The 103,477-nt window shown below is 34.8% G+C and overlaps 3 protein-coding genes and 1 long non-coding RNA gene across 4 annotated transcripts; 2 read left to right on the top strand and 2 right to left on the bottom strand.

Moving 5' to 3' along the window:
• The first annotated feature begins 7,330 nt into the window (after nt 1-7,330).
• Nucleotides 7,331-15,694, top strand: LOC121731083. Its single transcript, XR_006036188.1, has 3 exons — nt 7,331-7,451; nt 11,534-11,538; nt 15,685-15,694. It is a non-coding gene; the product is annotated as an uncharacterized LOC121731083 (long non-coding RNA).
• LOC121731082 lies at nt 14,823-67,347 on the bottom strand. Its single transcript, XM_042120416.1, has 5 exons — nt 67,232-67,347; nt 21,166-21,233; nt 16,766-16,947; nt 15,792-16,176; nt 14,823-15,066 (listed from the first exon to the last, which is right to left on the bottom strand). The coding sequence occupies exons 2-5, from the start codon at nt 21,187-21,189 to the stop codon at nt 15,013-15,015; spliced, it is 645 nt and encodes a 214-aa protein (XP_041976350.1). The 5' UTR covers nt 21,190-21,233; nt 67,232-67,347; the 3' UTR covers nt 14,823-15,012.
• Nucleotides 38,429-41,123, top strand: LOC121731164 (clumping factor B-like). The gene is made up of 4 exons (XM_042120521.1): nt 38,429-38,544; nt 39,505-40,486; nt 40,589-40,771; nt 41,089-41,123. The coding sequence occupies exons 2-4, from the start codon at nt 39,514-39,516 to the stop codon at nt 41,121-41,123; spliced, it is 1,191 nt and encodes a 396-aa protein (XP_041976455.1). The 5' UTR covers nt 38,429-38,544; nt 39,505-39,513.
• Nucleotides 67,348-95,659: 28,312 nt separating the features above from the next.
• LOC121731163 (cuticle protein 8-like) lies at nt 95,660-99,501 on the bottom strand. The gene is made up of 4 exons (XM_042120520.1): nt 99,369-99,501; nt 98,924-99,020; nt 96,474-96,743; nt 95,660-95,730 (listed from the first exon to the last, which is right to left on the bottom strand). The coding sequence occupies exons 1-4, from the start codon at nt 99,483-99,485 to the stop codon at nt 95,660-95,662; spliced, it is 555 nt and encodes a 184-aa protein (XP_041976454.1). The 5' UTR covers nt 99,486-99,501.
• Nucleotides 99,502-103,477: the final 3,976 nt, after the last annotated feature.

Below are 103,477 nucleotides of genomic sequence, written 5' to 3'. Positions count from 1 at the left end.
TTTTTTTGGTAGAGGTTCAATATTTAAATTACATTAAAATGAAAATGAATTTAGAAATTATGGAGTATGGTAAATTACTTTATAATTTAAAATAAAATGTATTAACAAAGAGTTAAGCTATATTTAACTTATTATGTAAGACGTTAAAATTTTGCATTTCTATGAACTATAACACTGAAAAAATTAGCATAATCTTGAAAGTATGCCATGGAATATAAGTGGGTGAGTTCACACGGTCAGAACCTTGGTCTTGCCTGAACCAGGTATGATTCATCTGTTTAGTCGAGATGAAATAGATCCTTGTATTGTATAACAATTGTGTTATGTTTTATTGTAAGTTGGGCTTTTTTCGGCTGTGGAGGCTTCGTATTACTGAAAATGCTATATTTTTTGGGGATATACAATATGTACAGTATACAGTATACCAATACGCAAATACAGTATACCTATGTTAAGCCAATTGTTGTACACTTCTACAAACACAAACTGACACAATATTTCTAATTTTAGTGTGATATGATTACAGTATTTTTTATATTCTATTAGTTTCATGACAGTGACCAAAAATAATCTAGATATTTGTATAGCAATTAAAAAGGTCAAAATTATTTTTTATATCACTTAAAATAACACCCAATGAGATTTAATTATTATTTAACTTTAATTAATTGAAGACTTTGACATAAGCCCCGTACAAAAGTTTAATAATGATTAAAAGTTTAAGTTTCTGAGTGCCGCCGTTACATTTTTAATTTTTTAAATAGGTATTGGTAGTTTACGCTAGAGAAATAATATCAGTGCAAGTAAAACTAAGATTTCACTTTTTATTTACGCCATCTTTACGTAAATCTTGGAACTGTGATCTAGAATCTAGATCACTTCATTTCTGACCACGATCTTACCATAGGTACAGTATATTTTAGTACACGGGTACGCTTATAGATGGCTTTTTATTACTTCCATAATAGTGCTGACATTCTACTACAGAGGGCGCTCCTTTATCGTTCAATTTCATCAGTCTACAGTCTACGTGACGCAGAGCAATAATTTACAGTTGTTTTATCATAGATGGCATTGTAGGTAGATTCTAGCAGGGTTATAATTTTTAAAGATAACTGTTGAAACGGTAATCCACATTTATTAAAGTACCTAACATTTGATTTAAAATACTTTTGCTGCCTCTAGTGCCCTTTACGGGCTGTAGCTGTCTTAACCCTAGAAAGATAACCTACGTCGCAGACGCGCCCGCGCGGAAAACAAAATGCTGTCTTTTTTTAATTAGCGGGAGAATCTGTGTGTGCGTTCCGGCCAACTAAGTCGCCAGTATGTCCTTTCGCGGGACGGCTGTTTCATAAAGGTTAGTCTCATGGTCTATTAGTTATAAGTTTGACGTGCGCTCGCGAGGCGTATGATTATCTTTTGCGTAACTTTTGACGACTTATTTTCTTCCTTTATTTTTGATGTATAAAGCGTATTTTTGTTTTGTTTTAGGCAAAGTATAAAGTGAACATTATGACTACTAAACGGCCTTTAAAAAACGACGAAATATGTCGAATATTGGACCGAGAAGAAGAAAATGAAGACGAATACTGCTACTAATGCTGAAAAAGTGATAGCGGGGCGGAGGATCTCCTGTCGGAAGATGAGGTACAGAGTGATTATGAAGAGGGCTTCGTTGAAGAACCTCTATTTAAAAAAGGCGTTTCTGCAACTTCTGCACGTATAAAAAGTAAAGGATGTCCAAAATATCTTGCGCGAAATGCAAAACTGCGCTGATTATACTATTACCTATTTAATTGTGAAGAAAAAAAATATGAAATTTTGTGATAATTTGTAAGATTTGTTCATTTAAACAGAAGACCGTTATTTTTGTGAGATCATAATTGAGAATTTTATAATTTCAGTTTAATAATATTAAAAATATTCATAAGTATAAAAACAATGCATTTTATTTATACACATATTATATACTTTTTAAATATCTAAATCAATTATAGATATTTTAACTGTAAAGTATTAAAATTGTAAAGTATTAAAATTGCATTGGAAATTTGTGCGCTTCTTAGGCGTATGGTTATCTTTCATGTAAGGTAAAATATGGTTATCTTTCTAGGGTTAAAAATGAATTAAAAGTAATAAACTTGTTGTATACCTAAGTAGTAATTACTTTTAAACTTACTTTTTTTTTAATTAAATAAGGGGGCAAACGAGCAAACGGGTCACCTGATGGTAAGCAACTACCGTCGTCCATGGACACTCGCAACATCAGTAGAGCTGCAGGTGCGTTGCCGGCCTTTTAAGAGGGAATACGCTCTTTTCTTGGTGGTTTGCAGGTCGTATAGGTCCGGAAATACTGCTGGTGACAGTTCGTTCCAGAGTTTTACAGTGCGCGGCAGAAAGTTACGCGAAAAACGCACTGTGGAAGACTGCCACTCATCAAGGTGATGAGGATGGTATGTTTTTCGCGTGGGACGATGGCGAAAAGTTGCAGGTGGTATGATTCCGAACAATTCCTCAGAGCACTCCCCGTGATACAACCGATAGAGGATGCAGAGTGAAGCTACATCTCGGCGTAATTCCAAGGGGTCCAAGCTGTTTGAAACACTATGGCAGTCAACAATTCGAACGGCCCTTCGTTGGATACGATCCAGAGGGAGCAGTTGATATTTTGGCGCCCCTGCCCAGAGATGAGAACAATATTCTATATGAGGCCGAACCTGCGTCTTGTAGAGTTGTAGGCGTTGGTCCGGACTGAAGTAGTGTCTCGCTCTGTTAAGAACACCAAGCTTCTTCGAGGCTAATTTAGCCTTACCCTCTAGATGATATCGGAACTGGACTTCGCTCGATAATATATCTATTTTTTTTAATTAAATGAAATAATTAGACAGGTCGGTCTGACCGGCGGTTAGGCATAGCCTCCGTCCCTGGGCTAGACGCTCTTTTCACGTTAAACTGACTATACTTGTGCACACACAGAATGCTCAATCAGAGGTCGGTAAGACCAACTATTATCTATTCTCTGGTAAGACGGCCTGCGATCAGTCCGATCGAAATGATCTGCCAGCCCATATTATGTATATGGGAGTCTTAACATTTTATTTTTAGCTCATAAACGTTAGCCTTGCCGAAACAGACAGGAACAGTAACATGATGTAAACTTAAAAACACGTTGCCTCATACCAGAACACATTTGTTTACAATCTCAAATGTAAACCCGTTGAGAACTCCTATCTCCTTTTTAAGTTATTAGAGTTCGGTACACCCGGTCGAAAACAAAGGATTTATAATAACATAATCGTTTAAATAATAATCTTGCTCTCGACCGCAGTGTTATAATATTATGAACCTGCTATAGCTATCTGAAAAATTTTTACATACTCACATGGAGGATCTTTGCAATATAGTCAAGCTATGTTTTGATATAATATTATATGCCTACCCAGCCAACATTATATCACAAGTCACATATAAGTCTTGACATAACACAACCAAAAATTAATTCATTTTATCTGATCGAATCAAATACTATGAATATTATGTGAAGTCACAACGGAACCCTCAGCACGCGAATCAGATTCACACTTAGCGGATTCTTGTACCAGTGATGTTGTTTACTTTGTTGTTTTCGTCGCATTCACGGCTAACTTCATTCATTGTTGCACGTAATTCCATTCTAATTTCAAACCGACTGTTACTCGCCACTTTATTTAAAACGTAACCATGTTTTTATCAAAATTCGAATCCCAAATCGAACTTAGCTCTGAGTAAGGGTCACTTTAAAGGAGACTGGCAATACAATAGGAAGTGTCTTATACAATACGCGAGCTGTCAGTTATCATGACTGCTAGCTATCAGGCGATCAATCTGCTCGTTGTCTGGTTCCTTTTTAAGGGTCTTTATTTTTGTGTTCTGGTTTATTCTTACTTTACTTACTAATATTAAAATGCGAAAATGTGTCTGTCTGTTATCTCTTCACGCTTTAACAGCTGAACCGATTACGATGAAATTTGATATGGAATATTTGATACTTTGAAAAACGGGAAACGACATACAAAAATGTAGTATTTAACGCAAAAAAATCTACGTTTCTCCCGCGACAAAAGAGTCGTGCCGCAACTGAGTTGCGGGCATCATCTAGTGTTAATTATAAACCTTACCTACCTTCCTACTCACCTACATATTATATTTTATGGTCCACATACCAAAGCCATCAAGTGGACTGTCTCAGTAAGAACACAGCGCAAGACCCGACATTACCTTTTTCGTGCTCGGCCAATGTATGAGGTAAATACTATCTACTTTAATTAGAAAGATGACATAACGAATAAGCCCATGCGCACACTTATAACTATTGCAACAAATACAATTATTGCAATAAGCGGAGTGGTTACTTAGTGCTTTTTAATCAGGATATGTCGTAGTTATTGAATATTATATTTTTTTTGGTGTAGCGAAAAATTAAAAAAAACATTTATAGCAAAATACATATACTCTTAATAATAATTATAATTACATGATATCACATAGTTATTACTAACACTACCTAATCCTACTTTTTTTTTATTAATTTCGTTGCAGGTCCCTAGACATATTTCGTCTTTTTTTCGTTGGGGGAATGCGTTTACGTATCCCTGGGGCCTGGGGAGGACCACCGAGGTAAATGGGACTCCCCGGGTCAAGGTAAATGGGATTCAATTCAATTCAATTTCTTTATTTGCAAAATGTGAGTTAGTACTTAAAAATGTTAGTAGATTTCACAATGGTATCATCACATTTGCCCAACTGGGCATGCAAATGTTTAGCTTAAAAAGTACAATATTTGTTAATTTGTAACAATAGTAATATTTCATATTACTATTGTTACAAATTAACAAAGTATAAAATATAATATATTCCAAATGTGTTAAATAAAACAGCCTAATTTGTGCTGTATGGTTAACTTATTTAAATATTACCAATTATCAATAATAATAAATAATTAGACATTACAAAATCTATTATTATTAATTATATTATAATTCATTAGTATTTTATGGAGAATTATTATATTTTAAAAGTCAAATTATAGGTAGGTAAGTATGGATTTTATAATGTCAATTATAGTCAATTTACAATTACAATAATTATTAATTATCAAAATATTTAAAGAATATTATCATGTCATACAATTGATAAAAAAATATTTTCATTTAAAAAGTCATTTACGGTATAATAGCATTTGTCAATTAAGAATTTTTTTAGATTTCTTTTAAACATATTTAAGTTTTCAATTTTTTTAATGTCCGTAGGCAATCTATTATAAATTAATGTTACCATGAAATGCGTGATACACGACCGCAGCCCCACCACCTCTGCCTCTTCAGGCTCAACTCGTGGATACTGGTTACCATTCCACGACCGCGACAGACATATTTAGTCCTGGCACCCCTGAGATCATAATATTAAAAGGTTTTCGTGGTGATGCAGCGGTGGGAATGTGTGGCTGTTAAAGTTATCAAACTGAACAATATGGACAGTAATAATTTTTCATTACTTGCAGACAGGGCTAAATATCTACTAAAACTTGTAATTATATTGCCATTATAATCTAAAAAGCCATGCTATAGCCAAGCCATATCATTATAATCACAAGCCGCTGTGTGTAAGCCTGCCCTTATGACGTAGACATACTAAATTAGTATCGGCGAGTCTGCGCGTGCTTTCGTTTTGGATTTCTTCACCGCTGCAACGCTGTTACCAAATCACACAAATTGCTCATCTGCAGTAAACCACTCAACATCAGTGGAACAATAGCGGAAATAGTGGTTATTATATTTACTTTTGTGCGGTAACATACCCATAATGTGCCTTTAAAGTTTTGGATTCGCACAGATCCACAAGGATGCATTTGGATGACATTTTTACGGCAAATTAGATGGGAAACAATTTCAGCCTGCAACTTAAAATTACACCAGTACTGATAATAATTTAATTGACTGAAATATGAATATTATTTGGCATAATAAGAAATGATAAGTACTTATAATGGAGTTAATAAAATAAAATAACATCCTTTTTTTAAGTCAGTTTAAAAGTTGCCGTTCGTTCGTTTCTCGTTATGTACTTTGTTTAGAAACCTCGGATTCCTAATCGACGGATGGATCGATATTATTAAGTAAAATGACTGTGCATACTTTTTATTTTTTTATTCAACGAATCGCTGGAGCCATAAAAACAAATTAAACTCTGCAAACAATGTTATCGGCTTCAGGCATTGATCAAAACCAACCTTTTTCTGATATTCAATTCAAGATTTATGATTTGAGTTTGATGCAATAGTGATGGGCTGGTGGCCTTAATTTTAATTTCAATAATCACTCACATCCAAGGATCTGTAGCATCGTGTCTAGCGATCACGACTGCGACAGATGAGCGCATCCGTGTCGTTTACAGAAATGATGGTCACTAGTGACCATAGACTCAACGCTGATGGCTCAATTTATACCAACGCGGAATGGAAGCGACATTTTGGAACGAAACTGTACATAGCACAATGAACTTTACGTCAACAGTAGAAACACAAAAATTAAATACGAGCCAAAAAATTGGACGTGCGTCTTAAGCAGAAACAATTCTGCTTAAGACGCGCGTCCAGTTTTTCGACAACGAGAATTCTCCGGTATCAATTTCTTCGCATGAGGCGAAGATTCCGATTCCGATTCTATTCCGATTTCCGTTCCATTCCGCGGCGGTGTAAATTATTGAGCCCAAGTGTAGTCTATGCGTCACAAAAATTACTTAAGGCCGCATTTGAAGACCACACGGGAAAACAATGAATGTCACCTTTTTTGTGAAACTTACTTTTTAATGCCATCTGTTACCTTTTTAAGGAAACAATTTATCAGAATTGGGTAAAATCATCGCAGTCAACTGTTATAGTTCAATTTGTAAATTTGTTTGTCCATGTAAAGAAACGGTTATGTCCGCGCGTCAAACGTTAAAAATCGTCGTTGTCATTGGACACTTTGTTTGTTTTAAAGAAGTTAAAGCCAAAATATAAAAAAAGATGCTAAATATATATGTTTAACACATTCAATGCCAGCACGACATCAAACGTGGGAGAGCCATGCTTCGGCACGAATGGGCCGGCTCGACCGGAGAAACTCCACGTTCTCACAGGAAACCGGCGTGAAACAGTGTGTTTGCTCCGAGTGAGTGAGTTTACCTATACCCTTCCCTATCCTTACCTGCAGCTCTTCTGATGCTGCGAGTGTCCATGGGCCACGGAAGTTGCTTTCCATTAGGTGACCCGTTTGCTCGTTTGTTTCTTAAAAAAAAAAACATTTTTTAGTAGTTCCCAGCAATGCCGCCCTATAAAAAACGCAAACTATGCTAGGTGTGCTCTCGGCACTTCAGGATGAAATTACGTAGCACGCTAGGCGTGTTCACTGGCACTGTAAAGAGGTAAAATCGTAAAAAGCCTTTTTTTCTTTTGAGTTAAAAATATTTAAAAATTAGTCCTTTTTGAGTGACTGCAGAGATATTATATTTTTGTTTTTAGCAGTGTTTATGGTTTTGAAGGTTTATTTATGGCAGTAAATAGATTCAGCTCTCTGATAAAAAATCTAATAGTTATGTCCACACTGTGCACTTTCATCTTCAATTTTCGTCATCAACTTTCATATTGGCGCATTCAATAATTGAATGCGTCAAGGAACGCAACGCCAATATTGTCATTTTTGAAATTTTGAATACGGTCAGAGGGCATGCCTCACGTTCGCTGTTGACTGCGCTATAACGCATGCCCTTGACGAACAAAAAAAGGCACAGTGTGGACAAAGCGAATGTATGATTAGATTTACCGCTTCGGCACGAACGGGCCGGCTCGACCGGAGAAATACCACGTTCTCACAGAAAACCGGCGTGAAACAGCGCTTGCGCTGTGTTTCGCCGAGTGAGTGAGTTTACCGGAGGCCCAATCCCCTACCCTATTCCCTTTCCTACCCTCCCCTATTCCCTTCCCTTCCCATCCCTACCCTCCCCTATTACCCTATTCCTTCTTCAAAGGCCGGCAACGCACCTGCAGCTCTTCTGATGCTGCGAGTGTCCATGGGCGACGGAAGTTGCTTTCCATCAGGTGACCCGTTTGCTCGTTTGCCCCCTTATTTCATAAAAAAAAAAAAAAACCAATACCAGAGCCGTGCCAGTGTGATGTCAGCGGGGCTAAAATGGTCACATTTAGCAATTCTTCTCAATCAATTCAGCAAAAGAATTGTCAAAACTGTCAAACTGACAAATGTCAAATCAGTACAAAAATACAGAAATGAATTGCAAGCAGAGTTGCATTTTGCGATTTTAGAAAAATGAATCATAATAAGATTCATATAATGATTCTTCAAAGCGACCATTTTAGCTCCGCTGATGTGTTTGTGTGTTTGTGCGTGCATGCGTGCTGGCGATTGTTTGTGTATGTTCGTGGGTGTTCGTGGGTGTTTGTGGGTGTACGTGGGTGTTTGTGGATGTTTGTGGGTGATGGGCGATGTTCTTGAGTGTTTGTGGCTGTTTGTGAGTGTTTGTGGGTGTTCGTAGACGATCGTGGGTGTTTGTGGATGTTTGTGAGTGTTTATGGGTTGGCGTGGGTATTCATAGGCGTTTAGTAGTTTGTGGTTCTTCGTGGACATTTGTGGCTGTTTGTGAAAGTTCGTGGGTTTCGTGGGCGTTCGTGAATGTCAGTGGATGTTCATAGGTGTTTGTAAATTGTAAGTGTTCGTGGGTGTTTGTGGGTGTTCATGGGCGTTATTGAGTGTTCGTGGGTGTTTGTGAAAGTTCGTGGACGCTTTTGGGTGTTCGTGGGTGTTTGTGTCTTATCAAAATGAAGCTACTCACAAAAAAATAGCTTGATAGTTATAAAAAAAATGTTCTAGGGCTCCTGTACTATAAGTGTTGATGTTTAGACAAATACGGAACCCAGAAAGTATTACGAGGACTAACACACACAGTACAATCTTATATTATGAATCTTATAGCACTTGGATGACATTATCATGAGTATCGTTCATGCCTCAGATGTCTCTAAAGTGGCAATTATTTACAAGGCGACGTAAAGCTCCATCCGCGGCGTTAAATTTGCTTGTTCTGGTTTTTTTTTGTTTCATTATTATATCATGTATTTGCATGGTCACATGAAGTCATCACTCATCACCCGTGCCCAGTGCATGGCAACCAGTTTAGTCTAAATAACTGGTCACATCTTTCGCTCTCACGCTGAAAACTCCTAAATGGGGAGGCTTACGCCAAAAGAAGAAGAAGAAGCTCCATCCGCCCGAACGCGCGGTTTGGTGGATTCACCGTGAGACCACAAGCAATAAAATCTAATATGTATATTGTATATCACTACAGCGCCGCTATTTAAATAAATCGATACAATGGCTTGTGATCTCGCGGTGTAGCAGACTAGCCGCTGGTATAACAAAACTAAGTCATTATACTTTAGGGTGTGTATGTGTTCCCTATGAAGAGTTAACTGTAAAAATAGCAGCGCAGAAAGAGCAATTTTTTAATAATCTGTACGGGCAAATTATACGTGGGAGAGCCATGCTTCGGCACAAATGGGCCGGCTCGACCGGAGAAATACCACGTTCTCACAGAAAACCGGCGTGAAACAGCGCTTGCGCTGTGTTTCGCCGAGTGAGTGAGTTTACCGGAGGCCCAATTCCCTACCCTATTCCCTTTCCTACCCTCCCCTATTCCCTTCCCTTCCCATCCCTACCCTCCCCTATTACCCTATTCCCTCTTCAAAGGCCGGCAACGCACCTGCAGCTCTTCTGATGCTGCGAGTGTCCATGGGCGACGGAAATTGCTTTCCATTAGGTGACCCGTTTGCTCGTTTGCCCCCTTATTTCATAAAAAAAAATCCCCGCGCATCATGACTTATAAAGTTTTCCATACAAAGGTGAAAAAAAAGTTATTCTTTCAGCGCTGCTACTTACACAGCGAACTCTATATAGGAGACCCATACACTAAAGTCTTGTAACATTCTGTATACCTTAGGTTCAAAGTTACCACGCACTAAAAGACGCTTCACATGAAAGTAGGTTACGATTGTCATGCGATTCCGATCCGACACCAATCGGACAGTGTCCAAATAGTAATAGTTGTAAATACCAAATCAGCTGGCGATCGTTGACCCCAAGTGCTCGTTAGTCGTAACTGCCATGTAATACTCAAGTGGCGACGCTGAAGGTTGAGTATTTTGAGAGGTAAGAGATGGGAAAAATAAATAAAAAAATCTTCCTCATATTTTGGCACATAAGTTACTTACCTAAGCAACTTATAGTTATTAGGTTAACGCCTTCGATCCAGTGGTCCAGCTTTTGACGGAGGTTGTGGGCTCGTTTCCCGCGTCCGACGCGACATAATTTCGAAGTTAAGTTAGGACAATGTAGGCTGGTCACTTAATTGTGTGACAAGTAAGGGTGAAGCCAAACGAGCGTAATTTTGTGAGTCCTGAGTCGCAAAATTTCTGCCGCGTAAATATATTTTCATACAAAATATCATGACTCACAAAATTACGCTCGTGTGAATCAAACAGGACTTTTGTACGAAACTGAATGCAGCAGAATTTCTGCCAGCCGAAATTCTGCGACTCACAACTCACAAATTACGCTCGTTTGGCTTCACCCTTAGTCGATCCATGCGTCGGATAGGAATCTCTCTGGGTTATAAAAGTAAAGGTATAAAGAGTACTCTTGTATACTGCGCATACACTTGGTCACTGTAAAATGACTTCTGCATAACTAGTCAATTCTGCATAACTATTTTCAAGGAAACCGGTTCACCGAGGGGGGCATTATAATTAAAGTTGACAGTGCCTAGGTTTGTCCACCATGAGCCAATTTAGAAGCCGCATCCGAATCATATTTTTTACTTCCATTCATTCTTGATGTCTCTAAATTGTCAACTAATTGCACTACCATTTTGTAACATGTGGGTCAATAAGTACGTTAATGTACAAAACATCTAAACTGTACCATTAGGTCCATCAGCCTTTTATGTTGTCGTCTAATTATGCGCGGACCTTGTGCTCTTTTCTATTGTGCATACGTGCCAACTGCCAACTTGGCGACCGCACGTTTATGGAGATTATGCTATTAATCAGTAGCATCAACTAGTCTCGATACTTGTAAATTATACTTAGGTAGCATAAAGTGATCTTGGAAGTAGTGGACTGTAGTATGCAATAAATAGAATACTTTATTCATGGTATAAACTTAATTAATATTAACGTCTGTTTTGTATTTTTTAATTCCGGGTACTATATATTTTTTCTTCTTTATAGCAAAAATACCTATTTGAGGTAGTTAGTATCAATTAAAATACGCGTGCACTGTGAATTTGTTTTAATTAAATTTACATTCACATTGTCAAAATAGCTTACTTACCGCGACTGTACTTCCTTACCTATTGACCAACAAATACAAATCTGTAGCTTATGTTTCATAACCAGATACATCAGGAACACTAAACAAAAGGTAATTGCGAACTTATGATTAAGATAATGTATAAATTAGAATAAAAGGGTCATCTGGCTCAACCAATGTGATGCTTGTGGGAAAATCTAAGATAAGCGCGCGGTTCATAAAAAATAGAATGTATTCGGTATTGCGTGTCTAAACAAATAATTACCTCGAATTAAGACTTAGCATTCCGTGCGCGATTTGAATGAGGACAAAACATTACGAGGTTTGAAACATGATGGATTGTAAAACAGTTATGATGTAAAATTTATTAGGATTTGATGTTATTTCATCTTTATAGCAAAAATACTAAATAAATTTAACAGTTGAAGATAGTAACAATTGATCCGTTTGGGTGGCAGTGTCACCAGAGCTTTTAGAGCTCTGGCCAGATGTAACATGATTCGGTTTTTTTTGGGTACCTGGAGATGAATGGAATTTGGAGGCATTTCTACAGCCATGCTGGCCAGCGATGACGGAAGCTAGTATGGAAATTCTGAAATATGAATTCGCCAACAGTGTGATTTATACTTATCCATGTTAGTAAGTCTAAAATTTTGTCAATTAATTTTGGCATATTATCTACGAATAATAAATAGTTTTTATTATTCGTAGCATATTATTATTCTTTATTAATTATTAGTATTTTGTAGCATTTCATGCACTCCTTACATAAACCTGTTATATCACAGGTATGGGCATTTCGTGCCTTAATTTATAAATTCATAATTATTGGTTCGAGTAAAAGGTTAAGCCCTAGGAGCAAACCCATTCGTATTAATAATATAATTTGCTATAAATATACTTAATCACCTGTCGAGTACTTCTATAATTTAGCCTATTAGAAGTTAAGACTTGAAAATGCCAAGAGATTAGTTATAAGTGCACGCGCCTTGTTCTCTGCTTTCAATAATGTGCGTTATTAATATAAAATATTGAATATTGTACAATGTACATTTAAATGCTGACACTACATTAGTTTTCATGATATTGAATATATTATGTTTTACTGTGTGGTATTTTGTGAACTGTGTGGCGGATCTTACAGTATTGTCGTTACATAATATTTCACTTAAAATTATTATTGAAATATTATGTATGTATAATGTATATGCGGCGTTCATGTTATTTAACGCCCCTTAAGATGAAAAGGTAACATGTTGCTTATCTATATATATAAAACTCAAAGGTGACTGACTGACTGACTGACATAGTGATCTATCAACGCACAGCCCAAAGCACTGGACGGATCGGGCTGAAATTTGTCATGCCGGTAGATGTTATGACGTAGGCATCCGCTAAGAAAAAAATTTGATAAATTCCAACTCCAAGGGGTTGAAATAGGGGATGAAAGTTTGTATATAATAATACTTCTTAACGCGAGCGAAGCCGCGGGCAAAAGCTCGTAAAGTTATAAACATGAGCCGTAAGTGCAAAACTATAGAGGAGATCTAGGTATAATTATAAACATAATATCTATATTTCCTCTATAGTATTATAGGAAAAGACATCTAATAGATATAAATATTATGTCCAGAGTCCAAACTCTACAGTAGCTACTAGCTCTATAATTTGTCCAGGAGATTCAAAGGAGGTAAAATCTTATGCTATAGAATGTTGCTATCAATTACAAAAAATATTTTATATCTGAGAAGGGTTACTCAAAAAAACAAAGTTACATTTAAAAAATAGTTTTATTTTACAATATGTACAAAATTTTAATAATTACAACTATTTTATATTTTGAACAACAAATTCTTATTTTTAATTTGTAAGTAGGTATAGCTTAGATTAGTAAAGGCTTAAATTATATTACAATATCACAAGCAACTAAATAAAAATAGTACTAATTATAAAGAGTAAATTCCATTTCATTCAGGGTACTGGCAAGAATAAAAAACAAATTCCTTTTAAAACGACACTTTTATCGCTCGTAATAAAAAAAATGTAACTCGTTCGTAACTTTAAAATCAGATTTACTCAGAGACAATTTTACGTGTAACTGAAAGTTATTTGAATTCTCGCTAATTTGTATGTGCGTCCGATTCAGACCGTCTAATATAAATATCGTATACTGTATATAAACTTATATTATGTACAATTTTTAGAAAAAAAGGAGTTCTGCATACTTAAAAAAACATTATGATACGTTAATGGAAAATTGTTTTCTAATTTCGCGTCTCGCGTTTTTCCTAACGACAAAATGATTCACCGTTATACACAAAAGAACAATAGATATCACTTCACTTTATTTTACAATTATTTGTTTATGGACAATGATATTGTAACAATACGTTACACAAAGATGTCGATATGTTATCGTAATGTTATTGTTCGTACTTTGAGCATCGCCGTCCAGATCTAAGATAAAGTATATTGAGTAATTTACTACGCTCTGTGTAACTGTTGTGACGAAAACTTTACAAAATTACGACGTGAAAATTGAAAACGCAGGACATGTTAACGTTCACCCTAATAAATAAAAAAAAACATACTTTAATTTATGTTTAATTTAGGTGATTAATTAATTTTAATTTTGTTTTAATGTGCGCAATTAATGTAATTTAAATGAGCGGCTGTTAAAATTTTGAAGTCTTGTGCAAGTAAATAATTATGAGTGAATACCGCGTACATTTTGTTTTAACAGTGAAAATTCATGCACCGTTAAATGCAAGGTCCGTTGATTGTACTTTCCGAGACGTAAACTTCGCTTATAAATATTAATTTACCTAATTTATATTCGTAATGATACATACATTTTTCGGCTTTGATTGAGGCTTGATAAAGTAACAATAAAATAATTAAAAACAAAGGTGCGTTCGCACTGACGGATTATCGCAGCGTAAATTATACATATTTATTATAAAAACGTTGATAAAAAAATAAGTTATTTTGAAAATAAAATTATGAAGCATAATTTAAATCGTAAGGGATTTTCAAGTAAATACTGAAAAAGTTTTACATTTTCACAGTACTGTATTAGTCGTGGTTTCTCTGGTTCTGTTTTCTGAGGTATAGTACTGTATTAGTCGTTTACAAAAAATAATACGAAACATTATGTATCTAGTATTTTAACTTAAAATGGTTTATTAAGTCTTAATAAAAGCCTACAGAATATTATTAGATATAATATAGGTTTCCGTAGTCAAGAAAAACTTTCATAGTCGTTTTAATTGTAATTATTACCTGAAAGCATTTTATACTCTTCAAAAATTGAAAACAAAACACTGGGTAATATTGTAGTGCTCTTTAAAATGGAAAGTGCATTTAACAAAAAAAAACATGAAGGAGCACTTATGTACCAAAATAAAACGACAGTGAAACTTGTCTTGGCATGCTTATTAACAATATTAAAAACTTCGTTTATTTTAAGACATCTTTCTCTTACTTGTGGCACGTTTTACTTAACCCTAAAATGGCGCGTGTCACCAATGAAAACTTTACAAATTATCTGCGTAAAATTCCATGGCTGCGTTAGTTTAATTTTACAGGTCAGTTCCTACCCTAATTAAATTAACTAGTGTCTAGGGTGCACGTACACCGGCCACTGGTACACTGGCCTTCCCGTTCCCTGAAAATACATAATACCATGAGTTCACGTATAAAAAAATTGTATGTTTTATCAGATAAATTTTTCATAAGCAACGGACATGCCGCTTTTGGTCTAGACTCTAGAGTCTAGACCAGGGGTCACCAAATGGCGGACCGCGATCCGCATCCGGACCGCTGACCCATTGTGTGCGGACCAAGCATGTTCGAAGATGATCTTCGTTCATCTTAGGACTTCAACATCTCTAGGATTTAATGTCAATATCTATAGTTTGCACCAATATTTCACTCCAAACTTCAGAGAGATAATTAGCTACGAGTACAAAAAAATGGTTACTTTTCTCATTGATATCTAAAAAATATCTTTGTAATTTCCGTAATTACCTTTGTTTAATATTTTTTTTATATAAAATGTGTGTCTTTTTCATTTCATGTCTTTAAACGAACCCCGAGCGAAACTAATTGGTGACCCCTGGTCTAGAGTCTAGACTATAGTTAAGTCGAACTAATATTGATCGTGATATGGCGGCAGATTTCAATAAAACTCAACTAAAGTAAAATAGGTGCACCGTCTGCCTATGAATGGTTAGTAGTAGGCTGAGTCAGAAGAAAACCTCTCTGAGGTTTTCTTCTGGCTCAGTTGACTTCTTTCAAATAATATTATGTTTAAGTAACTTCTAAAGACTGTTTGATTTTATATATAAAATCTGTTGAAATTTAATAATAATTAAAAGCATTGGTACTTACTTCCCAAGTCTGTCTCTGCTGCCTCTTCGAGGATTCCTTCTCGAATTTCCACAAAAGATCAGACGCGGCATCCTGAGTAGAGTCGCTGATATTGTTGGTTTCGATGTCATTGTTATGCTTCACTTCCTCTTGATTCCTCTCTTCTTTTCTAAATTGGAAGTCGTTGACGTAGGCGGGAAGGAAATAGCGTGTACCAAACCCTGGCAGGCTCTGAGAGCTGAGGAATTGGGAAGGGTTTACATATTCTGACACGGGTCTCGCGGGCTTGGGACTTGGTCGGTAGGCGTTGACGAAGCGTTGCGCGTTGTTCTGTACCGGGGCTAGCGTTGACGGGTTGAATACGACTTGCGTGTACCTCGGCTGAGGGAAGAAGAGCTGGGGTCGCCTGAAACAGAAAATAAATATGGTCATTTCTATAATACACTCTATGGAGAGATGAAAGTAAAGATTTTATTAATTTCAAACTACTGGCACAATTTTGAAGATTGGTATGAGGCTTTGTTGTAAAATTAGTTTATCATAATGAAGGCTTTATTTACAGATCTCGCAATTATTTTTTAACATATAAAATACGTAATTTATAATTTTCTTTAAGTGAGATTGGGTTTAAGGACATGTGTAGAGTAAAAGAAAAATATTGTAAAATATTAGACTGCTGCAGGTTCAATTTCAGTTTCGGCTGAAAAACCAGTTTCGGTCTGTTTTTCTGACTATAAAACGACCGAAACCGATTACCGACCTTTGATCGGTCTCTAATAAATATTGCTTCAGTGGTAATACTTACCATTGTATACATACAATTACAATACATATTATGCTTAATAAAGAATTTTAATTTGAATTATTATTAATAATGTATTGAAATATTATTATCCTTGGTGCGAAAACCTATGATAAATAGCAAAAAAAGGAAATGAGCGAACAGCCTATTAACGGCCATAAATTGTATAAATTAAAAATTAAAAAATACCTACCATTGAGCATTAGGGTCTGGGAGATCATCAGAGCGGGCTTCCCAGACGGGCGCGGGCGAGCGGTACGGCTGCGGCTTCGGCAGCGGCTCCGGCGTCGGCGGCTCGATGGGCCCGCCCTTCGTGCCGAACTTCACCATGATGGCCTGTGCGCATGACGCGTACAGCATCAGGCAGATCAGCACCTGGGCATAAAAAAGAGTTTGTAGGCATCTAATTGCCAGGAAATTTAAAAAAATTAAGGTACCCGTAAATAAATAAATCAGATGAAAGAGGAGTAGGAAGAAGTAGAAAGTTGCCCCACTTAAGCCCCGAAAAAGTAAGGTTCACTCGGCACAATCCTCCACTTTTTTTGCAGTATACTTAAAACATTCATACGCCGATTGTACTGCAACTAATCGACGTGTGATCTCGAATCGATCTATAAGTACGAATAAACAGTGGCGCATACAATGTGTATGCGCCACTGTTTATTCGTTAAGGCCCTGTATTCCCAAAAACGGACGATTTTCAAGATTTAAAAGTGACAGTAGACACAAAAATATAGTAATTTAAATTCTGAAAAAAATATATGTGTTAGTTGAGGATCTAACACAGTGGAATTTATATTCCATTACACAATATCATGAACTTCACTCGATAGAAAAAAAACCCAAACTTACCTCTTCTTTTAACGAATTTTCCATACTATGTCCAAATTATTTGGAATTTTCAGATAATTTTTGCACTGAATTAAAGACAAAGAATATATCTAGGGCGGTTCGTTATTTTGACTCGATTTAATTGATGTATAAAAAAACGACGATCAAAAAACTATAAAATAGCAGGCGCAAAGTGTGTGACTGAAAGCGTACCAGCCGAAACTTTGCGCCATCATGATATTGTGTAATGGAATATAAATTCCACTGTGTTAGATCCTTAACTAACACATATATATTTTTTCAGAATTTAAATTACTATATTTTTGTGTCTACTGTCACTTTTAAATCTTGAAAATCGTCCGTTTTTGGGAATACAGGGCCTTAACCCGGCGTCATGGGGGTTGGGTCTGTGAGACCCATCACTTTTTATTTCACTTGTAATTCAGTTACCATGCGTTCAGCGTTGCCAAATTTCTCAATAGCTGGAGCTGTTGAGTTGGTCTATGAGTCACAGGTAACGCGTTAGTCCTGCGACGGCCGCAGCGGTAGTAACAGGGGCCCAAAGTTGCATAAGGTATGTGAGACCCATCCCCGCAGTCAGTGTTACAATTTCAGGACATCTTACACAGACATTATTTTAATGATTATCAGTGTTTTTAACATTTCTTTTTGTATTTTTGTTGTGTTTTACAATAAAATTAGATGATTTATAGTAAAATGTATTTTATTTATTGTAGGTACTTACTTAATTACTTTGCGTTTTTTGTAGGTAAGTACTTGAAGTACTTACCTACAAAAAACGCATCGAAGAATCAACGATCTTTCGATCGTGGATTCTTGGAAATCTATTGTTATTCTATTGTTGTCGCGATCACCGGTGATCTGATGGATCTCAAAATGGATTGAGAACAGGAAAAACGACAACCCATTCTTTCAATTTTACAAGAGTCGGAACTCGGACTCTGAGTCTACCTCGTCAGACCAGGAAATATGCAAAGAAGAAGATCTCTTGAGTAAACGTAGTAATCCTAGTGACGCAGAGCAAGATATCTCTGGCGATGATGACATTCCACTGTCTTCGCGTGCAGGTAGTAATCGATTGTCGGAAGAGCATTGTACTGTATCTGAATCGGCTAGTTCGTGGCAAAGACGGTACAATTTAGTAGGTACAAGACGCCTATTGAAAAATTTCTTGGTGAATCTTCAGGGGAACCTCCGGCAAGGAAGCCAAGACTGTTAAGCCAAAAAAGAACGTAAAACGAATTATTTCATTTGCGAAAGTTGCAACTTGCACCAAACACATTTGCTTAGAACATGTTGTACCTTTCTGTGCTGATTGCACCAAAAATAATGATTAGATGTGATTATTTGTTAATTTTTTATAAAAATATTTTAGTATTCTTTAAATGAAAGCAATTAAAAAATTAAAACTGACTGTTAATTAGTAATAGACTAACATTTAAGTAGAGGAGAAATATTTTGTTGACTTTTGTCCTTTTGTTTTTAAAGCTCTATTAAATATGGTTAAACATTATATAATATATTTATGTTTCATTAAGTCATATAAATACACATTGAATTTAATATAAACATATAAAATAAATTGATTATTATAAAAGGTTGGACTGATTTTGATATCTAACACACGGGTATGTGAGACCCACTCCAACGTCCGTGTAACACTTTTCTGCCCCCATGACGCCGGGTTAAGAAGTATACTGCAAAAAACGTGCAAGACACGTTAGGCGGACCGATTTTAATGAAAAAATATGTTATATACCACGGGGAAGGGATATAGCCTATTCTTATCGCAGGGCATACGGCTTCCGATAATTTATTAATGTTTCGCGGATAAGAACAAAAGGCGGGTTTGTTTGCTTGCCCGAAATTTATGGACCGTTTTCTTTAAAAGGCTTACAGAGCACGAGAAGCATATAGGTTTGTTTTTTAATAAGGTCTGCAAAGTAGCCTACAAGGACATAGGTTTATATTTACGCATGCGTAGCTGCCGTGAAAGCTAATAATATTTACGGTCTTTAAAAATATCTAGTGCAGCAATAACTCTAGCATATGGACAATAAACTAGGTGTTGAAAATGTATTAACTACGAGCACGAGCTAACACGGCGGCTAAACCATAAACTAAACTCAGTTACCGCCTCTAGATAAACCCAACTGTAATATTACACTCTATTGCAACGTCATAAAGTCGCAATTCAATTAGCAAAACCATCTAATGCAATAATTCAATTTGGTAAATATATGTTTTGTATTACAGCGGTACAATCGCCATTGTTTTAAGGTTACGTTTCCCTCGCGACTATCTTTTCCAACGTTTTATGAATCTTGAGCTTTATCCGACGATCTTGATGATTTTATTAACAAATTTCCTAGGCAATTTAACATTACCCAAGTACGAGTACAACCAGAAACACAATTCTAATTTAAATTAAATATATATTTTTTTTGTTATTGAATATTACAATAAATTCCAATACATTACAAACGTATTTTGCGTAATAACTACCTATAAAATGTAACACAAAAACCACATAAAAAACCACAAATTATTAAGGTATTTGTAATTACATATTATTTGTTTAAAATATTTTATTTAATCTGACATTTCCTTCCTATATATTACCAAAAATTTCCACGAGGCAAACCTTAATTTAAATGTGCTCAAAAAATTTCAATAATTGAAATGACCAAAATTAAGAAAAAAAAAAAAAAAACATTGATGTATCCCATGCCTCTTGATTTTAAAACCAATTGAGAGCTAAGATAAGACTAATTAAAAAATTATGACAACCAGCATCGTTTTTAAGGTTGTTGGAACGATTAATGTATGTATTTAGTTCAAGATCGCAGATAAAATGTGAGAAATATGTTACTCCAGAACCTTATCTACGATGCGACCGATTGTTTGGAATTTACTAGCAGTTATCTCGTTAAAAATATTCTTTAGTTCGCATACGCATCTATTTGAGTAAATACATGAACAAGATTAGAGAGAAGAGAAGAGAATTTTATTATTCTGGTTAACAGCTTATTCAAAAAAGTTTTTAGTTAAGACGTGTACTGTCCTTAGTGTATTATGTATTATGTCTGCCATTTTTTTTCCGCATTAACGCGAAACATTATAATTATTATGTGGCTTAAATTGCGAGGTATACTTTGGACATTCATCATCACAATAATAAAATAAAAAAAATAAAAAAAAAATAGATTATTAATTTATTACTTAAGTATAATAAAGAAAAAGCAAGCGATTAAAATTAATTATAATATTATATTTTTACGAAAATTGGCACAGCAAAGAATTCAACGTGTGTATATGCGTTGAAGTCTTTTCCGTATTCGCTTTCTCTACTAAGTGAATTTATTATTATTCTAGACTAGATGATAACCGCAATTCCTTACGCCAAAATTTGTTTATTGCGCGGGGACCGTACATTTTCCCGGGATGAAAAGTATCATAATAATATTATTATTATGATACTTTCATCCCGGGAAGTCCCGGGAAAGGACATATTATGTCCTTTTCTTTGACTTAAAGTATCTCCATACCAAATTTCAGCAAAATTGGTTCAGCGGGCGTGAGGACGTAACAGACAGACAAAAAGACAGATAGACGGACACACTTTCGCATTTATAATATAAGTATGGATAATGGATATGGATAATTATTTAAGATCTCTTTGTTTATAATTATCATTATTATAATATGTAGATTACAGAAAAAATGCGTTTTCGACTGTACCTGTTTACTCAGCGAGGATTTCATGGCTGCCTCTGATTGGTTATGTTATCGCCAGTACTCTATCGCTTCTGTAACAAATAGAAAAAAAGTTAGTAATTGATCATAAAGTAATAATTTTAACAGTAAGCTAATGCTTTTCGCAATATATTGCATATCATGATATGAGATCGCTAATAAGATAATATCACAATTCACTAATGTGCAAGAAATCTTAACATTACTTTAAAGCCGGCAATTTTTTTCTAGACAATATTATTATTATTGCTGTAAATACCAAGAATATTAGATTGTAACTTCTTTGTATTATTTAAAATCAAAATTATAAATTTGATAAAAGGCAGCAACTGCAATGCTTTTACTTTAGTTTTCGAGTTAGGTCAAGACATGTGATTCCTGAGTGCTTTGTAGATACTTATTATGTATTTGCTAGTTTTGATAACGAAGATAAATGTCAAATATGTATGTAATATGATGACGCATCTCAAGCGTCATGAAACTTAGCGACGCGTTGTCATATCCCATACATTTTTAACATCTAACTTTGTTATCGAAACTGGCAAATGCATTATTTTATCTTCTAAGCACTCAGATATTTTTCATCAAAGCAAATCATTGCTTTTTTTGAGTGAGTTTAATCTAAGGTACACAGCTGCGTTATAACGTACTGTATTATATTTATATTGTGTATAATTATTTTAAGTATATAATATTATACATTATAATACGCACTAGCGTATACTGTATAGTGTATAATATAAATGCCTGGTATATGTCATCTAAGTCTTACCACGTGTGTAGTCACTTTTTGCACAATTTCATAATAATTAGCCAGTCTCGGTGATTCATATGACATACAATTAGCCGTAAAAGCTCATTTGCTGAGCATTTCTAGTTGCAACATTTCGCCACTGCATGAGATTACAAAATAACTGGATAGCTTAAAAGAAAATGTACCGAGTTTCACGTGATTGTGAAAATTTTGTAAGTTCAAAATGATTACTTTACCCAGACTCTGTGTGTTTTAAAATAAAGGTGAGACCACACCACGCGACACTCCACGTTCTATAGAACTGGCGTTTGAAACATGAATCTTACATCTATGGAACGTGGATCGTCGTGTCGTGTTACTTCAGTGCGGTCTAGCCTTAAATACGTATTTACATTAAAAAGTTATAAAACACTAGCTTTTGCCCGCGGCTTCGCTCTAGTTAAGTAGTATCATTATAAATTAGGTATCAAAGTCTCAGCCCAATCGGTTTAAAATTGACAAAATATCATACAAACTTTCATCCCCTATTTTATCCCTTCGAGGGTAGAATTGATCAAAATCCTTTCTTAGCGGATGCTTACGTCATAACATCTACGTGCATGCCGAATTTCAGCCCGATCCGTCCAGTAGTTTGAGCTGTGCGTTGATAGATGACTATGTCAGTCAGTCAGTCACCTTTGAGAAATTAATATAAACAAACATTGGAAATGATAATTGTAAAAAGCTTATAAAATGTAATAATCACACCTCCACTAAAATGTTAACCATTTGATCGTTATATCGTAAATGGTAAATAACAATTTATTATCATTTAATATGCGTTATATAAATTATAATAAAATACATAGTTGCACTTATGGTAGCGACTGTGATTTGTAATAAAATGTAGCATTTATTGATTCAGTCACAATAATTAAAAATGTATTCAGGTGAGAGGAAAATATTACATCGCAAAAGGTTACACCGATTTAAATTTATTTATCAATGGTTGCTTTTTCCGATTTAGAATCAGAATGCTCCCTTATTGTATTAAAAACAGACGCATAAACTTTTTATGGTCCCCAAGTGTAGCTTATAAAAGTAATAAAATAAGTGCTTTATCTTTCTTTACTCTTTTAATTCAGGGGGACGAATAGCCCACACAACTGGCGACTATTGATTCACTGCAGGACCGTGATATAACATCTAAGTGTCTAAACACACTCAGCCGAAGTTACGCGGCGGAAATTCCGCGTGATTACGCCCGCAATGTATTTTAAATTACCGATGACACACTATTCCATCGCGTTCCGTCCGTATATTGTATGCGTTTGACTTCGGCCTAGTGTGTTTAGACACTAACCTACAAATTACATTTCCTGTCAAACAATAATCGGAATAGAATATGATCGAGAACGATAAATAATATTTTTCTTGGTCCACGGAGGCATATTTTATGCTATTACTAGATGACGCATGCGACTCTATTGTGAGTTGCAGCAAAATTCGTTTTTCACGACAAAACCGTCAATTTTTTTGAGCTAAAAAGTATCCTATGTATCCCTTGAGTCAAAGTATCTCTATGCCGAACAGCAAAATTAGTACAGTAGTTTGGGCTTGGAGAGGTAACAAACAGACAAACTTTTGCATTTATAATAATATTTGTATAGATCACCAATGCACCCGTCTATGCTCGATAGTGCTTAGTAAAATCTCCTCTGAGATTTTACCTCCAACGAAGCTGATTTCATGGTCCAACATAATCCTCATTACCGTTACTAATACTAGCATTACTTATAAATGTCAACTGTATATCGTCATTAATATTGTCATAACATCAAACTGTCAGGCGGTGGGCGGCGGTCAAGGCTCGACAGTCCCGATGGGCTGACGTAGTCTTCAAATATTTGTACACGATTGTACCATTATTGTGGCAAAAATGACAAATGATGAAACTATATACCAATAAGTACGGTTAGGTTAATGAATATAAGTCAATTCCTTGAAGTATTCACACCTACTTAATTGTATAAATGCGAAAATGTGTATGTCTGTTACATCTTTACGCCCAAACCGCGAAACAGAATTTGCTGAAAGGTATGAATATACTTTGAGTCCCAGTTAGAACATAAGATGTTTTTTATCCCGGAAAAACGTACGGTATCCGCGCGATACCTTAGTCTTGGCGTAACGGAGTTTGCGGGCGTCATCTAGTTCTGAATATATCACTGGAGAAATGTCTGTGCGGAGTCAGAAAAAAAAACGATGCTTGTGCTGATGAAAAAACGATGCACCAGTAACTAAATAATAATATCTAGATCCATGGAAACTTTAATGTGTTTATTTAAGCCTTTTGCATAAAAAGTGCTGTACCTCAAATCTAATATTATATGATTGTAATCATTAAAAGCTATTCGAATATAAGCAAATTTAGTTTTGAATCACAAAATTAGCTTTCAACACATGAATGGCTTAAATTGTTATTAATTGATGTAAGCATAGCGTAGATTTGATTTTGAATTTGAATACGATTCCCATATAATATTCAAAGTCAAACAAGTCGTCAAGTAAGTCGAGTCGACAGAATAATAATCTTATCTTATCTTATATATAAAAATGGATTTTCAAATGTGTTAGTCACGCTAAAACTCGAAAACGGCTGAACGGATTGGGCTGATTTTAGTCTTAAAATATTCGTAGAAGTCCAGGAAAGGTTTTAAAGTGACACGAAGTTCACCGGGACAGCTAGTATAATAAAAAAATGGATTTTCAAATGTGTTAGTCGCGCTAAAACTCGAAAACGGCTGAACGGATTGGGCTGATTTTAGTTTTAAAATATTCGTAGAAGTCCAGGGAAGGTTTTAAAGTGACACGAAGTTCACCGGGACAGCTAGTATTATATGAAATACAAAATTAGATTTAAAAAATAAATCTGTGGTTATACAAAGGCACGTCATAGTACAACTAAGTTATTCAAATGTTAAGAAGAATATCTAACGCAAATCACAATTAATATAAAAATACTCGTAAAATAGAAATGTTAATTCTAGCTTGGAATACTTCCAAGTTTCCAAATTTAAAGTGAAAAACAATTACGCTTGTGTCCTCATAGTTATGCACTATATAGTAGGAGTATATATGTAGGGGTACACGAACCTTTGTGGCATAGGCCATCTTGATTTTTTTTCAAATTTTTTTATCTTGCTCGGAAATTTTGAAAAAAAAATCAAAATGGCCGGCGGCTAGATAGTAGATATGCTAGGCTCCATACAAAAATGTTCGAATCCCTTTAGTTTAATAATTATATTATTATGATGACATAATATTATGGTACGTAGAATGTCGCTTATGATAGATAGGCTAAATTATACATCGACCTTTAAAATAATTTCGTATGTAACGCGGCCAAAATGTTGACTCTATTAATCGCTATATTAAATTGTTACACAATATATCTAGAAGTAATTAGATTAAACTTAGTAATAAAATAGCGAATGTATGATTTATGTTTCTACGTTTAATATTATATTATTTCTTATTTAATGGATATCTTATTATAACATTTTTAATTAATCTCTTCTTAAATTCTAAATTCAAATATTTAAAGCAAAATTATTTTATCTGGCGAGAAACGTGTTTTTTTTCTGACAAGTACCTGAAACAATTTCTAGTGGGATTTATACGTGGGAGAGCCATGCTTCAGCACGAATGGGCCGGCTCGACCGGAGAAATACCACGTTCTCACAGAAAACCGGCGTGAAACAGCGCTAGCGCTGTGTTTCGCCGTGTGAGTGAGTTTACCGGAGGCCCAATCCCCTACCCTATTCCCTTCCCTACCCTCCCCTATTCCCTTCCCATCCCTACCCTCCCCTATTACCCTATTTCCTCTTAAAAGGCCGGCAACGCACCTGCAGCTCTTCTGATGCTGCGAGTGTCCATGGGCGACGGAAGTTGCTTTCCATCAGGTGACCCGTTTGCTCGTTTGCCCCCTCATTTTATAAAAAAAAAATAGTACCCGGGACTCAAATTATGTCCAAACTAAACTTAATCCTTCGATCGTGGATTCTTGGAAATCGACTATTGTTATTCTATTGTGTCTCGCTCACCGGTGAGCTTATGGGGCTTGATGGGTTAAATAGTTATACAAAAGAATTCTAAAGACTAATTAAAACTAACATTTTGCTCACTTGCAACACTTTTTTCTTCTTTAAATGGCCTTGTCGTTGCATTGTTGAAGTTTATCTTATTTAAATTATAAGAGGCTTTGTCATCCTATTATGGCTAGCATATACAACCATCCAAAACAGTTATGTTAATTAACCTTAATTTACCGTAACAAATTAACAATGAAGTTAATTTACGTTATTTATTATGAGTTACGTCTTGCAACAAAATACATTTAATAAAATATGTTAAGATAAAGAATGTCATACTAAAATGCCTAAATTATCACAATTTAAATTATTATAAATTATCTTTATTGTCTACGCTAGTAAAGTTTATGTATCCTAAAACTGCAACAAGGCCGCTCAAAATCCTAATTATCGTCAAATATAAACAGACAAACATAATATAACCTCCTCCCAAACCTGCATAGGTTTTACATTTAATCACGATAAGTCAAGTCTTTCCGACAGAATGAGATCCCAACTAACATTAAATTGGTATTGTTGTGTAGTTAAAATAGCATTTTGTATCGTAGTGCTTTATTTGTCAAGAATAATTATGAAGTAAAGTAAATAAGTCCGGTGCTATGGCAACGACGACCAAAGGTAGCATAGATAATTAGTATATGTCAGGTATAATATGACCAAATGACGAAGGTGGCGGACAATAGATGGTACAAAAGTCAATTACTTAATTTACAAACCACGAGATCTATAGTTTTTCACTTAAGAAACAACTATAAATTTATGGAATAATCGATTTTCCGCGTAATCTCTGCCATACGGTATTGGTTAATGGAGTGTACAAAGTTTTACGCCTATCAATTTCTTCATTTTTTATTTAGATCAGGGCCCTTATTGCTAAACAGATGGCCATTATTAAATATATTTGAAAAGGGAATAATTATCACAATTCAATACATGAAGTAAACGATTCGCCAATATCTGACATGTTGCACACGTCATATCAAAATATGCTGGTAAAAAATGTTCTTCTTCGAAAATGTTTACGCGGGAGAGCCATGCTTCGGCACGAATAGGCCGGCTCGACCGGAGAAATACCATGTCCTCAAAGAAAACCGGCGTGAAACAGCGCTTGCGCTGTGTTTCGCCGAGTGAGTGAGTTTACCGGAGGCCCAATCCCCTACCCTTCCATACCCTCCCCTATTCCCTTTCCGTCCCTTCTCCCCTATTACCCTATTCCCTATTAAAAGGCCGGCAACGCACCTGCAGCTCTTCTGATGCTGCGAGTGTCCATGGGCAACGGAAGTTGCTTTCCATCAGGTGACCTGTTTGCTCGTTTGCCCCCTTATATCATTAAAAAAAATGATGAACATTTAAATGAATAATAATAATAAGAATTATTAAGCAGCTACTACATTACTATTTAAATATATTATGTTTATTATTGCAATCACTAACATGTCATAAACGCAATGAAATCACAACAATTTTTGTCACTTTTGACACTGACATTTCAATTAACTTTAGCAAGTGTGTCAAATGTGTGTTCTTGACAAAGAATGGAATTAAATAATTGACTGATATTGTGCGCTCGATTCGAGTGACATAAAGACTACTATTATATTTACACTAGACTAGATGTCGCCCGCTACTCCGTTGCAGCAAAATTCGTTTTTCTTGCGGGAAACGTAATTTTTTCCGGGATAAAAAGTATCCTATGTCCATTACCGGGACTCAAACTGTCTCCATACCAAATTTTATTAAGCGTAAAGAGGTTACAGAGAGACAGACACACTTTCGCATTTTTAATATTAGTATATAGATATGGATAACGCCCGCAACTCCGTTACGGCAAAATTCGTTTATCGCACGGGAAAAGTAGTTTTGTTCCGGGATAAAAAGTTTCCTTTCTTGGGATTCGAAAGTATTTTCATACATTTCAGCAAAACCCCTTCAGCCGTTTGGGCATGATGAGGTAACAGAAAACAAACAGACAGACAGGCATACTTTCTCATTTATAATATTAGTATGGATTTTAAGGAAGCAATAATTCTAAAAATATTTTATGTCAAACAGTAGAGAACTATACCGTGACAGTCACGTTTAGGGATTAAGTAGGTATGTTGTTATAAGCTCGTGGCTCGTCTACACTATTCATCTCAATTTTGGCTCATTAGATACGCCTTGACAACCTAAAGTGTACGGTGTAAGTGGCATCTTACTTAAATCAAAACATCATTAAACTGTTATATTGTAATAAGTAATTTGTGAGTAATAATAATAATAATAGCTCCCACACCGGTTTCGGTGACGGTGGCCGGTTTCGTTGAAACCAGGCCAGCTACGCAGGAGTAATTTTATAGTGCCCAAGTGTGAGCGCAGTACACAAGAGCACTCTCTATTCCTTTTACTCTCATAACCCAGTGGGACGGAAGACCGACACGACCGGCGAGAGATCAGGCGCAGGACCGACTTTTCACATGCCCATCCAACGCATGGATCATCTTACTTGTCAGACAATCAGGTGATCAGCCTGCATTGTCCTAATCCTAATCCTCTCCCTCCTGCGTTACGCCTCCGTGGTCTAGTGGTATAGAGCGCGGCTCTTGACTCGGAGGTCGTGGGTTCGATTCCCGCGTTGGAAACATGTTATTTCCAAGTTTAGTTAGGACAATGCATGCTATGCTATGTCCAGCAGTGGACGAATATAGGCTAATATATGATGAAAGATATATAGTACCCAGCTTAAAGCAGCCTCGAGTGCAAAGCTTTTATTTCTGGACGTTTGTCGCTTAGTTTTCAATTTCGTATTACGTATCTAAATCAAGATTGGCGAAAATAATGTTTATGTACCTAAATTAACCAGTGATAGGCGGTGTCGGATTACGAGGGGCGCCGGATTAGCCAGTGGCCGGATTAACGAGGGTCTACTGGAATGTTATGTACAAAATGCTAGTTATTATGATAGCAGGTATATTCAAATATAACATGTTTTTATCGACTTAAAAAACGGTAGACTCTATTCGACCGGTATATGTATATTTTTCATTTTATGTCTGTTCGCGGATAACTGTGGCGTTTGTGAACCGATTTTGAAGATTATTTATTTGTTGAAAAGAGGGTATTTCAAAGGTCTTTTTGAAATATCATCTCGTGTGAAATTAGACTTGCTGAGATTCAGCTGTACCTTTGCAGATGAAGTTACGGACCGACATGTAATTTTAATACAACGATAAATTATGTCTCATTACTCGTACCCAATTTCATCACTTTTTATCTATATGGCGTTGACATTTTCAATTCTGAGAAAGTGAAGATCAACAACCTAGAGATTAGTCTAGATTAATGCGTCTGGATATCACACGAACTAATTTACATAATAACAATCAGTAGGAATGACTGGTGCTAGTGGTTTTTGTTGTAGCCTTTAAATATGTATTAAGCAAGCGTGATCATAATTATCTACAGGTTTTTAATAATGTACGAGTAACAAATACTCTTTAATATAGTAGGTATGCCTAACACCCAACTTAAGATATAATATAATAATCTATATACATGAATTACGAATTCTTTTGTTATTCTAATTGTGATATTCGAAGAATGCAGTCATCTTTATGGAATTCATATTATTACATATCAGAAAATATTTTTAATGTTGTGTTTCAATTTTTATCTATTTTCAATGCTTATATATTTAAATATCAAAAATGTATAGAGAAAATAAGTGGTACTTAAAAAACATTTTTGACAACACTTAAAGTATTTTTCTATAGCCTTCGACTTGCATAAATAGACGTAGCATAATATTTTCCATATAGGACGTTAATAATTGTGCTTTACAGCATAGAGTCGTATAGAGGATGCCAATGCTATATTAAACAGCGCAATTGTTTCCTAATGACCCTCGCGGTTTATGGACCCAAAGTCATTCAAGTTATATAACTCTTTTATCATCGTTCATACTAAATCGGTTAAATCCTTTCGCCGACTGACTTGGGCAATGCTTTTTTGTTGCCAATTCTGCTTATTTATGCATGCCTACCGTAACTTCAACTCGCATTGAATAACATTATGATGACAAATCCCTTGATTTACAGCAGCAGGCATTTAGCTAAGACGTTTTCTTCATGGCTTTTTATAGAATCGCCGATCAAAATGTATCGCATTAACATAACATGAGTCGAACGTCGACTTTATATTATCATCAAACGTTTATGTCAATTCCATACATTTTGATCGGCGATTCTATAAAGAAGCGATAAAGAAAACGTTTTGGCTAGGAGCTCTGGTTATGGTAATGTTTTTCAATTCAGGGACTGCAATAAAATGTAGACAGATAGTAGTTAATTATGTAAGCAGTTAGTTACAGGTATAAAAACAATCATTGTTTATGTTAACAACTCTATTATTGAGCTTTTGCTTTAATATGGAGCTCAAGAAGTTTTGCTTTAGTTGTATGGTCTATAGCTCACTCGTTTTTTCTTTGATTAAATTCAACCTTTCATGCGATCTAATTTAATCTAATATTTTATCAAGACTAAAAATAAGAGACGATTTGTATTTCGTTGCAAAATGTTCTCATTTTTATTGTTCTTTGACTTGATTATATAACTTTAAAATAAATTACTTTTTTTATATATTGATAAATATTAATGTATCAGAAAGTCGTTTGGACCTTTTATAATAATAATAATATCTATGGACGCTTCACACCACGTCAGTCTGGCCCCGTGCTAAGTACCTGAAGGACTTGTGTTACGGGTACCAGACAACGGAAAAATATTTAACACAAAAGTATTAAATATTTAGTATAAAAATACTATACATATCATATTTAAGATTTTTATTATATTATACGCATATTTAATACACATCCATGACCCAAGAACTTTGAAAACTTTTTGTTCCGTCGGCGGGATTCGAACGCACGACCCCCGGCTTGTGCTACCAATAGCCCACCAACTGAGCCATAGAGGTCGTAAAACCTTACATTTATACTTAACATGTACCACAATTTGTAAACTAAGTACTAAGCTGTTATGAGTGCCACAAAGTAACAAACAACTTGAACGATTGTTATCGTATTCACGCGGGTCTTTAGTATTCACTAAGCTCTTGGAACTGGTTATTCATACAATTCCACATAACTGATGCAATGCCTAAGTATTTGTCTGGCGCCTTGACAATGTATCTAATCATAAATATGGACCACTTACTTGATATAATATGGATTATACATGTGTTTTTTTTATAAAATAAGAGGGCAAACGAGCAAACGGGTCACCTGATGGAAAGCAACTTCCATCGCCCATGGACACTTGCAGCATCAGAAGAGCTGCCTGTGCGTTGCCGGCCTTTCAAGAGGGAATAGGGTAATAGGAGAGGGTAGGGAAGGGAATAGGGGAGGGTAGGGAAGGAAATTGGAGAGGGTAGGAAAGGGAAAAAGGTAGCAGATTGGGCCTCCGGTAAACTCACTCACTCGGCGAAACACAGCGCAAGCGCTGCTTCACGCCGGTTTTCTGTGAGCCCGTGGTATTTCTCCGGTCGAGCCGGCCTATTCGTGCCGAAGCATGGCTCTCCCACGTCGTACACGTTTATCTTAGGAATTATATCAAATTATTTTGGCAAAGGTCGTATTAAGAAGGAATCAGTCAAATTCTTTTAGAACGGCTTTCTAGTAGTTTTCTTATACATTTAACCTGCCGCACTCAGAGACGAACATCAATTACTTTACTGTTATCAAATGAACATTTTGACATAAGGCCCATACATTATTTGTCAAACTCTTCATTAAGTTAAAGTTTAATCAACATTAAATGTCTCTGAGTGCATCAGATTGATATATCTCGTTTGGCACTCATTCAGCTGTAATACATTAACTTGAGATAAACTTAAAATAATGGCTAAATAGCATTGTATGTAAAGACACACAGGATAATTTACATTTAATCGTTATTTGAGTGGCGGTTAAATCGCCATCTGTCGTCGCATTAAAATCAGGTACGAGATAAGAATGTTTATTTTTTGTACCTTGGCATTTATTTAGACGAAAACGTTTTTTATATGACGACCGGGACCTTGTCACACTAAATCGACGGGTGCAAAGTAAAAAGAGTCATCTACAAAACAGCAACTTTTCAGGAGAGCGCATAATAGGAAAAAATGCTCCCATTTTGTCAATTTCCGATCAAATTTATTGAAATTTTCATCATTGTTTCATTATTTATTAATGAATCCACATGTATATTTAATTTCTTCTAATTATGTTTAATTTACGAGATATTGTAGTTGTCTGCATCTACATTGCGCTTGAAAATATGACAACTGAGTTAACTACCACTTGGTCGTTTCTACGTGGGAATTAAAAATTATATTTATTGAAGTATTTTTACCGATTACTAGTACGATTATCAGTAACTACGTAAAGTGTAACACTTTATATTATTAAAATTATTATTAAAAGTAAGTTATATTATTAAAATATGTAGTTAAACGTTTTACATCTTAAACACACCAAGTTCAGAACATAATTGCGTAGATATCTTTTTCTACGTTGTCGATTCGGTGCAAGGTACACGATTTAGAAGGAAGTTAAAATATGAAATACTAGCTTTTGCTCGCGGCTTCGCTCGCGTGGAATTTGAAAATCGCGTAAATTGCAAATATTCCCGTAAGCTCCCTTAGAAACATGATGTTTTTCCAAGACCAAAAGTAGCCTATGTTACTTTTCATCCTTTCAATTAAGTTTATGCCAAAAAACAATACGATTTGTTTCTTCGTTAGAGCGTGAAGGAAGGACAAACAAACAAATAAATAAATAAACATACTTTCCCATTTATAATATTAGTATGGATATACTTAGGAATCATTCATTTACTTTCGTAAAAATCGTATTTTCTCACAACAAAAATGAAATTCTGTGTCAATACTTTAATTATTTTAAACTAATTTAAAAATTATTCAGTATCATTATCAGTACAGGAACTATGTTGTAAATTATTATAATTTAGGCAGAGGCTTATTAAGTCTTTGTACTTGGCACTTGTAAGCATGATGGGTTCATTATAACATCATAAGCATCGCCGGACGTTTTACACCATCGGAGGGGTGCATACGATTCTTCAGAACACAAAATGAAATTTTATTTCAACGATTTCTCAATTGCTTCTCGTGATCACAGAGATCCCAAAACCGGTCAAAGATAAGTTAATAGAAAAACTTCGCGAGAACTTGCAAATGCCGGGATATGATGTTACGCAGGTTGCAATTTACCATTTCTGGACTGATGTAATTGTTTACCTAAATTTTGTCGTAATTTACGTCTCGTATCAATACACGTGTCTTTATTTCTCAATCGCCTTTTCTTTAGATCAATATTTAACTGACGTCTTTTTCTACCGTTTAACGAGGAAGGCGTAGAACATTCACTTGATGCCTCCACTGCCGAAGAAGCATCAATGGTGTTGTCTATAGAAGATTTAAAGTTTGAGAGGGACAATATACTCGATGGCCTGTTTGAGTTAATAAACTCAAGCAGGTCATAGATTATATGAGATCAAAGTATCTGTTTAATAAAAAAGAATATATAATATTTTGATCTAATACTGATAATGGACGCGGCGGACTTGAAGTGATGAACTGTATTCTGAGGGTGTTGGCGTATTTGTTAATTTGCTGAGATCGACAAATTTTCAAAATCATTTTATATTTCAGACTGAGAGTGAACTGGTGTGACTGGCCTAGAGTATTCAGATCATGGGGACTTATCTTACAAAGTTAACTTATATTCATTTGTCTTCATCGGTGACACATCAAGGTTTTCTATAAGATGTTCAATAATTTCATCGGGCAACACAGTATTTTGCTCTATAAATCTATCACTTATGTTCTGGAAACTTTCAACTTCTTTAAAAAGTCGTTTTGGACTTTCTGAACATGAAAAAACAGTAAAAAATAACAGTAACAAATTAGAAGTCAATTAATATAGCTAACAATAAGAATTAACATAAATAGGTACTCATAAACATAATAAACAATACTAATTTGCAAAAGTAAATTGAGACATCTAAATCACAATCGCAACGTAGAAAAAGCTATATGGCAGATAGCCGCTTATGCCGCATAACATGACCCCCGCGCGTCCCGCGTATAGACGACCAGCGGTAGTTATCCGCATCTACATCGTGCAATTTCACAAAACAAGAGTAGATGTCTTCTTTTACGTGACAAAAGTACCAAAAATAAGGTGATATTTGAATTTTTGTTTTTGGTATGTTGTAGAACATGATATTTTAAGCTAGTTTCTACAAAAAAACGAAAAACTCAAAATTGCAGATGACTTTTTTTACTTTGCACCCGTCGAAATATGTACCAAATGCCAGAAACGTTAAGTTGTGCCATTGTATAAGAAGCGGTTCACGATGTGTACATACTGAACGTCAGCCAAAAGAAGCCTACACTTTAAGGCGACGTCTGGATAATTTGGCGGTAGCGATATCGATTTTTCTCAGAAATGACTAAAGCTAAGAAATTAAAGTTCATTGTCAGTATTCATCATGTCTTTATCTTTGAATTACCCATAGAATAACTTTTATAACACAGAATGATCAATCAAAAATACCTCTGTAAAAAAAGGATTCCTATTTTGTCAACAAAGGAGAGTGATTTCAGCCAAAATTTGTACACAAATTGGTTCAAGCATACACTTTTATTTGCCCATAGCTTATATGAAATATAAGGAAGAAGAAGCCCGCCGCCCGCAACCATCGTGGCACCGCGCCATATGTACCTGAGCTGCGTCTGCGGAGCGAGGTCCCCGCGACGCCCCTGTACATATCCCGCCTGCACTGGTCCATGGAGGTCGAAGACGTCGTGGACTACATCATTAAGAAGACATCCCTCCACTTGAGGGTCGAGCGTCTGCAGTCTCGCCACAAGGCCAACTTCAGTTCCTTTGTGGTGAGAGTACCGACGCATTTTCTCCCGACCTTTGAAGCGGAGGAATTCTGGCCGACTGATGTGGTTTACCGAAGGTTCCGGGGGAGACTCCGGAATGAAGCGCCCGTCACGTCACCGTTAATTCGTGATAATGTGTAGTTGTTAAGTTTATATCATTTTTATGTGTGTTAGTCATTAAGGTATATATTGTATGGGCCTACGTAGCCTGATTTAAATAAATAAAAAAATATATTTATGGTTTTTAAATTACGCGATAAAAACCATTTTGTCGCTTACGCCCTTTCCATTTTTTGCTGTTCTATTGCAATCCAATCCAAAACGGTTTTTTACTTTAATGCGGCGTCACCTTAAAGCCCTCCGTGCGAAGATTTAATTACTTTTTGCAACTAAAGATTTTGTCTACGGAGTTGATTCTATCATGAGGTAGTGCTTACATGGAAAATCTCGTGGAAATTGTACTTTTTTCCGTGACTAAAACTAGCTTATGAACCTTTAATTAGCTTAAGCCTTAACCAAGGTTACACAACTCTATGTAGACACAGAGGTAGACCTCTTTATCGAAATTCATCTGAATTGATACAGCACTTTCGGAATCTTTAAAATTTTACAATATTGAATTATTATTGCTGTTTTGTCTTGTACGTTGTATGCTAGACATCGATTTAACAAAATATTTCACAAGTCAGACTCGGTATTTTCAACAATTAAGTTTATTTTGTTGTTGTAGATAATATTATACAATAATACAAATTAATGTTTTGACGAAAACATAAAGCAATTAAGATAAACAAAGCACCTGTACATGAGTCTGCTTAAAATAGTCATTAATATTAAAATAAATGTGAGGTCTCCTCAAGTATTTAGCTCTACTTAATACCTATAGTTAAAATCATACAGCACTGCCTAGGGCTGTCGACTCACAATATAATATATTTTTTAAATAACATTTCGTTCACAGCTTCAATCAATTTGTGAATGCTAAAATTTTCAAAACCCATAAACATTATCAATTGAGTTCATAAAATAAAAAATGTAATTCTGTTGAACTTTTTAAAATTGTGTATTAACATTGAAGCAACCCTAATACAAATAATTTACTTGTAACTTGTAGCATAATTTGACACTTATCCATCAACAGCTGGACATAATTACTTACAACATAAATATTGTAATTAAAATAGAACTAGTTAATTACCTCTTTGTTTTGTAGGTTTGAACGAGAACGTACATTGTGATTATTACAGGTACACATGTTTATATTTATATTTCATGTACATATTTGTACATCAATCTGAATTGTTTGATTCTATTATTATATCTTTCAAAAATAAAATTATGTTATGGTCAAAATGTGGTATTATTAATTAAAGTAGCTTACCCGAAGATAAGCTTAAAAGATCTTGAGCTTTGAAAATTCGGCCGTCCGTAAGCTAAGATGTCGTGCACAAATTACGGGAAGTATTGTTGGAGTTGATTCCCCTTCCGTCTGTATTCAGTAGTGTGTCATTAGCTTTGTCCACACTGTGCCTTTTTTTGAACGTCAAGGGCATGCGTTATAGCGCTGTCAACAGTTAACGTGAGACATACCCGCGACGCATGCCCTCTGACCGTATCCGAAACTTCAAAAATGACAATATTGGCGTTGCGTTTCTTGATGCATTCAGTTATTTAATGCGCCAATATTAAAGTTAATGACGAGAATTGAAGAGGAAAGTGCACAATGTGGACATAGCAATTAGGGTGGAGATAGTTTCAGCAAAATGTCACCGAATCTCGTGTGTGGTGTGTGCCTCAGAAGTGTGATTTTAAAAATAGAAAACTTTGCTTATATCACAGCCATTTAAATGACAACAACGTCGGTAGGAGGTATTATGTAAAGTAATTTATTTCAAGATCAATCGTCAATTAATAATCTTCGATCACAAGGCCGAGCATATTCCTGAGGCAGACACATCGACAAGTTCAGATGTAATGATATTAATCACGAGCCAATTAATGAAGCATCTTGGAGCTGTGCTTTAACATTTTGGACCTAGTTGCCCGGGCAATAAAGCCAGTTAATGTACAACTCTGACAGTGTACCTACTATAACTTTTTTACTGTCATGTATTAGTTATTCCTCTGTGATGGATCTACTAGTTTTTTATTAGTCTATGTAATATCTTAGGTTGTTAATGTTCAGTGTTCAGTGTTTATGTAATATCTAAGGTTGTTAATTAAATCAGTGTATGTTTTCTTAATAAAATGAAATAGTTTGCTCATACAAGATAACCCAAATATTCCTTAAAATATTTAATTCTATTTTGAAACAAAATTTGGTGGAAAATAAATATGCCAAACAACATGCAAAATAAACCTATAACGCAGAAATTTTATGTAAATTGTATGGAAATGTGATATTTCCATATAATACAATACACATAATAATATTAAAATTAAATGCAAATATATAATATTTAGTTTTCCTAACTTTGAGAAACAGGGAACAACTGAGTTGACAGGCTGCTCAGTTCCGCGACAGGAGTGACAGGACAATGTTCCGTCAATTTTGACATAGATATAAATGATATATGCTGATGATTGATTTGTGTTTTCTGGTTATTTGCGTAGAAAGGCAATACACACATATGGGTATAAATATCTGCAATAATTACGTCAGTAATAAAAATATTTATATATTTCTTCGCTGTGGAATAAACAGTCTAAAAAATAAGTGTATACAGTTCTATTTAATTTTCAAGGCCTACTCTAATTTTAATATATTCATTATTCTAATTACATTTAATGCGTGTATTATCACAGTAGGATTTCAAGTATTACTTAAAATTGAAATAGCGTTACTTAATTTTTATGTAGGTGACTGTATGCCTAAGGCAACAATCAGAGTAATTACGACAATTACCATACAACATTTTAATAGTAAAAACTCGTACATTTTCACATATGGTAATACCTAAACAGGCAAAGCTCTCGAATATTAATTGTCCATTAATTCGCGGGACACATTACTGCACACGGCACTTGACAAATTGACTTACAAAAGCTGAGCGGGGACCCTAGTGCATAAGTGCATAAGTTTTTTAGTAGGGTTGTCGCAACGATTTTGTTTCTTCCTTTTTTTTTTTGACTGATAAAATATAACTGACAGAAAACAGTGTAAATTCTGAGCTTGTAAAACAATATAAACAGAGAAAATACCTGCTAAAATGACTTAAAGGTTTAAAAATTTTACTACATTTAACAAATCGCTCCTTGAATACAAAAGGGCCACAATTAAAAAAAAATGAAAATCGTTTTATTGCAAAAATTACACCTGAACCGACTATATTTTATAGTGAAAAAAAAAACTCCCATCATTTTTGCTTATATTATGGCTACACTGACTTACCGCCATTTTTGCATTAGCTCACTTTGACAGGTAATGTCAGTGCTAAACCGCCATTTTGTTAGTTGCGCCCGGAGATTCAACGCTAACGCACGTCGGTTGCGTGAAAAAGTGCCACAATCCAAAATACGTCTGTGTTGGATTCAAAATTTCAGGTAAGTGTGATTATATTTTACAATACAAAAGTGCCATATTTTGGAAAACGTCCGTTTTGCATTCTAACATTAGTATTTGTAACCATAATATATAATACAAAAGTGCCATATTTTGGAAAACGTCCGTTTTGCATTCTAACATTAGTATTTGTAACCATAATATATAATACAAAAGTGCCATATATTGGAAAACGTCCGTTTTGCATTCTAACATTAGTATTTTTTATTATATTTTGTAATACAAAATTGCCATATTTGAAATGCGTCCTTTTTGTAATCCAATATTAGTTAAGTATAATTATATTTTATAATACAACAGTAGCATATTTTGAAATACGTCCCTTTTGCATTAAATTATAGTGAAATAAATAATTATTTTTAGCGTGCTAGAATGGGAAGGCCAGAAATATGGCCGTTTTGCATGATAATAATTTTAGTTTTCGTTACAATTTTAAAAATAAAAATGACCATTTTGATGTTAATTTTGTTTTATTCTTATTACTTCAGTGATTTTTAACTTAAAAATCATACAAATGTATTTATTTGTTTGTAAATTAATAATATAAACTAAATTGAAGCCCTGTCCCTGTAGCTTTCGTCACTAATTTAAAGTTTTTTAAATAATATCAGTGAGTGTTTATAGCGACCTATAATAATATGAGTAGATATTCGTAAATGTTGAAAAATATGTGATTAAAATGCATTGCCTCATAATATTTTCTGTGAATTTGAATGTTAAATATGAGGTGGTAGCTTAAATTTGTTAAATATAATTAAGGTGTTATTCCTGTCAAATTAGTATTGAAAATGTCATATTAAGGATTATGTTTGATTGTGTATGTTTTAGTGTATGTATGTATTGTGTGTATGTACTAAGGACTGTATAATATACGTATAATATAACTGTGTGTATTTTATGTTTTTTAGTTATAAAACGTTAAAGATGTTTTTTTTTTACAGATTGACAAAATGAATAGAGCACGAAAAATGTTGAATATGGCAACCTCCGTTCAAGAATCGGAAAAAGTTCAAACATTACCTGGCCACAATAATAATGTGCAAAATAAAACTTTCTTTAATACTCCAGCTGCACTCAGTCTACCCGACACGTTACCCATTGATTCTTCAGATACAAATTCTATAGCAGACAGTCAACCTGATCTTAACCTATCAATATTAGAGGATGAAGACAGTGAAGTAAGCTGTGTAACGAATACCAAAGACACAAATAGGCCAAAAATAGTTGTTGAACAGAGTGACTCGAGTAGCAGTTCAAGCGACTCTGATAATGATTCTGATACCAATTCCAGCCGATCATCTAGATCCAGCAGTTCATCAATTGCAGATTTTTCTTCTGATGACAGTGTTTTAGATCCCAACTTTCTACCTAGTCATGAAAAATCTTCTGATTCCGAAGGAGATATACAGTCAAAAGTAATTGCCAAACCATTTTGTATTTCACCCCAACCGGGCCCTTCTCGTGTAGAACCTCACTTACTCATCAATGATAATCTGCCAGTCAATTTGGATACTCAGTCGCCTAATATAGAAACACAGCCATCCATCAGTCATAATCAGTCACCCAGCGTGAATATTCAGTCACCCAGCATTGGCAGTGAACCAGCTAGCGTGGATCCTCAGCGTCTTAGTCGGAAAAGAAAAGCTAATCCAGAATCATGGAAAAGAAACAAAACCAAGACTCTGATCAATAGCGGGAAGGCACACACAACTATGTCTAAATCGAAAAAAAATATTGCTGCCAAAAATATGGGACCTGTTTGTTCAGATAAGTGTAAATTTAAATGTCAAAATGTGTTTTCATTTGAGGAACGATTAGCCATATTTAATGCCTATTGGGACACTGGTGATTTAAACGTTCAGAGGCAATTTATATACAACCATATGACAAACATTGAGCCAAAGTATCGGTACATCCGTGTTGGTAGTACCCGCCAAAACTTAAACCACGCATATTACTTAACGAAAATCGATCAACGCATTCGAGTATGCAAGTTATTCTTTATGAATACACTTGCTATATCAGATAAAAGCATTCGGACTGTTGTAAAGAAATTTTCTGGATCAATTACTGGAATACAAATGCAAGATAACCGAGGAAAACATGGCAATCAATTTAAATTGGATGCTGCTTTGAAGGATAGGGCAAAGGAACACATTAACTCCATACCCAGGATTGAGAGCCACTACTGTCGCGCTCGCTCTAAGCGTGAGTATATTGAAGGAAGCCGATCTATTGCTACTTTGCACCGTGATTACGTCGATAAATGTAAAGCTGAAGGTAAAGGTTATCTTTCTTATAAACTGTACTATAATATCTTCGTGAATGACTTCAACATTTCTTTTTGGAAACCGAAAAAAGACCAGTGTGAAGACTGCACAGCTTTCGCAAATGTTGAAGATAAAACGCTTTTACAAGTACAATATGATCTGCATTTGAAAGAAAAAAATTTAGCCAGAGCTCAAAAGGAAAATGATAAAAAAAATATAAGTGATAATTTTATAGTATGTGTATATGACTTACAGGCTGTGATGCCTTGTCCGCAAGGCGAAGTCTCTAGTTTTTACTATATTTCAAAATTGAATGTGCTGAATTTTACTATTACTGAACTGGGTTCAAATAATACGACCTGCTACGTTTGGCATGAAGGTGCAGGAGCTCGTGGTGCTAACGAAATAGGATCGTGTGTGCTCGCGTACTTGAAAAATTTGAATGAGAAAGCTTCTGACTATTTTGATGTAGTATTTTACAGCGACAACTGTTGTGGCCAACATAAAAATAAATTTATGTTAGCAACGTACCAATACGCCATAAATGAGTTATCGAAGTTGAGGAGTGTTACTCATAATTTTTTAATCAAAGGGCACACTCAAAATGAAGGAGATGCTGCTCACTCTCTAATTCAACGCAACATTTCGAATGCTTTAAAATCTTCTCCCATTTATGTGCCGGATCAGTACATAACCCTTATTAAAACTGCAAAGAAGAAAGGAAGACCCTTCGTTGTTCACGAACTTACGCATGAGAGTTTTTTAGATTTAAAATCTCTGGCTGTCGGCAATTACACTACTACAGAAGATGGACAAAAAGTCAAATGGGCTGATATAAAAACTATTAAAGTCCATCGAGATTATGAGAACAAATTTTTCTTCAAGACTTCTTACGAAACTGAAGAGTTTACCTCGGTAGCCACGCTGACAAAAAGAAGGTCTGCTAATCCTATAGTGCCAAAAAAACTGTACAAACAAAAACTTAAAATAACCGAAACTAAAAAACAGGGTATTCTTAAACTTATTGAGAAAAATATAATTCCTAAGTATTACCAAAGCTTTTACGAAAATTTGTAATTTTATTATTAGATACCTAATTGTGATAATATTTAGAATAGTTAATTTTAAAAGTTCCTTTTGATAATAAAGACTTATAAATTTTATACAAACATTTACATAACAATAATAAATAACGATTATAATTTGTAACTTAAAATAGTTTACGTAAAAAGTGCCTTAAAGTGTTTATCTGTGATTCTACTTAGATTGTTACTGTGCATTAGTATTATTACATAATAAGCTATAATATTTTGCTACTGAATTATGTGCCTTTAGAACTGATCTTGTATTTTGTTTTGTTTAAATTATTAATGTTAAATAGAGACAAATTAGTGTCGTCACTTTTTGTTGTTGTTGTCGTCACAATTGTTGATTATTTTTTGAGTTATTTAGAGAATTTATTAATGAATATGGTCATTTTATGTATATTTTGATAATGATTATTACAGTTTTATCTCTTGTTTTTTCTATAATTCTTACAAATATAATTGTTTTAGAGAGATGTTTAATTTTGCTGAATAAAAGTTACGTACAAAGTTGATCTCAATTATATTACTTAATAATAAGTTAAGGTTTTTTAGTTTAGATTTTTTAATACAATGTTCTCCTGGTATCCATTCGCTTATGTTTTTACCTAGTAATAAGATTAAACTTTTTGATACGGTTTTTTACCAAAAAGGTACAATAAACCATTTTTATTTGTAAAAGTGTGTTTAATTTTTGACATATTTTTTATTATATTGGTTCAAATTTTGAATGCAAAAGGGACTTTTATGCTTTTTTTTCTTAATAGGTAACATCTATTACAAAGTTTATATTGTAGATAGATAGAGCTTATAAATACGCATCTAATGATATATTAACATCTTATGTTTAATTAATAAATATATGAAATATTATAAAAAAACAGTTTCAAAAATTTGTTTTGGCTGTCCTGTAAAATTTATGGATTTCGATTTGTGTCCCTTTTGTATTCAAGGAGCGAAATGTCAAATCAAACAGCAATTAGTAGCCCTAACCACGTAGTAATAAATCTGGCGTTATAAACATAAGCGCAGCGTAAACTTTACCAAGAAGGATCGCGCCAGTTTTTTACATTTGATCGTTCAATATTTACAACCTCCTTCGAATCATGCTAATACAATGATAAACCTATCACATACGTTTAATATAATATTAAAGTCTAAAACATATATTGCAAAAGTTTGTGTCTTTATACGGCAAAAAATGTTTTAGGTTCATATTATTTACACTTTTAAGGCAGGATAATTAATAAAAAAATACACCATTTTAGTAATTTTACGCACTTGTTGCTCAAAATTAATGAGAACTATGAAAGAAACAAAATAATAACGCATACCTAAAAACTGAACGATGGTCATAGGGCTGCACCATTATAAATTATTATAAAAGTAATCAGAAATCAGAATCAACGACCTTATAATTGTGGTCCTATGAAGTATGAAGTAAATAATTCATTAAGGGATTGAAGTTTATTATTTTTAATTGTCATAATTACAAAATAATATAATCCAATCTTTAATGAATGCAAAGATCGAATCCTAGCCTTGGCACAGGGTATTAATTTTATTTACCGTGTCTTAATTTAATTGAGATGTTATTATTAACTCTTAATCGTTCTTTGTCGTTTACTCATCAATCATTTGCCATCATTACATTCTGATTGAGAGCTAAATGATCGTTGAAACAATCTTTACATTGGAACATCTTTGAGATATTTAAAAGCGCACACGTCAAACTCAGCACATGACGTATAACAATAAAAGATTTGCCATTTTACTAGCCTCAAAGGCCTGATAGACGTACGAACTTAAAGCACGCGGGTTTTAAGTTCGCGAACTTACTCGGCTCGCGTCGGTGACACACGAGGATCGCTCACACTGGATTACCATGCCACAGGCTCGCGGATCGCGGCTCGCGGCCCGCGGCTTGCGGCTCTTTGCTGACACACAGGTGACTTAGATCGTCGAGCCATAAGTCCGCGTACTTACTCGCACATCTGTCACCCCTTTCAGAAGATTGTTTTGATATAAAAAATTGTATTTGTTTTTTTTTCTTATTTGCTTCTTTTTAATTTATATACAAATGAGCGCTTCAAATGTTGATATTTAAATATTCTTAATTTACTTGAATTATCTGAATACGTTTACTAAGGTATAGTTTTATTAGAATTATTAACTTTTATCATTGACCAATTGTTATTTTCTTGTAAACTGATTGTAAACTAGTCGTATTAATAGGGTTAATTTTTAAGCATGAATTTACTCATAATAATTTTGTAATTAATTTTTGTTTATCTTAAATATGGAGAATCTTTGTTTAAGCTGTATATACCTGTAATAGACTATTGCGTTAGATCTTATCTTAACTGTAGTAGATTTTAATGATGAATGTTGCCGCAATGCGTTGTTGGTATATCTTTAATAAATACATAAATAAATAGTTGTTAAGAAAATTGATTTAAGAGTACCTAACACAAAAATTGCGTTTACAATGTTTCACTTCAGAGTAAATCTCCAAAAGCTTTAGAATGTCTAAAAAATATATGGAATATCCTTAACGATCGTACTATGGTTACATTCAAAATTGAAGCCTCTTTCACGGTAGCTGTGGACAACCCTATCATCAAACTCAATAACATAGGAGCTGCTGAGTTGAGTGTAACAACCGTGTGCCAAAATGAGTGGTTATGTCACCTGTGTTGTCATAATAAATCAGTGGATATAGTCATTTTGAAGACATTTTAAGCTCTATGTCTGTACCCTAATTCTGGTATAAAGCTTTGATTCAGTTTAGATACCTCATAGTTCATACCATCACAAAAATAGTACTCTCCTTTTGAAGTTTCGATCAATAACAATACGTTTGACTTTATAGTTTGACTACATGACGTCCGCAACTCCGTTGCGCCAAAATTCGTTTATCCCGCGGGAATCGTACATTTTTTCATGATAAAAAGTATCCTATGTCCTTTCCCGGGACTCAAAGTATCTCGATGTCATTTTTTTTTTATTTTTTTATTTATTAAACATTCTTACAACTATCATTACAGACTAATATCCAATTCGATAACGTAGTAAATACATTAATAATTAAATTAATTCATGTATAACATAATATGACCGATAGTGTCACTTTTGTGAACTCACTCAAAGGACATATGAATAAGTCCAACTTGTTGTTGACTTTGTTAAGTATTCGGATTGCTTCTACAATGGGCGCGTATTTTAATAAGTTTATTCTAGAGTGCGGCGTCGCGAACAGCTCGGGAGACCGCCTCCACCACACATACCTATCGGGGACGTTCAGTGCCAGCCATTGCAGTAAACCCGGATAAATTAATTTGCCACGCAACACTTTAAACATAAAGCACGCCAAACTCAAGTCCCTCCTGGTCTCCAGCTTGTTGTATCCCACCATGCCTAACACAAACAGCAACATCGATTCAGCGGGGATGAAGAAGAAACAGACAGAAAAACCAGACAGACAGACACATTTTCGTATTATGAACACATAATATCAGTATAGAAGTATGGATATGGATTTTACAATAAAACATCATTCCGTCATTTAATTGCACCGAGACTGCATCGAAACTGTATAGAAGCCGCATGAAATAACAGAATGACGGTGCCCTGGTAAATGAAGAGTATGAAGCCTTTATGCTAAGTACTCACATACGGTTTTGCTCGATCGAGCAATCACGTCGAGCAACCCGCGGCTCGGGCTTTCGTCCATACATTCAGCATTGCTCGATAGATTTATTCTAAATCGATATATTTAATTCCATCGAGCCGACTCGATGCGAGCCTTCGAGCTGTCAGTTTTGCGGTCCATACAGTAATTATTACACGATTTGGAGTAAAACCATCGAGCAAAACTGCATGTGAGTCCTTAGCATTAGAATGTTGGATGATCGTTTAATTTAGCCACAATTAGAAACTTCACATTTGTAATTCTAATGATACCGAGATATGAGATCACCTTACATCATATTCGATAACGATCTAATACTACAAGTTGTTTTCTATTTTATTGTAATGCAGCATTACGCGCGGTCATCGCAGGCGCATGCTAATGCTCGCGTTTGAGTTCACGGCCGCGGTTACGTAACCACAGTAACCGGTAACCACAGCTGATGAGCGCTCGGAATCGAAATTTTTACTAGCCGACTTAAAAATAAAGAAGGTCGTATGTATGGTCCAGGCACAACACTGAGTTGCGGCGCCGTATCGCAAAAACAACATTGCAAAGAAATGCGATGCGATGTCGCAACGCAAAAATTTAATCATAATGTCCATATGATAGATAGCAGCACTCTTTCATCAAAAATTCTTGCTATGCCTTCTGCGGCGTCCTAGATTTTCACGATGCGACGCGGACGACGCGGCAACGCAATGTTGTGGCCTGACCCATCGACTGTCGATTTCCGATTCCGATTTATCGATGCAATGGTGCAGACACCTAATCTGGGGCCAGATTCTCAACCGTTAATTATGTTCATTAATACGCGCGAGTGAGATGGCCTGCCATTGAAATGACACCCGAAACTTGAGAACCAGGCCATGAATTTATATTTTTCACGAAGAGATTACGTTTTTATAATAATGTATTCTGACTTTTGGCTTTAGTGATAACGATTAGCTGCTACCGTTACATTTATGGCTAATAACATTTTATGTTGTCATGCTATATGCGGGTAGAGAAAAATAATATTTACGTAGGCATAGGATGACAGCAAAATTTGTTCAAAACATTTTTTTATCGCTCTACAACATATCAAGATTTTGGTAGCACAAAATATTATGACAAGTCTCCAATCACATCTGTCTTCAACAAATATTATAAAGCGGCAATAAAAATATTATAATAATATATCTAATATCGCACCTGTTAGAGAAATATTATCTAGTATCACCAACATATAATTACGAAACAATTATCTAGTAAATGGCATTAATTTAATGGAATGATCCATTTAATTGAATTGGCCAATCCCGAAGGTCGAGAGTTGCTTGCAGGTCACGAATTATTACTATTTACAAGCGCACGCGCAGGCTAAACACCGCCTGTCTTCTCATCGCCTTATCGCCATATTTATAGCCGCATTATCGAAATCTCTTTAATGATATTAATGCCTGCACTCACACCGAACATTAAATAAAGTCAGTGCTAAAAGGGCACACACATTATATTTTGACTTTGTATTCCATTGTATTGTATAGAAGGCGAGTTACAGTTATATTTTGTTATCAATAATAACATAATATTGAGGCCTATATAGTATACTTACCTACTCAACAAATAATTTGGGAATATAGATAGTTGTTGTATTGCTATCGCCAAACATCCTAAAAAGTCTCCTTACGCTTTGTTATTGACAACCCAAAGAATTAGTAACTCATGAAACAAAAAGTATTCTACAATATCTCGTGTGATCGATAGATTTTCGTATCAAATTATCTATGTCCTGTCGGTTTCTGAGATCTTTTTGACAGTAGTTTATCTATTCAATAGAGTTAACGATTGGGTAATGTCAAAACTATTAACAACGCTGTTGAAAAGATATTATCCTCCTATCATAAAACTTGACAGGTGTCAAGGGACACCCGAATGGAACGAAGTAAACGAAGAAAATTCTTATGTTCAAAAAACCTGTATGTACTATCAGAGAAGTTGATTCCTAGGCAGATGGCGGCCTAAGTAATTTGGTCGCGTTAAGTCAAACCCAGCCAACCGATCACAACTAACATTGAATTGACATAAGCCGACCAACTGACGTAGGACCGTCAACTGCCTAGGAATCAATTTCCTTGATGGTACATATAAACTCAATTTAAAAAAAAAAACCCCATCTATCGATGCCCAGGAATACTAACAACGGGTCGCTGTTTATTCTCAAAAAACGCCATCTAGTTGATGCACAGAAATACTATCAACGCCCTCTGGCCCTACCATGCAGGTAGGTACTAATAAAAAAGTGTCGAGGTCAAATATCGTTCTGTCTAGCCTCCTTTACACCGAACGCGCGATAAGGAACATCGTCCAAAAAAACCTTAGAAAACGGGCACTTAAGATTATATAACAAGTGACCAACATGTACTGTCGCGAACAGAAGTCAGAGGGCACGTGGTAACTTGTGCATTTCATTATACCACTGTGGTTGCACCATGTACTGAACATCTTGCAACATCACGGAACTGTACTATGAGTATTCATATTTAGTAAAAAAAATTAAAGCCTACGAAATTAACTTCATATAAAATTGCAAAATGTAATTTTTGTAAATAGTGTTTTTTAAGCAATTAACTTATTTTTTTGGTAATTTTTAATTAACATTAATTGAAAATAATATATAGATTTCGTTTATAAAAATTCGGAACGTTACTGAAGTACAAAATAATTCCTAGAAAATCGAGTATTATTCATAATATTATGATAATATAAAACAGTTAATTATAAAAAAGTTATTAAATATTTTCTATATCTGCCACAACAATTAATACATTTTTAAGCGAAGCAAGTGGTTTCTGTACTGTACAGTGCACAGCTAAAGTAACTTTACAAAACACCAACCACTGTTGTTACAGTTTCAAAGTTTTAACAATTCTTTGTCCTTTACCAATTAACATAATAATGGAAATCACTAGTACCAGACTTAGAACGAATTAACATCTAAGACGTACAAAGTTGGTCAATACAGTGTAAATACAGATTAATAGTTACTGCGTAATCGGAGTAGACAAACATTGTAACGTATTGACTTTTACAAATTTGTAAAGTTTATGTAGCATACTTTACACTGGTGGATTTTTATGAAGTGAACTGGGAAACGAAGTCAACAGATGAGTGATGAAATCAGGTATTTTTTTTTAATGAAACAAACAACGGGGCAAACGAGCAAACGGGTCACCTGATGGAAACAAACTTTCGTCGCTTTGGACACTCGCAGCATCAGAAGAGCTGCAAGTGCATTGCCGGCCTTTTAAGAGGGAATAGGGTAATAGGGGAGGGGAGGGTAGGGAAGGGAAGGGAATATGGTAGGGGATTGGGCCTCCGGTAAACTCACCCACTCGGCGAAACACAGCGCAAGCGCTGTTTCACGCCGGTTTTCTGTGAGAACATGGTATTTCTTCGGTCGAGCCAGCCCATTCGTGCCGAAGCGTGGCTCTCCCACGTATAGCGTTTAAGATATAATATCATTGAAATTAATATCATTTATTGGTTTCGACAGAATAACAGTGCAGTGGGCTTGCCTGCTGCGTTTGCTGCGCAGGGGTCAATTTTTGGCATCACACAACATAATTTCTATTATTGTCTGTCTTTGTCATTATGTATTTTGTGATGCTAAAAAAAATGTATTCTTATTCTGAATATGAAATATGCTATTACAACTCTACGTTTATTGTTCAATATCTAAAAAAAAATATACCGCAAGTCTCGCTGTTCTTTTAAATAACAATAACATAATATTATTTAAAACAACGTACGCGGTGGACTAAGGTCCAGCATCATAATAGTATATGTATACTAGGACTGCACTAGGAGTGAACTGCGCACTTGAAAGTAGAAAAAACATTAATAACAATATTGATGATAATAAAAGCCTGTAGCTTAACAGAGAAAAATTTAATGAGCACAATCATGAGCAGACGTTACCTTTATTGAAATTTCCGTCCCGAATCATACGTCACGACGTGTTAGCTAACTGTCGCATCGTGTCTCAACTGAAGAGGTCTTACTTTCAAAAGCAATTTACATCACTAATAATAGAACCTTAGGCGAACAAATAATTTATGCTGTTTGTATAACTACTGGAAATATATTTACGTCAGTTGCCTAGCTGTTACACTTAAACGCATAAAAGTTTTATAAGGAAAAAATACCCCTTTTTGAAGTCGTTTAAAAAGTCACATGACATTTTAGTGCAATAAAGAATATGAAACTTTGGGATAGGACTTTTCAGGCGTCATTTCAATGTCTGTATACAGTTGGTACCTAAACACAATCACATATATAAATGATTAATTGACACCAGCCATGAAAGTTTTTGCGAAAATATATTTATCTCAACAAAATTTACGTCATTTATGTACGTTTACGAATAGAATATATGGCGAAAAAATGTGTGACGCCTTTTGATCGTTAACAAGATTAATCTCTGCGGTCTGCATCTGCGGTCAGCTCCTTCGTAATAGGTCTTAATTGAATAAACGATGGAAACCAATTTTGGAGAATTTGCCAAAACATTTTTATATAATCGCAATCAAAATGAAGACATAACGACCTTTATATTATTTTTGGGCAAGAGACGCTTGAAAATATAACGTAATCTAATCATCTAACTCACGTAACGTATAGATACAATTCGTTGTCCGAACGTGGTGAATGGAGAACAAAAGGTAAGAAAAAATTGTTCCAAAATTAGTTCCTACTTACTACTAATGATGTGTCAAATTTTAAAATGATGCCTTTGAATAGAATATTGTTATTTATATCATCATAATCTTGGCAGCAAATTAATAAGAAGCGCCTCTCACTATCTCTGTCATTCTAAAGGAAATTTGTAAAAGACATCAACGCGCACACGGCTCTGACAAAAATGGAAGAAATTATATTTTTTAGTGTAAATGTTTTTTCTTGGTTTAGAATGTATATACAGGGTGCAATTAAACCTTCCGGCCAAATTTTGATGTATTTATCTTTTATCAATTAGAAAAGCAAAAAGATTTATTAAGTAACTTCTAAGTCTTACCAATTTTCAAAGCACTGTTATAGGGCTAAAATTATTCTTCGAACCACTTAATCCCTGTAGGGCGACGCGGCCTTTTGTACGGTATCATGCCCTTACGGCTCATTACCGACAATAAACAAAGGGTAATTATCATTACTGCGCAATTACGTAATTTATATCTTGTAATAGCGCATCTTCAGGCATCTACCGCGCCACGATGTTAGCGCTCATCTTTTATCAATAATTGTTGTTATGTAATAAATTTTATCGTGATTTTACGTTTATTATTACCGTGAAGAAGGATAACGTATATAAATAATTACTAGCTATTCGACCAAGCTTTGCTCGGTCTAGCTAGGAATCATTTTTAGAAAATGTCATTAGGAGTGAGCACACTGAGACGGGCCGTGCCGGGGTTCAGCGTGCCGGGGCTCATCGCAAAAATCCGCCTCCATACAATTTGTATGGAAGCTGAAATCCGCTGCGCCCCGACACAGTGTGCGATACGCGCATCCGCTTCCATACAAATTGTATGGAGGCGGATTTTTGCGATGAGCCCCGGCACGCTGAGTCCCGGCATGGCCCGTCTCAGTGTGCTCACTCGTTTAGAGTAACATTGTCCTATAAATAGAACAATCCATATTTTAGGACGATCAAGTCCAATACAGACTTTCTTGCCATGGAACAACAACCTGATTTCAAGGTACAAGGCATAAAATCATTTGTCACTGTCTAAGCACACTAGGCTGAATTACTCCGACGTAAATTCCGCCGCGTTTACGTCACGTATCAAACACATACAAAATACGGACGTAACGCGACAGACGACACACTATGCCGAAATTCCGTCGCCAGCCGTGCCGGGGCTCATCGCAAAAATCCGCCTCCATACAATTTGTATGGAAGCGGATGCGCGTATCGCACACTGTGTCGGGGCGCAGCGGATTTCCGATTCCATACAAATTGTATGGAGGTGGATTTTTGCGATGAGCCCCGGCACGGCCCGTCTCAGTGTGCTCACTCCTAATGACATTTTCTAAAAATGATTCCTAGCTAGATCGATTTATAGCCCCCGAAACCCCCTATATACTAAATTTCATGAAAATCTTTGGAGCCGATTCCGAGATTCCAATTATATATATATTAAATTATACAAAAGTCTGAAACTGTCGTAACATAGGGTCAATTAAGACCGCAACGCGACGCGTAGATGCATTTCTAAATTTGTATAGATTTGACAGATTACAACTGCGTTAGATGTCTTGTAAATATGCTTGTACGCGTCGCGTTGCGGTCTGAATTGACCCTTAGGCGTTAAGTTGTCATATTATTTGATTGCTATATTCGCGCTTAACAGTTTCATGCAATACCATAATATATATTGCAATATTTATTGACAAATATTATACTTTACGATACCCTCATTTCTATTGTAGCGATAGAGCTTTAATCATAATAATATAATATTCTGAATTAAGTGCAAATATAAATTGCAAATCATAAAATCTTAGACGGGCAATATAAAGTATAACCATAGTATACAAATATACAGCAGACCAACCTGAAATTAGACAGCTTGAATTGGGTTTTATTCGACATGCATACACTTTTAATTTTTGATTCAAGGTGAAATTTTGCAAAAAAAAAAGATAAAATTATACTCTATCAAAATAGTTTCAGAAAGCTTGAAGAAAAAAAACACTGTACTCTGTAATATTACGTGTATGTAAATCTGGTCTCTGTATTAAGCGATTTTTTTTTTCAGGGATACGGATAAGTTACTCTACTGTGTGATAAGCATACTTGGATATTACAAAATGTCTGATATTATAAAGTTCTGGGGAAGCTTTCGAAACTGGTGTAATGCGGTTTGAAAACTGAATGAAGTGACCCACAAACTTAGCATTTTAAAATGGTTTAACTCCTTCCGTGTGGTTTCCTTATAAGTATTTATTACCTAAAGCTTGCACCTAGTGCTCATACATATTGAACAAAATGATAAATTGATTACATTGAAGGTAAGTGTTTACTTACCTTCTTTATGTCTTCTTTATGTTTATAAAAAGAAGAGTTCGAATTTACTAAAACTTAATGTTTTCAATGAAATTGATGGCAGATTAAAATAAATATTAGTTTTTTTTTTCTTTTGATATGCTTCTAACAGCAAAATAAATTTTAGATTTTTTTTTTTTGCTTTTGATATAAAATTCAGTCTTCCTTTAATTTTATTAATTTGTTCTTAAAAAATATTACTGCTGCATATACACGATCCACGTTTTCGAAGTTGTACAAATGGAGTAACTTCTATTTTTTGTGACATAATATGTTATTATTAAAACTATACATGTAGAGTCTCTTATCCTTCTATAAAATTAATTGAGCTTTGCCGAGACCCCCCCTCTCTCGAACGTAAGATTAGATGAGCTTCTACTCGATCCCCTCCCCCCTTAAATACATCACGTAATTCGTGGACGCCCCCTTTCATCTTTTTTGAATGGGATATATTAGTGCAATTTTTTCACGCTAAAGCTATTCTTATACTAGATAATGCACGCAACTCCGTTGTGTCAATTGTGCGTACATTTTTTCCGGATAAAAAGTATCCTATGTCCTTTCCCGGTACTCAAGGTATCCCGGCCAATCATGCTCATGCCAAACAGCAAAATCGGTTCAGCGATTTTGGCGCTTACACTTTCGCATATTTTATCATATTGGTATGGATTACGTGTGTATCTTGTTTACTGTATGATATTAACTGTAAGTATGCTAAAACTTTTGCGTTATAGCCCACATTAGGAAAATATAATCTGAAATCGGCAATTAAATATCTTCCGTTCCGTTGTCCCTCCGTTTCTTCCGCATTAAAATATGAAGCCACGATTCACAATAATGAGGAAACGTCGCAATGCACGGCCGTCACGTCTTGCACATTAAAATTAATACTATGCTCTGAGAAGATAATAATTATTTTTTGGTTATATAAGAATTAAGAACAGTATTTTCAACCGACTTCCAAAAAGGAGGAGATTATATGTTCGGCTGTGGATATATTTTTTTATGTTACTTGATATCAGATGTTATATTCGGTGCTATTTTGTCTGTATTGAGGATTCCAACTTAATCATACGTATTCTTCGAATGTTCTTGAATGTTGTTGAAAATTTTCGCTTTTAATATAATTTAAGATTTTTAAATTTCTGCATACTTACCTGTTTCTAAAAATATTAATTTTCATTTTCATAGAAAGCATAATAAATGTACGGTTCAGGGAAACAACAATTTAATCTTGAAGGTTTTTTGATTGTCATAAAAATAAAAAAGTTACTACAATTTTTATTTAATTTTTAGCTTACTTTATACTTCACTTTGCTTTATGATTGTATTAATAATAATAATAATAATCATTTATTTCGGACATTATTCATCCATAAGTGTTAGTTATTTAGTTAGTAACAATTTTTCTTAGACTAAGTTACTAGTGTTAGTAATTATGTTAGTTACAATTTAGCTTAAAATATTTACTTTATTTGTTTCTTTCTCCATTCAATTAAACCTGAATAAATATAAACATTCAGTTTTAATTGAATGGAAGAAGAAACAAATAAAGTAATACAATCATACAGTGATTTACGTTGTCTTTCGCTTTAAATATTCGAAAACTATTCTCATACTCTCTCGAATAATCTTAATATATTCCATGGCAATCTATGGAATAGAAAGGACTTGTCAATACACTGTTCAAGCAAAGATATCGTGTTATGTAAAGGCGCCTAGTGCGTAACGTTAACAAAAGTAATGATATATACCTCTATCTAATCTAGGCCTGTTACGAATTTGAGCACTTTCCTCTATGAAAATACAGTATACATTTAAACAGTAGATTACCTTCATACGAGGAACCTAGACGAGCACACGTTCACATAAGCGTAATTTTAGTCTCACAAAGTGATCTGTCATGTCGCAAGCTCCTTAAAGTTGTATTTAATTAATTAAGTGAACTCCAGTTGTGTGAGTTGCCAATTGGTACAAATTTATATTTATCATGATAATAATATGCTCAGGTCGTAGGTACTAATTTTTATTAAATCATTAATCTTTGATAAAACATTCGGAAAAATGTATACAGAACGTTTTCTGTTATTAAATAAAAGTTTTTGCTACATTAAACGACATTCTTTCCAAAGACAGTTACTAGAGTAAGGCCAGGTTCACACGGCATAATCTTGCACGTTTACTGCAGTATACATCCATACGAATAAATAGTGGCGCATACAATGTATATAGAACCATTCACACGTCGATTGAACATTTGACACAATTGTTGATTGAACATACAGATTGTTGCAGTACAATCAGCGTATGAATGTTTAGACATATACTGAAAAAACGTGCTCCTGCACGTTTTTCTTACTCTAACTCGGCCAAATTACTCTACTGTATGACATATTTATACTATGGTGAAAGTTCCCAATAAAGTCCATAAATGGTCCCGGTCAGGAACAGATAGTCGACGTGAGATACTCCACAATACCTGCCACAATATCGCGACATTTACATGGCCAGAGCTCATGTTATAACATTTTATTGGCTTTCAGAATATCAACGGCACGACGCTTTCAACGGGAGGAAAGTTAATATAAGATTATTTTAGAAGAAAGTTGAATAATGTCGGCTATTAATGTTGCCAACAACATTAATTTTATACCAAATTAACAATTAAAATAGCGACATGTAGCTTACTTATGAGTAAATGCGTCCATTAGCAGGGTAAAGAACCATAAGTTTTTTTTTACGTTAATGCAGACTGTTTAAAGAAATCAGTGAATGTGACTATACAACATTAACAAAAATATAGAACCCGATACCGACTCTTTGATCTTTCCTCAATAAAATTTGATATTTTATATTCGTTTGCTTAGAATATAAATGTTGTTTCCTGCTACAGGTATAACATAATCTTGTATCTTTAAACGAGCAATTCTTGTATATATAATATAATTGGAATCTCGGAATCGGCTCCAACGATTTTCATGAAATTTAGTATATAGGGGGTTTCGGGGGTGATAAATCGATCAAGCAAGGAATTATTTTTAGAAAATGTCATTTTATTCGTGTTTTATCGAATACCGAGCAAAGGTCGGTCAAATAGCTAGTGTAATTTAAAAGGAAGAATCATATTATTTTGAGTTGTTTCATTTTTGTAAAGGTAAAATAAAATTACTTAAAAAAATAGGCTTTTAAATCCAGTATGTAAATCCATCTCGTAAACTATTTAAGTCATATTATACACAACTATACACAACACAGCTGAATTAGAATTAATACTAATTTATACACATTAAAATTTTTTGTTCTACTTTAATTACACACACAAATTATATTTTTATGTATATATTATAATGCTTATATTATTATTTACAGTCAATGCTATCTATTTTATTTATGTTTATAATAATTATTAACTATCTTACACACAACCCATACATTTACTACACATAATATTATAATTATTTACTGTGTGCCTCAAGAGTCAAGACGTAGTCTGTCCAACGCTGAGAAAATGGGTCCACAGAATATCAGGGACCGTGGAGCCCACAGTCATGAACCTGAGTGGATTCCACTTCAATAGTTTGGGCATTACACCACCAACCAATTCGTATCTGGCGCCTTGCTTAATGCATTATTATGTTTTGTTTTATGGTTATTATTATTTATTTCTTTTTTTTCTCTTGCATTGTCGTTTTTTTTTGTGTTTCTGATTACTATCAAGCTACTTGTACTGTGTGATGTTTTTAAATTTAAATGTACAGAACTTTGTGTAATGTCCAGATTACTGAATAAACCTTTATTTATTTTATTTATTTAAAAATCACGCAACACAGTAATTACTAACAATATTTAAGCACACTTTGTTTACCACATGAAATAGTTTATATACTTAGCATACATTTTGACATTGAAATATTATCCGCCAGCTCGATTCAGCGAAGGCTCGAGGTAGGGTTTCGCGGTGTGGATTACGACGAAACTGTATATTGTGGTGTCACCTGACATGGTGATAGTACAGTCTACGTCATGTTGAATAACGAGTGCATCTTGAGTTTAGTGGTTAGATGTTTGTAGATGATTCATGAAGTATATTGATACTAACAATAGATGACGTCCGCCAATCAGTTGCGCGTTGGGCCGAAAATTTTATGTAATGACCTATGCTATGTCCTACTCGTATCTCTATTTAAGCGTGAAGAGGTAAATGACAAGCAGAATTTTATTGCGAAAAATACAAATACAAATAATTTATTTTCCAGAAAAATACAATATTATACAACTTCAGATTAAGACAAATCCCCACACTAGGCATAGCCTGTCCTGTGGAGCCAGTAGGAACATTTTCGAGAAATTTATAACTTTTACACTTAAGATAACTATATTAAAACGTTTACAACAAAAGATTAGAGGTAAGTTAGGAGTGTGAGTGTGAGTGTGTGTGTGTGTGTGTGTGTGTGTGTGTGTGTGTGTGTGTGTGTGTGTGTGTGTGTGTGTGTGTGTGTGTGTGTGTGTGTGTGTGTGTGTGTATGTGTGTGTGTGTGTGTGTGTGACGTATTAAGATCTTATACAGTAACCTTTACTATGTTTTCAAGAAGTACTGAGAAGCATTTTTGTAATTATTTCTTTAGATTTACGTAGAGGGAACCTTTCTAGTTGGCATAATTTGATTAACTTATTGTAGATAAACGGGAATAGAAAGGGTGCGAAGCGCTGGGCAAAGGAAGTTTTGACAGTGCTACCAGGTAATCTAAAGTCTCTCTTTTTAATTAAGATGACATGTTGTGTAGATCCAAGTACCGATTTGTGGACAGCAAGCGCTACCGTCAATATGTATAGTTTACGAATGCTTAAAATCTGATAGTCGCGGTATATGGCAGTGGTGGAGTATCTACGACGTTTGTGTAGTCCAAAAAGTATCAAATGTATTCATATGTCAATTCATATATTTTCGTGCGATTTATAACTAGAATAATCTATTACTATTTTAGGAATTACTATGTTAAACTTAATCTATGTATGTATTATAATATGGTTGCTGTTAAGAATTTGTGTGTACCCACAAAAAATATTGTTGAGTCTTGTCGAAATGCAGTCTTGATCGAAGTGATCTAAAGAACATAACTGCATTCACAACTCAAAAGGTGTTTGTTTTGTGAGATATTACACAAATTAAATCAGCGTCCATATTATGTACACTGTAGAGTCAGTGTGTCATACTAAGTTTGTTAACATTTTTTACTAAGCAAAAGGTCTATTTTGCGTAACATAGATTACATTTACTCGTGATCTGTCAACCGTAAATGTGACCAGTGTTCCTGGAGCTCTAATTAGTATCAGTGTCATTCACTGCTCCCTTGTCTCCGATTGACAATACGATACTGACTAAAGCTCAATCACACTGGTCGAGTCACAATACAATCGATCATCTAGTTTTTCATCATAGTAGAAATGAAGACATGAGTGAATGAAGTGGGTAACTAATAATTTTAAAACTGACGTTTTTTGCATAAATGGCTTTAGGACCGGGATAATGGTTTATAATAAAAGTAGATTCCATGTATAAGTAGATGATATAGTAGTAGTAGTAGATTATATATTAATTAAGACAAGTAAAGAGAAAGGTTATTAAAAACTAGTTTAAAACTCTAGATTATCAAGAAAAAGAACAAATGCTACGAGAGATAAATAGATATTAGATAGACAACACACAAACATACACACACACACACACACACACACACACATACACACACTCACACACACACACACAGCGCGCACTTAAAATTAAAAATTATTATTATTAGGTAAGTTACAAGGTTTGTTCAAATTATAATGGAAAAAAAATTGTAGAACTGCTCAAGAGCAGTTCTACTAATTTTTTACAATATAAAATTATTATATTGTAAAAATATGTTAGTTACTTCATCCACTCGTGTCTTCAAATATGATACATTACAGGTTTGAGATGTTTACAATATGACTTTCATAAAACAAAAGTGCTCCAAAAACACGAAATGTTTGAGAACACTCGAGAAACTGAGCAAATAAACGAAGTGCCAAGTCAATATTGTTTTTATTAAATGCCTATCATATCCATAATATTATAATAACATAGCTAAGACAAGACAGTCTGTCTGTCACGACTGTAATATTTAGGGCCTGATTCACTACGAGTACTTTCAGATAAAGTGGCAAATTCACAAGTTTTTTGACAGATTCTCCATACTTCATCTGTCGAGTTAAGTGGTGGATAGCCTATTCGGCACTTATCAGGAAGTGGTGAAACAGGCTCTAAATCGTTTAACCGATTTTACTAAAATTTAGAACAAAGAAACTTAGATTTCCAGCGAAGAATAAATAATAACATTTTATGTCTGGGAAAGGCAAAGCTTCCAAGCAAGAAACAAATTTAGTCGCAACAAAGTTGCGGGCAACATCTAGTATTTCATTATAATATGCCATGAACGTCAAACCACCATGTAATAGGTAAGCCAAGTTGACATGATATGGCTGGTCAATAAAATTATGTCACACCCGCCACGCCTTACCACTGCAGGTGGGCTATTAAATCAGAAAGATAAGATTATTATTTTCCAAGTTGCTAGTGTTAAAAATTGCACTAAGGCAGAATTGATCTGGATTAAAGTTAAAATTTTAAAAAGTAAAGACCCTCTCTCAGGCTCTGTTTTATATTATCCGGTATCACTTCCAAAATAAACACGAATCTAACCTCTAAAATCTTATATAATAAAGTTTTAGGCTACAGAAAGCGCTTCATACATATATATATTATATAATAATATATAGCACATAACCCTCTTTCTGGAGCAGGCACAACAACATAACAAGGCATGGTTAGAAGGAAAATAAGCAATAGAATTTTTCTATAAAACGAGTTACACTTGTGAGTAACACTAATCGTGATTAAAAATTGACATTTCACCTTTGACACTTAACATCCATTGCCAACTTTATAATCGCAACGGAAGTACTCTTATTTCCGTCCCAATTCACAACAGTGCTCTTACATATCACATAAAGCGAGAGGAATGATGTTACATACTCTAAACACATTTGTTACATACACATTGCTGAGAGTTGTATCTGAAAAACTGTTTAAATTTAATATTTATAAAAACTTCTAGATAAAATATAATATACTTAGGGCCTGTTTCACCACTTTCTGATAAAGTACCTAATAGGCTATTCACAACTTTTTTGACAGATTCTCCATACTTGATCTGTCAAGTTAATTGGTGGATAGCCTTATCAGGAAGTGGTGAAACAGGCCCTAAATATAAGTAACAATTAATGTCACACATAAAAAATACTAATTAAATAAGTAAGATAAAACAAAAATACTAAAATTTTTGACATATACGTGTATAGAATAAACTAGGGGAAAGGACATACTTTTACTGTAAAGTCAACTTCTAGGTATACGGTTTCACAGAGTGCGCCTTTTGCACGCACCAAATCATGGACTAAATCTGTACAATCTATACGAGTACAACCGGTAGTTACACACACGTAGAGGTTAATTGTAACATGGCGATTCGATGTTTTTACGCAGATACTATCTTGTATAGCATATAAAGCAGTTTTAAATAGTTATTTTGTAAATATTTCAACAACATAATATCAGTTTCGAAATATATCAAACTTAATTAATGATAGAGTTGAATTTAAATATTATTATAATTTAGTATTTACATACAAAAATCAAACAAAAATCACGGACGTGGGGGTTAAGGCGGCAAACCTAAAGTGGGATTGGGCTGGCCACGTTAGCCGTATGCATCCCGACCGCTGGGCAAAGATATCGACAGAGTACCTAAAGATGGAAGACCGGCAGCCGGCCTAGGCAAAGAAGGCGCGATGAGCTGGAGGCGTACCAGCCGGGCTGACCAACGTGGTGGTGCTGGAGCAAGACAAGTGGAAGACCCTGGCGGAGGCCTTTGCCCAGCAGAGGGAGATATATAGACAGATAGGCTAGCAAAAAAAAGTATTTACATGTTTGCGTTAGGATGGTTGTACTATGCTGTTACTTCTATCTCACAATAAACACACCTACTCAGCACAAGTCATCAACTATCATGATCAGTTTGACTATCTGGTGGTGCTATTCCGCAAATGTAATTCTAGTGTCACGGTGTCTGCCAAAACTCCTTCAAAACAACTAAACCGATTTAAATGATTTTTTGTGTGTGTCAGAAACATCAAACAACGCATAATAGCTACTGAACTACTAGAAATAAGTATTACTAGAAATAAGTATTTAAGCAGGTAGACGAACAAGATCATTAAAAATTTAAGAGAATAATTTCCTTCGCTTTTTTTATTTTCTCTTATGTACTTTGTTACGTTTCCTAACATAACTCTCATTATTTCTACCTTTATTTAATTGTGAGTAATAAGGGTAATAAACTCACAAAATGTGTAATTAAAGCACAAATTTAATTAATATTATTAAGATAAAATGCATTAAACAGTAAATTGATATAAAAGCATACTATTATGAGTACTTTGTAACATTCTAAGAAAATGTGGAATATACTAAACGTAACGCCCGCCATGTCTTGTAATTACGACTAATTATAAAGAAATAACACCGTTTACAACGTAATTATTACACGACTATGCACAGGCATAATTTAATAAAGCAAATTTTTGAAGTAAGATAAAAAATTCTAGATATACGAGAGTATAGAGCAGCTATCCCCAACCCGCTGCCCGCCAGGACTTTATTTTGAAATTTACCCCCACCGGTAAAATAATGTAAAGTCGTCGTGAAAGCCGTGAAATTTTCTTGACTTTATTGTTAATTTTGAAGAGCGTTATTTTTAACCTTGAAATTTTTTTGTGGCTCGCGACACCCATAGTAAAATATGTTTGTGGCGAGTATGAAAAAAAGGTTGGGAACCACTGGTATAGGGCCTTCAAAATTTAAAAAAAATTATTCAAGTAGGCATTTCAAAATACAGTTTTTAACCTTGAATCTAGAGGTACAATGATGCCTGGAACTAGCCCGGCGACAAAAACCAGTGAATTTTATCATACAATTTTACGGATACGTAGCCATCAAAATTGGTGTCTGTTACTAATATTGAATCTACTGAGAGCTAATTTGAACTAATGAAAACTAATTTATTATTAATATGTTCCGTAACTTTTTGATCATTTTATATTGTATACGCCTATAGATACAGAATATTTAAAGTATGAACTTAAAAATTACTACCAGGTACAATGTTTCTGAGAAACGTACAACTATCTCAAATTAAATCTTCTAAATGAGCCTCTTATGATTTGTAAGCTTTAAGTAACAACTAACAACAAAGGTATTTACAACATAATAATTATAATTGTGTTTAATCAGAATTATAAATTGTAGTTATAACTTTTAACAAAATAAGGTATATACTTATGCTGAGAGATATTTTGCGTAACAATTATACAAAGTTGTCTTTATATAGAAAACTAGGTACCTAGCGCCCGCACCTCCATTACTCGGAAAGTCGGTTATCGAGGGAGAACCGTAAGCTGTAACAATAACTATCCTTTGTCCTCTTCCGGGACATATACCCCGCGTTCCATTTGATGTTAAAATTATCAAAACGCTGAAATTAAATAGGCGGCATTTTGAGCGTTTTGATCGTTTTTAACATCAAATGGAACGCGGGGATAGTATCATAAATTATTATAAAATAAATACTAGATGTTACCCGCGACTTCGTCCGCGTCAGCAAAATGTGATAACAAAGATAATAAAAAGAGAAAAAAATCCCCTTTTTATAAAAAAAAGTGAAATATATCCTTCTCCTTTTCGGAAGTCGGTTAAAAAGTAGCCTAAATTATTCCTTACTACATCAGCTATGTGCCTAAAAAAGTCCCGTCAAAATTGTTCCTGCCATTTCAGAGATTATCCGAAACAAACAGACAGACATACAGACATACAGACAGAAATTAAAAAAAATGTTGTTTTGGTGTCTGTGTCCTATATACATTCATATGCATTTAGTAAAAAACGGTTCTTTCAATATTACAAACAGAAACTCCGATTTTATTTATATGTATAGATGTATAGATAGATGTATAGATGTTCCTATAGATAATGTCTTAAAGTATCAAATAAAAAGGTAACAAACGGACAGACACACTTTCGCATTTATAATATTAAGATGTTGTGATATAAAGCAAGCCAGAATATGGGCTTAAAAAAGAAAGAACAACGTAAAATTACATACAAAAATTTTAACTTATATGTTCGTTTAGGATAAATACGAATATATCATAAGTATATTTTATACCGGCATTGATGTAACTTTTAATTGCTCAAATTATTTCAATACCTTGACCTATGGTATGGTAAAACTAAGCGCTCTATTAAAATAATGCGCTATGTACAATAGATATGTAATTCATTTGCATAGTATTGTATTTCTCATATTCATATCGCTCGTTTAATCGCAAGTATTATAAAAATATTACAAAAATTTTGTGAATTTGATTTGTAATAATTGAAACCACAATGATTTACCTAAATTTTTTTCAATTTACGCAATCGTAGAGGCCTACGATTGTGTAAATTGAACATTTCATTCAGATTTAGGCGAATCTGTTTCAATTGTGAATGAAAAACACAAGGTCATTTATTTAACAAGTTTAGTCATTAAAAAGTTTAGGTAAGAGACATTTAAATGAAGAGTTTGACAGATGATGTCCTTGGTTGATGGTCGTGACTCGTGGTCCTTTACCTTATGTCAAAATGTTTATGTAATTACAGTTAATAGTAATCACCTAATAATCCTAATAACGTCTCTGAGTTCGGTAATTAGTGTGTTAATTTTAAGGACACAATTAAATTAGTAGTTTTAGGTAAAGTTGATTGTATTAAGAAATGAACATTGACATTACATCAAATAAAAAGCGTATAAAAAAACATTATAAAACAAAATTCATATGAAGAGTTTATAATTTATAGTCTCTACGATTACTTTACAGTACTATTTTCACGATATATTTAAATAAAAGCCTATAAAATAGTTGAACAAGATCAAGTAGTCAAAAGTATCGTAATAATTATAAAATAAGTTAATTAAAAGAAGCGTTTAAGTATTCGGAGCCTGATCGGCGTAAACAAACTACCGTTTTATAAAATGGAAAGATGAATATTATTTCGTAAAACGCGACGTGACGACGACGTAGCGTCGTAGCCCAGTGCTACGTCATGAATTCGTTACGTTACGTCACAACGTTTTCTTTGCATTACATCAATTTCTTGAGAGGGCAAATAAAACAAAATATCAAACATCGCCCTTCACACTCGCGTCTTTCATAATTACGGCACGAAAACAGTTCTTTCTTAATAACTTGATAAATAATAAATATATACAACACTTTTAAAATTCACTAGTACAGTCCCACAATAATACGTGGGAGAGCCATGCTTCGGCACAAATGGGCCGGCTCGACCGGATAAATACCACGTTCTCACAGAAAACCGGCGTGAAACAGCGCTTGCGCTGTGTTTCGCCGAGTGAGTGAGTTTACCGGAGGCCCAATCCCCTAACCCCTTCCCTATTCCCTTCCCTACCCTCAACTATTCCCTTCCCTTCCCTACCCTCCCTATTACCCTATTCCCTCTTAAAAGGCCGGCAACGCACTTGCAGCTCCTCTGATGCTGCGAGTGTCCATGGGCGACGGAAGTTGCTTTCCATCAGGTGACCAGTTTGCTCGTTTGCCCCCTTATTTAATAAAAAAAAAAAATAATAATAATAGAATTGTATAATACTTATTAAATTTATATTTATATGCATCTTTGTGATTTATTTCAATCGAGAAAACAGACCCTCGCAAATCGATGTTTAAAAAATGAGTACAAAAATGGAGTATAAGATTTTGCTTTAGTAGCCCCCTTAATTTATGCATATATTTATGAACGCCTTAACAGATAATCACACTGAAACGATAATATCAAATCATAAAGCTGCTTTTTAGGGTTCCGTACCCAAAGGGTAAAAAAGGGACCCTATTACTAAGACTTCGTTGTCTGTCCGTCTGTCTCTCGTCTCCAAGCTGTATCTCAAGAACCGCTATAGCCAGACTTCTGAAATCTTCACAGTGTGTAGGTATATGTTACCCCTACAAAGACAAATACTGAAAACAAAATAAAATTAATATTTAAGGGGGGCTCCCATAGAACAAATTATTTCAGCCTTTTTCGCTCTATATCAATAATAGCAAGAGGTAGGCACCTTAATTTTTCTCACATTCTACAGTTATATGTTTACTTTAAAATTTAATAACAATATCAAAATGAAATAAAACTTAAACCCATACAAAAAACACAATTTTTAGCCTATTTTTACTCTGCATCGGTACCCATCGTGCGCGAGTCCAACTCGCACTTAGCCGATTTTATATAATCTATAATAATTACGCTTAGTGCTTATAATCACATAGAAATTATCGGATTAAGTTATCATGTCCAAGAATGTCTATGTAATTATAATCCAAACGTTATTTGTCTCGTCAAATTTATAAATTAAGCTTGTAAGTAGCTTAGAGAAGTTGAACTGTAAAGTCATGGTTTCGTTATAATACTTATCCTGTGATAAGTATTATAACGAAACCATGACTTCACAGTTCAACTTCTCTAAGCTACTTACAAGCTTAATTTATAAATTGAAAGATCGCAAGTTTTTACGTAGCTGAAAAATGATAATATGCTGTAATTTTCATAATGATACTTTTTTTTATGAAATAAGGGGGCAAACAGCAAACGGGTCACCTAATGGAAAGCAACTTCCGTCGCCCATGGACACTTGCAGCATCAGAAGATCTGCAGGTACGTTGCCGGCCTTTTAAGAGGGAATAGGGTAGGGAAGGGAAGGGAAGGAAATAGGGGAGGGTAGGGAAGGGAATAGGATAGGGGATTGGGCCTCTTGTAAACTCACTTACTCGGCGAAACACAGCGCAAGCGCTGTTTCACGCCGGTTTTCTGTGAGAACGTGGTATTTCTCCGGTCGAGCCGGCCCATTCGTGCCGAAGCATGGCTCTCCCACGTATACGAAAGCTTTGCTCCTTAACTTTTAGAAAAAAATACATTTGTTTCAAAAATGATTCAACTTAAACGCCTATAGAGACAGACGATTCATAATATTTCTACTCAATTAATCATAAAAGACAACGCACACAACAAGACAGTTAAATTAATTACAGTTTACTTATTGTACATGTACCATAGTATAGAGATAATAAATAATAATCCATACTAATAAAAAAGATAGTATGTCTGTCAGTCTTTACCGACTTTGATAGGTATGAAGATAGTTTGAGTCCCGAGGAAAAGACATAGGATACTTTTTATCCCGAAAAAAAATAACGTTTCCCGCGCGTTATATGCATCTGCGTAACGGAGTCACAAATCACATGCATCATCTAGTAGTGTAAAATATTCAATAAAAAACTAATCGTCAGCCACTACCATGAAGAGCCTCAAAACAAAGAACTCGTTTAATCAGAAGTTTTTATATGATAATAATCCTTCGATAGTTATCTAACGACGTATCCTGTGCTAAGGTTTTTATCGCGGAAGAGCCGAGCAACATAAAAACTGTCCTTGTTCTGATGAGTCATAAAAACCATAATTCAGCCATATTTTATATAAAACGACCGAATTCATGAGTACGCGCAGGAACATTTAAAGGTCAGTGTTATACGTAAATCACTTTACTTCATAGTCCGCCTACAAATAAAGTTGCAAATAATAATTAAAATATTTTTTCAATGGTGATAAGTCCATTCAATGAGCCTTCATTGAAGAATCTAACAGTGCAGTGGTATCCAGCCACAAAAACAACTTGATAATATCTCAGAAAAGTTTTAAAATAAACTTAGACGTTAGCATATTATAATAAAACTGATAGGTATGTTGTTATATCCACTTGAATAATCGTAACACGCAAAACCACAAATATCACTTACCAATCGCAGCATCGTCTTGCTCTTATTCTATATCCAGTATCCACATCAACGTAAACACTAATTTAGAAATATTTTAAAGAATGTAAGATACGTAAACAAATATTCTGTAAAAAAGTATAAGTAGAAAAACATAGAGATTTCAATTCATGTAACATATTTTCAAGTCTTTTGGAATTTATACTTGAAGTTAAAAAATAGTTTTTTAGCTATCTAATAATATTATATTATATAAGTGACCGCATCTCTAATTTTTTTGCACCAAAACAGTCGTTTACAAAATATGGTATATATTATCTTGAAACGTCTTTTAGCCTAAAATTATTTCCTTTAATATAATTTTAATCAATTAATTATAAAGTTATGTAATTCAAACGGGTAAAACATAAAGAAAACACTAAAAATCCTACCAAAGTACACATCCCTAACATCGAACATCAAGAAAAGTATTTTAAAAAACGCACGATCTTACGAATAAAAATAGTGACCCATCCGTCAAGCACGGGGTCACATCTAATTAAATTTCTAAATATTATACACAATACGAACCGTTTATAGTCCAGGGGGCAGTCCTAGCACAATCACACGCGCACAGTGCAAGTGGGAGCGGATGTGTTCTCCGACGCGCGAGCATCAACTGGTCTTCGGACGAGTCGCACGATAAGCGATAACCACGGATCGACTTTACGAAACGACTACGTTACGACAAATTTTCGACATTGACTAGTGTGAGGTCAACAATCTTTTTAATTATATGCGAGTATTGATTTTATTAATCCGCTGATTACGTACTTAATTTCACTTTCATTGGTAATATACTCTATTTATAGGAGAGACATTTTATTAACGTCTTAATTCACAGACCTACATTTCTAACATTTTCGTGTTTATTTAATTTTGGTAATACTGTCGGCATATTACATTAAATTATATATAGTTCACTAGATGATGCCAAAACTCGTTTTTTTCGGGATTAAACGTATGTCAGCAAAATCGGTTCATCCGTTTAGGCGTGAAGAGGTAACAGACAGACAAACAGACAGAGAGACAGACGGACACTTTCTCCTTAATAATATAATATGGATGTATGTAATAATTTCAATAAAAAATTAAATAGCACTCTCAAAGAGTCTAGCACATATACAGCCTACAATAAAGATCATAAATATAATAACAATAAATTATTTAAACCAATAAATTCTTTGAAAATTTTGTTCTTTGCCCTGCTTCAAAGTTTAAGACTTTTAGGATATCCGATTCTTTATTTTACGCAAGAACTATAAGGAAAATGCCACAAGATAATATTCATCATTACAAGAAGAGCAAACGTAACTAATTTTTATTAATAATGTCAAGATTACGTAATTGTAATCACGGCGTAATTATCTATGATTAACTCCTAGGCTTTAATTATTGTGATTATTCAGCAAAACACCTAGACATCATTTTATAATTGCATTTGTATTGTAGCAAACAACACAGCAAATAATAATGTATCTTATCATTTTACTATAACAATAAGCTTAGTATATGTAATGCACAACTTCTTAACCTTAGTATGTGCGGCCTTAAAATTAATTTGTGAGTCCAATAACAAGCAATGGATTGCATGACGGTAATAATATTATTAATATTAATATCAGATAACTCCTATTCCAAGAAAATTATTTTGTTCCCTAACTAGATGACTGGTGAACTTCGTATCATTTCCATCCTTTAATAAAACCTTCCCTGTACTTCCACAAATATTTCAAGACTGAAATTAGTTAAATCGGTTCAACAGTTTCTCGAGTTTTAGCAAGATTAAGAAAAAATTAAATAAATAAAATGTTATTTTATAGTTTTACAAAAATAATGAAGCTAAGCTTAAGACTTGCTCATATATATTTTTATTTTGAATTTTTTAGTTTATTGAGTTTTTTAAATTATGATACTACGTTTCTCCTTATATTACATATGACGATTGTATTATCATTATCATTATTCGTCAGTGTATAGTCAAATTAAGAGTCGATATTGGGTAACGCAGTTTCTATTGTTTAATATTCAGGAGGTAGCAGTATGCAAATGAGTCTCATTATTTTGATTGACGACAAATTTTTAATTAGAGTATGTTGTGAGTCGAAAGCCATTATAGTATTCCAGCTGGTAGGTATTTGGTTTCATAATTTAAAATACACTGGTTATAGCTGAACAGGCAAAGCCGATGGTACACCGTTACGTACACTGAATTTGTCATAAGCGGTAATTGTACATAATAAATTAAAGTATTGCAAGATTATAGGCACACTTCTTACTAACACTAACACCTCAAAATATACCAACTTCATCACCTCGATGAGTGGTAGTCTTCCACCGTAAATTTCCAACGTAACTTTCTGCCGCGCACTGTAAAACTCTGAAACGAACTATCACCAGCAGTATTTCCGGATCTATACGACCTGCAATCCTTCAAGAAGAGAGCGTATTCCCTCTTAAACACTTGCTACTATTTATAAAAAGACGCAATAAAATTAAAATAACTTCAAGCTCAGTGGCCTAAATAAAATATAATACAAGGAATTTTCGAAAAAGTATTGACCTTTAATAATAAGTCTTGTGGTATTTGAATGTCATTTCATGGGGAGTGGCTACAGAGCTTCAGTAGTCACTCAAAATGATACTAGTTCTCATTTCGGCCGTGGTGTGATTGTACATCAGCTGTTTTGGGTGAAACTTTGCGATAAGGCAGCGATAGCTCTGATTTTGAACCGCCAGAAGTATAGTTAGATCAGTATAAAATATATCAACCAAAGATGGCCTGGTATAAGGCACTGGTGTGATTTGATAAGAAGAACGTTATGTTATTGAGTGAAAGTTCTTCTTTTATCTATTATTACTTAATCGTCATCTTATAGCATGAGGTATTAAGTAAGTAATTAATAATATTCTAATGTAGAGCAAAGCAGGTAGCGGCGCCTAGTTGTGATGTAAATAAAACAGTGATTTATTGTTAATATAAACAGGTAATGCTTTCTCATACGACGATAAATTATTATAAGAGGTTACCTAAGTAAGAAATAACCCGAGTTGGCACGCTTCACTAGCTTGTGGTATTAAAAACGCTGTTGCTTTATTTGCATAATTAGATTATAATGCTTACACTTATTCAAATATTAGATAAACATTAGGGTTCAGTGCTAGCTACAAGCGCGATGCAACTACGAGTTGAGTCTTGATATTTTTTTATAAACACAATGAAAAATTCAGCCCAGATATTTCACATTTTGACTAGATTCAAAATTATGCGCCCGCGCGTTTTGGCCGCTACACCCTGAGATCATAAGCAATAAATCAATCGTTTTATAAACAATATAACGATTTATTTAAATAGCGGTGCGGTCGCACTGTCATTTACATACATTTCAGCTTTAGAACCAAAAAATGTTGCGCCTCGCGATGTGGTTAGCGTGATTTCTCAAGGATGAAAATATTTTACGTAACTATTTATAACGCTGAATGACGTCTATCTAGATTCTAGATTTGACGGATAAATAAAAATAATTTGGACGATAAATCGTTAGTACATTTCACACGATTGGATTTTATAGTACCAGTTTAGATTTGGCGGTTAATATAACTGGATGAGGAAGTTGCTCGGTAATGGTTAAACGTTAATTATAACGTCGCCGCTATAAATCTCAATGAGCGAGCACTGGAAACTTTGAATACAAGAGGCTACATAATATATCTTTTATTTTGTTTCACATATTATATTTGCATACTAAAACGTTTCTTTTTGAAAAAAATTGAGAGGTGTCAAGGGGCACCCGAATGGAACGAAGTTATTTCTTATGTTCAAAAAACCTGTATACATATACACTCTAAAAATTATTAAAAAACGCCATCTATTGACGCCCAGGAATACTAACAACGCGTCGGTTTATTCTCAAAAAAACGCCATCTAGTTGACGCACAGAAATACTATCAACGCCCTCTGCCCCTACCATGCAGGTACTAATAAAAAGTGTCGAGGTCAAATATCGTTCTGTCTAGCCTATTTAGCCTTTACGCCGAACGCGCGAGCGAGAAGAGTGTATCCTCTTAAAAGGCCGGCAACGTACATGCTGCTCTTCTGATTATACTAATGTCCATGGGCGACGGTAGTTTCTTTCCATCAGGTGACCCGTTTGCTCATTTGCCCCCTTATTTCACAAAAAAAATAACACCTCCATCGTGGGTATCGCAGACACAATAGATTTTCAATTGTTATGGGTTAACATTATCTAAGTTTAAACTATAGTATCTAAGTTTTGCATCCAAATACTCAACATATTCAAAACCTCTAGTCTAGACTCTACAACAGCAAAGTTCTGATTACGCACGAGTTCTGTATTGGCTGTAACTTGTAAAAGATAACCGAGGTCTTACGATTTATATAGACTTTTACAGTTAAAGCCTTTGATAAAATAGTCTATAAAGCGTAGTTCTGTTCTAATGAACTTTCTTGCACGAATGTCCGGCTCTTATCGAGCCGTCAAGATAATCATGCCATGCTTTTGCCGTTGAAACGCTTTCCTTGATAGCGTTATAAGCATTATATTTAGGTTTTATAGTTTTATAATATCTAAGCTATCTATATTAATTATTAGATGTATAGATAAGTAGACTTTATAATAATCTAGATAATAACTGCGCATTCCTGAGTTCTCGGTATCCTACGGTAACCGTACATTTTATTCCGAAAGCCTATGTCCTTCTTCCTATAATATATAACCTTTCTCCTTTAACACTTTAAGGCAGGTCTAAAAGGATAACGAAGATCAAATTGTGAATAATAAATTTTCACAAATAAATCGGATAAGGACCACTAGTGTGCAACCTTGCTCCATTTATCTGATCTTCTGGTACACATTTAAGACGTTATAAAAACAATATGTTACATCAGGCTCTTAATTAAAGACTTGTTTAAATTTTGTAAAACCTTTCCTTATCAAAGACCTTTTAAGCTTTTAAATAGTAACGTGTATATCCTAAAAGTTATTCCTCACATAGCCTTGTAACTCACAACACATAATGTTATGTACCCTGTTTTTATATGTATATGTAACGTTTCACAAATAAAAAAAACTAATTTTCGTGAATGTACTTGTGAGGATGACATGACGATGTCGCTTCATTGGGCTAATCTCTAAATGTAACAAAAATTTCTAAACGAACTTTGATGTGCATCGTGATACAGTTTAGGCTTTAGATTAATAAGGACTTCTGTTTATGTCAAAAAAACAGCGTTTTCCTGTGATATTATGGTGGATGTTTCACGCGGCTGGAGCAGCGGTCGCTCCTCCTTAACATCCTTATGTCCTAAGGATATTAAGGATGAACTGAAGCATGATTTATGTTGAAGCTAAATGTAGCATATCATTGAATTATTATGTACACTCGAGGAAGCCTCCAGTGTACATCATACAAAAACTATCTTTCCTATAACCGTTTAAAATGGTTAGTTGTTGTTGTCACGAAAGTAATATTTGTATTGACTTCGTAACCACTTTCCGTGTCGATTAATGAATCGATTTATTGAGAGCACTTCCGACTGCTAACACATTTATTTCCACTGCAGTTCTGTCTGCCCTTTCTACTTTTCCAGGCAGATATAAAATCCGTGCAAATCTGACAGGAAATAGATTGAAGTAAAGTTTTCGGAAACAATTAACACTTCTACAGTTTGCCAGATAAAAAAAAAAAACATAAACCTATCGCAGTTAAAAATTGTATATCTTAAAACGTTCATTTTACGGATTCCATTCCACACATTCCATCCCATTACAAATTATACCTTTAGATTCAATGATTCCTATATCCTTTAGATTAAAAAAAAAACACACACATGGGCACTTTCTATCCTGAAAAAAATTGTTTAGCTATTGAGATACTATCAAAACTAGATGGTACTTTTAAGTTTTAGCATTGAAATCATTGCAAAAAGAAGCTTCTAACAAAGGCTTAGATTCAGACAGCAGTGTGATCGTTTAAGAGTATTTAAACAAACACATCCGATACCCCAAGGCCAGCTATGGGCCACTGAGCATGACATTCAGTCTGACCCTCGATGGATGTTACCCATGTTCCTTTGTTTTTTTTAATTAACAAGATCTCCTCTATGATGTAACTCAAGAGGTATTGTTATTGTCATTTAATTGCAATGTTGTTGTTGATTCGTTAGTTTTTTGTGTCATGCAATAATGTAGTATCAGAGTTATTAATTTAATTAATAATATACTCATTATTTTAAGGTAGCTTGTAGCTACAATTTCAATTGCTTCTTTGCGATTTAATTTTTGTGTGTTTTTCTTAACAAATGTTTTTATTATGACTCCAAAATTGTTTTGCCATTCAATAGACTATTCAATTTTTTCCGGTGATAAAATATGATCATTGATAACCCTCAGGCTTTCACTTGAGCAATCTAGCGATCAATCCAGTATGCTTAGACAACTTGTATTCGATACTTTTGACATCTACGAAGTCAAAAGTATTTAGAATTTTACAATATAAGGCACCTATCGTAAGCGCAATGACACTTAGCGAGTATTTGTATCAAAACCAATTGTTTTATTTAACTGTCGATGCTATCGAATTCAACTTGTCGAATTACCCAGTTCAGCTTGGCACATCTCATAATTCTTTATCTCTGGTCCGACGCATATTTCGGATTCGAACCCACGACCTTTTTGAATATCAGCCAGTTTCACAACCGCACAAGGTAGACATCATTTAAGATGTGTACAGGTAGTGTCGAAAGAGTACAATGCGTTTTACAATATATCCAAAATTGGTAAACAGTGTACTGGCAACGACACCCAAAAATGTTATTACAGCGGAATAAGTAAGAATATATAGAACCTTTTTTCACAAAATTATCTGGCTCTATTCACTAGTGAATTGACGTACCCACGTCAGCAGAGCTATGTGTTGTTCAGTCTTTATTCATTTATTTACTTTATTCATTAAGTTGCTACTATAGTTAAAACGTTGAATAGTTGCACTAAAATTCATATAAAATATTAAAATTAGTATGAAATTTTGTGCCTCGTTATTTTGATCATAGTATGGTCCACGTGTTACAATATTTAGTGGTATGGTGCAAGGTCGTGATAATGTGTGATTCGACATTGTAATTATCACTTCCGTAACAGTATAATTATTGGTTACCTAATTATTGTCTGTTGAATCGTTTATTTGAATATAAACTTTTATTTTATATCTCATAAACGATGAAACATCTGTAACTGTCGTCGATTAACTATGCTTAATTAAGAATATATTCGCCGTTTCGTCAGTCCATAACTTAGCTAGAATTACCGTAGTTAATAACACATTTAGACGCCAAATAGAGACTTCAAAGGAAGGTTACATATCAATCCTTCTTCGACAATATGAGCTATGCGGACCTCGCTAGTCCTAAAGCGATAAATTGGTTGTGATGTAAAAACACACGACGGGTTTCATAACAGATCGTACGCGATGCATACGTTTTGGTAACGTTGTTTTTAATAGCGTCAGATTCTGGGGATTGCATTTACAAATATTTTAACTGTTCACAATTTACACATTAGAATTATAGAAAATTCGTAGGTTAACAGCAATAATTATACACTTTTTGGACTATGACAATTGACCGGTTTCAAAAAATCATCCTCAAGTGTATGTAAGGGTCAATTCAGACCGGCGTGGCATAAATTTGTATGGGTTTGACAGATTTCAATATCGTGAGACGTCCTGCGAATCTGTCAAATCCATATAAAATATAATAAATTTAGAAATACATCTACGCTTCGCGTTGCGGTCTGAAACATGAATTTCCACCAAAATGTTACAGTACATTATGAATTATAACTTTGTTATGAATTTATTAATCATTAATTCCTTGTTGTTACGATGTAATATGCAGCAATCCATAGTAAAAAGATTCTGATTCTGAAAATAGAAAATATTTACTAATGATTACCCTAAACAGTTACAGTATGATCACATTTCATAACTGCTAATTACATATTTATTATTATCTGCCAATTCTATGATTACAACCATAATTGGCTAATGAATTTTAACAAACTCAAATAAATGTGATGGAATGTTTACGATTGCCACAAATGAATATGGTTATAAACATTACACTTGGTTGTGCTCAATAAACAGTAATACTTAATTACAGCAGCCATGGTAGTCGTAAATTAAGTTTACAATAAAAGTACCAAGTTATACAGGGTGCAAATAAACCTTCCGGCCAAATTTCGATATAGTGAACATTGTGAAAAATAAAAATACATGTAATTTTTTTTCTTTTATCATCACTCATAGTCCGGGTTCCGTAGAACATTTTTTTTATTAATATCAATCTATCTATCCCTGTTAGTAGCTAAATATCGCAATATTTTTGTCTTATTAAAATGAAGCTAGTCGCAAAATTTAGCTTGATAGTAATAAAAAATGTATTACGGAACCCGGACTATCAGTACTAAAATGTTAAATCAGTACAAAAAAAATTGGCCAGTAGGCACCCTGTATTATTATGTAGTACCTGGATGACCGAGCTTTGCTCGGTATAGCAAACACTTATTAATATATTATCTATGGACGCTTCACACCACGTCAGTCTGGCCCCATGCTAAGTACCTAAAGGACTTGTGTTACAGGTACCAGACAACGGAAATATATTTAATACTTTTATACTATTCATATATTTAAGATTTTTTTTATATGATACACATATTTAATAAACATCCATGACCCAGGAACATAGAAAAACTTTTTGTTCCGTCGGTGGGATTCGAACCCACGACCCCCGGCTTGAGCGCTGACTAAGCCCTCAACCACTAAGCCACAGAGGTCGTCAACCTTATTGAATTCGTGCTGCTTAATAACGCCATCTGCTGGAATAGGTTTAGCTGTTGTTGTGTCGTTAAAGCAATTATTAATTATTACCTAGTTGCTCACAAAATAGTATTATTATTCGCCAATAGATGTCAGGAAGAGTCATATATATATATATATATATATATATATATATATATATATATATATATATATATATACACACAACAGCAGCTAATATATCTCTCTCTATTTTAAAGATCGCTCGTTTAAAGATATAAGATAATATTTTTTAAACCTGCTTTGAAAAATATAAATTTAAATCTTTATTGTGTGAATTATAAAGCATTGACTTTTAAAATTATTAAAAATACAATCTGTGCATCAATTTCTTCGATGGTACAAAGGCTGTGTGGAAAAGGTATGCGTACAACCACTCATTTACTTACAATTTGTGATTCATCTCTCGGGATATTACTAGATGTAATACATGCTGCATATTATGTACCACATTTTATGTGTAGCTATTACTTATTTCCTTTGCCTGTTTAAAATAACACATCACTTTGTTAACACAGGAAGCTTAAAATGATGGGCACGCTTAGTTTGATGGTTGTGTGGATGTAAAATCATAATGGTGTATTCTCCTTTTGTATCTTGCTGAGGTTTTAATAATTTCCGTTCGTCTATGTGTGTTTTAATAATTTAAAAATTATGTAAACCTGATTGTATCTGAAGCTTAATATAATGATGCTTGTATTATCACTTTATTTTGTTACATAGAATATTTTTTTATTAACTTTACCAGTCACTTACCTTTAGTTTATATCAGTTCTTATCAGTCGCGGTGTGAAAGCGATCCTGTTGAAAAAGAAACGTCGTATAATTTTTTGACAGGTGTAATCAAGCTATCAATTTTACTGCCAGTTTAAATTATCACGCAATTAAGTATAGCATTTTGCGACAAGATTTTTCTTTCATGCGATCGAGATAATAATATGAAGGATCACCTTTCGTGGTTTAATGATTTACAAGACCGCAATTACAGAGACCGCACGCCCTATTGAACTTAACATCGGTGTTAATGCCTGTTGTCAATCATCAACAGTTTTTGAAAACGTAATAATTAGAATGGTTACGCCTGAGATGTTTGCTTGTAAATCTTTAATCGCATGGAAACGTACGTACTATGATATAAACTCTAGATCATACCTTTCAAAATTTCTAAATCGTTTATCTAAATTAGTTTAGACTAGCGTAAAGAGGTAACCGACAATCAGATAGAAAAACAGAAAGAGATTTTTTAGGGTTCTGTGCCCAAAGGGTAAAAACGGGACTCTATTACTGAGACTTCGATGTCTGTCTGTCCGTCTGTCTGTCTGTCTGTCTCCAGGCTGTATCTCAAGAATCGCTATATCTAGGCTTCTGAAATTTTCACAGGCTGTGTATATCTGTTGCTGCTATAACAACAAATACTGAAAACTAAACAAAATTAATATTTAAGAGCTCCCATGCAACAAACGTGATTTTTTCGGCCTTTTTTGCTCTATATCAATAATGGCAAGAGGTAGGCACTTTAATTTTTCACACATTATTTTGTTATGTGTACTTTAATATTTAATAATAATATTAAAATAATGTAAAAATTTAAGGGCGGGCTCCCATACAAAAAACACAATTTTTAGCCTATTTTTGCTCTGTGTTGGTACGGAACTATTCTTGCGCGAATCTGACTCGCACTTGGCCGATTTTTCACATTGAAGATAACATTACCTATTTTAGTTCTCATATGATCTTATATCTTAGCATTTCAAGAGAGATTATATTTTCTCTTACAGGCTAACTCTACGACGGGAAATCAACTTTATTATTTATATCTAATTAATTACTATAAAACGACGTAACACAGTTAAAAGCAATGTAATAAGAGCATCATCAACACACTTACGACATCAAGATACAAAGGACATAATATTTATCCCACGTACCTTTTTGACAAATATCCTCACAGACATTCGGAGCATCATTGAGCTTTGAGGAAGCGTACCGACTGCCGAGTGTCGAGCCCACACAGAACTCTTCAATTGAACATGTCGCAATCTAAAAGCCAGGGTCGAGCTGTATCAAGATCATTTTTAGGGTCCTATAGTCAATGAGTAAAAACAGAACCCTATTACTTTAGACTTAACTTCTGTCTGTATCCAGGTTGTGTTTCAAAAACCGTGATAGCCAGACAAATAAAATTTCACAAAATATGATGTATTTCTGTTGCCACTTAGCGCTTACAACAACAGATACTGCAAAAAATGTTTTAGATGGGTCTCTAGAACGTGATTTATTTCATATCATAATGGCAACAGATATGTATCTGAAATATTCATGAAGTACCTTGACTATTATAGTACGGACTCCTTCATGCATGAGTCCAACTCGCTCCTGGCCGGTTTTACAATATGCATCTTGAGTAGATAAGGAGCGTCAAATTAACAACCGCCCAAAGTACTTTGTATGATAATTCATCTAATTATGTGACAAAATTGCACAACGTCCGCGCGGAATCCGGATCAATAAATGTGGCAACAGGAGACGACATCCATAAGCTTATCTTAAGTCTGTAATAGCTAATTAAGAAATTTTAGCATTATAAAAATAATAAAACTCTACATGATTTACGGAATGAACTTTGTAAGAGTTCATAATAATTTGAAATTGTAACATTACGAATTATGAATTATGAATACGCCTGACTGCCTCAAACATTATTAAGGCATATTCAAGAAAGATCATTCTGTAACAGTCAAGGCAAAATATGGTAACTTATTAAGAAATACCATTGGTCAGGCCTTTGCTTATCTCTAGTTTCTGCAAGCTGTGCAAAAATCTAGTTTAATTAAGCATTTATTTTTGTGATATTTGGATCCAAATTCCGAACGGATTTTAAGTATCTATACTATGAATTTCCTCGTACGCCTTTACAATATGTGGTTGCTGTAACCCGTCAACCGCTCTCCTCCCATTTAATGCTCAGTGGTTGAGGACAGCCCGTATGTCAGCCGCCCACAACCTTTGTGCCTCACTACAATGCTGTCTCATTTGTCACTGGTAGCTTTGAATATTAAACAAATTTATTCACGATACTTACTAAGCAATTTATGTTACGCAACTTACAATGCGAATGTAACGTAAGGAAATTATCTCCTTGTTCATTGGTATAAATGAATTTAATCAAAGACCGTACGTAAAGGGATCTAAGAAAAGTAACTAAGTATATTCTATTCGCGAGAAACTATTATTTTTTTATAGTTTCTAATCTCATCTTTTTTTTATAAATTCTAAATAATTTGTTATTTCTGGCTTAGTGGAAAGATAGTGTTTTATTTTTCATAATAAGAGCTCTTTGGACCTGCATCTGCCTTTCGGTTGATCTTCCGACCGGGCGAGGTGGAAGTTGGAATGCTCAATGTTCAGTCAAGTCGACGCCTGAACTATGAGATGTTTTATCTGTAAGTGTGTAAGGTAGAGAAAACTTCGATAGCGCGATGCAGGATTTTGGCGCTAGTTTATCCGCCTCAGTAGACATAATAATTATGTTATATAAAGAAAAAATAAGCCAACTTAAATAATTATCCACTTAGTAAAACAATTAATGAAATAAGACAGCGTGTCAATAAGGAAAATATTAAATTATATCTTGACCGTGATATTCAATATTATAAATGTTTATTTCTTAAATTTCGCTTCGAATATTTAAATTACTTTACGGAGTTTACTTGTCATAACATTTTGTGTACTACGTCACTAGCAATTTAATGTATTTTAATATTAAAAGAAAACACGATACCAAAATATTGTGCCGAAATAATATTTTTTATGAGAGTAGGCCACTTTATTTTCGCCGCCCCATGTACCTACGTAATCTGTAGGGCCTCTATAGATGCTGCCACCCGCTCCCGTAGGCCGTGGGCCGTGGCTTATAACGGCCTATTTATAAATCCGGGCTGCCAATTCCATCTTATTTTGCAAACATTTCTCTACGGAGTAACTCAATAGTAAAATTAATTACGTTAACGTAAATCCCCATACAACTATTTACTTTGTATCTCCTTTATCTATTAAAGCGCTCATTAAAAATCAAAAGGACAACGAGTTGTCAATATTTTACAAATATAGAGAGATATTATTACACCAGTATGTATAAAGGTCTAGATTACTACAATGTTGCAAATATATAGGGAAATATGATTGTAATATAATAATTAATATTAAAATATTTATGAACTGGTACGCAATGAACGTATTTTTCTTGAGATCGACGCGTGATAAAGGTATGCAGGTACCACGTGGGTAATAAAGGTCAGTTAATATTGTAAACTGAAGAGTTAATGTCATGCATTCTTAAATGAACTTTACTTTGTACAAAAGAAGATACATATTGAATTAATCATTTTCAAGATTGATTGTTGTAATATGAATTTTTCATACTAGAGCAGACCAAAAAACAAAAATCTGAATGTAGAAATTTTATTATTTTTCCTAGAATATAATGCTCATAACTTTTGTACGACCTCTGTGGCTCAGTGGGTGGGCTGTCGGTAGCTCAAGCCGGGGGTCGCGGGTTCGAATCCCGCCGACGGAACAAAAAGTTTTCAAAGTTCCTGGGTCATGGGTGTGTATTAAATATGTGTATCATATAATAAAAATCTTAAATATATTATGTATAGTATAAAAGTATTAAATATATTTCCGTTGTCTGGTACCCGTAACACAAGTCCTTCAGGTACTTAGCACGGGGCCAGACTGACTCGGTGTGAAGCGTCCATAGATATTATAATTATATGTAACAATCTAATAATTATATATATCCATAAAATAAAAGCTCGATCAATTACAATGCGCCAATACGAGTAGACCTTTATTAAAGCAGAGCTTATCAAGTCAATTACCCGTGATTTCTCGTGTCTGTCCTCTTCAGGCTCAAACCGTTGAACTGATTTAGCTAAAATTTAGTATGAAGATATCTTAAGTCTCGGAAAAAGACATAGGATACTTTCATCCCGAAAAAAATTATTGCAACGTCATCTAGTTTCTTATAATTGCATCATATTTTTGCACCACAGGCTACAGCTGCTGGCTGTAATATAACACACCAACTTACTTCATCCCCAAAACTAAATACACTTTTTGGCGATATTGTAAACCAATTTTACTGTAATTCTTTGACCAAACGCTGATTTAGGCTCTTGCCGACCGTACACGTTCTGACGGCGCTGATGGCCAGAGAAATCTGAAATTTTAAATTGGTTATTTAAGAATAAGTATCGGTCTGCGCTGATATTTCTTACATTTTGATGTCAGCGCCTGAAATCAGCGAACGGTCAGCGACAGAGAGCCTTATGTACCTAAATGTTATTGGAATTTCTATTTCTAAACGACTTTCAAAAAGAAGAGTAAAACTAAAAATATATACCGCCGACTAAAGAACCTTTATGTTCGGCTGTTTATATTTTTACTTTTAAAAACGACAAAGCCGCACACTGGCAAAGGCATACAACTACTATAATAATACTCCCCACACCGATTTCGGTGACGGTGGCCAGTTTCATTGAAATCAGGCCAGGTACGCAGGAGTAATTTTATAGTGCTCAAGTGTGTGCGCAGTATACACTTGAGCACTCTATTCCTTCACTCTCATAAACCAGTGGGACGGAAGACCGCCACGACTGGCGAGAGATCAGGCGCAGGACCGACTTTTTACATGCCCATCCGACGCATGGATCATCTTTCTTGTCAGACAATCGGGTGATCAGCCCGCATTTTGGAAATAACATGTTTCCAACGCGGGAATCGAACCCACGACCTCCGAGTCGAGAGCCACGCTCTTAACCACTAGACCACGGAGGCGCTATACAACTACTACGCTATTATCAACCTTATTATGAATGTATTCATATCAGATCACTAACATTAACATATCAAATGCTATCGAGTTGTAAAGACCTAGATCTGTTGAGTGTCCACTGAAGCAATACACGTTATATTATTTCAAGCACACGAATGACCTGATTTATTTTTTATATGTTTAAACTTCTTGAGGCGATTTGCACTTTTGGGTAAGAATGTAAATGTAGCCAGAAAATTCGTAAGGCGGAGGGAGCGACGGCAGCGTGTAGAGGTATTAATTTCCCCGTATCTCTTTTGGCGAAAACATAATATAATATGTATTATGTACACCGTATAACGACAACATAAAATGTCACTTTGATATAGCTGTTTCAAATAATACTACACTTATTTTTATTTTCGTGATTGCTTGGACGTTACCATGGTAACGTCACTGGCCACGTCGCGATGGCTTGTTAAATTTTCTTTATTTTCATTGTAAGCTGCTTCGCATCCATGCCCATTCAATCAAAACAAATTGGAACTTGCGCTCCTGCAAAAAAAAACACTATCATTGCTAATGTTTTAATAACTACAACACTGACCCGATAAATATTGCTGATTAGTTCACCCGTTTTACCATATCTACAAAATCAGATACACAGATCTCCAAGAATACGTAGCAAGCGATAAATGAGGAAATAATGCAATTATAACCTGTGTGTTGAAAATCCAAGACTAGTTATTTCATTCAATCTTAGCGGGGAAAATGGAACTATCGTTAGCATTTAATAACTGTTACACAAAGACCTAGGTACTATTGCGGAACGAATTTTAGGTTCCAGGATAAGGCGATTTGCATACTGCGAAAGTATGGTAGACAAATAATATTATCTGCTGTGTAATTTTAATATCTCCAAAGCAGACAATCTTTGTACTGGGCCATACGGAGCTGATGCACTAAAGCGATATTAAATTTGATAACTTTAATTAGCAAATCATATCAGAATTACGGTTATCGTCTAATCTGCCACTTGAGATAAAAAAAAAACTCAAAGCTTAGGTAATTAATTAATGAACACCTTAACTTTATAATATTTTTAATGATTTCAAAATCTCAACTCTTTTTGGTGGCCCGCATCTTAATGACATGGCCGAGCCATCTGTAATAAATAAATATGATTTTAGTTATTCTAACTTCGGAATCGGATGTAAATTTTGCAATAATCCGACACCAAACTAAATCGTGACTTCGAATCCGAAGCGATTTGATTGTATTTGTTGCTGCTTGAGTTGGATTCTTTTGTTTTAATAAGATAATAAGACATACAAAATTCCTTCCAATAATATGTATGTATGTTTACCGTTTTTTGGAGTATACCAGGTGAAAATTCGAAATAAAGTCATGAAAACTGAACATTTAATTTAAATGTAAAGAAGCAGTACTAAATATATTGTGTTTATTTTAAAACATTATAAAAAATCAATATAAAATAATTGAAACGTTTAAACTTCTGATATAGAAACTTGTAAGTTGTAATTTTGCGATCTCTTCTAACTTTGACTACAGCATAAATATGATTTCAAATCGTGAATGTGTTAATTGAAGATCCTGATTATAAAGGCCTTGGGAGATAATAAAACTATCCATTAAATGCCTACTTAAAGTTAATGACCATGAAATATTTGTAACTATTTCAAGATTATTGTTTTGTTTAATAGAGTCATTATATAAATATTACTTATAATTTACTATGTTTTAATATGTTTTTAGTACTAAATAACGATTTTATTTACATAGACACATTCTAATTTCATTTCATTTCAACAATGTTTGTCAATTAAAACAAAATAGACTAGTTTAGAGTTTATACCTAGTTTATACCCACAGTTATATTATAATTAGTCAAGCGGCGATGGTAAAATTTAATACATTTTCAATATGTAAAATGCTAATACCGGTATTTTAGTAGGTATGGTATATTTAATTATGTATAACCAAAACTAAAAAAATAAGGTAGTAGAAGTTACAAGCTAAATACTACACCTAGTAAGATTTTAAACTTATGCGTGATCAAAGGCGATTATTTAAGTTTAACTTATTTACACTAGGCCGAAATAAATGTTATATGTTTAAAGTGTTTGTGTGTCTGTTCTTAGTATCGTAGCATCCAAACGGATGGACCGATTTTGATCTGGTTTTTTTATCGTAGGATAGGTGGAGGTGGGGTGTGTTAGATTTTTTCGTTACGGAATTTCTTGATTCGGTCGCCATGCTCAAAGCTCGCGATAAAAGCTATGCAATAGCTCAAAAATGTTTTGAAAGTTGTTTCCAACAAGAAAAGTACAATTATATCTGATGTATGCAACGATGTGAGTGAGATACGTGTACGTGTTCGCGAATCGTGAGGAAGTGATCGCGTATCTCACGTGAGATCCGCACGAGGACGAAACATTTGTTTACGGTAATTGTAAATTGAATTATACGCCTGTTCGATTTTTTTTTTTTTATGAAATAAGGGGGCAAACGAGCAAACGGGTCACCTGATGGAAAGCAACTTCCGTCGCCCATGGACACTCGCGTTGCCGGCCTTTTAAGAGGGAATAGGGTAATAGGGGAGGGTAGGGAAGGGAAGGGAATAGGGGAGGGTAGGAAAGGGAATAGGGTAGGGGATTGGGCCTCCGGTAAACTCACTCACTCTCACAGAAAAACGGCGTGAAACAGCGCTTGCGCTGTTTCACGCCGTTTTTCTGTGAGAACGTGGTATTTATCCGGTCGAGCCGGCCCATTCGTGCCGAAGCATGGCTCTCCCACGTATAGATACTAGATGATGCCCGCAACTGTGTTGTGCCAAAATTCGTTTATCCGTCTTGTTCGATAGAGAGTTACTAGATGACGTTCGTTACTCCCCTTGTGCCAAAGTTCGGTCTTCGCGCGAGAACCGTGCTTTTTTACGGAATAAAAAGTATATTACGTCCTTTCCTGGGTATCAAAGTATCTGCATACCATATTTCAGCAAAATCGGTTCAGTGGTTTGGACGTGAAGAGGTAACAGGAGGACAGATAGACATACACACTTTCGCATTTATAATATTTAAATGGAAGTATGGATATTAGTATGGATGTGGTAACTACAGTGAACACTATTTTGTTGTACGTACCAACTATTTTTGCGGTAAGTTCTATCGTACCCGCAACTCTGCCTTAAGCGAGGAGTGGAGCACCATGGGGTTTAGTAGGTAGACCCTACCAGGAAGTCCCATATACCCCGGCCGATATCCACCAATCCGCCGGAGATGCGTAAAGCATGTCCATGTTTTAAAAAGGGTACGTCGTACTGTTACAACCCTAGTTAGTTCTTCCAATTCGTTTACTTATTATTTCTATTATTCTTCGAGATTTTTCCGTTTGCGTTGCAGTTTTCGTTTAGCATTCATTCTAGTTCAATATTTCAGTCAGTTAGATTCTGAAAGTCGGGCAAGTAACGTGTGGGAAGTCGTAGCAAAATGTAACTAATTAATTTGAGTTCTTTTTAAACACTGACACAGAAGGTGTTGCAAAACAGTACTCGTACGAAGGAAATAATTACAACTGTTGTTGCAATGACACATTGGGAACATCACACACAATATAACTAAAAATCTATTAATAACAATACAAACATACTAAAGAAGTAATTTCTTAACTACTTATGTAACAAAATAATATGTATTATTCGTTTCTTAATTTCATAATATATAAACAATTACAATAGTACATGAATAAAAGTAATCAGGGCCCCCGCTACCAATTATGTCTCGCATGACAAAAAATTCACCCCGTTGTCATGCTACATGACTAATGACTATGTCATTGGATCTTAATCGTGATGATGCTACACTGAATAAATCTTCAGGCATATTTATTAAAGAATTATTGTCTTTGTAATAAAATAACTAAGGTTGTATGAATTTAAGTTACAGTTAATTCAATGTAAAGAGTCGTGCATTCTCTATCATAGATACGAAGAACGAGAGAGACAGCACATTATTTAATCAAGAATTAAGTAAACCCAGACTGGCGATAATGGGCGCTTAATTCATCGTATAGGACATAGATGATAGAGCCGCCTGTTAATTTCAATGGATCTTTCCGATCTGGTTTTAAATAATAATTTTATGCCAGTTGATAACAAATCGACTTACAGCGTTAAGTCATAATTAGGCGCTTACTGAAAACCAGCGTTGCGACTACAGTCGCAACACATGCTGAGTAAGCATCTATTTGGTAAAAGTGTTGAAATGTTTTTTAATTCTTTAGTATGTTTGTATTGTTTACCAAATAAAGTTTGTTTCTTTCTTGTTTCTTTCTAAAGTTAAAAAATGTAAAAGAACCTACACAAATGTACCAATTGCACAAAATATACATAATATCGGTATAAATTATTAATGTCGTGGATCCGTGGAACATTTTTTTGTGAGTTACTTTTCTTTAGTTTTTTTAGGGTGGGTTGCACCAGAGGCGTGGTTAAAGTTAAAGTTATGGTCAAAGTTATGGTTATAGTTAAGGCTAACTTTAACCTTAACTTTGACCACAGAATTTGACAAATGACAGCTGGTCCGATAAGGCTATAAATTAACGTGGGTGGGGGCGCTGCTGGTAAAGGAGAACTGTCAAAAATGGCGTTTTTGTATGATGACAACGTTGGTTCCTTTTTTCGCCACGTTCATTTAAAGCCTTGTCGAGCTCAAGGTTATGGTTAAATATGGCGTCCATTTTTGACTTTAACCAAAGATTTGACATTTTGCATTGTAGTTATAGTTAAAGTTAAAGTAAGTTGGTGCAACCCACCCTTAATGTTTCGTAGACAAATACCGTTATTTACAGTTGCAAAGTGTCGTTTACAATCTGTACCATCTTATCTTTAAGTGTATACAGAGATGAACGAAAAGTTGATCTCGAGGCCGAAGGCCGAGAATTATAAAGATATGTAAATGGGATCTGATAATCCGAGTGATAAATCTGCGAAGTGGGCCAGTGGTGAGGCTAATGCGCCGAACGCACTCCACATGTTAATGCCAGTTCGTTACGACATTGTTCACTGGCTTGGCCTAAGGACAAGTACCCCGATTCTGCTTTAACCCAGCATACATACTTTACTAATATTATAAATGCGAAAGTGTGTTGGTCTATCTGTCAGTCTGTCTGTTACCTCTTCACGACTAAGAACCGATTTTGCTGAAATTTGGTAAGGAGATAATTTGAGTCTTGGGAAAGTATATGTCGTAAAGAATCCTATGGGTTACTAATGGTTATCCCGGAAAATGTACTGTTCCCGCACGATAAACGAATTTTCAATGCAGTATCGGTACGTAAAGCTGGGTTATAACTTAGCAGTGTAACATGTAAGTCATATCAAGTGAATACGTAGGCACGAGCTTATTTGCACTTACCCAACTGAGTTGCTGGTTGATACAGTATCTGATACGCATGAAACATTGAAAAGTAAATACATATAGCCAGCTATAAATGTCAAACTGTTGCACTCTGAAAACATAGTCTTTACATAAAACCTAAAAATATGTCTGACTGATGAATAAGCTCTTACTTTTGAAACCTTCATGTACTCTTTATTACATCTTTGCTAGTTAGAGTTCCTCTGAAATCAACAATTAATAATACTCCCCACACCGGTTTCGGTGACAGTGGCCAGTTCCATTGAAACCAGGCCAGCTACGCAGGAGTAATTTTAAAGTGCCCAAGTGTGTGCGCAGTACACAAGAGCACTCTCTATTCCTTTCACTCTCATAACCCAGTGGGACGGAAGACCGACACGACTGGCGAGAGATCAGGCGCAGGACCGACTTTTTACATGCCCATCCGACGCATGGATCATCTTACTTGTCAGACAATCAGGTGATCAGCCTGCATTGTCCTAACCAAACTTGGAAATAATATGTTTCCATCGCGGGAATCGAACCCACGACCACCGAGTCAAGAGCCACGCTCTAAACCACTAGACCACGGAGGCGTGAAATCAACAATTATATCATGCACAAGGCATAGATTAGACCGTGGGAAAGATATTGGATAACTTTCTTTGGGTTATGTAACCAGTAACAGCCTATCTAATATCGGCTGCTACATTTGAATAAACTTTTCGTTACTAATTGCTATCAGGCATTTTGTTGTAAACTTAAAAAAAAAGACAAAAATATATAAATATTGAATAAAGAAACAAAATTAAGAGGTACCACAATTTTTGTATATAGAGTTGTTTTCTAATGCCAGTAAAATATAAAAAAATATATTTTATGAATGGTTAAACAGACAACGGTCGTAACTACATCTGCGTTTTAAATACAAGATGCGTGTAATCATTAAACTATTTTACGGTAAGTTAATTAATACTCATGATCCACTCTCTGAACGTAAAACGCCCTTACTCCTTAGGTATACTATTTACCTGTCTGTAATCTATATAATTATCATTTTTATCTATTTTGTGGTTGTTTATTGACAATTACTAAGAAAACCTCCAATGTCTTGCATTTATCATTTCCCACTTCCCAGGAACTATTTTACCCTACAAGAAAACAGACTGTATAATTAAGAATTAAAATTGACAGGTCAACCTATTTCCAAGAATTTAAATTCACCAGGAATACAAGTCTCATTGGCATTATTTATAACTGAGCAACTGACATTCTCGATCAAATTGCTATTTTAGGGTCTGGAGGCCACCTTTAAGAATGCTTCATTACTTCAATGATTTAAAAATAACTTTCTTCCTCCCGGCGAAAAAATGAGTAAAACCTATGATATATAATATTATAAAAAAGTAGTAAAACAAAATTAAAATAATAATATTGTTAAAAAATTCAAAGTATATTTGGTCACGAATAATAGACTTTTCCTCCCTATCAATCTCTACTATAACCTATATAGCATACTTTACAAGGCCATTATTTATACGTGGGAGAGCCATGCTTCGGCACGAATGGGCCGGCTCGGCCGGAGAAATACCACGTTCTCACAGAAAACCGGCGTGAAACAGCGCTTGCGCTGTGTTTCGCCGAGTGAGTGAGTTTACCGGAGGCTCAATCCCCTACCTTATTCCCTTCCCTACCCTCCCCTATTCCCTTCCCTACCCTCCCCTATTATATTCCCTTCCTTACCCTATTACCCTATTCCCTCTTAAAAGGCCGGCAACGCACCTGCAGTTCTTCTGATGCAGCGAGTGTCCATGGGCGACGGAAGTTGCTATTATTTAGTGAATTAAGAATCTACTATGCTCTTTCACTTTATTTGTTGTAGAACATTGTAAATAAAGATACTATGTTAGGGCGATTATAAGTAACTAGATGACGCCCGCAACTCTGTTGCGCCAAAATAAGTTTTTTTTTTTATGAAATAAGGGGGCAAACGAGCAAATGGGTCACCTCATGGAAAGCAACTTCCGTCGCCCATGGACACTCGCAGCATCAGAAGAGCTGCAAGTGCGTTGCCGGCCTTTTAAGAGGGAATAGGGTAATAGGGGAGGGTAGGGAAGGGAAGGGAATAGTTGAGGGTAGGGAAGGGAATAGGGTAGGGGTTAGGGGATTGGGCCTCCGGTAAACTCACTCACTCGGCGAAACACAGCGCAAGCGCTGTTCACGCCGGTTTTCTGTGAGAACGTGGTATTTATCCGGTCGAGCCGGCCCATTCGTGCCGAAGCATGGCTCTCCCACACAATTATTGCGCGTGGGAACCGTACATTCTTCCGGCATAAAAAGTATCCTATATCTTTTTCCGGAACTCAAAGTATATCCATACCAATTTTCAGCAAAATCGGTTCAGCGGTGTTGGCGTGAAGAGGAACAGACAGACAGACACACTTTCGCATTTATAATATCAGTATGGATTATTAATCAGTGATCATGTCAGTTATCTGTATACGTAAGGCTTGTTATACTAATTAGATTCCATCATAGCAGGTAATGTATGTGGGCATATTAATATGGAACATAAGCCTTAACAAGATAGCTTTTTATATGACCACATTTTCACTAATATAATTATAAATACAGTAGACTATCCCCATACTAGACCGCTCGAATTTGACGGACGTACACAAAATATGTAGTTTGAGTTTCAGAATATATCTTTAGAGAGCAGAAAAAGTAGTTTTTCATTGCCCACGCCTACAACTTGTGTGTATTGCACGAATTTGATTTCAAAAATATATTTTTTATATAATATTTCTTTTTTCGGACATTGGCACATTAAATATTTCCACTACTGCTACTCCTGTAACCCAGGATCGACATCGGTAACGAACCACGAAAATCCCGTTGATAGGATCTCAAGGGTGCCCGAGGAACATAATATTATTAAACTCTATGACAGGCAACAGAAGAAAGATAGGTGTAAGAGTTATTATAGTCTCCCGCCCCAGGCAAAGGAGACTGTACTGTATATATTTGTATTGTGGTACGGCGATGTGTTGTCGCGCGTCGGAAGAGATATAAAAGTCAAGGACACACACTCACACACCTCAGTCCGCACCAATGTTAACTTGTGTTATTTAAATATCAAAATAGCAGTACCTTTCGAAATTAAAACTACAAGATGATATTAACATTATATACAAAACTGAGGATAATCTCGAGCGTTTCATGGAATACTAAAATATCATAATTAAATCAAGTATTGTGACGTATAAAATATATACATTGTAATTAACAGAAAGAGAAAGGGGAGGCCTTTGCCCAGCAGTGGGACACTGTAGGCTGATAATAATAATAATAATAATTAACAGTATAAAAAGGAAAGGTTTGTATGCATCGAATAGTACCGATCAATGTTTTCTCAAACAGATTTGCCTCAATATTTTACGAGAAGGAATCATAATTACTATACTTACGGAAACGCGGCATTTTATTTACAATTATAGAAGTTACACACATACTAAATTAGACCTTATATAGGTATAGGTATAGTTTACTAGCATAATAAGAATATCGAGTTATTTTATCGATGATATCGCATTCTTGAAACATTCTGTGCCTATATGCCTACATATTCTAATTTATCAGTAGTCTAGATATTATGCTATATCTATATATTAGACAATTTATATGTCGCCTAATAGAGATCAGACACTAATGCAAGAAATCAGGCATAATCGAATCTTAGGGTTGATATAGACATCGATATCGATAGAAACTCCAAAAAATGTTCAAAACAGATCTACTGACGAGGACTATCATTTTTGCCGTTTAGTCATACAAATAAATAGAACCTTGTAAATAAACGACATAAGGTTGACATTACTAACTCATTTTGATGCTTAAGAAAGTTTCTTGCATAACGCCATCCATCTCTATGTATATTGTTTTGATCGGTGCGATGGGGTTAAAGATGACTCGACCTTTACATCGTGTTAAAATGGCCATCAAACGTTACATGCATTCAGCAATTTCATTAACATTTTAAAACCGTGTCCGATACACCGAAGACGTTTGACTGACATCAATACATGCAATATTTGGATGGATTTACAACATGTAGACCTTGGATCAGAAGAAGATTGTTTATAGGGCTATGTTTATTTACAGTTTTAAAATTAATTATACTCTAACTTTCCCATACGTGTAAGTAACAACGCTGCTGCGATTTCCGTACTGGTGTCGCTAATATATTACTTAAAATTGCTGCCACCATGGGCGTACCCAAGTTCTGGGCCATGGGGGGCAAAATACCCAGGATCTGGGCCTGGGGGGGGGGGGGGGAAATTACCCAGGTTCTAGGCCAGGGGGGGCATATCAGATTTTTTATAAGCTAGGTGTTTATAAAGAATAAAAAATTTATAATTTTAGTTGTAAATTATAAATGCCCCCCCTCGGTACGCCCATGGCTGCCACTATATTATGAACATACTGTATTGTTGTAATTACTATGTTCGACCACTGTACTGACTATTTCGTCATAATCGAGACTCGAGACGAGTCGCCTCTGTCATAGTGACGCCTAAAGTAAAAGGTCTTGTTCTCATACTTTTTAATGTCATGCGTCCAGCGACTTAGCTATGTAGCCTAGAGTGTGTCCAGATATTGTGTAATTAACACAAAACACTCTTTTAGTTCTAAGTCATTGGACAAAAGACATGTAACTGTATGTACTATATCGTGTAAGCCAAAAAAGCTGAAGCTTTTGGGACTGGTACCGACTTCAAAGTAATGAGGACTGTAGTATGTACAGAAATAGTTGAGCTTTAGACGAATTCTGAAAAAGGCACCATTATAGAGTAAGAGTTATTTAATACTTTTTAGTTCATATTATTATTGTTTTTACCTTGGAAGTCGGTTTTAATTTTTTGTTAAAAATAATAATTTCACCCTTTTTAGTTATCTACAAGATAAGGCTTTATGCGTAAATAACCACTACGAATGTTAACTACGAGTATTCACATTATGTTACTGTAAGCGAAATTGTGGTAAATGCTTGCAGTTACCTAAGCGATGCTGCAATTTAAAAACTTTTATATTTAAAGGTTCAGGAGTTCTGTTCAGTGCCTTTGGACCAAGAGACATCTTCGTATGAACTTTCTCTTATTCGTAACATATGTTTGAGTTACTAGCTAAACAACATTTTAACCACTATGAGTCTTTTGACAAATTTCAAGGATTTCCCTCGATTGCTCATAGATCCCATCATCAGCTCACCACTTTCGTAATTATCATACAAAATCAAGATTATATCCTATACAATAACACAAGAATTTTAAAAATCGGTCCACAAACAGCGAAATAATCATCAAAAACATCTGCTTCGATGCAAAATACCACGAAAAGCATCAATAATTGGGTCATAATGTGATGACCCATGGCATAATTATGATTTTCATGATGATGATCCAAAAATTGATGTGATGGCTTATGCTTTCAGTTGTTTAAACAACGCCGAAATCCCCGAACCTGTATCTATAAGGATTCAAAAGTTCTGTTGGGTACCTTCGGATCCAGGGTACAACCTGGTGCGAAATCTTACTTTTTGGTAGCATTTACCTCGAATGCTTCAGAAAAAATTGAAATCACTATATGTTTCCATACAAATTTCAAGGAGTCTCCTCGATTCCTCCAGGATTCCATCATCAGATCACCAATTTTGTGAACATGGTATCAAATTCGAGTTAAACCCTATACAACACAAAAATAATTTTGAAAATCGGGTCACAAATGGCTGGTTGAACATACAAAAAAAAAGATACATACAGCCGAACGTATAACCTCCTCCTTTTTGGAAGTCGATAATAAATCGAAATAAAATAGAGTATCGAATTAAGCTAGCGTAGGTATTAGTTGTCTGCCATGATTTTGCTGAGAACTCATGCCCGCCCAAAATAAGAAGCATTGTTCTGACTTCTGTCGTTTACCGCTAAATTACTTTGGACTCAATGTCATAATATGGACATACGTGGGACATACTTAGTTAACTCAAACTCTTAGTTTTAAATAGTGATTGCAATGTTATGCGTATCATGAAGATGGCTTCAAGTTCCGGTTTGCAATGCCTACAGTCACGATCACGTCACGATGCTCTGCAAATGTCAAATTCTTTTATAAGCACGACTTACTGATCTTATTTAAATAAATAAGCATGACCGATGAAGCGCAAGACTGTATTTATTAACATTACATCCTTGTTACAGTTAACTTGCTAATATTTTATATGTTACATCCGGTCAAAAACGGAAACGGAACTTAAGTGCGCCATCTTTATGAAACTAGTAGCGCGCTTTGACAGAGTCGCGGCGTGTCAGAGTGGGAAAGATGGAGAGGGAAACGTCCCCTCCTGTACAGTCGCCAGAAAGTGAGATCAGTCCCTAGTTTCGTCTAAGTGCTATCTGTGCTAAGTGAAGTAATTAAAGTGTTGCGAAGTGATAATTATTGTGAAGTATTTAGTGAAAGAGTAAAGTGTTCCTGTGAAGTTTCATTATGAAAGTGTTTGATGAATGATGGAAACTCAATAAGGATTATAAATAAATAAAAATAAATAAAATATCTTTTTATTCAAAATGGGTATCATGATACACTTTTTGAAAGTCGAACGAAGAAACTACGTTGCCTACCACCGGTTCGGGAACTACCCCGCCGAGAAGAACCGGCGTAAGAAACTCGCACGGGGCTATAATAGAGAGATTATGAGGTGGTACTATTTCGTACTATTCTCTCCTCGCCCGTCTTCCCACGCCACTGTCTTGAAACAGCACTTTACGATGAAGACCTATCCTGATAATAGCGAAGTTCCTTTATATACAATACTAGCTGACCCGGCAATCGTTGTTTTGCCATATAAATTATTTCTAGTATCAATATAAAAACTAATGTATAAAAAACTGTATATATAAACAAACATTAAAATCGGTAGAGCCGTTTTGGAGAAGTTGTCACACAAACACTGCACGAGAATTATTAGCAATAAATAATAATTATTAAATATTAATTTATGAAACTTAATTACTGGCAGTTAACTAAACGTTTAGTATTTATGCAGGTTGATTAACGAAAGTTCAATAATGTTAAATTAGGAAATTCAAAAACAATTTCTCTGATTCAAAGTTCTAATAAGTGTCAGAAATCAGAATACAAAATATTGAATTGACCAAATCACTGGAAGTTGCTTATATAAATGTAAATGTTTCAGCACGGGGTGGACTGATAATGATGACGAAAAAAAACTAGATCGAATTCGGTTCATCCGTTTCGATGCAACGGTGCCACGGGCAGACACATAGAAGGAAGACAGACCTGTAAGGCTGCGTTTCCACCATGTGTTGCGAGGAATGTTTTTATGATCCAACAGCATCGCGGCGCTGAGCGATGTCATGGCAAGCTCACGTCAATGAAGCGATTCTATTGGTTCTCAAAAACACATTCCTTGCAACACATTTCTGATGAAAAGCCCAAGACCCCTCTTTTTCTTCAGGAGCTAAAAATTACGTCAATATAAAAATTAAATTAGTGCCTACAATTTGACTAAAGGAATAAAACCTTAAATTCAATACTAAATTGGACAGGCGTTCAATAAGATGCTTTTACAAGCAATGTTGCAAGTAAAAACGTGCCATGCTATAGCGGCAGGCATCTCAATATAAATTCATAGTATAAATTCTGAATTTATAATTGAACTTGGTGGCCAGGTTAAGGTAGTTTTGCCTTTATTATTTCAAGCATAAAATACATGTTACTGACTCTCATACATATAAATAAAATAAGTATACCAGCCGTTTCGTAGGAGTTAGACAACAATTCATATGTTAAAACTAATAAACTGCAAATGGGTTGCAACTAACTCGTATCCAACCTAGAGTGGCATTAAGTTCAGGTTTTGCTACGCCTAGTGGTATTTTCAGCCATAAAATGTAACGGATGCATTAGTAGAACTTAAAACTGCTTCCTAAAGCGCCTTACTACAGCTAAAAGATGCAAGATGGGCTGTTTTATCACTAATGTGCTAGTTGGGAAACACCATGAAACGAGAATTTTACACAGGACTAGTTGTCCCGGCAAATGTTGTTTTGCCATAAAATGGTTTTCCCCGTTCTCCTTCTTTTTTCTTGAAGTTTTTTCATATTTTTTTTCTATAAACCTCACGGAGCCCGAGACAATGCAAAACCGTGGAAATCGGTTCGTGCGTTTTAACAAAACAAAATGATAATACTTTAGGATGTGTATGAGTCTCTTGTATAGGGTTCACTGTAAAAGTAGCAGCGTTAAAAGAGTTACTTTTTTAAAACTTTTTTAAGAGCAAATTCACAACGCAGAAAAAAAAGGTATTTCAGCGCTGCTACACTCTCAGTGAAATGTGTATAATATGAGAAACACATACTGTCAAGTATTGTCACTTAGTTTTGTTACACTCTATATAATGCTAAGTACTCACATACGGTTTTGCTCGATAGTTTTACTCCGAATCGAAGGAAATGACATATTTGACATATTTAATTCCATCGAGCCGGCTCGAAGCGAGCCTTCGAGCTGTCAGTTTTGCGGTCCACACGGTGGTTATTGCTCGATTTGGAGTAAAACTATCGAGCAAAACCGTATGTGAGTACTAAGCATTACGTAATTTTGATTTGATTTTGTTTATTTCATCTGTAGTTGCTTTTATTTATTATTTCTTAGGGAAGTTATACAGGAATTTCTCAATCGTCATCATACGAGACATAAAATAAAATACTCTTAATAAATAGTTATTTATTTACATAAAGCTATGGTCTAGTAGTAGTTGGCAGGCCCGTCGAGTTCGTAGTTGTCATACTCCGGAAACTGAGGTACTTTTGCGTATACTGGAATGAGAAAAAAATAATTGAAAGTGATAGTATTGAAAGTAAAAAGAAGAAATTTTCATTGTTCAAGATGTTTCTTCGTGGTCCAGAATGCTTTTTAAATAAAGGTGCTGGTTGGCAGCGGGCGACATGAAGCAACCGCAGACGACGATTCGTCACGATACTAATGGTTTCTATGAAATACCCTCCGCAACTAGTGACACTTTAGATATACTAGTTTTATGTATTCATATAAATACATAAAACTAGTGGTGTCGCGACGACACGTCGGCTACTGCCGCTTCATGTAGCTGGCTTCCAACTTGTACCTTAAGAGTCGATTCAGACCGCGACGAGGCGAGACGAGGCGCGGCGTGGCATAACGTATGGATTTGACAGATTTCAATTGCGTGAAACGTCTTTCGAATCGGTCAAATCCATATTTTGTCGCGTTGCGGTCTAAATCAACCCTAACTCGCATTCGATAATGAATTCTACAGTGAAATTAGAAATCAAAAATGTATGGGACTTAATTTAACATAACTAAGGCGCCTTAAAAACTATGACTGTAAGCGAACTAATCTAACCGATAAAGGCCTTATGCGTTAATTTTTAATGGACAAAAACGTGCTCACATACTCAGTGCAAACCCCTTAATAATCCAATAAATATCACTACTGAGGTTGTCATAACATTGTTGTAATCTAACATAATAATGATATTATCATTAGCCGCATTCTAGATAGGAAGACACCAAAACTCACCATAAGGTACTTGTGAGGGGTAGATCGGTCGCGCTATCAGCTGCTTCGGTATCTGCACAGGTACAGCCACAGGTTTCACAATCTGGTACACAGGCTGCACAGGCTGCACAGGTTGCACAGGTTGCAAAGACTGCACAGGATAATGCGCAGGTCCAGATGGGTGTATGCTGGGCCCAGACTTTGAGACTATCGCGTTGAATCCATTGACAGAGTCGGCAGTGTAGTCCACCGTGCGTATTGAGCCGTCAGGCTCTACTAGAGAATACTGACCTAAAAAAACAAGTTTTTTTAATGTTGTGATCCAAACTTCAAGACTAGTCAAAATATTTTGTAAGACATTTTGTGACAAGTAGTTATTAGTAGATAATATAATTGCTCTATGGTTAATTTAAGGCACTTTAACTATAATGCATAATTAACATTGACATCGACATTTTTATACACGTATTAGGGCGGATTCGACCAAACTGGAGTAAAATTTTACTCGAGTATAACTGTCTCCTAATCTAAGAGTAAGCTTGCTTTGCGTTTTTCCAACTTCTAATCCAAGAATGAGGTAATTACACGGGAGTAAATATTTACACGGGCTATTTTGGTGGAGTAAATATTAAACTGAGAATAGTTGCACAACAGGGTTCAACTTTCCCGGTCGGTATTATTGTGAACTATATTTGACATTTTATTTCATACTCTTTGAGTAACTTCGTAAAATGCAAACGATAATACCCTAGAGTAAATTAAAGGAGTAAAATTATTCTCATGATAGTTACACCGACCGTGACAGTTGAACCCTGTTGTGCAACTATTCTCAGTTTAATATTTACTCCACCAAAATAGCCCGTGTAAATATTTACTCCCGTGTAATTACCTCATTCTTGGACTAGAAGTTGGAAAAACGCAAAACCAGCTTACTCTTAGATTAGGAGACAGTTATACTCGAGTAAAATTTTACTCCAGTTTGGTCGAATCCGCCATTCATGTATTAAAAAAAGTATTTTTTAAAATTGTTTGGCATTCAAAACTAAATTTGGTTTAACAAAACCAAAATGAAACATAATATCGACTCTACGGGCTGCTTTCAAGAGTGTATTAAAGGAATAAACAAGTTTGTGCGCGAACTCCTCCAAAACGGCTCAACCGATTTTAATGAAAATTTGCATACATTCGTTAGGCCTGAGAATTGGTTTTTATCTATTTTTTTATATTGATACTAGAAATGATTTATAAGCCAAAACAATGTTTACCGGGTCAGCTAGTTATGTCACAGAAAGGCACATGTCAGGTTCTTCATTAAAATTTCTACTAATTATTTACTTCCAAACAAACCTTCTAACAAACAATCGTTTTTAAACAATGGCCGTGGTTCTGTAGAGGTGAGACGTAAAAACTTTGATTGTGCCGTTGTATCTGTGATTACCTACGTGAATTATGTCATTTATCTACATCGCCTGAGACAATGTCGTTTTTTTTTATGAAATAAGGGGGCAAACGAGCAAACGGGTCACCTGATGGAAAGCAACTTCCGTCGCCCATGGACACTCGCAGCATCAGAAGAGCTGCAGGTGCGTTGCCGGCCTTTGAAGAGGGAAAAGGGTAATAGGGGAGGGTAGGGATGGGAAGGGAAGGGAATAGGGGAGGGTAGGAAAGGGAATAGGGTAGGGGATTGGGCCTTCGGTAAACTCACTCCCTCGGCGAAACACAGCGCAAGCGCTGTTTCACGCCGGTTTTCTGTGAGAACGTGGTATTTCTCCGGTCGAGCCGGCCCATTCGTGCCGAAGCATGGCTCTCCCACGTTTCTGGCTTTGTTTCCACTAATGACTATTATTGCAATGCCAGTAGCCCAAACACCTGTTTGAGTACCTTCTGGTAATTGGTATGGATGTGTTAAAGTATAAGTAATTTTCATTATATTGTATGCCTCTATTCATGTAATTTTAATGCCTATTAGCTTTACCTTGCTAATTATAATAATTTGGTATATTATATAAATGTTCTCCTATAGTCTAGGACACAGTATTCTATCTAGTAATCTTTTATGTCTATTTCAGAATTTACAAGGTTTGTGTTTTTCTTTTTTTTGGATCTTTTCGTTGTTTTAAAAGTAACCTTACTCCAGTTATTGAGTGTAGCTAGTGCTTCCTTTCCATGAATATCTGATATTATAATAATGAATGATAGGAGGGGGGATGGACTATATTATGGTTAAACCATATAACCCGCCACGCTTGTCCAATGCGTGTTGGCGGGGGGGGTTTCGCCAGAGCCTCGTTCGTTGATCAGCAGGGTATACCACGTGCAGGTCAGGTTGGCTTGGGCTACTAAGGTGTAAGTTGGGCCCCTTGTACCCCCTTATACCCCCTAATTTAAATAATAAAAGAGGGGAGGCATTTGCCCAGCAGTGGGACACAGTTGGCCAATAATAATAAATATAGCTCTAATAACGAGCTTACCTTTGACAACATCCCCATCCCTGGTTTCGTGCTGCGACTTCACATCCCCAGTAGAGTGGTCCGCGACTCCGTAGTTGAAGGCGTAGCGTGGACGGTCCTGAAGTTATAAGTTTATTTTTTTGTTATAATATATAAATATTAATAAAGAAAAAATAAAAAATAAGTTTCCTTTGTTATTTTATCGTGTAGAAGGTGGCCATTTTCTACAACACGTACACCTTTATCTGATACATTGGAAACGTTACTTAATACAGACAATGTAAACTTAATCAGGTTATCCAAAGCCTATAAACATTAAATATTACCGAACTAATCATATTTAATTACATCAAATTCCATCAAGTATTTTTTGCACGAGACAAACATCCAATGATCCTTCCGTCCTAACATTTAAAAGAATTTCATAATTATTTTAAAGCAGTATTTTTAGTAATAATTTACTCACATTATAATACTGCTCATATCCAGGGTCATACACGGGTTCGAACACTGTTCCATACTGTTTGGGCTTCGCTAGCGCAACACCAACTACCGCCAACAACACATATAAAATCCCACACATTTTGACCAACCGCGCTCCAAGGAGTCCCTTGTTTGAATAAAACAATACGGGGTTCGCAGGCTTATATATGTGGCCTTATTCGGCCAGCCTTGGCGCCTCGAGGCTTCCGAAAAGTTTTCTTCTGCGTGGCCAATTGAGAAAAGTTTCGCACGGTACAATGCCTGGACCGTGTTGCGACATCCATGGGAGTATTTTCCGTAATCTATGATCCGAAGTGATATATTAATCCTGTCATATTATCCAGCTACGTTCTGCATTGTATAGATTGTTTCTGTTTAAGGCGAGGATAAACCCCAATTTGTTATTCCGTGACTCCCGGTTTACCTAGTTCCAATATAATAACGAAATGTTTAAAAATATGAGATATAAAGCACAATATTTAAAATACCTTAAACCATAAACATTTTAATAAAACGTAATACTTTGGCTGTAATTAATTTACAAACTCACCTTCGATAAAAATCTTTTTCATCGAAATATAAGTATTAACTAGAATAATTATACATTTCATTTGAATAAATTGTTATTAAATCTATATTAAAATCTCCTTTTGTTTCTTAATATTTATTTCCAAAGATATTTAAAAAAGCATGAACAATAGATCCGCCCGAGTAACTACAGTTTTATGCTAAGCTAAAATGAATCTTATTGCGATGCGTATACGCTTGGTCTGTGGTTGTGTGCAAGGTTATCGTTTTGGATTGAGATTAATCCCCGCCTTAAAATTAATTATTAGTCTATTGGTGAAGTATGCTTATTGCTTAGTGCTCACCGCTTTTTGGTCATTCGTTTAATGGCTACAATCTTACTGTAAATTATTGAATTCTTTGTTATTTAAAGTATTACTTAATTCACACAATAATTGCAGAAATTCAAGATACAAAAAATATAATTTCTGAAATATTTTAATTAGTGCAATGTTATGAATTTAAACCAGACCTTGAGGGTTTACAAAATTATTTATAATTGTGCATGGGTGCATTAAATACTCGAAGTAACAAAACATCAACAATATAAATCTTAACACTTTTCCAAACTACAGGATCCATATTATTTAACAAAAAAAATAATATTTTTATTTTTTATCTTTCTATAATTTAGGTGTCTTCTTGCCTGTACCACAGATGACAAAAACTATGAAATGTCCTTTGATAGCCAACGGATGTGGTGATGGTCACCAACCAAAGGTCGCTTACCTTTGACGAATCGATACAGAATGGTTACGGTAGCATCTACCCATCGACAGTTTCTTCCATGAGATAACTTTTGATTTGTTATTACCTATTCAGATATAATAGGTTAATAAAATATAATTTAGGGTTTGTATATGTGTCTCTATATGGTTCGCTCTAAAAGTAACTAGCAGCGCCGAATGCTGATAGAGTTTTCTATGTTGCTATGAGAAATGCCCCAAATGAATTTTCACATACAAATTGTTTTAAAAAGTTACTTAGTTTTCAATAGCATTTTGGACTTGTTAATTATTTTCAAGCGTGGGCCAACCAAAAGCTCCAGTAAAATAATAAATTTGTATTAAAAATAACTTAAAAAAATGGACATTCATTGGTCGAATTTAATATATTTTGTCTATGTAAGATGTTTATAAGTTGATTCTGAATAGAACTTTGGAGTTTGGGCCAAGCAAATCATAGACCAAGGACGTAATAATATGATAAGATATAATTGAATTTATGTTTGTTTGTTTTACTGTTTATTGTTGTATGAAATTTAATTATCGTAACGGGGCTGTAGTTTCAAGGTTCAAGGTATGTATCAAAAACCGCTGTTCATTAGCATACAAATTACAAGTAGGGTACAGAGCACCAAGGCAAGTGTTTTCTCACGTTATACCATTTTACATAATAGAGACAACGAACAAGTACTGGCACAGATGAGCTACTTCAAACAAACGCTGGATCGTAACTATTACGTGTCTTCACAAATTATTGTTAACCAATTTGTTGAAGATTTGAAAACTAGAAATTTTTGTTTTTCAACACAATGCGTGTAGTATAGTGATTATTCATTATAATAAGCTCATCATTTAACGGTATTAATTCTTTTTATTATTTTAAACAGACTATCTCTATTACTAGAGAAAATAATAAGCAATTTCATTTTGTATCATGTAATTCATAGTTAATATAAGGGTTTTTTATTCTTACTTCTTTGTAAGGTCCTTTTTAACATCATAATAAAATGAGTTTAAATTAAAATAAATTATCTTTGCGCTTCTGTATACTCGTACTTGTCTATTCTATGACATTTGGGTGCAGTGATGTTTTCGGTAAATAACCATACAATGCAGATTGCAAATAAAACCTAAACTACTATTGTTACAAACAAAAAAACCTAAACTACTATTATTCGGCTACTTACGTACTATTGCCTCAAACGCTACTGAAACCATAGAATATTAAAAAATACCATTTTAGATTTAATTACAGTAATATTATTAATTCTTATGTATAAAGAGAAAATATTTAAATATAATGATTTATGTAATAAAAAATACAAATATTATGAAAGTTTATTTTATTAATTTAATATGTAAATAGTAACAATAATTTATAACAAAGAATCAGGTACGAACGTATACAATATGTAACTTCTTATTAACAAAACTCTAAATATTACACTATAAAATATTGATAAATATTAAATAACATTAGTTATAACAATACTATTTAACAAAGAAGAAGTTAAATTAAACAAAATAGAACAAATATTTTATCCTTGTATATATTTTTCGTTTAAACTTTGTTTTTCGAACTTAACTACTAGACTTATCAACGTTTCTACATCACAAATGCTTAAAAATTGTCGAAAACGGCTTTCATTTGTAGCACCACAAGTCGTCAATACTACTGCAATGTTTTGACGACAGAAGCAGCACCAGACAGTAAACAAAAGGTTATGTTCGAAGCGTTTTCAACGTTTCTGTGACTGTATATGCAACTAGCGCCCTCTGCTCAGCCCCCCTAGCATACGCCAACGAGATATCTCGTGGATATCTCACTCTCGAGCGTAGTGATATTGTCGATATCGATATATATCTCTTTTTCGCTAACATGCGTACGTCGAGAATCGAGAGATAAACTCATTCGTATGTAGTTCGTTAGTATATAGACAAAAATAGCATATATAAAAAAAAATTATCTCTAATTTTGACGACAGACGTACGAGAAAAAATGTATGTCACGTTAGGGTCAATAGAGATGAAGAGATAAACCAGTTAACATCAAGAAAACGTGTAGAGTGAGATATCTCATTGGCGTATGTTAGCACGGCTGAACTTTGCGTAATATTTATTCACGACTTCTTGCATGGCAGCTACAGGCCTTATTTGCCGAGCGTCATAATAAACAATTGATAAATTAAATATAATAAATAACTATCCCCTAGCACTATTGTAGAGATTGCAGACAAAACTTAATTTGTGTTTAATAGTTTCTGAAGAAAACTATTAAACACTAATTAACTTATAGCTAGAAAGCATCGATTATTATAGATTTGAAGCTCAAAACCACCGCTAACTGAAGCTTTCTAGGAACGATGAAAGACAAATGCATCTGTACGTTTGCTTCCTGAGGCTAGAAAAATGCATAACACCTTTCAAAAGACAAGTAGAAATATGCACAGCTGCTTTCAAATTAAAGATGCTGAAACACTTCTTTAAGATCTTAATCTGTACTCTAAGGGTCAATTCAGACCGCAACGTGACGAGGCGAGGCGCGACGCGACGCGACCTAAATTTGTATGGATTTGACACATGTCGGCAGCGTGAGACGTCTTGCGAATCTGTCAAATCCATACTAATTTTGAAATGCATCTACGCGACGCGTAGATGCATTTCTAAGAGCTGGCGCGTACTACGACTTTTTGTCGCGCGATTATTTTACCGACCAACCAAAATTCAAATAAAATGTTACTTTATGGAATAGGCTACAGATTTCATTTTCTACCGACATTTGTCTAGCGACCCATACTGC

Source organism: Aricia agestis, chromosome 10, assembly GCF_905147365.1.
Source record: "Aricia agestis chromosome 10, ilAriAges1.1, whole genome shotgun sequence".
NCBI classification, from domain to species: domain Eukaryota; kingdom Metazoa; phylum Arthropoda; class Insecta; order Lepidoptera; family Lycaenidae; genus Aricia; species Aricia agestis.
The sequence above is the reverse complement of the archived record's forward strand: the minus strand, read 5'-3'. Positions and strand labels throughout refer to the sequence as shown.

Bases quoted from the DNA above. Each gene is read 5' to 3' on its own strand.
- LOC121731163 (XM_042120520.1), bottom strand. From the start codon at position 99,485: ATGTGTGGGATTTTATATGTGTTGTTGGCGGTAGTTGGTGTTGCGCTA. The intron at 96,744-98,923 runs GTAAGCTCGTTA...TTGTTTTTTTAG, and splicing joins GGATGGGGATGTTGTCAAAG to GTCAGTATTCTCTAGTAGAG. The intron at 95,731-96,473 runs GTGAGTTTTGGT...TTCTCATTCCAG, and splicing joins CCCCTCACAAGTACCTTATG to TATACGCAAAAGTACCTCAG.
- LOC121731164 (XM_042120521.1), top strand. From the start codon at position 39,514: ATGAATAGAGCACGAAAAATGTTGAATATGGCAACCTCCGTTCAAGAA. The intron at 40,487-40,588 runs GTAGTACCCGCC...TTGCTATATCAG, and splicing joins GTATCGGTACATCCGTGTTG to ATAAAAGCATTCGGACTGTT. The intron at 40,772-41,088 runs GTGAGTATATTG...TATGACTTACAG, and splicing joins CTGTCGCGCTCGCTCTAAGC to GCTGTGATGCCTTGTCCGCA.
- LOC121731082 (XM_042120416.1), bottom strand. From the start codon at position 21,189: ATGAAATCCTCGCTGAGTAAACAG. The intron at 16,948-21,165 runs GTACAGTCGAAA...TTTTATGCCCAG, and splicing joins AATCCTCGCTGAGTAAACAG to GTGCTGATCTGCCTGATGCT. The intron at 16,177-16,765 runs GTAGGTATTTTT...TTTCTGTTTCAG, and splicing joins CCAGACCCTAATGCTCAATG to GCGACCCCAGCTCTTCTTCC.